Source organism: Saccopteryx bilineata, chromosome 1, assembly GCF_036850765.1.
Source record: "Saccopteryx bilineata isolate mSacBil1 chromosome 1, mSacBil1_pri_phased_curated, whole genome shotgun sequence".
Classification (NCBI taxonomy): domain Eukaryota; kingdom Metazoa; phylum Chordata; class Mammalia; order Chiroptera; family Emballonuridae; genus Saccopteryx; species Saccopteryx bilineata.
The window spans coordinates 406,835,992-406,972,808 of NC_089490.1; the positions used below are offsets into that span (position 1 = coordinate 406,835,992).

Genomic DNA, 136,817 nt, shown 5'->3' on the forward strand with positions numbered 1-136,817 from the left:
GAAACATGGGCTGGTGCTCCGGCAAAGCTATTTTTAGCTCAAGAACATCTATTTATAAACTCTGGCAGCCCCTTGGAGTCAATAAAAGGAGGACTGGGAAAAGCCGATGGCCGTCTGAAGCGTGGTGTGCTCCTCCACTCTCAGTGCTCCCGAGCCCCTGCAGCTGTGGGCCCTGGGCTGAGCCCCCCGGGGTGGGGGGCAGATGGCCTCACACCCTGGGGCAGTGTAAGACACTGAGTGGGGATGAGGGACCACTGACCGAGTGGACCAGGTGCCTAAGAGGGCCACTTGGCCAGGGGCCGAACCAAGCAGGGAGAGAGGCAAGGTTACAACACCGTGGGCTGGCCTCTACCCACTCTGACCCCCGTGATGCCCAGTCTCCGAGACACTGGGCACACCGGCTTCTACCTCTGTGTCTCCCCAGCTCCGGGCCAAGAGCAGTAGGCGCCTTAGGGATCTGGGCGGTGGGTAGAGGGGGCCGTGTTGTGTGGGTCTCTGCGTGCCGATGGTGATGATGCTGTTGGTTAGGATGCCTGGGTCGCTTACCTGGGCTCTCCTCGCAGACATTCCCCAGACCAGAGCCGGCTGTGGTTGGCCCGGCCCCGCGGTTCTTATGATTACTGCAAGATGCACTTCAGCACCAACCATCAGGGAAGTTTGAAAAAAGCCAGGTGTGTTAGGTCCTGGAGGGCACATCTCACATCCAGAGCCGCACAGCGAGGCGCAAGGGGGCGCGAGGGGGCGGCACGGACAGGGGCTCTGCCTTTATTGGGGTCAGAGGGGGGGCGCCTAAGCTCTTGCAGATTCACTCATTGGCAAATTTAAAACACACGAGCGGGAATTAAGGTGCAGGGAGGGAAAAACAGGGTCACTCCGTGGTCAGTTACCCAGGGCTTTCTGGAAGGGGAACTTCACAGATGGGATGGTCAGTGCCGCTGACAATGTGTTTGTGTGTAACACGGATGCCTCAGCGACCAAAAGCTTCATGTCAGGCACTTAGCTTACAGCCAACAAAGCCAAGCCTAAGGCACTTATACCAAAGTGGCTGAGTGGATGTGGGGGTGGGTGGGTTGATAGGTGAGTGGGTAAGTGGTTGGGTGGATGACTGATTAAAGAGTAGAAAGCCTTCTTGTTGTCACCCACCAGTGGAGACTTGAATCACTTAGAACTGAGGAAAATAAAAGCGCAGTGTTTCCCTTCAACTCCTCCCTCCCACCCCCCAGCAGTGACCAGCCACTGGGAATGATTCTCTGCTTCCCTGCAGACCTTGTCTGTGCCTGTAGCTTTTCCTTCCTATCAGAAATGGATGGGTGAAGCGGGGATATGGGTGAGTAGATGGATGGATGGATAGGTAGGCAATTGAATGTGTAGATGGGTAGATGGATGGAGGATGGATGATGAGTGGATGGATGGAGGATTAATGATGAGTGGATGGATGGATGATGGGTGGATGGATGGCTAGATGGCTGGATGGATGGATGGATGGATAGATGGATGGATGATGGCTAGATGGCTGGATGGATGATGGGTGGGTGGATGGATGGATGGATAATGGGTGGATGGGTAGATGGATGGATAGATGGATGGATGATGAGTGGATAGGTGGATGGGTAGATAGGAAGTGGGTGGGTGGAGGATAGGGGTGGATGGATTGATGGGTGATAGGGTGGGTAGGCGGGTGAATGGGTAGGAAGTGGTGGGTGGTAAATGGGAGGAAGGCAGAGAGGAGGGAGAAAAGCTGGATGAACAGTAACATTGTATTACATTCTATGATCACGCTCTTTCCTGTGCTCACCTGCACTCTCCCACTGGACCAGAAAAGGGAAATGGTCCTTGCTGATAGGAGGCGCCCGGTGAATATTTAATGAATAAACCGCAAACGATTGGTCTCAGAGTCAAACACTACTGTAGAAACCCAGTTCAACCCTCTCCCAGGCCCCAGGAGGAGGACCGATGGTTCCAATGTCCCCCCCAGAGAGTTGGGGCAGAGTTGGGGGTGGCCTCGGTCCCCTGATCTGCAGGCTCTGCTCTGCCTTGGCTGAGCCATCCCTGGACATGTCCTAGAAGGGGCCGGCCTCAGGGGCCACTTAGGCCCCTTCCAACCCAGACCCACCGTGCCTCTGTGGAGGAAACTGTCAAGGTGCTTGTGACCCCTAGACCTGAGGGGACTCAGGAGGGGAGGGTGGAGTGCGGGGTCTCAGGAAGGCTGGGGTGGGAGGGCAGCCCCTGAAGGCTAGGTTGTATTTGGAGAGGCTGGAGCACACGCAGCCACTGGGAGCCAACAGGCAGAGGGGGGATAGCCCACCACTGGGGCCCTGCTGATGGCCTCTGCCCAAGGGGAGGTCTGATAGGAAGTGGGGGGGGGGGCTTCTCTGCACGGCTCTGAATGGCAGCTGAGATGGGGAAGCTTCCTGTGTTTTGCAGAAAAGTGTCCATCCTGAGCAGGGTGGGGCCCTGGGCCACATCCAGGAGAAGCCATGAACCTCCAAGGATCTGGAGAGTGGAACAGGGCAGTTGGCAACCCGTTCTTTCAGGGAAGGGTGCGGAGGGCTGGGCGCTGGACAGACAGGTATGTGGTGGTCTGATGCCTGGCCTGGCTTCTCCAGGGCCTCCTCCAGTTGGCAGAGCAGCTGGGGGGGGGGGGAGTGCAGGTACCCCTCCCGGCTGGCAGGCTCGGGGCGCCCAGCCCAAGAGGAATCGCACCCATCTTGTCAAAGGGTTTTTGCGGGGATCTTGACCAGTGAGGGAGTCCCTGGGCCTGCTCCCAGCCCTGTGCTGCCCTCTGCTCCCCACTGGCCAAAGGGCAGGGCAAGGGGCAGCCAGGGGCAGGTGCCTGGGGAGCTCCCTTCCAGGGTCCCCACCTGGGGCGCTTCCGGGAAGGGGCTGAGGGGAGGGAGGGAAGGAAGGGGTCATATGAGAGGGGCTCCATGAAGTGGGAAGGGGCTCATGGAGGGAACCCCATTCTGGAACATGGAAGGGGGGAATGCACAGAAAGGGGGCAAGCCGCTCTGCAGCCCCACAGGGCGCTGTCTCGACAGATCCAACCTTGAGACTAGGGCAGCGGAAACAGTTCCTCGGGGTAGCCCAGCAGGGGTTTCAGGGAACAGGAGAAAAGGCTGCTCCTTACCCATCCCCTGCCATGAATCAGGTGGGGCTCTGGGTCTCCCACACAGCCCCCAGCTCCTGCCAGGTACGCCAGCCCAGCTGCAGCTCGTGCCCACCCGGGCTCAGCAGGGCAGGGGATGCGGGGGGGGGGGGGGCAGGGGTAGGAGGGTGGGGGGTGGGGTGGCACCACCCGGGGCAAGCCAAAGCCAGACTGGGCCTGACGCAATGGGCGGACGTAGCTATAAATAGCCAAAGAGAACTTGAAATAGAAGTGTGGGGGGGGGGGGGAGGAGGGAGGGGGCCACAATCCTGGAGCCCAGTCTGGAGGAGAAGAAAGGGCCCGAGCGCCTGACGCCCAGGAGGAAACAAAGCCTCGTTCCCGCGCGCCCCACCCGCGCCCCGCACCCCACCGCTTCCCGCAGAGTGTTCACGCCGGAAACGCTTGGAGAAGCGGGGTGAAGTCCAGAACTCTGCCAGGCGGGGTGCCTGGGGGCGGGCGGGGGCGGCGGAGATGAGGAACAGGTAGGGATGGGAACCTGGGGGGCCTGAACTTCCCCCTTCCCCCGCCTCTCCTTCCTCGGCCCCCACCCCAGGCCAGCCCCTGCTGCCTCCAGCACCCTCACTCGGACTGCGGGAACGTGGGGTCAGTGGATGCTACTGGCCAGGCCCGGCGGGAAGGAGGCTGGCTCTGTGCACCTTGAACTGCACCGTCTGGTGGGCACCTCCCTGACTGGGAGGCGACTCAGAGGCATTGCCGACCTGCCAGAGGACACAGGCCTGGAACTGAAGACAAGGCCCCGAGGACCGGGAGCCTGTGGCCCTTCTGCTAGGTTCCTTTTCTCCCCTTGCCCACTTATCTGGGGGGCTGGGGAGCCAGGCAGAGATCGGGCACCACAGGCCTGCAGGACTGAGCCCACAGTGGGGCAGGGGAGGGAGAACCCCAGGGCCTCCTCCTCCTTGTGTCCCCTCCCTCCCAACTCCAGCCCTGGTTCCCACCCGTCACCTTTTCAGAGGCTCCCCCACCCAGGTGCCCGCCCCTCTCTGCTCCCCATTTCCGCCGGTGGGCAGCCTGGGGGGGGGGGGGCCGGCAGGCCTCCGGGCTGATAAAGAACAAGGATGGCCCGGGCGCCGCTGATAAGGCCCTTCCCCTTGAGTCATCCCTAGCAGGAAACGGCCGGAGGAGCAGGATTGGGGGCAGTAGGGCGGCGTGGAGGAGGGGCCGTTCGGGGCCCTCACCTCTCCCCGCTGGTGGCAGACTGTCCCTCCCCTTCCCCGGGGCCAAAGACGCAGCAGGGGAACTTGCGGCTGCTCCTTTAGCGAGGGAGGGGGGGAATGGACGCGGTCCCCTTGGGACCGGCGAGGCACCCTAGGTGGACGGTGATGACGCTCCAGGTGTAGGGGCGCCGTGGCTGGAGCCGGAGCAGCCGGCTCTGGACCCTCCTGGAAGAGCCCCCCCCATCACAGTTCAGTCCCGTCACCCCGCTCGCGGGAAACCAGACTACCCCCTGTCGTCCTCCCCCCCCCCCCCCCCCCCCCCCCCGCAACCGGTGTGCACAGTGGGGCCAGCCCCGGGCTTCTAGAGCCGGGAGGATGGGCGCGGTGGGTGCGCCGTGCGGCTCGGGATGAGCTCACGCTGGGACGGCCGCGCCCACTCCCAGCCGCCGCCTGCCGGAGCCCGGCGCCCTTCATCCTCAAAGCGCCGCGCCGCTGCCCCCGGGCTCCCGCCCCTGCGCGCGCCCTTGCAGGCCCCGCTGTGCACACCGGTTGCGGGTTGCGGGGGTGAGCTCACGGACGGACGCGGTGAGCACCTGCTCGGCGTCGGAGCCCGAGCGAATCCGGGCTCTCCCCCCCCCTCTGCACCCCCCCCCCCCAACGCGTGGCAAAAGCCCCTGCAGCATCGGCCTGCGGGCCTGGGCCCTAGTGTGGGCTCTTCTCTGGCTCGGGTTCCGACGACGTGAGCTCGCCCGCCACCCCACCGCGCGCTCCCGGAATCCGGAGAGCCCAGAGCAGCCCCGCAGCGCCATCTGCTGCCGGTGCCAGGGGAGGGGCCGACCGTCGTGGGCCAAAGATCACCCCCTCCCAGGCTAGGTACCTCCCATCTGTGGCTGGCCCCTGGTAGGTTCAAGTCATCTCAGTCTTCAGCCGCACACCACCCACCCGCACTTCTGAGACCCTCCCCTGCGCCTGTCTGCAGCCTCAACTACCTCCAGTCTCCCCGGGGGGTCTGCGCCTCCCTGCCCCACGGGGTCAGCCACACCCATGGCTTCGGGGACACCCTAATGCACTCAGCTGCCCCAGCTATATCTTTAGCCAGACTTCATCCTTGACCTTCAGACCCGGAATGGCAGAGCTGCTGGGTGCTGCCAGCCTTGTAGCTCGTATCTCATCTCAACATGCCCAGCTCCTTCTGCGATAAGGTGCCACGGAACTGTAAAACTCAGCATCAGCGACACCATTTTGAAGAGGAAGAGTCGGGCCTCTTACCCCCTCCTTTCTGTGGGGAAAGGAAAGAGAAGAATGCGGGAGCTTCCTGGTACAAGGGCAGCTGGGTCATCTAGTCATAGTTAGCTGTGAATTCTCTGAAAGGGTGCCTGGGGCCACTTGCCACACAGAGCAAAGAAGATAGAACTTACCTGAAAACCTTAGAAAACAATGTTTATGTACCTTCATCAAGAATTCCTGTACTCAGACTCACCCTTAAAGTCATGAGAGTAACTATACCTCCTTACCCACCCCAACCAGTACTTGATTTTGTATAGAAGCAGGCTCAGGCCTGTATGAAGCCCTACATGATTTGGGATTGTGCCCCGTGTAGCTAGCCGGCTAATTAATAAACTCCTCAAAAATTCATCTGGACTTGGTGTCTTTGGGGAAATCGCTGGTTACATTACAACACTTTCCTGTCCCCTCCTGCACACCCTCCAACCTTCACCACGTCACTCACAACCCCCCAGCCCTGCACCTCTCACAGGGATGGTTACACCATCACCAGCCTTCAGCATCCCCTCCGCCTCCCACGCCAGCCCCCTCCTCCCAGGCTCCTCTCTCTTCCTTGTGAGTGCCCCCCCTGGTCTGCCAGTGTGCTCCGTGCTCTCTGTGATGGGCTCCCCACATGGCTGAGGAGGCATACATATTTGCCCCTCTCTGCCTGAGGCATGCCTCCCACCTACCCCCACCCCCACACTGCCCAGCAGGGCCCTGAGAAGTCCCCAGTCTCTGGCCTCTGCTTCATGTTCACGAGGTGTTTTTCCCTGTCTGCAAGTCTGTGTCCAAATTCCCCTTTTGATAAGGACACCGGTCCTATTGGATTAGGGCCCACCCTAATGATCTCATCTTAACTAATTTCATCAGCAAAACCCTATTTCCAAATAAGGTCCCATTCAGACAGAGGTGTAGGTTGGTGGGGAGAGGACTTTTGACCTCTCTTTCTTGGGTGGGACATGACCCAGCCCATAATAGGTATCAGGGGAGGGAGGGGAGGAGGGAGGCACACACTTCCCAAAGCCAGGACTTGGTTGCTCAGCAACCCGCCCTGGGAGCAGGCTTACTGCAGAGCCAGACCCCCGCAGGCAGATTGTCTGGGGTCTTTGCAGAATAGGACAGGCACCAGGTGGCCATCTGGCCCAGGGCTTCTCCTGGCTGTCCATCAGCGCCCTCTGAGAGCATCTTCTAACACAGCTCCCTGGGGTCCACTCAGACCTACGGAGTCAGACTCTCAGGGGAGCAGCGACCCAGAACCTGTCTTTCCAAAGTTGCTCCATGCAGTTTGCTGCACTTATTGGTAAGAAGATCAAGCTTTGGGGACCCTTCGATCCAGTGACCACCCCCTCCCTCCCATCTTGATTACAGCTGCAGAGACCCCATTTCCAAATAAGGTCACAATCGTAGGGACCCAGGGTTAAGACTCCACCTAGCTTCAGGGGGTGGGAGACACACAATTCAACCCATAACCAGGGTAGCTCCTTAGTCACATGACCCCAAGCACAGGTGACATGCTTTCCCTGAGACTTAGATGGGACACAACACCCTGGGAAATGGAAACAATCTCTCACCAAAATCTCAATTCAGTTTTTTTGTGTGTGTTTTTTAAAGAGACTGAGAGAGAGTCAGAGAGAGAGACAGATAGGGACAGACAAACAGAAACGGAGAGAGATGAGAAGCATCAATCATCAGTTTTTCATTGCAACACCTTAGTTGTTCATTGATTGCTTTCTCAGATGTGCTTTGACCATGGGCCTTCAGCAGGCCGAGTAACCCCTTGCTCAAGCCAGCGACCTTGAGTCCAAGCTGGTGAGCTTTGCTCAAACCAGATGAGCCCGCGCTCAAACTGGCAACCTCGAGGTCTCGAACCTGGGTCCTCGGCATCCCAGTCCGACACTCTATCCACTGCACCACCACCTGGTCAGGCATCAATTCAGTTTTTCGCCTTTTTTTTTTTTTTTTTTTTTTTTTTTTTTTTTTACAGGGACAGCAACACAGAGAGAGACAGATAGAGACAGACAGACAGGAAGGGAGAGAAATGAGAAGCATCAAGTCTTCGTTGCGGCTCCTTAGTTGTTCATTGATTGCTTCTCATATGTGCCTTGAGGGGGGCTGCAGCAAAGCGAGTGACCCCTTGCTCAAGCCAGCAACCTTGGGTTCAAGTCAGCGACCATGGGGTCATGTCCATGACCCCACGCTCAAGCCGGCGACCTCAGGATTTCAAACCTGGGTCCTCTGCTGCGTCCCAGTCTGACACTCTATCCATTACATTACCCCCTGGTCAGGCTCAATTCAGTTTTTCTAAAGGTGAAATCTCCACATGCGTGTAAGTCCTACAGTGACAAGCTAGGTCACAGGATGGGGGGGGGGGGTGCTGGCTCAGCCTCTGAACCTGAGCAGAAGAATAAGCCTTCAGACTGAAAAAAAAAAAAAAATCCCACAAGAAGCCGTGAACCTAAAAGGTCCCGGCAGCCCTCTGTTAGATAAACTAGGCAGATTTCTGGAAGCAGGGGCGTCCGCTGTCCTGGCTCTCAGAGGACCTTGGCAGGCCAGGGTTTTACAGGAGATACTGCAGTCACCTGCAGGCCCCAGGGAGGGGGGCTCAGAGGAGAGGGAGGAAGAGGAAGGACCTGGAAAGCTGAGTGGGAGGTGGGCAGGGTAGCCATGCGTGGGGGTGATGAACCCAGGATCCAGGAGCAGAAGCTCCCCTCCCAGGCTGCACCCTGGGCCATTGGAGCTCAGCTACCAGGAACACGGAGGCTCCTCCATGAAGGGCGCGGCGAGGAGGCCCTGGGTCATGTGCGTGAAGCATTAGCGTCCCAGATGTGGTGCCAGTGACGTTATTCGTGTCCCTGCCGAAGCTTTGGCCCTGAGCCCTGGCTGCCCCGTGGGCACCAGTCCTCCACATCAGAGCCTAAGACACGTGCCCACAGAAGAGGAGGCTCTTCGGTGCTCTCTACAGGGGCAGGGCATAAGCCTGCCGTCTCTCCAGCCACTGGCTGCCGGCCGGACAGGAGGCCGGCTCTGCAGGGGGCCTCCCGGGATGACCACCTCCACTGTCCTGTCCAGACCCGGGGAGGAGAGCCCCTCTGAAAGGCAGGACAGAGTGGGGAGGTAGCAGGTTAAAGCGCCAGTGGCCCTCGCATGCCAGCCCCTGCCTGCTTGCAGAGGGACCGTGGACAAGTCTCTGCACCGTAGGAGCCTCTGTCTCCCGACTGATGATCGATCACCATTCGGAAGAGCCTGAGGTCACGTCAGGAGCGTCAGTAGGGCGGCCTGCCTTGTGCGGCTGCAGAACGGCATCTGTGGAGTTTTTTGTTTGTTTGTTTTTTACAGAGACAGAGAGTGAGTCAGAGAGAGGGATAGACAGGGACAGACAGACAGGAACGGAGAGAGATGAGAAGCATCAATCATTAGGTTTTACATTGCACGTTGCGACACCTTAGTTGTTCATTGATTGCTTTCTCATATGTGCCTTGACCGCGGGCCTTCAGCAGACCGAGTAACCCCTTGCTCGAGCCAGCGACCTTGGGCTCAAGCTGGTGGGATTTTGCTCAAACCAGATGAGCCCGTGCTCAAGCTGGCGACCTCGGGGTCTCGAACCTGGGTTCTCTGCTCCCAGTCTGATGCTCTATCCACTGCGCCACTGCCTGGTCAGGCTTTTTTTTTTTTTTTTTTAATTTTTCTTTTTTATTCATTTTTAGAGAGGAGAGAGAGAGGGAGAGAGAGAAACAGAGAGAGAGAGAGAGAGAAGGGGGGAGGAGCTGGAAGCATCAACTTCCATATGTGCCTTGACCAGGCAAGCCCAGGGTTTTGAACCGGCGACCTCAGCATTTCCAGGTCGACGCTTTATCCACTGCGCCACCACAGGTCAGTGTGGAGTTTTTGCTGAAGACTCGGACGGGCCCATTCCTGGGGTGGGGGTGGGGGAGACAGAGACACGAGGGGGCCACCTTGGGGGACTGGCTTTCTGCAGGGTCTTCCCCAGAGCAGACCCCAGGCTTCCCAGGGACGAAGTGGACGCTGACTCCTCCCAGGGGCAGTGGGGACGGAAGGGGCTGCCTCCCCTGGGCTGGCCCTCTCTGCTGCCCGGCACTGCTGTCACTGACCCTCGGCCTCACTTGGGACTGCCCCAAGTGCAGGAACCAGCTCAGGAGGCAAGAGGGAGCCATTGTTCTCCAGCCCCCAGAGTATAGGAGAATGTGTGTCACGAGGCCTGCTGCCTGCCAAGGCCTCCTGGCCGGGCAGCTGGCACGGGCAGGGGATGCTCTGTGCTGACCCGCTGACCATGTCTCCCATTGGCTGTGGAAGGAAGGGAAGGCAGCCAGACGTGGGCCTTCTGCCCTCCCTGCCCCCCAGTACTGTGTGATCAGAGGTCTGCAGGGTGGCAGGGGTGGGGGACTGTGGGACAGACAGGGTCACGTTAGAGGCGGGAAAAGAGAAGGGAGGACCTGTCAGGACGCAGCCTGTGTCCTGGGTCAGCCATTGATCTGAGTATCGGCTTTGCCCCCAAAGACTCAGCCAGGTGGCCGCCCTTTTCCTGGAAGCCTCCTGGTCCACCCCATAATGTAGAACAACTTCTGTGGGGAGACTCCTGGAGGTCCTGCCTTCATGGGGTCCCCAGTCTGAACCCAGTCTAAAGTGGAGCATCCCCGTGAACACCAAGCCTCCCCCTCCCCACTCCCCCAGCTGCGCCCACAGGAAAAGGCGAGACAGAAGATGGGAGCCCAGAGGGTTTCCTGGGGCTGCGGCAACCAAGTCCTACAAACAGGGCGTCAGAGCACAACAGAAATGCATTGTCTCTGTTCTGGACGGAGCTCAGAGACCCATAATGTCAGCAGGGCTGGTGCCCTGGGAGCTGGGAGGGAGGCCCTCCGTGCTCACCTCTCTCTGGGCCTCAGTTTCCCCCTTTTTCCTAAGGACACCAGTCATAGTGGATTAGCCACCCCCCCCCTTTCTGCTGTATGAACTCATCTTGACTAATTTATTCTGCAATAATCCCATTTCCAAATAAGGTCACATTCTGAGTCACGAGGGGTTAGGACTTCAATATATCTTTTGGTGGGAGGAAGGGGACCCTTGGACCCCCGAACCCCAGCCTCCCTTGTCCGTACGCCGCAGGTGTGATTGCCCCCCCCCCCCCCCCCGCAAGGAAGGGAGGGGAGGAGGAAATGGATGTGGACTTAGGACAGGTAACTTAACATCTCTGGCCAGCATGCTCTGTTCTTATGTAATTAGCAAGGGCCCTCCCTGAGCGTACCCGCCCTGAGGAGGAGGTGCTGCTGAGGCTGCAGACCTGGTAGTGCCACCACCTGGCACTCAGGAGTCACCAGGTGCGTGGAGATCATGGCGGCAAGTGATCATGGCAGAAGAATGAAGCAAGCCGCCCCCCCCTTACCCCCAGCCCCGGGCATTTGGAGCAAAGCCATATCCGCTTAGAAGATAAATCATGCTTCTCTGAGATACAAGCTCTGGCTTGCCCCTGGGCTCCGCCTCGGACCGGACCTGGACCACGGGATACCACATGCCTGTCTGATCTGAACAGCCCATTACAGACTGGGTGACATGATGCCACCATGTGAGGATGTACCCAGCAGCAGCCTCATCAAAGGAACAGGGATTGCCCTGGCCAGTTGGCTCAGTGGTAGAGCATCAGCCCGGGGTGTGGATGTTGCGGGTTTGATTCCCGATCAGGGCACAGAGGAGAAGCGCCCATCTGCTTCCCTACCCTTCCCCATCTCCTTCCTCTCTCTCTCTCTTCTCCTCCCACAGCCGAGGCTCCATTGGAGGAGAGTTGGCCCCGGCACTGAGGATGGCTCGATGGCCTCCACCTCAGGCGCTAGAATGGCTCCAGCAGCAATGGAGCAACGGCCCCAGATGGGCGGAGCACCGCCCCCTGGTGGACATGCCGGGTGGGTCCCGGTTGGGCACATGCGGGAGTCTGTCTGACTGCCTCCCTGCTTCTAACTTTAGAAAAATACAAAAAGGGGGGGGCAGGGATTGACTTGGAGCACTGGGAAGCTGCATGAACAGGTGGGTCACACTCCCTGACATGCCCAGTCACACCTTTCCACAACCCTACTGTCTGCCTACACCTGTGACCTCATGAGGTGATCTTATGACACATCCGGCCACATTATCCTCATTAGACTAATGAAGGAACTGAGTCACAGAGATGTTCAACAAGTTGTCTGAGCTGCCAGCCCGTACGAGGAAGCGCTGGGATCCGAGTCCCAGACTGCAGAGGGATTGCTGGTACACCGTGAGGACAGGAAGGAAGACGGATGGGTCTGGGGGGGGGGTGCACGAGTCTGCATGCTCTTCCTTTCTGAGACATCACATGTGAAGTGAGTTATTTCTCTCTCTCTCTTTTTTCTTTAATTTAGTGAGAGGAGGGGATTCAGAGACAGAGTCCCACATGTGCCCGGATCAGTATCCACCTGGAAAGCCCACTAGGGGATGATGCTCTGCCCAACCTGGGGCCCTTGCTCTGTTGCTCAGCAACTGAGCTCTTCTTAGGGCCTGAGGCAGAGGCCATGGAGCTATCCTCAGTGCTCACCCAGGGCCAACTCCCTCCAATCAAGCCATGGCTGTAGGAGGGGGGGGGGGAGAGAGAGAGAGTGAGAGAGAGAGAGAGAGAGGAGAGAGCAGGAAGGGTGGAGAAGCAGATGGACACTTCTCCTGTGTGCCCTTCTGGGGAATGAAACCCAGGACTTCCACACGCTTGGCTAACACTCTACCACTGAGCCAACCGGCCAGGGTGAAATCAGTTCTCCTTCTCTCTCCGCACTGTTTTCTTTTTTTTCTTTTTCTTTTTTTTTTTTTCTGTATTTTTCTGAAGCTGGAAACAGGGAGAGTCAGTCAGACAGACCCCCGCATGCGCCCGACCGGGATCCACCCGGCAGGCCCACCAGGGGCGACGCTCTGCCCACCAGGGGGCGATGCTCTGCCCCTCTGGGGTGTCGCTCTGTTGCGACCAGAGCCACTCCAGCACCTGGGGCAGAGGCCAAGGAGCCATCCCCAGCGCCCGGGCCATCTTTGCTCCAATGGAGCCTCAGCTACGGGAGGGGAAGAGAGAGATAGAGAGGAAGGAGAGGGGGAGGGGTGGAGAAGCAGATGGGTGCTTCTCCTGTGTGCCCTGGCCGGGAATCGAACCCGGGACTTCTGCACGCCAGGCCGACGCTCTACCACTGAGCCAACCGGCCAGGGTTTCTCCGCACTGTTTTATCTCACACTGTTGTTGATGGTAACCTTTGCAGTGTCCACTGTGAGCTTCCCGGGTCACGGAGGAATGAAAGGAGAAGGGAGGTCTCCGGCATCCCGTGGGGAGGGGCCCGTTAGGGAAGAGTGCGCAGAGTTTCAAATCTGTAAAGGGCAGTTGCAGCACGGTGGGCAGGCAGGTGGCTCAGGTTTGTTTTTTCTCTCTCTCTCTTTGAACGTGGAGGTGGAGGAAGAATGGCGTTTCTCGGGGTGGACTAACTTCCTGCCTAGGAATCCCCTCCTTATCAGGCGGGTCTGCCTTGCACTCTAGAACAGGGGTCCCCAAACTACGGCCCGCGGGCCACATGCGGCCCCCTGAGGCCATTTATCTGGCCCCTGCTGCACTTCCAGAAGGGGCACCTCTTTCATTGGTGGTCCATGAAAGGAGCACATTGACCATCTCATTAGCCAAAAGCAGGCCCATAGTTCCCATTGAAATACTGGTCAGTTTCTTGATTTAAATTTACTTGTTTTTTTATTTTAAATATTGTATTTGTTCCCCCCCCCCTTTTTTTTTTACTTTAAAATAAGATATGTGCAGTGTGCATAGGGATTTGTTCATAGTTTTTTTTTATAGTCCGGCCCTCCAACGCTCTGAGGGACAGTGAACTGGCCCCTGTGTAAAAAGTTTGGGGACCCCTGATCTAGAAGGTGGCAGCCTCCTGTTTCCCCAGTACGCCCTCCGCCCCGAGTCCACTCCCGCCAGTGTGCCGTGGCCGCTGCAGCCCTGCTCTCTCTAGGAAGTATGGCGTCCTGGGCGCTGCATCCAGGGCACTGGTTTCTGGCTCCAGCGATGGCAGCCGTGAAGTCTTCACCATCTGTAGCTCACATCCTGGTAGGAAGCGGTCGGCTGGGCCGGGCCGAAGGTTTACGTCTGTCGTACCTCTGAATCTCTGGAGGAAGGGAACTTGGGGCTGGCCAGGCAGCTCTTTGAAGGCCCCCCATCGATGATGCCCCCGGCTCTGTCTTTGTTCCCAGGGGCTTCCACTATCCCGGTCCCAAGCTGGCTCTGGGCCTCCGGGCATCGAGACCCTGCAGAAGCGGCAGAAGCCCAAGCCTCTTCCTTCCTTTCGTTGGTTCGTTCAGGAGGGAGGCCTCCCCAGTGGCCCTCGGCTCGCCTCATTGGCCACACAACGATGTCCCTGGCCTCCCGCGCCTGCAAGGGAGGCCAGGATGGAGAGGTTTCACTGGCTGGTGGCCGGCAAGGGGGATGGCAGGACGCAGGGGCTCGGGATCGCAGAGGAGGCCACCGCGGTCCGCGCCCGGGCTCGGCTCTCCGTCTCTCCAAGTGCCGCCCCCGCCGCCCCAGGCCGATGGGGAGCCACCGCCATCCTCCACCTCGTCCTCCCACCTGAGACCTTTCTGTCGTTGGCAACGGAGAGCCCTGAGTGATATCTGAGACTTCGAGCCTGGGGGGCAGGCGAGGTGACCGAGGGGACCTGGAGGAGAGGGGAGGGCTGGAGGGGCTCCTCGGAGAGGAGGGGAGGGGGCTGCAGGGGCGGACAGTGCGGGGTGCGGTGCACAGCCCGGCGTGTGAGCGGGTCGTCCGGGGTGTCCGGGCGGCAGAGGGACAGTCTAGCTAGAGGCTCAGAGGTCACTCCGACTGCGCGGCGCAGCGCGGCGAGGAGGCAGCCGGACGCCGGCTCTGAGCAGGATGCGCGCGCACCGCACAGGCCTGGGGAAGCGCGAGGCAGGAGGGGGCCGTACGGGCGGGCGGGGGGGAGGACTCCATTTCCCAGCAGGCTGCGCGTCACGTCACTTCCGGCGGCGCCCGGCGGCGCGCGCGTGTGTGGGAGTGAGCGAGCGAGTGTTTACTTCCGGCCGCCGCCGCCGCCGCCGCCGCGGGCTGAGGGCCGAGCGTGTCGGGCGGCGGGCGCGGCGGGTCCCGCGCAGCCATGGACTGGCTCATGGGGTGAGTCGGGCGGCCGGGGAGGGAAGGCCGGGCCGGCGAGGGGCGTCTCCGGGGGGACCGGGAGCGGGAGCGGGGCGAGGCCGGGGGCAGTGGCCGGGGAGCCGGCCGGACCCGCACCCGCCGCCGGGCGCCGCGATCGCCTTGGGGGGGGACTCGCTGCGGGAAGGAGACAGCTCGGCGGCCCCGGGGCGGGCGGCGGGGACGGCGGCGCGGGGCGGCCGGGCCGGAGGGCGCGGTGCCCCCGGCGGGTCCGGCCGCGGCGGCGGAGGAAGGAAGCCCCGGGCGGGCCGGGGAGCCGTCACCCCGCTCGGCTTTTGTCTTTGGTGGCGAACGCGGCGAAACGTCACGTCGTCTGCAAAACAGCAGAAAACAGAAAGTTCTGCGGTCCGGTGGGCTGTGCGTGCAGCCGTCTTGTTTTCTGAGGTCCCGCTCCCTGAAGCCCCAGCCCTTCTCTTCAATAAGAGCCCCCCGTCGGAGTCGGGGTCCTGATTCGGGGTCCTGGGGCCCGGGCCCGGGGGGAGGGCTCGTCGTCTGTCTGGGCCGGACACTCGTGTCCACTCGTGTCCTGGAAGGGAGGGGCCAGGTCCGGAGTGCCCGCTTTGTTTCCCCTGGCACGGGTGGGGGGCAGGGCCAGAGGGGAGGGTGCTGTTGGGGGACCGAGGCGTCGGGTGAGGGGCAGACCCACCTGTGTCCGCGGGGGTGTGTGCAGCGTCGGGAAGGGGGGACCCCGGGACGGTGGCGGGGACGAGCCGCTTGAGGGATGAATGGAGAGGCCGGAGAGAAGTGCCGAGTGTGGCAGGGGGAGGAGGCGTGCAGCCAGAGTGCAGGGCAGCGTCCGGGTGACCCTGGGACTGAGTGGCCGGCCGGCCGGCTGCTTGGACAGGCAGCACGGACTCCCCCAGCCCTGCTGCTGTTCGCTGTCCAGCTGTAGGTGGTCCCCTGCCTCTGCGACCCCCCACCCCACCCCCGGTGCCATGGGGTGGGGTCCTTGTAGTGTGGCGTGGCCGGAGCACTCGCAGGGTTCCGCCTGTGGGCCGAGGTCCCTCCGAGAGGTGTTTGGTAGGCGCCTCCTGGGAGGGAGGGCCGCTGGCTGTGTTTGCTTTGTCTTGGATTGTGGACACTGGCTTCCTGCACTGATCCCGATGGACTGTGTCAGAGGCGACCTGGCCTCCCGGGGAGCCTGTCCTGGCCAAGTGCACTGTGGCTTGGTGGGTTGCGTTCACAGGGCTGTGTGGGGGGACGGACCGGCCTGATGTGCTGGGTTCCTGAGGAAGCAGCTGCTGGTCTTCTGGTTGTGTGGTTAGTACCTGCCTGAATCCAGAAGAAGCAGGTACTCCAGTGCCTGGAAGCTGACCGAGGTCTGTGCTTGTGGACATCCAGACGTTAAGCACCGTTGGGCTTACAAGGGACTGGTTCTTGGGGCAGTGGTCTGGGTGTGGTCAGCGGAGCACTCATCCCTTGGGCCCACGCCCGGGGTAGCGGGTCCCAGTGCCAGGCTGGAGGAAGGCAGTCTGAGAGGGACCAGGCCGGGAGCCGCTGCCTCGTTGGGAAGGGAAGGAGCGTGTGCTCCGCCTGGCTGTCCACTAGGCAGTTCCAAGAGGGACGCGAGAGATGTCACAGAAGGCTTAGGATGGAGTCTGGTTATCTTTGCATATGTGTTTTTCAGTTTAGTTGTTTATGGGATGTGAGAAATCATCAAGTCTTTGATAACTCCTTAACTAGGAGCCCCCTCCTTAAAAAAAAAAAAGAAAAGAAAGAAAGGAATAATTTCCGTTGTCAAGTTCTGATCTTCTTCAAAAGCTTGTTTGCAGTGTGGTGTCACAGGATGCTGGAGCGGGAGGGCCCAGCGGCCCCTCTGTCCCTCCCACGTGTCTGTGGAGCGCTTACTGGAAATGTGAAGATATCGAGACCCAGACTCGGCTCGGAGGGTGTGAGTGGTGGAGCCCCTGCCCCCTGGGGTCTCCCACTCCGGTCCACTTCGCACTGGATCCGGTCCCCCCCCTCCGGCAAGCGGTGTGCAAAGGAGCTCGTGCCCGTTGGGCACCTTTGGGGCACTCAGTGCCAGGACTGCAGCTGCCATTGGCCCTTTTACTGGGTTTCAGCCGGGGAGAGTACAGGGAAAAAAAATTTTTTTTTAATCTTTCTTGCTGTTTCTATGAATCCAAACCATTCAGCATCAAGCAGGCACTTCAGAACATAGTTCTCTTTTTGTGTTTTAAACTTTTTTTTATTGTTGCTCTTTTTAAAATTTTTTTATTTTTAAAGAGTCTCTTTGCATCGGTTCATCTCGGGTGACCAAGTATGGACTTGACTGCAGTGGCCACAGTGCTTGCTCCTTCCTTCTGTGGCCACTGTCGTCCCCAGGACGGTGTTCGTCGCGGAGAGCGTTCTGCTGAGTAATGGGGCGGCTCTGTCTTCCGCTCCCCGCCTGCGTCTGAGGAAAGGGAGGTCCTGCAGGAAGGAAGCCAGGGTAACGCCAGCACGTTGCAACCTGCTTCCCCGGGCCTGGGGCGCTCCTCTGGAGAGAGGCCGCGCTGTGTGTGGGGCGCACGGCTGTCCTGCCTGCCACGCGGTCCCCGCGCTGTGCGCGGCGCTGAGCTGCCCGCAGAAGCCGGGGCCCCGGCCTTCCCTTTTCTAACTCACAAAGGGTCGCTGCTTCTCACGCAGTCCACCTCTCGGGTCCTCTGGGCCTCACCTGGGCAAGCTGGTGACGCCGGCAAGGACACCAGCCCAGAGAGGGGTCACGGGGCCTGGGCGGCGAGGAGCCCTGCCGCGCTGCGTGTAGTTCGGGGGACACGCGTGTCCTATCCTTCACTGGCGGTCACGGGCAGTGTGAGCCGACGAGGAATTTGTGGTTTAGATTTTACCCACAGAAAGCACAAGCTGGGAGCTTCTGAGCACCTGGTAACACAGAAGAGGAGGTGTGCTTCCTCCCTCCTCTGACCCGTGGGCGCACACCTGGGCCGTCCATCTGTCCCTCTGGCCCCTGCTGGGCCCTTGGGGTGGTGTTGGCAGGGTCATGCCTGCCCTCCGGACTGGACCTACAGCCTAGGAGCCCTCTCCCCCTTCCTCAGGCTGCAGACGCCTTGACACAGCCCATCCTGCTCTCCGCCACGCGCAGCGGAGGGGGGTGAGGTGGGGAGTTCCCTGGCTCTGGAGGAGGAGATGATGCACAGCGTGGGCACAGCGCCGGGGTGCCTGGCCTGGCAGCTCTTGGCTGGCCGGCGTGTCTCTGCTCAGCAGCCGCGGGCTGTCTGGCCTGTCTGGCTCTGCCTTCAGGGGTGCTGTGCCCGGGTGGCACCTGCAGGGGCTAGTGGTGTGCCAGTGACTGCTTCCTCACACCCTGACTCGCAGGAGGTGTGGCTGGCGCTGGCCGCTGGGCCTGCTTAGGGGGAGAATAAGACCAAGACGGAGACCTCGACTTCTTTTTAACAGCCTCATGGAGGTGTGATGTGCACACCAGGAAGTTCACTGACTTTAAGTGTACGGTTAAGTGATTTTTAGTGAAAGTAGAGTGGTGAACCCGTCACCCCAGTTGAATCTGAGAACGTGCCGCCACGCCAGGAGAAACCTGGTGTCTGTCCGCGCCCCTGCCGTCCCCGCCCTGGCAGCTGCTCCTTTCCTCTGTCTCTGTCAGATTTGCCTGTTTGGGGCATGGCGTGTAGATGGAGTCACAGTGTGTGGTCTGCCTGTGGCGTGTAGATGGAGTCACAGCGCGTGGTCTGCCTGTGGCGTGTAGATGGAGTCACAGCGCGTGGTCTGCCTGTGGCGTGTAGATGGAGTCACAGTGCGTGGTCTGCCTGTGGCGTGTAGATGGAGTCAGAGCGCGTGGTCTGCCTGTGGCGTGTAGATGGAGTCACAGCGCGTGGTCTGCCTGTGGCGTGTAGATGGAGTCACAGCGCGTGGTCTGCCTGTGGCGTGTAGATGGAGTCACAGCGCGTGGTCTGCCTGTGGCGTGTAGATGGAGTCACAGTGCGTGGTCTGCCTGTGGCGTGTAGATGGAGTCACAGCGCGTGGTCTGCCTGTGGCGTGTAGATGGAGTCACAGTGCGTGGTCTGCCTGTGGCGTGTAGATGGAGTCACAGTGCGTGGTCTGCCTGTGGCGTGTAGATGGAGTCACAGTGCGTGGTCTGCCTGTGGCGTGTAGATGGAGTCACAGTGCGTGGTCTGCCTGTGGCGTGTAGATGGAGTCAGAGCGCGTGGTCTGCCTGTGGCGTGTAGATGGAGTCACAGTGCGTGGTCTGCCTGTGGCGTGTAGATGGAGTCACAGCGCGTGGTCTGCCTGTGGCGTGTAGATGGAGTCACAGCGCGTGGTCTGCCTGTGGCGTGTAGATGGAGTCACAGCGCGTGGTCTGCCTGTGGCGTGTAGATGGAGTCACAGCGCGTGGTCTCCCTGTGGCGTGTAGATGGAGTCACAGCGCGTGGTCTGCCTGTGGCGTGTAGATGGAGTCACAGCGCGTGGTCTGCCTGTGGCGTGTAGATGGAGTCACAGCGCGTGGTCTGCCTGTGGCGTGTAGATGGAGTCACAGCGCGTGGTCTGCCTGTGGCGTGTAGATGGAGTCAGAGCGCGTGGTCTGCCTGTGGCGTGTAGATGGAGTCACAGCGCGTGGTCTGCCTGTGGCGTGTAGATGGAGTCACAGCGCGTGGTCTGCCTGTGGCGTGTAGATGGAGTCAGAGCGCGTGGTCTGCCTGTGGCGTGTAGATGGAGTCACAGCGCGTGGTCTGCCTGTGGCGTGTAGATGGAGTCACAGTGCGTGGTCTGCCTGTGGCGTGTAGATGGAGTCACAGTGCGTGGTCTGCCTGTGGCGTGTAGATGGAGTCACAGTGCGTGGTCTGCCTGTGCCCGGATCACTTTAGCGCAACACTGTGACAGCTCGTCAGCGTTGCTGCACGTGGCCGCCGCCCAGCTTTTGGGGGTACAGGGCCACGTTGCTTCTCCACTGACGTCTGGATCGTCCCCGCTGTCTGCCGACCATGAAGGGTGCTGCTGTGATCCGGCCCTGTTCTGACAGGAGAGGGACCACATCCCCAGCTGTGGAGACCCCCGGTCCTGACAGGAGAGGAACCACGTCCCCAGCTGTGGAGACCCCCGGTCCTGACAGGAGAGGGACCACGTCCCCAGCTGTGGAGACCCCCGGTCCTGACAGGAGAGGGACCACGTCCCCAGCTGTGGAGACCCCCGGTCCTGACAGGAGAGGGACCACGTCCTCAGCTGTGGAGACCCCCGGTCCTGACTCCGTCACCGTCTGCTGGGGTCCCCCCCCCAGCCCTGTGCCCGGGCTCAGAGCTTCCACGGTGGCCACGTTCTCAGGCCGGGGAAAGGGACCTGAACACGTACAGAGAGCGTGGACAGAGGATGAGGTGGAGCTGGGGTGCAGGGGCCAAGCGGAGGGTGGCCCAGAGCTGGTCGCTGCGTCGGGAGTTTCCGGGGTGGAGGGGAGGCAGGCCTGTGTCTGGGCACGGAGGCCTGATCACTGACACTGTCCCCCACCCAGTGGCCCCTCCCAGAAGCAGTGACCAGAGGGACACTTCCAGGACCAGCTGCATTCCACGAGGGCTCCCCCCAGGCGGTCATCTGGGCCTAACCTGGGCACTCTTAGCAACACCTCATGCGTCACTCGCCCTCCCGCGAGGAGCGTCTGCCAGAAACTCACGTGTGGTGTCCTCAAAGCTGTGCCACAGGCCGGGGCCGAGCAGGACACGAGCACCAGAGGGGCCTCGGAAGGGCGCTGGGCGGGGCTGTCCCTGGCAGGTGCTTTTGGGATGAGCCGCGGCTGGGGAGGGATGGCTTTGCCCACGTCAGCCGCCCGCGTCCAGCCTTGGTCCCGGTGTTCTCACCCCGGGTGTCACCGCCCACTGTGTGCCCACCCAGGCACCCTCCCCAGGATCCTGGAAAGGCCCACCTCCCGGGAGGGTGCAGGAACTCCCAGCGCTTGGGAGGGTCCCCGAGGTGCCTGGGGCTGTTGTTGAGTCATGGCCTGGGCAGTGGCTGTCTGGTCTGGGCGGTGAGCACAGGAGGCCCGTGCCAGCGTTCCTGTCGTCCCAGCGTTTCCTGTGCCACCCTTGCAGTGTTCTCGGAAACTTGTGCACACCCACACCCCACGTCCTTGGTTTGTCGTGGATGTGCTCGCCTGGCATGTGCGGGAGGCCGAGTCCAGGCTCTTTCCCTGTGCTGGGTGTGCCGACACTGGGCGCCTGTCTGGGGGATGGCGTTGGTCCCCGATGGGCCGGCCCTGCTGGAAACGGAGGGCTGTCCTTTGTGGCTGGCAGGCGTCTCCTGGCTCTTTGTCTTCATGATGTTTGTTTTTCTTTCCCATAGGACGTCTGGCTGGGGCACACCCGCTGGTGTCCAGTGCCCCATAGGACAGGGCTCGGGAACACTGTCAGGAATGATTGAAGCCAGAGGACAGAGTGTGGATGCTTCCGGGGGGGGGGTGCCACATGTGATATTGGCCACATGTGACCTGCGGTGCTGCTTGGGGCGGGGATGCGTGGCCCTGGGCTCCGGGCTCCGGACACGTGTGACCTGCGGTGCTGCTTGGGGCGGGAACGTGTGGCTCTGGGCTCCGGACACGTGTGACCTGCGGTGCTGCTTGGGGCGGGAACGTGTGGCTCTGGGCTCCGGACACGTGTGACCTGCGGTGCTGCTTGGGGTGGGAACGCGTGGCCCTGGGCTCCGGGCTCCGGACACGTGTGACCTGCGGTGCTGCTTGGGGCGGGAACGTGTGGCTCTGGGCTCCGGACACGTGTGACCTGCGGTGCTGCTTGGGGCGGGGACGCGTGGCTCTGGGCTCCGGGCTCCGGACACATATGACCTGCGGTGCTGCTTGGGGCGGGAACGTGTGGCTCTGGCCTCCGGGCTCCGGACACGTGTGACCTGCGGTGCTGCTTGGGGCGGGAACGTGTGGCCCTGGGCTCCGGGCTCCGGACACGTGTGACCTGCGGTGCTGCTTGGGGCGGGAACGTGTGGCCCTGGGCTCCGGGCTCCGGACACGTGTGACCTGCGGTGCTGCTTGGGGCGGGAACGCGTGGCCCTGGGCTCCGGGCTCCGGACACGTGTGACCTGCGGTGCTGCTTGGGGCGGGAACGCGTGGCCCTGGGCTCCGGGCTCCGGACACGTGTGACCTGCGGTGCTGCTTGGGGCGGGAACGTGTGGCTCTGGGCTCCGGACACGTGTGACCTGCGGTGCTGCTTGGGGCGGGGACGCGTGGCTCTGGCCTCCGGGCTCCGGACACATATGACCTGCGGTGCTGCTTGGGGCGGGAACGCGTGGCACTGGGCTCCGGGCTCCGGACACGTGTGACCTGCGGTGCTGCTTGGGGCGGGAACGTGTGGCTCTGGGCTCCGGACACGTGTGACCTGCGGTGCTGCTTGGGGCGGGGACGCGTGGCTCTGGGCTCCGGGCTCCGGACACATATGACCTGCGGTGCTGCTTGGGGCGGGAACGTGTGGCTCTGGCCTCCGGGCTCCGGACACATATGACCTGCGGTGCTGCTTGGGGCGGGATCGCGTGGCCCTGGGCTCCGGACACATATGACCTGCGGTGCTGCTTGGGGAGGGAACGTGTGGCTCTGGCCTCCGGGCTCCGGACACATATGACCTGCGGTGCTGCTTGGGGCGGGGACGCGTGGCTCTGGCCTCCGGGCTCCGGACACATATGACCTGCGGTGCTGCTTGGGGCGGGAACGCGTGGCCCTGGGCTCCGGGCTCCGGACACGTGTGACCTGCGGTGCTGCTTGGGGCGGGAACGTGTGGCTCTGGGCTCCGGACACGTGTGACCTGCGGTGCTGCTTGGGGCGGGGACGCGTGGCTCTGGGCTCTGGGCTCCGGGCTCCGGACACATATGACCTGCGGTGCTGCTTGGGGCGGGATCGCGTGGCCCTGGGCTCCGGACACATATGACCTGCGGTGCTGCTTGGGGAGGGAACGTGTGGCTCTGGCCTCCGGGCTCCGGACACATATGACCTGTGGTGCTGCTTGGGGCGGGGACGCGTGGCTCTGGGCTCCGGCCACGTGTGACCTGCGGTGCTGCTTGGGGCGGGGACGCGTGGCTCTGGGCTCCGGCCACGTGTGACCTGCGGTGCTGCTTGGGGCGGGGACGCGTGGCTCTGGGCTCCGGCCACGTGTGACCTGCGGTGCTGCTTGGGGCGGGAACGCGTGGCTCTGGGCTCCGGCCACGTGTGACCTGCGGTGCTGCTTGGGGCGGGGACGCGTGGCTCTGGGCTCCGGCCACGTGTGACCTGCGGTGCTGCTTGGGGCGGGGACGCGTGGCTCTGGGCTCCGGCCACGTGTTGGCTGTCTCCTGCCGCTTTCTTCCCTCTTTGCACAGTTGCTGGGCAGTGCCCGTCCGTCCCCACCTGCAGCTGTTCCTGAGCGCAGGCCAGTGCCACGCGGGCAGTTACTTCTTATCTCTTTGTTTGGCATACTGCTGCCGTGTTCAGCGAGCAGAAGCGCGCTTTGGTGGGTGTTCACTGAGCATCTCTGTGTGGCACGCACTCAGAGAGCTCCCCTCGGGGTGCCGGAGCGAACATCTCCTCCACCCTTTGCGTCGGTCAGCCCTGGACTGGCACACGGCTCCTCAGGGACCATGTGCCCTGGAACCCAGTCTTGGGGTTTGGCATGCGTGGCCTGTGCCCACTGAAGTGGCTGCCCTGCTTCGCCCAGACTGTGGGAGGGCCTGCCGGGGCCACGTGGCATGCAGGAGTCAGCTGTCTGAGCCCCTGGGCGGGTGTGGCAGTGAGCTCAGGGTGTGAGATTGGCTCAGACACAGCTTGTCTGTGTTAGGTCTCGTCATGTGCGGCCCTGGCCTGGCAGCGTGTTCTCTGGGGACACGTGTGATGAGGCAGTTCATCCTAAGCCGTGCTGTGGACTGTGAGGTGCGAGCCAGAGACCCCGTGACTTCTGTGCCCAGTGCGTGCGGGTGCTGTGCCGCTGACGGTGGCACGGGGCAGGGGGCATGCGCACTGCAGCCATGGGAGAGGCCGCTGGAGGGGCCTTCGTGCCAGGAGACCCACGGGGCAGGCCGCTGGAGGGGCCTTCGTGCCAGGAGACCCACGGGGCAGGCCGCTGGAGGGGCCTTCGTGCCAGGAGACCCACGGGGCAGGCCGCTGGAGGGGCCTTCGTGCCAGGAGACCCACGGGGCAGGGGCATGCGCACTGCAGCCACGGGAGAGGCCGCTGGAGGGGCCTTCGTGCCAGGAGACCCACGGGGCAGGCCGCTGGGAGCGGAGAGCAGTCACTTCTGCAGACAGTCGCCGTGGGCAGGGGCTGAGGAACGCTTTGTAATCAAAACCCTTGTTTTCCAGTCCAGTCTGTTGTCCCCGCGGGGACGGCCTCCTGCCTCTCTGGCTGAAGAAACCCTGCCCGCCGGGCTCTGCCGAGGGCTCCTGGCGTCTGTGATGCGTGTGACGAGACGTGTGTCGTCTGGTTGTGACCTGCTGTCTTTGGCGTGCCTCCTCCCGGCTGGCATGGGGGTCCACACCGGCGTGCCCCACGTGACTGCAGGGACGAGGGGCAGGGCGGGGGCCGTGATGGGGGAGCCTGCTTCCTGTGGGGTGCTCTGCCCTTCGTCCTGTTTCCTCTCGCGTGGCGCCTCCTCCTCATGGGCCTCCTGGTTTCAGAGAGGGGCGTTAGTGGTCTGCTGGCCCCCGAGGACACTGTCACCAGGAGGGAGGCTGGGCCCTGGGCTCACCAGCAGCGTCGCTCTGTCCTGAGAAGACAGCTCTGTGCAGGGCACTGCCCTCCGCCCAGTGGTGGGGCTCACGTCCCACTGCACAAGGGCCAGGGCCAGCCCAGCTCCGTAGTGGGTGTCCCCACAGCACAGTGGGGATGGGGTGGAGGCCGCATGCACAGTGTGGGCTCAGAAGGCGGTCTGCTCCAGTGCTGGGGCCCTGGCCGTCTCGCCCCAGGCCCCCGCTCTGCTCCCTGCTGGGCGTGGGTGATTCTAGTGTGAGGCCCGGGCAGAGGCCTTGGGTGCCCCTGCTCCGTGGTGGTGCTGGGCTGGGTTCTGTCTGGAGGGGCCGCTCAGCTGTGTGCTGTGGGCTTTGTCCCCAGTGGCCAGGGCAGCCGCACCCCGTGGGCATGGTGTTGGGCGGCACACGGCCTGGGGGCCTGGGGGCCTGCTATCTGCGTCCCCCACCTCACATCTGCTTCCCAGGTCGGCTGTGTCCCTGCTGCTGTCGGCACAGCAGGGACACGGGGCGGGCTGACCGAGGGCTGGCGTTGGTGGTGGTGCACGTCAGGGTCAGCAGCGTGGCCTTTGCTGTCCACTGACGAGGCCCAGGCCCCTGTCCACTACCATCTGACCAGGAGCTCTTGTGTCAGGTTCCTAGGCCTCAGTCACGCTGGCGAGTGGCGAGGTCCTGGTGTCCCGTCTCCTGGGGCAGCTGTTCCTGGCATGCCTGCATCACAGGAGTGGCGCTGCTGTGTGGGACGTGGGGTCCGGTCTGCACGGTGTCGTGGCCTTGCCCTGACCTTGCGGGGGCGGGGCATCCGGCTGTCACAGCGTGTCAGCCCCCAGCACCTGCACTGTGGCCCTGGGGACAGGGGAGGTGGCAGCTGGTCTGGACTAGCTGCCCTGGGGGCTGAAGCCTGGGCCTGCTGTGCTGCCTTGTGTTCAGACGGGGTGGGGGCCTGTCCTGGGTGTGCATGTATGATGTGTGCATGCTCTGTGCACATGCATGTGTGTGCCATGTGTACACATGCATGCATGTCCCACGTGTGCAGTATCTGTGTGGCATGTACGTGGTGTGTGCATGCCATGTGCACATGTGTGGTGTGTACAGGCCGTGCATACATGCATGTGTCGCTGTGTATGCATGTTTGTGGTATGTGTGTGGGAGGGTCACACACCTGCTGTGTGTGGTGGGCATCTTCCCCTGGCAGGCGCCCCATTTCAGTCATCTGTGCCGTGAGCTGGTTGGGGTGTTATCAGTCGGGGCCTGAGTTGTCATAGCCTCCCCTTGGGGGTGGAGTCCCCGGTGCTCCAAGTACCCGTACCTGGGCTCTCACCTCCCCCCTGGCTCTGCTGCCTGGAGGGGAGAGGGCGGGACTGGGCTTCTGCACCAGGCGGCCCCGTGCCCAGGAGGCCCCCTGTCCCCCCGCGCTCTCTTCCTTTGTCTCTCTGTCCCGCCCTGGAGATGCGGGGCGCTGTGTCCCCTGCTTCCTGGCCCCCATCCTGGCCTGGCCGCAGCAGCCCAGTGCTGCTTCCTCGCTCGCTCGCTCGCTCCGTCCAGGGGGTGCCCGCAGCGCTGAGCTTGTGGTGATGAGTCAGGACCCAGACGCCTCTGAGGAAATGAGGCCCCACGCTGTTTACGCAGGTGCGAGTCTCTGTCTGGAACGGCAAGTTTAAATGAGCGAGCAGAGGCTTCTGCAGACCCGGAAAGTCCTGTCTCACGTCCCTTCTCCTGTCGGAGCCTGTCCCCTGAGCACTGGTGGCACCTGCCTGGGAGGGGCTGGCCCGCAGGTCGGAGCAGTCCCGGTGTGCGGCATGCGGTGGCAGCGGGGCCAGGGCCGCACCCTTTGTAGCAGTGGCTGCAGCCGGTACTGCCCGGAAGGGTAGAGGGGGTCTGGGCAGCTCGGGGAGGGAGAGCAGGCTGCGATGGGGGGCACAGTGGCAGGAAGGGCTGCTCTTTCCCTCCCTCTGCAGCGGCCGGTCTGACGAGTGAGACAAGACACAGACGGACCTTGGCAGCCATTGCCCCCAGCACTGTCAGGGAACCCAGAGCCAGACCCCTTCCCGTGTCCCCTCAGCGTTCAGAAGTGAGTTGCTGGAGGTCGTGTCTACAAGTGTTCTTTTGCATTCTGGAGAGCACTCAGTCCTTTTTCTACCGTGAGCCTCTGTGTGGCCTCATCTGTGCCTGGCTGGGACCTGCCCCCTCGTATACAGCTGCCCATGGGTGTCGAGCTCCTGTCCCGTGCTGCTTCCTCAGGGTGGCCTTGTGGAGTTGAGTGTGCCAGGAAGACTTCAGGGAGCTCCGTGGAGCAGGGTGTGTTTTCTCGAGACCCAGCGGCGCTCAGGTGGGACAGCTTCCGCAGCCCACAGGTGGCAGGGCCAGCTTGAGGTGACCAGGGCAGAGACGGGTGATTGGCAGCCCAGAGCTCCCTGTCCACACACCTGCTCCACCTTCCGCCCTGCACTGCGGGGTGCTCGTTGTGACCGTGTTTCAGGGGTGACAACCAGGCACAGAGGGTGTAGGAAGCTGCCCGAGTTCAGCCTGGCCCAGCCACACTGGATACCGACCCAGGGTCCTCTGCTGAGAGCTGAGAGCCCTTTGAGGGGGCAGGGTAGTGGAGCTGAAGCCGGGGGACGTGCGGGAGCCAGGGGCGGTATCATGGCCCAGGTGCAGGCCGGGGGTCCTGATGCAGTGGGCACAGGGAGTTCGGTCCCGTGGGAGCCCCGGTGGGAATGAGATCCGAGGTGTGCCGCACCAGTGCCGGCCCAGAGCTCAGAGGAGAGGAGCCTGTCCCTCCCTGAGATGGGGATGCCTGGTGGGAGGGGAAGGGGCCCAGGAGAAGGTGTGGTTTCTGGGCAGCCTGCGTGGGCCACTGGGCAGTGCCTCTGCGCTCACTTGACTGGACTTAGGAACTTGGCGGCCGTGGGGCCGGCTGCCCTGGCCCCTGTGGAGGGTGAGGCGGAGCAGTGCTGTCCAGCAGCTTGACGCTCAGGGCCGGAGTGTGTGGCTGGTGGGTTAGCACCCTGTCAGGCTCCCTCAGGCACCCAGCGCTTCACCCGGTGTCCTTTGCATGGTCTCGCATGGACGGGGGGACCACAGCGGAGAGGAAGCCGCAGAGGCAGGGGCACCAGGCTGTGTGCAGAAGGAGGTCTGAGGTCCGGGTCCACATGGGTATGCATGCTTTTCTTGGTTGTATAAAGAAACACAAAATAAAGTGGCATGGTGTCACCTTCCAGCAGTGGAAGGAGAGAAGAGTGTCTCCTCCCCTTTTCTTGGTGGCACACGGAACCCTAGACCCGTTTTTGTGTCTTTGTTCTCTGTTCTGGGTCTTGCTGAGACCTGTGGCCTCCTCCTGGGCTGGGCTGGCGGCGGGCTCTTTCCCCCGTGGGGACAACCTGTGCGCTGGTGGTTTCCCTGTGTGTGAGTTGGAAACAATGTAGCAGGGGCCGTGGCAGCAGTCTTCCCTGATATCTTACGGGGGAGTGGCGGTCCTCTCCTTGTGGATACATTCTGCCACATACTTTCTGTTAGCTCCTGCCCGCTCTGTGCGCTGCAGCCCCCGTTTGGGCAGGTGCTGCTGTGTCTGGTCCGGTCCAGTGGGCTGAGCGGGTTTTCCATCTCCTTGCCTTTGGGAAGTTCTCTGTGGACCGCTTCCAGGCGTGCTCAGGATGCTGTGTTTGGATTCACTGGTCCCGGCTGGGGAAGGGCCCTTCTTGCTCCCCGCACGCCCCACACAGAGGCGCTTCCCCGGGGGCGGGGCTGGGGGCCCAGGGGCCGACACAGTCAGGGGTGGTGAGACCCCGGAGCAGCTGGTGCTTGGCGCTGTCTGTTTACAGTGCTTGCTCTCCAGGGGCTGCGCACAGGCTCGCTTTCCCGGGCGGCACCCTGTTCTTACACCCAGAGCACGTGCTTGTGTCGGCTGCCCCAGCAGCCAAAGCGCCCTCCTCTCGGGCAGCGGATCCCACCTGCCCGGGGCGTCCAGGAGCTTATCTGGGTCCCCACACATGTGCTGTGGTCCTCTGCTGCTCAGGGCACCCTGGACTGTAGGTCAGCATCCCCCCCTTTTTTTTTTTTGTATTTTTCCAAAGCTGGAAACAGGGAGAGACAGTCAGACAGACTCCCGCATGAGCCCGACCGGGATCCACCCGGCACGCCCACCAGGGGGCGACGCTCTGCCCCTCTGGGGCGTCGCTCTGCCGCGACCAGAGCCACTCTAGTGCCTGGGGCAGAGGCCAAGGAGCCATCCCCAGTGCCCGGGCCACCTTTGCTCCAATGGAGCCTTGGCTGCGGGAGGGGAAGAGAGAGACAGAGAGGAAGGAGGTGGGGGGAGTGGAGAAGCAAATGGGCGCCTCTCCTGTGTGTCCGGATTCGAACCCAGGTCCCCCGCACGCCAGGCCGATGCTCTACCGCTGAGCCAACCAGCCAGGGCCCAGCGTCTCCTTTTTATAGGTGGGAAGGCCAGTCTGAGAGGTCAGATAGCTGGCCAGGGCCCACTTTAGCCCTCTTGCCGAGGCCTCTGGGGTGTGTCTGAGTGCCCCCACCTCCTGCTACGGTTCTGCAGGGCGAGGGGAAGTGCAGGTGTGCAGAGCGTGGGTCCAGAACAGGCTGGCCACCAGGTGGCCACGGCCACCAAGCCGGACACTGGGGAGCTTTCCAGGGCTCGTGAGAGGAGAGGGAAGATCTGTCTCCAGAGCGTGAGTCTCCTTTTCCTGTCCTGTGACCAGGGAGGACAGGATGGACGGGTCTGTCCGTGTAAGTAGAGTGGACCCTGTGTCCACCAGGGGGCGCTGCCAACCACACAAGAAGGCTGAGGGACTGAGTTCTGGGACAGGTGACCTCAGTGGTGGGAGCACCAGTTCTGGACCAGACGACATGGGTGTGGAGTGGGTTCCATGCCACCCGCAGGTGCTGCTGGGGGTGTGAGGGGTGTGAGGGGTCAGGCCAAGGTGAGTGCTAGCAAGGTGGGTCTCATGGGGACAGACCAGCGGCCTGCTGGAGGCTGGCTGGCCAGGACCCCTTCTCTGAGCCGGCGTGGGCATGCCTGTCTCCACGTGCCGCCCTCCATGCAGAGGTGAGGTGACTCAGCAGCGTGGCTGGGCACCGGGCTGGGGGTGCAGCAGGTGGCAGGTCCTGCTCTGTTCCCGTCCCTGAGTGCATTCCCAGGGGGGCCGTGGGGTCTGCTTAGAAGCCTAAGCAGGGACTTGGATACAGCCCGTGGCCTTGGACAGGGACCTCAGGCCATGGCTTTCTGACTGGCTGGCATTCTGTGGTGTGGGGCTAGGAGATACAGGGAAGGATTACTCTGAGGTCTGGCCAAGAAGAGGATCGGGGCTGAGCCACGTGCAGAGGCCGCCAGGGCGCCAGCCAGCCCCACCAGCAGCACAGTCTGTCCATGCTGCGTCCTGCTCTGTGAGTCCTGCGCCAGGTGCAGGCCCTGTCATCAGAGGAGCAGCACTCCTGACGGCGCCAACAGCTTCTTCGTGTGCTGGTGACACGGAGCTGCGTGGGGCTCGGGTGGGCGTGGGGCCCGGCAGCTGCTGCGTGCTGCAGCCCAGGGCTCCCCTCACCTCTCCCTCGGGCAGGAAGAGGGCATCACCGGGCAGCTCTGGGTGAGAGCCTCCAGGAAGGGGAAGCACAGGTGCCCTCGATGGGAGGGAGCTGGGCCACCTGCCCACATCCCGTGTCACATGCGGCCTGGACTTCTGATTGGCTCTGCTTGCTGCCAGCCCAGAGGGAGCCCATGGCAGTGGCAGCAGAGGGAACTGTGGAGAGGCAGGAATCCACTGGCCTGAAGGGTGGAAGTCGACCAGGCCCAGACGGTGCTGGGGGTCAGAAGCTGGCGGTGGGTGGGTGTGGACTCGGGCAGGGAAGCCACCTCTCCTGAGGGCCCAGGAGCCGGGCAGGAGCAGGCTCATCACCGTGGCACCCACCCTGCCCACCCCGGGAGCGGGAGGCTGTGCACTAGATACACCGCCATGCACAGGGTCAGGGTGTCCCCCAGCCAGCACGTGGCTGTCCCCGGGGCCCCAGCGCTGCAGTCTGCTCTCCAGGCAGAAGAATGGGAGCCCGACCAGCCCAAGAGAAAGACCCCAGACGCTGACAGTGGGGGGCTGTCGTCCGTGTGCCGCCAGGGAGCCCCATGCGGGTGGTGCACATGGAACTGTCAGGGAGCTCTTAGCGCCCCCTTTGAAACACACGTGGGCAGCCAGGGCTCCCTGGATGCTGGAAGAATACCTGAATAAGGGGGAGAACAGGACCGGCAGGAAAAGGGGCTCAGGCGGAGCAGCCAGGGGCCGGAAGGCTGGGCAGCACCCAGGAAGGACCGCAGCTTCTGCAGAGAAGAGCCGGGCGTTACAGAGGGGACAGAGAGACCAGCTTCCGCAGAGAAGAGCCGGGTGTTACGGAGGGGACGGAGAGACCAGCTTCCGCAGAGAAGAGCCGGGCGTTACGGAGGGGACAGAGAGACCACCTTCCGCAGAGAAGAGCCGGGCGTTACAGAGGGGACAGAGAGACCACAGCACGTCCAGTCCTGGTCAGAGGCAGGAGATGAAGCTGGTGCGTTTCTCAGCCAGCAGAAGAGCACGTCAGGTGTGGACGCCCGGAGGGCAGGCGGGTGCAGCAGAGCAGGGCCCTGCGGCAGGCGGGGCTCCAGACAGAGCCGGGTGCACAAGGGACACCGTTGTCACGGAAACTGCATTTCTCCAGGTTCAGCGGGTAAGGTAGGTTGGGCAGGCTCCCGCGGTGCATGTCCTCGGGGACTCAGTGGTCATGTGGTGCGTGTCCCCAGGGGGCCAGTGGGGACATTTCAGAACACCAGGTCCAAGACGTGCTCCAGGGACAGGAGCAAAACAAAGAAGGGACCCAGCCCAAGAGCATGGTCTCGAGACACCGTCAGAAAGGCTTGTCCGTGGACGTGGCATCAGCCCCACTCACGTGTGAGGGCCGGGTGAAACCACGGTGACGTCCAGAGAGATCGCTTCCTGTGGCCCCCGCCTCTCCGTGACCCCCTTTTTCTCGTGAACCATCTCCTCCCCTGAACCTCTTCCAGGAAGCGCCTGACGGGCCAGTGCTGACAGGACAGCGTAGAGACTGCAGTGGGGGGGGCTGGGGAGACCTGCCCGCAGCCGGCCGGGCCAGTATGGACACCCCACGCTGGGAAGCACCAGGGGTCACTTGGGAAGTACCAAGGGCTTGTCCGCACTGTTGCAAAGGACTCAGATGCAACCAGACAGCACTTTCCTGCGTAGTAGCTCCTGGCGTCCTTCCCCGGAGCTGTGTCAAGCCTCCTGAACGCAGCCACTATAGACATGCCCCTCCGTGGTGGCCACCTGCCAGCGTCCATGCTGGGCCCCCAGCGCCCTCCCCTCCTTCCCCGTGGTGCGCACAACACTGATCTTTGAAGACTTCTGGGAGGGGGCGTGCATAAGGGAGGGGCCCACCTGCAGTTGTGTGTTCCATGGGGAGTAAGTGCCAATAACAGAAGCCGTCCTGGCGGGGGGCACAGCTGCCGCCTGCAAGGTCTCCTGGCGGGCACAGGTGCAGGCCCGCGTTCTGCAGGCCTTTGTCCTCAGCCGCCGGGGACACGGGTCTTCTGAGCTGAGCGTTTGTGAACTTTCTGGTCAGAGGGGCTCCACACTGTGCGTTGGGAGGGGGGAGTACGGTGGACCCCCCCCCAGCACCCGCTGTCCTCGTTGTCTTGTCCTGAGTTGGGGACGTCTGCCCCTGCCTGTGTCTGGTGACCAGTGGGAGGCCGAGTCCTGTGGCTGGTTGTTCACTTGCCTTTGCTGCTGGTTTGGGACGGGGTGGCCCTCTCCTCACTGGTTTGCAGCCGTTGTGGTTTGGGTGTTGGCAGTTAGTTCATGTAGAAGTGAGTACACTGCTGGCCCCTCCTCTCCACTGGAGGCTGACGGGCACACGGCCTGCTCCTGCTGAACTCCTGTGGACACAGTATGACAAGGGGCAGGGGGTCCTTGGGGCGTAGCACACTGGGGTCCTGAGGTAGCTGTGGGCTACTTCCCGAGACCAGGCTGGTCACATGGGGCCTCGGAGACCCTTGGGAGTCAGAGCCTTCATGGGGGACAGCCATGGGGGACTTGGTGCCAGCAAGTGACAGAGAACAGGCCCGGATTTATTTTTTTATTTTTATATTTTAAAAGATTTTATTTATTGATTTTAATAGAGAGAACAGAGAGAGAAAGGCGGGGCTCGGAATGGGATGTATCAACTCATAGTTGCTTCTTGCATGTGCCTTGACCAGGCAAGCCCAGGGGTCTTGAACCGGCAACCTCAGGGTTCCAGGTTGACGCTCTATCCACTGCGCCATCACAGGTCAAGCATAGACCCGGATATAGAAAGAACCCTTGAGGACCAGGGCCTGGGACCAGACCAGCAGGGCCCTCAGAGAACTTGTGTGCGGGGGAGCCGATGGCGGGAGGCCAGGCTGTGGAGGGTGGGCTGGAGAACGGGGCCCCTGGCCGGCCCTCTGTCCTCAGCCACCACTCTGCTGAGCATCTCCTTGGGCTTCTCTGGGTCTGTCTCCCTCGGGGAGTCTGCCTGGGCCTGGCGTCTGGGCCTCCCTCTCCCGGGCGGGCACTCCCACATCCGATGCCTCCCCTCTAGTTCCAAAGAGGAACAACAGCGTTTTCAATTAGTGGGGAATGTGCCCTTTCACCTTGGCCAGCAGGGTGTCCAGGAAGAGGACCAGGTCCCTTCTCCCAGCTCAGTCACCTCTGTCCTCCTGCGTGTGCCCTCTGTAACACAGCAGGGACAGGGCCCCAGGCCTGTGGCCACAGCAGGAAGAGGTGCAGAGGAGGCCAGGCTGCCCGCAGAGCTCGCAGGAGCAAAGCTCCTTGTGGTTTCTGACCCTCGTGCGCTTGCTGGTGCTGGTACCAGCCAGGTGCCTGTGCACGCACAGCAGGAGCTGCTTGGACTTCACGGGGCTCCCGGGAGTGGAGACTGGGACCTCCAGCCCAGACTTCCCCTGAGTTCTCCCAGACCCTAGACAGTGGCCTTCTGAGGGGGGGTGTCCGCTGCGAGGGGACAGCCTGTGGCCCTGGCTGCAGCTGACTCCTGGGGGATGTGGCCCAGGGAACGGCCCTTCCCGGTGGGCCTGGGGAGGGGACGTCCTTCTCTGCCCTGGTGGGCCTGGGGAGGGTGGGCCTGGGGAGGGGACGTCCTTCTCTGCCCCGCCGGGCTCCTCCGCCTGCGCCTCTCAGGGCTCCCTCCCCGTCCCCGCGAGCTCTCGGCCCTCTCCCCGCACTCTCCCGGCAGGTTTCTAGTGCAGGGCTGCCCTCTCGCTTGGGCTCCCATGGTTTGGATTCTCAGTGTCTGCCTGGGTACTACGTGTGGGCTGCCAGGCCAGGGGCAGAGTGGGGGCAGTGAGGGGGGCCCTGGGCCTTGGGGGCCAAGCGGTCCTGTCCTCCCCAGGCCAGGGGCAGTGAGGGGGGCCCTGGGCCTTGAGGGCCAAGCGGTCCTGCCCTCCCCAGGCTCCCGGCCCAGAGCTGGGTCCTGGCAGCGGCCGCTCCCTCCCTGTGCTCTGAGCTGCCTTCCTGTGTACTGAGCCTGAGCTAAATCTCGCAGCCGATGTTTTTATACCCGCGGGGAGGGCGGGGTGACTTGGCGGGACCCACAGTGCCCTTTTCTCAGGCAGCCCGGACCCTGGATGCCTGGGCTCTGTGCCTGCTTGGCTGGGGGCGTGGCGAGAGACTGTGTCACCTGTCCCCTGCTGTGAGCCCACTGGCTTCTCTGGGTCCATGTGACGCCGGGGGGGGGGGGCGGTCAGCGAGCACCAGCACCTGCCCTTACCTGTGCTGTGGGGCCCTGCTGCATTCACCAGGAGAGCTGGCTGCTCAGGGGTCTTGGCCAGCCTCATCACGAGGCCGCCTTGTCCGTGCCCGAGGCTCGTGGGCAGGCAGATGCCAGTGCAGGGGTCAGGGGGAGGCTGTGCCGGAGCTGGCCGCCCCTGCCCTCTGCGGCCAGCAGTGGCTGGGGGCCAGGCGGGATGACTGGGCAGGCTCCAACAGCCACTTGAATCGTCTGGCGTTTGGCTTGACTTGAACGTGAAACAATGATTCTGGTGATGTGTGGTGTGTGAGGAAGCCATCTCTCTGCCTTCGAAATCTGAACGGAGGCCTGGCCCTGGGGTGCTGCCTCTCCCCTCCAGTCCAGGGGGCTCTCCCGCGTCCCGGCATTCCCACGGTCACTCTGGGCACTGGGCTTCGAGTGGGCACTTGACCTCCAGCCTGAGGCACTCTGGGTGGGCCACCCAGAGGGTCTTCCCTAACTTCCTGGGCCTGGTTGTACAGATAAGTGTGCGAGGTGTGCAGGGCAAACCCATCCCTGGGGGCAGTTCTGTGGGGCATCGCGGCGGGGGGAGTTCTGGGGCTCACACAGACGTCATCCCACACGTGGTCTGTGTGTCTGCCGCACAGCAGGCCGGGCCCCTGAGACGCAGCCCCAGGGTGAGCGTCACGGCCCGTGTCCGCCCGTCCACAGGGGCCGCAGTGTCTCCACTGGTGGGAGCAGCGGTGCCCAGCTTTCTGCCTGTCTGATCCCCTCTGCTGTGTGGGGTGGAGAGGGAGGCGGGGCGTGCTCGCCCTTGGCAGCTGGACTGACTGGTCCATGAGCCAGCTGCAGGCCTGTTTGTGACAAGGCCACCAAGTGTCCAAACACCCACTCTTCTCTGCTTGGGACACATGAACTCAGACAAAGTGTAGACATAAGCTTGCTTCCTTTCTAACTGCGCCTGTCCCTGGTGGGGGTGGGGGTGGGGTGGGGGTGGGTAGGCAGAGGCTCTGGGCAGGCTGCTGTGCTGTACCTGAGCTTTCTCTCCTCTGTGAAGTGGGGAGCTGAGCTCCTGGGAAGTACTCGGAGTGTGGGCTCACACGGACGTCACCCGGGGCGGCAGAGGCAGCTGGGAACGGGGTGGGGTGCTGAGACCCAGGGCTGAGGTTGGGGGTGCCCTTGTACATGGTCCCCCAGCAGGAGGGGTGTCTGGGGAGCGGGGGAAGCTCCTCCCACCCAGCTCGAGACCTGCCAGGTTTGGGGCCGCGGCCAGGCCCACGCTGAGCCTTGTTTCCGTTGTCACCCTTGTGGCTGGGCTTCAGTGGACCTGGCCCGCACGGTGGTGCAGAGGTGGCCTCACGGCCATGGGAGGGCAGCGCCCACCTTCTCTGTCCCACTGGACCGCGGGAGTGGGCCTCCAGCCTCCGGGGGTGCTGCAGCCCCTGCGCCAGAGGCCCCGACACAGCCCTCACTCAGCCAGAGCCCCCGTCATCTCCGACGCCCACCCTGTGCCGCCTGGCGCCTTCTTCCCATGGGGCCGCTCAGACCAGGTGCCCTCAGCCCGGTGGCGGCAGGCAGACGCGGCCCCTCCTGAGTGAAGGCTGCCCTGGCAGACAGTTGTGCAGAGAAACATCGTCTGACGTCTTGATGTCCGCCTGGAAGCTCCCGGGAGAGGCGCCGCCCTGAGCCAAGGTCGCAGCAGTCAGACGGGACTGGGTCCCCACACATTCCCAGGATTGTTGTGGGTGCTGGGGTGTAGCCATCAGCAAAGCGGGCGCCGCCCTGCATTCCGGCCGTTTCTCCCCCGCCGGGGGTGATGGCAAGGCTCCTCCCAGGCTGTGCAAACCAAGAGTGGAGCGAGCACAACAGCTGGGCGTTGACCGTGAGCAGAGCCCGGAGTGCCCGGGAGGACGGGGTCTGGAGCAGCAGCAGGGCCTGGGCGGGGCTTGGGCAGGTGGGCGGGACCTGGGCAGCTGGGCGGGGCTGCGTGGGGGTGGGGCCGGTGCGGGAGAGGTAGGAAGGAAAGAACAGCTGCCCAGCACTGCATGCCTCACGTGTGCACAGGCTCGCGTGTTCTTGGGGAGTTCTGCCTCTGTGCACGTGGAGGGTGGCACTCTAGTCTTTCTTGCCCGGTGGTGGTCTCGCCTCATTTCGGTCTCATCGCGATACTGGGGTGACGTCCCCCGTCCCTCGGCCCCCCCCCCCCCCCCCCCCCCCCCCCGTTCCCTGAAAGCGGGTGTGAGAAGAGTGTTCTCTTTTCTTGATAGATTTGGTGTGGAATTCACCCGTATAGCCGCCTGCACATAGCATTTCCTTGTGGAAAGGTTTTAATGATCAATTCAAGTTTTTAATTCCTTTCTCTCAGTTTTGGCAACTTGTGTTTGTGCAAGAAGGTGTCTGTCTCCATCCTCATTTTCTGTGGGCATCAAGTCGTCCTGCGCGTCCCTGTCACCGTCAGCATCTGTGGGATCTGTGCTGATGTCTCTCGTTCCTGAGACTGGTGGCAGCTCCCCTCTTTTGGTCAGTCTAGCTGGAAAATTGATGTTTTCTTATATTCTTAAAGTAAACGTTGTATTTAATTCTCCATTTGTCCATTTTCTGTGTCATAGACTTCTGTTATTACCTTTATTTCCTTCTACTTACTTTGGGTTTAGTATGCACTTCTTTTTTCCAGCTTCTCAAGGTAAATGTGTATGTAGATTATTCTTAAAGCCTTCCCTTCTAACATAAACATCTGTGGTTGTAAATTTCCCCCAAAGCTCAGCTTTAGCGGCATTCTACAAATTTTATGTTACATTTCTATGTTATCTTTATTTTGCATTGTTTAATCTGCTAAGTTTATCCCATAAAACGTCATTCCAGAGATTGTGATCTTCAGTTCTAGAAATTTGTATTTTTTGGAGTTCTATATCTTTTTGAGAGCCCTAATTATTGCTCGTTGTGTTCCTTTAAACCCTTTGATCACTGAGTGTAGCCGTTTCTGTTCGATCTTGATTGTAGCATCTCTGTGGTGTCTGGTCTGATTGTCTTTGCTCACTGCGGGTCACATCTTCTGCTTCTCCACCTATGTTGTACGTACACGTTGACATAGTGGCTGTGGTGGCAGAGCTGTTGAAGGTGTGGGTGGTGGTGCCCTCCGATGAGGGGCACTGTGGTGGTGCCAGCAGGCCATCGTTTGCGGCTTGGTGCGGCTTCCGTGGGACCAGCCTGGAGAACCCCTTCCTGTGGGCTGCGGCGTGCTCGCCACCTTGGGCATGGGCATGCCTGTCTCCCTGCCCTCCTCACCCCTGGGACGCCCCTGTGCTCACGGCTCCCTGGAGCTGTGGTTTGCCAGGCTCCGTGTGCCCTCAGCTGAGGTGCTCTGTCCCTGTCCCCAGAGTCCCTTCCCCAGCGGCCCCATCCCACCGGGTCCTCTGCGCACGGACAGCTGTGCTGCCCGCTCCCCCCTGCCTGGGCCTGGGCCTGGCCCGGGGCCTGCTTGGCCTGTTGTCTGCAGTCAGTGGCTCTGTGTGTCTTGTCCAGTTTGCAGCTGTTGATGGTGACGGTCAGGCCGTGGGGTTTGTTCCGTCGTCACCAGAGTGGGAGTGAGGGTTGCTCTTGCCTTGTGCGCCCCGTACGTCCGCCCTGAGCGCCTCCGGCTCAGCGTCAGGCGGGAGCTCCCGCTCCTGCACTCGGGGTCTTCCTGCCTCTCCGTCTGTATCTTCCTTTCTGTGGTGGTCCAGTGTCTGGGCAGGTGACAGGTGAGGCTGGGCGGAGGCCGCAGTGACCGCGGTGAGGGTCCAGAGTGGCAGCATCACGGTGGACGTGCGCACGGCTTGACCTGCGCAGAGATGTCCGTGCTGCTTGGACGGACGTGCACGGGGGTGGGGGTGCACAGAGTCTCCTTGCTGTCAGCTGCGGGGGCCGGGGCAGCGCGTGTGCCCAGCGCTGGCCTCGGGGTTCGTTTCCTCTGACAGATGGCACTGGGGCACAGTGGCTGGTTCCAGCACCAGGAGGGGAGCCTAGAAGCACTTTCTAGTGCCCAGTTCTCCCAGCTGCCTGGGGCCCCGTGGCCACCCCTGTGCCTCAGAGGCTGGGTGGCCGTAAGGACTCTGTCCTGGGGGACGTGGGGCCTGCTGTGCTGGTCCTCGTGGGCGGCCAGCCCTCGGTTGGTGGTGTCCCCAGGCAGAGGCAGCCTGTTCCCATTGCCTAGTGATCTGTCCTCTCTGTGGCTTTGGAATGACCATAGTACAGGCAGGTTGAATCTGGACAGAAGAGAAGGTTGAGGACCCTTTGTGAGGGGGGAGGGCAGGGCTGTGGCGGGCAGGGCTGCAGCTCAGGGACGTGGCAGACCTGTGGCCGTGCTCCTTGCAGAGGGGCCTCTCAGTGGTCATGGGGACACCCCGCCACATGTTGATTGGGGGCAGTCGCTGCCCCTGCGGTCAGACGTTTGGTTTTTAGACTTTGTGTCTCCTGTCTGGAGGCCAGCGTGAAGGGGGCCACAGCCGCACAGGTTCTCCCACCTCTGCCGGCAGGGGCTGTGGACGTGTTCGTCCGGTCGGCTTGCTGTCCTTAGTGGCTACAGGGGCAGCTTCTGCCCAGCACTAGCTTGTGCCTGGATGCCCTGAGGCCTGCCAGCCTTGCCTTTGCAAGGCCGTCTGCATGGGGGCCTGCCACGAGCGGCTCCACTCTGCCAGTGACAGCAGCCTGCCTGCAGCCCCCGGGCGCCCACCCAGCGTCTTGTCTCGTGGCTGCGATTGGGCAAAGGGCAGCGTAGCTGCTGTCCCCAGGAGCTCATGGCTAGGGCCCCGGCCATCTGTTCTCGGGTGAGCCTTCCCAGCTGTGTCAGGGCCTCCGGACGCTGACATCCTTCCTGGGGGGCCCTGCCCTCCCCACAGCCGCTGCCCACAAGGCGCCACTTTGAAAAGTTGGTGAGACACGCCCTCATCTCGCCAGACTGGTTGGCCTTGGCCCTCAAAGGCGCAGCTGTGTGAGCCCAGCCGAGCCCTCCTCCCCCTTGTCCCCATTGGCTGGGGCACAGCTCCCAGGCAGGCTGCCCGGGGAGGGAGCGGAGTCGGTGCTGGGGCTCCACTTCCCTGCTCCACGGAGGGAGCGGAGTCGGAGCGGTGTCGGTGCTGGGGTTCCACTTCCCTGCTCCACGGAGGGAGCGGAGTCGGTGCTGGGGCTCCACTTCCCTGCTCCACGGAGGGAGCGGAGTCGGTGCTGGGGCTCCACTTCCCTGCTCCACAGAGGGAGCGGAGTCGGTGCTGGGGCTCCACTTCCCTGCTCCACGGAGGGAGCGGAGTCGGTGCTGGGGCTCCACTTCCCTGCTCCACGGAGGGAGCGGAGTCGGTGCTGGGGCTCCACTTCCCTGCTCCACGGAGGGAGCGGTGTCGGTGCTGGGGCTCCACTTCCCTGCTCCACGGAGGGAGCGGAGTCGGTGCTGGGGCTCCACTTCCCTGCTCCACGGAGGGAGCGGAGTCGGTGCTGGGGCTCCACTTCCCTGCTCCACGGAGGGAGCGGAGTCGGTGCTGGGGCTCCACTTCCCTGCTCCACAGAGGGAGCGGAGTCGGTGCTGGGGCTCCACTTCCCTGCTCCACGGAGGGAGCGGAGTCGGTGCTGGGGCTCCACTTCCCTGCTCCACGGAGGGAGCGGAGTCGGTGCTGGGGCTCCACTTCCCTGCTCCACGGAGGGAGTGGTGTTGGTGCTGGGGGACCACTTCCCTGCTCCACGGAGGGAGCGGAGTCGGTGCTGGGGCTCCACTTCCCTGCTCCACGGAGGGAGCGGAGTCGGTGCTGGGGCTCCACTTCCCTGCTCCACGGAGGGAGCGGTGTCGGTGCTGGGGCTCCACTTTCCTGCTCCACGGAGGGAGCGGAGTCGGTGCTGGGGCTCCACTTCCCTGCTCCACGGAGGGAGCGGTGTCGGTGCTGGGGGACCACTTCCCTGCTCCACCTCCGCTGCCCGGCATGCTGGGGGACCACGACCTGGCTCTGCTCAGCCAGCCCCCCAGGACGGGGCTCAGCTGCAAAATGGTGCTCCAGGCGGTCGGCAAAGTGCTCAGGTGAGCCCGGGGGCGCCTCGGCCCTGCCCCGGGGTCAGGCTGGGAGACAGACAGGCGGGGACAGAGGCAGAGGCTGCCGGCAGACCCTGCAGGGAGGTGTCCCCTCAATGCCAGCACTTCCTGCGGCTGTGGGAGGGCGCTTGCCCTGCCTCTGGGTAAGGAGAGCTGTGCAGCGTCCTGCCTGTCCCCTCTGAGCCTGTGGGACAGGCTCTCCCCCCGCGGGGCGCCAGGCCTGTTGTGGGGACGGGTGTGTGTCCATGCGGCTGGACGTGTGACCGGAGCCCGTCTGTGAGCCGCCTTGGTGGGGGAACTTCCCCCGGAGGGCCAGCCCTGGTCTGTGCACCTTCACTTGTGAGCCGCACAGGAGAGCCTGCAGTTCCCTCTCGGGTCAGGAGAGCCCTCAGCAGCTCCTCCGTCTGAGTGGACACACGGGGGAGCGTGACCGTGTGTGTGAAGCCGTCTGAGTGGACACACGGGGGAGCGTGACCGTGTGTGTGAAGCCGTCTGAGTGGACACGTGGGGGAGCGTGACCGTGTGTGTGAAGCCGTCTGAGTGGACACGTGGGGGAGCGTGACCGTGTGTGTGAAGCCGTCTGAGTGGACACATGGGGGAGCGTGACCGTGTGTGTGAAGCCGTCTGAGTGGACACGTGGGGGAGCGTGACCGTGTGTGTGAAGCCGTCTGAGTGGACACGTGGGGGAGCGTGACCGTGTGTGTGAAGCCGTCTGAGTGGACACGTGGGGGAGCGTGACCGTGTGTGTGAAGCCGTCTGAGTGGACACGTGGGGGAGCGTGACCGTGTGTGTGAAGCCGTCTGAGTGGACACGTGGGGGAGCGTGACCGTGTGTGTGAAGCCATCTGAGTGGACACACGGGGGAGCGTGACCGTGTGTGTGAAGCCGTCTGAGTGGACACGTGGGGGAGCGTGACCGTGTGTGTGAAGCCGTCTGAGTGGACACGTGGGGGAGCGTGACCGTGTGTGTGAAGCCGTCTGAGTGGACACGTGGGGGAGCGTGACCGTGTGTGTGAAGCCGTCTGAGTGGACACGTGGGGGAGCGTGACCGTGTGTGTGAAGCCGTCTGAGTGGACACACGGGGGAGCGTGACCGTGTGTGTGAAGCCGTCTGAGTGGACACGTGGGGGAGCGTGACCGTGTGTGTGAAGCCGTCTGAGTGGACACACAGGGGAGCGTGACCGTGTGTGTGAAGCCGTCTGAGTGGACACGTGGGGGAGCGTGACCGTGTGTGTGAAGCCGTCTGAGTGGACACACGGGGGAGCGTGACCGTGTGTGTGAAGCCGTCTGAGTGGACACGTGGGGGAGCGTGACCGTGTGTGTGAAGCCGTCTGAGTGGACACGTGGGGGAGCGTGACCGTGTGTGTGAAGCCGTCTGAGTGGACACGTGGGGGAGCGTGACCGTGTGTGTGAAGCCGTCTGAGTGGACACGTGGGGGAATGTGATCGTGTGTGAAGCCGGGTGCTGCGGCTCCGCCCCCACGGGGGCGGGGTGTCAGGAGCGGTACCTCGTCGCTCAGACCCTCACGGCAGCGCGGGTCAGGGCCCCTTCAGTGTGACAGTCACGTCCGCCTGTGATTTCATTGGCTCCTGATTTTTATGAAGGTGTCTCTTGCTTTTCCAATTCCTCCTCTGATTTTAAATAAGCTGAGCAAGCTTCACGGGCGGGTCTGGGGCAGGCCACACCTGAACCGTGGTGGTCCTCGTGGAGAGACTGGAGCGGCCTGGGACCTGTGTCTGTGCCTCCGACCGCCTCTGGCCTCTGGCCTCTGGTTCCCGCCTGTCCCGTCCACGGGGTCTCGGTCAGCATTGTATGCCACATGGGAGGGCTCTCCACAGGTTACAGTGGGGACCAGAGACCCGCCCGCCGGCTCACGGAGGCCACACCCTTGTCACACACGTCACAGGTGAGATGAAACGCTGGCAAGTTGGTGGCACTCCCCAGGTCACTGGTTTAGATCGGGGACAGGGGCCATCACAGGTAGCGCAGGGGACCGTGTGTGTAGCCTGTGTGTACCACAGGGGAGGGCTGAGTGCGGAAACAGCCCCAGGGGACAGGGGGCAGGACCCGCCCTCTGAGCTGTGACGGGTGACGACAAAGGTCCCGGCCAGCTCTGGGGGACCCTCATCTGCCTGCCCAGCAGGCTCCCTCCTGGCGGGACGCGGGGCTGTGGACGCCTGCTCTGTGTGGGGCGCTGGCTGCCAGGCAGTCAGACCACGAGAAACAGCCTGCGTGGGCCCAGGGGTCTGCGGCCACAGCCAGTGGAGGTCTGCTGGGCCTGACGGGGTCCCCTGGCCTCTTCCCAGCAGGCTCTGTGCCCGTCGGTGGTGCCCTGGCACCAGGCCAGTCGGGGCCAAGAGGGTCCAGGCTGAGCCCTCCGAGGGTCAGAGGGTGGTTCGTAGGCCTGGCCTCGGGCCCTGCATCAGGAACTCGGGGGTCAGACCCCGTGTTCACCAGTCCCCCCGGGGGGGCAGGATGTTCACAGACGGTGAAGAGAAGAGCCCAGTCCCAGGGTCCCTGCACATCTGGGCCTGGCTGTCAGTGACGGGGCTCACCCCATCGCTCCTGCCAGCCCTGGGCCCGTGGCGTCCCGGGAGGAGGCTGGTGGGGGCCCCGGCCTGGGCTGTGCTTCTGCCCAGATGCAGGTAGGGCCCGTGCAGAGGCCTGGACACCACTGACTCCGCCCCCCGCCCCCGCGCACAGCCCACCCAGACAGGTCTTTCTTTTTTATTTTATTTTATTTTATTATTATTTTTTTTTATGGACCGCTTCACGAATTTGCGTGTCATCCTTGCGCAGGAGCCATGCTAGCCTTCTCTGTATCGTTCCAATTTTAGTATATGTGCTGCCGAAGCGAGCACCAGACAGGTCTTTCTTACACCTGGTCCGGCACCCCTGCCCTGAGGTGGCTTGGAGAGTGAGGTGGTGGCCAAGGCTCTGGGTGGCACCGGCTGGCCCTGCCATCTCCGTTCCCAGGCGCCCTCTCCATAGGCCCCCTTCTCAGACAGCCTGCAGCCCCCTTTTTGTGGAGTGGCTTCTGCTGGGCCACCCAGCCCCTGTGGGGACTGCGCCCACCATGCCTGTCCCTGTCCCTGTCCCTGTAGGTTCCTGTGACCCTGCGCCCCACACAAGCCTGCGCCCACTCTGTCCACGCAGCTGTCTCCAGACACAGCTGCCTCCGGTCCTGCTGTCTCGGGGTCCCCACCCCACCCTGCCTCCCACAGCGCCCCCAGGTTGCCTGCCCCTTCTCCTGGCGTTCGCTCTGCCACCTCTGCGTGGACACACCACAGGCTGAGGGGGACCCTAGGAGAAGAGGGGAGGGCGCCCCGCCGGCCTGTTTTCTGACCCAGCGGCACTTGTTCTGGGGGAACCATCGGCCCCTTGCGCAGCTTGACAGGTGCCTCAAAACCTGCAGGTGACCTGTTCTCCTCAGAGAGTGGGGCCACACCAGCCGGGGTGCTGGGGCTGTGCTCCATTGGGGCACTGAGCGTATTCCCTCACCCCCCCCCCAGTGCTCTGCCCGGGTGGGGACCCCCTGTGGTGTCGCCGTGTTCCTGGCCAGACCCCCTTGGTGGCCGGGGAGAGCAGGCCTCCTGCTTGTGCTCCTGTTATCTCGCTCGGCTCAGGGGGTCCCCGCAGAGCCCCCGGCCTTCCTGGTGGGACGAGGCGGGGTGGGGCTGGTGGGCAGGAGCCACGCAGGCCTGTGTGCACTGCCCCCGTCTGCCGCCCGCCCGCAGGCCAGGGCCCGGTGCTCTGGGAGTCCCAGGCGACAGGGCTCCTGAATAGCACAGCCGGGGCCCAGCCCATCCTCGTCCCCGTCCTCGTCCTTGTGAGCGAGGGCCCTCCGGATGTGGAGGCCAGGGCTGCATGTGGTCGGCCCGCGCGTGGTCGCAGGCCCCCGTGTGCTGGCTGAGGACAGAGCGGGAGCCGGGGCAGCCGGGCTGGACAGTTGGGAACCTGCAGGCGGTGGGCACTGGGTGCCTGGCCAGAGCAGACCGTGTGCCATGTCCCTCCTGCCCGAGGCCGAAGGCATGGGGACCTTCTGAGCCAGGGTGGCCTCCTGACAGGGTGGCGTGTCAGTCAGGAGCAGAGACCCAGGGCTGTAGGCAGGGAGTGAGCACCCCAGGGTGTCAGCAGAGCCCCCGGTGCCCTCAGCCCTTCCTGGAGTCTGGCCTTCTCTGTGGGCTCTGCCCTGAGGGAGCCGGGGGCCGCAGTGCTCGGAGAAGCTCATGTCTACCCTTGTCTCCAGGGGACAGCCCGCCCCACCATGAGGACCCCTTGAAGTGCCCGCTGTGTGTGCGTGGCATCCACACCCAAGCTCCAGCTCGGCCGCCCAGGCAGGTCAGGACCCCAGGGCCGGGGTCTGGTCCACTGTCCCAGAGCACTGCAGCTGGCTGGCCCCGGCCACTCCCAGCACTGCCCCCAGAGGCCCAGCACACGTCGCCTTTTAAGGCGAAGATCTGCTGTGAGAAGCGGAGGGAAAACATTTCTCTGGCGTCCGAGGAGCATTTTTTCTTCCTGTTTCTCTTAAATAAACCACAAGCTACTTTTTATAACGGAGGACAAGTGCAGGGTCAGGGTGCTGCCCAGACCTCCCACCCCCCGGCACCCCCACTCCGTGTGGGCTGCACCCCGGCTGTGGGGTCAGGGTGCTGCCCAGACCTTCCACCCCTGGCACCCCCACTCCGTGTGGGCTGCACCCCGGCTGTGGGGTCAGGGTGCTGCCCAGACCTCCCACCCCCCGGCACCCCCACTCCGTGTGGGCTGCACCCCGGCTGTGGGGTCAGGGTGCTGCCCAGACCTCCCACCCCCCGGCACCCCCACTCCGTGTGGGCTGCACCCCAGCTGTGGGGAGAGGGCTCGGAGTCCTCAGGACGGCAGTGTCCGGCCTGGCCGGCAGGGTGTTTGCATTTGGGCAGTGGGGACAGTGACAGAGGCCAGGAGTGAGCAAGTTTGCTTCCCCTTCTGCGGGTCTGAGGACCCCGAGAGTGTGAGCTACTGTGCTGGGCCAGCACCCTGACCCTGCCCTCCTGGGCTGCGGGAGGCGGCCCCCCATTCTGCCCAGCGGGCAGGTGTGTGACAATAGGACCTGTGTCAGACCAGCATGGGTGGCACTTACAGCCGCTGCTCTGGGTTGTCCTTTGGGCAGTGTTTCTTCCTGGGGACATGCCAGCTTGTTGGCCAGCCAAAGCCACTGCTCTGCCTGGGGCGGTGGGGGGAGGCTGACTCTGGGGACACGGCCTCCCCACTGAGGAGGGGACGAGTCCTCTCAGCACTGGAGAGCGTGGGTCCATGTGTTTAGCTACCCGCCCACCCTTCAGGTGAGCCTGTGAGGGTCAGGGTGGGCGGTGCCGGTCCCCGTGTGCTGCGTGGGAATCCTGCGTGGGGGGCCCAGCCCAGGCTTGGGCCAGGCTGTCTGCAGGGCTGTGGTGTCACGTGGGGAGAGAGCCCTGAGTTCCAGGTTTGGCCCCGTGACGTCAGTCCGCCCGCCAGCTCGTGTCTCTGTGTCTCGTCTTCCCTTGAGTAGCAGGGTGGCTTTGTTGGTCAGACAATGGCTGGGGTTGGCATGTGGTGCCCCACGGGACTGCGGGGCAGCCGGTTGTCCCCTGGGCTGGGCGTGGAGCCCACGCCTGTGCGTGCTGTGTGGTCACTGCTCCCTTCTCTCGGCAGGAAGTCCAAAGCAAAGCCCAACGGGAAGAAGCCGGCGGCCGAGGAGAAGAAGGTCTACCTGGAGCCGGAGCACGCCAGGTCCCGGATCAGCGACTGCGAGCTCAAGGAGCTGGTGGCGCTGCCGCGGGAGATCGACCTCAACGAGTGGCTGGCCAGCAACAGTGCGTGGGGCGGGGCGGGGTGGGGCGGGCGGGGTGGGCGGCTGAGCATGGTGCTGGGGTGGGCGGGGGGCCTCCGGGCTCGGGGTCCCCAGAGCTGTCTGCGAGGGTGTGCCGCCCGCGGGCCCCCGGCTGCTCGCCGTGTGGGTCGGCGGAAGCTGGGGCCTGGACGACTGCCCTGCAGTGCGCTGAGGGGACCTGTGCTGGTCCCGGGCAGGCCTGGGGCTCAGGGCACACAGAACACCACCCGCAGGTGTGGTGGGGTCCACAGGGGCCTGGCTCTTCTCTGAAGGGCGGTGGGCCTGGTGGGCAGTGGGCTGGAGCTGCCTGCACTTGGGTCAGTACCTGAGCAGCGCCCCAGCTGCGGGTGTTGGTGGGTGTGCTCAGCCACCCGGCCCTCCTGGGACAGGCGCTGCCTCCTCCTCCTCCTGTGAGGGGGTTCGTTCTGCACGGCCACCCCCCCCTGCCCTGCCCCCCGCCCGCTGTCCAGGCCTGTGCCCGCCTGTGGGGCAGTGCTCGCAGCCCCTCCTGAGGCTGTGCTCCACGCCAGGGCCTCTGTCTCTGGTGTTGGGAAGTGCCGGCCGCCCGTCAAGCACCAAGCCCTGCTGGGCAGCGGCCGCCCCGGGAGGAGGTGGTCAGCTCGCTCTTCTCTGCCCTGCAGCCACCACGTTCTTCCACCACGTCAACCTGCAGTACAGCACCATCTCGGAGTTCTGCACGGGGGAGGCCTGCCAGACCATGGCCGTGTGCAACACGTGAGTGCCCCCGCCCCTGGCTCTCGGACCCCACTCTCACAGTGTCCTGGCTCTCGGACCCCACTCTCTCAGTGTCCTGGCTCTCGGACCCCACTCTCACAGTGTCCTGGCTCTCGGACCCCACTCTCACAGTGTCCTGGCTCTCGGACCCCACTCTCTCAGTGTCCTCGCTCTCGGACCCCACTCTCAGTGTCCTGGCTCTCGGACCCCACTCTCTCAGTGTCCTCGCTCTCGGACCCCACTCTCACAGTGTCCTGGCTCTCGGACCCCACTCTCACAGTGTCCTCGCTCTCGGACCCCACTCTCTCAGTGTCCTCGCTCTCGGACCCCACTCTCACAGTGTCCTGGCTCTCGGACCCCACTCTCTCAGTGTCCTGGCTCTCGGACCCCACTCTCTCAGTGTCCTGGCTCTCGGACCCCACTCTCTCAGTGTCCTCGCTCTCGGACCCCACTCTCACAGTGTCCTGGCTCTCGGACCCCACTCACAGTGTCCTGGCTCTCGGACCCCACTCTCTCAGTGTCCTGGCTCTCGGACCCCACTCTCACAGTGTCCTGGCTCTCGGACCCCACTCTCACAGTGTCCTGGCTCTCGGACCCCACTCTCACAGTGTCCTGGCTCTCGGACCCCACTCTCTCAGTGTCCTCGCTCTCGGACCCCACTCTCAGTGTCCTCGCTCTCGGACCCCACTCTCAGTGTCCTCGCTCTCGGACCCCACTCTCTCAGTGTCCTGGCTCTCGGACCCCACTCTCAGTGTCCTCGCTCTCGGACCCCACTCTCTCAGTGTCCTCGCTCTCGGACCCCACTCTCACAGTGTCCTGGCTCTCGGACCCCACTCTCAGTGTCCTCGCTCTCGGACCCCACTCTCTCAGTGTCCTCGCTCTCGGACCCCACTCTCACAGTGTCCTGGCTCTCGGACCCCACTCTCTCAGTGTCCTCGCGAGGTCTCCAGGCGGCACAGCCTTCCTCAGCTGTGCCCTGCTGTCCCCGTGGGACCTGGGCCTGGCAGAGAACCAGGAAGCAGAGCCCAGCCAGGGAATGGGCACTGCCATGGAGGGTCCGCTGGGGCGTGGGTGCCACGAGCAGCCAGAGGCTCACAGGCCGTGTTCCTAGTGACAGGAACCTTCTCAGAGGACACACTGGTTCCTGAGACCGCAGGCACCACAAGGCTGAGGTGCTGCTGCAGCGGCTGCCCTGGGAGTAGAGCTCTTCCTCAGCAGCTGCTTCCGTGGGGCGCGGGGAGGGGGCCCCGGCAGGCTGGGCTTGGGGCGCGGGGAGGGGGCCCCGGCAGGCTGGGCTTGTCACCCTCACCTCTGCCTGCGCACGGGCGGTGCTGGCCCAGCCCCGGCTCCGACCCCGCGGGCCAGCTCTGCTCTCTGGCCAGGCCATGTGGGGGCCGTTAGCTGAGGGCCACTGTGAGGCGTCCCTGGGGAGGAAGGGGTATGGTGGAGGGGGGTCGGGGAGCGGTCCCGGGGGGAGCCTGGGAGGGAGGACAGCAGGCGGGACGGAAGGGCCTCCGCAGAGCAGGCCCGGTGGCAGACACTGTGTGCCGGGAAGATGCCTGCCAGCCTCCGAGGGGCCTGTGGCGGGTGGTGGGGAGCCGTGGACGTGCACGAGTCTGGTGCGTGTGTGGCCAGGAGACCTGGGCACTTACACCCCCTGCTGTTGTTCTTGCCCACACCCCACGTCCCGGGGCTGATGTGTGTGTGTGATTCTCCCTGGGAATCGTCCAAGCCCAGGGGATGAAAACTCACCTGTTACTTAAGAGGAAAAGGGCTGTTTGGGAGAGGTCCGCAGAACCACCTGCTGTCCTAGGCCAGAGGCCCGACTCCACCCTGCCGGTGTCTGCAGGACAGAACCAAGCAGTAGCGTCCTGCATGGAGGAGGGAAACGGCCGAGCCAGGAAGATCCTGAAGGCCTCGTGGCTGGAAACTTCTTTGGTTTGGCGAAGAGAAAAGTCTCCAGGTTCAGAGAACCCATGCTCAGAGCATCCGCTCCAGGCACTGTGCAGGGAGGCCCTGGAGGCCGCGGTCTGTGGACGCTGACGGTCCTGCGCTCACAGCGCTACCCCACCGAGGGAGGAGGGAGCCGTTCCCGCAGGGCCCTGCATCCAGCGAGGCGGAGACTTCTCGGAGGAGTGCCCCTGGGCAGCAGGCCCACTGCGAGGGCGAGGGCGCAGTGGTGGGTTCCCCAGAGGACAGTGGAGGGCCACGCAGGGCGGGAGAGCAAGACCGCCCGCCTCCCGAGCCCTTGCACGTGTGGCCCTGAGTGACGGCGTGGTGTGTGCAGGGTGTGTCCTCGGGGCAGGCTCTGTGAAGGGCGGTCAGAGCTTACCAGCTACATCCATGGTGAAAGCAAAGGGAACGGACCGTGTGCGCGTTGTGGTGAATATGGACGTGAGCAGCTCACAAGCACAGTGCATGTTGCTGGTGGCACCAGGCTGGCCCTGGGGCAGAGGTGACAGACGGGCCTTCCACTGAGAGTGAGCCAGCTGTGCTGAGCAGCAGGAACGTCACCTCAGGGGCCGTCACCCAGGCAGGCGGAAAGTAAAGGGTGGGAAAGGCTTCGCCAGCCAGACAGCGGCCAGGGCAGGGCTGACGCGGCAGAGCACGCGGGCAATGCCGGAGTCTGTGCCCGTACAGCAGGGTTGGCTCCTCAGCAAGTGTCCGTCTTGCATATGGCTTACCCTGCGTGGCTTTGAATGCACAGACGGACAGAACCAGAGGCAGAGACGGAGGTCACACACAGTCCTAGAGATTCACCACGCTGGTTGGTAGAGGACAAGACTGGTCAGCAAGTGTGGACCAGAGTCTCCCCGTCAGCCATAGGATGGAGTGGGTACCAGGCGCTGGGCCCAGCAGCCCTCTGCACGCTCCGTCACCGGACAAGGCAGCCGCCAGGACCGGCCAGGCACTCAGTAAGCTGCCCGGCCTTCCTGTTCACCAGGGCGTGCAGGGAACCCCCAGTGTCTGGGAGCTGACACCCTTCCCAGTGACCTGGGGCCAGCAAGGAGGAGTCTCAGGGGTTAGACAGCGTCTCAGACAGCCCAGGTGGGGAGGGCAGCAGGTCTGAGCGTGGAATCAGCTAAAGCAGCGCTTGGAGGACGCCTCTGCGATCACGTGCTGAAGAGATCGCAGGCCAGTAATCTGAGCTTCCGTGGGAAGCAACTAGAAATGGGGCAGAAGAAAGAAATAACAAAAAGGAAAAAAAAAGCAGAAATCACTGGAATTGGTTTCTAAAAACAGAAAAGTGACGAAACTAATAGCTGATCCCCAGAGAAGGTCAGTGGAATCGATGGACCTCAAGCAGGACGGACGAGGTCAGAAGAGAAGAGGTTCTGATGATCAGTAGGAGCAGCGAGAGGGGCCACTGCACGCCGGCCGGCGCAGAGAAGGCCAGGGGTCGTATCAGACACGCTGTTTGTGCAAACCCAGCTCCCAGGCAGGTGCAAATATCAAAGTTCACCTGAGGCCGTGAAATGGAGTAAAAGGAATCCACACTGTGGGGGTAGAACTGTCCCCGGTCACGTCCACCACGATGGTCACGTCGAGAACCCCACGACTCGTGTGAGAAATTGAGGAACAACTCAGAAGACCAGGCAGCACACACAGATCAGTCACTGCCAGCCTAGTGTCACGCACAGTTGGACCCCAGGTAAAAATCATACCGTTTCCAGTGGTTCCCAAACAGCAGGACCCTCGGGTGTGAGCCCGCAGAAGCCCTTGCCCAGGGCGGGCACGCTGGAGGCCCGGTGCCCTCCCTGCACTCACCTCGCTCAGTGCCACTGCGGGCAGGGCCCTGCCAGGCTCCACGGGTGGGGACGGGGTAGCCCCGACCGTCACGCTCTGGAGGAGACCCACCGTCCAGTGTCCCGACTTTTGTGAGGCCGCAGTCGTCGAGGCAGGGCGGTGGCGAAGCAGCAACGGCCGAGACGGACAGAGACAGACAGACGCTGACCCACACCAGCCGAGACGGACGGAGACGGACAGACGCTGACCCGCACCAGCCGAGACGGACGGAGACGGACAGACGCTGACCCGCACCAGCCGAGACGGACGGAGACGGACAGACGCTGACCCGCACCAGCCGAGACGGACGGAGACGGACAGACGCTGACCCGCACCAGCCGAGACGGACAGACGCTGACCCGCACCAGCCGAGACGGACGGAGATGGACAGACGCTGACCCGCACCAGCCGAGACGGACAGACGCTGACCCGCACCAGCCGAGACGGACGGAGATGGACAGACGCTGACCCGCACCAGCCGAGACGGACAGACGCTGACCCGCACCAGCCGAGACGGAGACGGACAGACGCTGACCCGCACCAGCCGAGACGGACAGACGCTGACCCGCACCAGCCGAGACGGACAGACGCTGACCCGCACCAGCCGAGACGGACGGAGATGGACAGACGCTGACCCGCACCAGCCGAGACGGACAGACGCTGACCCGCACCAGCCGAGACGGACGGAGATGGACAGACGCTGACCCGCACCAGCCGAGACGGACGGAGATGGACAGACGCTGACCCGCACCAGCCGAGACGGACAGACGCTGACCCGCACCAGCCGAGACGGACAGACGCTGACCCGCACCAGCCGAGACGGACGGAGACGGACAGACGCTGACCCGCACCAGCCGAGACGGACAGACGCTGACCCGCACCAGCGGGCCTTTGAAACCGGACAGGCGCAGGTGACGTGCACAGGAGGAAAGGTCGTCTTTCCAACCAACACTGCTGCAAAGACAGGTCATCCGTGTGCAAAAAACAGTGCTGACCTGAGCCTCCCTCCGGGGTCCCTGCGGCTCAGTGTAGGAGCACAGGCTGTGGGAGGACACGGGGATTCTCCAGGACGACCCCGCGTCCTCGGTGCTGGCACAGGCACAGCCAGCCGGCAGGAGTCGGGGCCTTGGACCGCACGACGTTAGACCTCCGCCCTGGGAAGGTGCTGTTGGGAAGAAGGACGGACTGCAGACCTATCCCATGTCCGCAGAGGGCCGGTTCCCAGCGTGTGGAGCCCCTCAGGTCCAGTGGGAAAGACAGTCTGGTTGCAAAGGAGCAAAGGGCTGGCACAGGCCGGTTGCCCAAGGGCGTGCGGAAGGTCAGAGGAGTGCAGGAGGCTGTGCCCACGAGCAAAGACGTGGAGGGGAGGCCATGCTGCCAGGCCCTGCGTGGGCGCTGGGCACGGCGGGGAGTGGAGCTGCACGGGTGCTGGGGACGGCCACTCAGGGACGGGGACTGAGCCCACAGAAGCCTGCCCGGGAGTGGTCACAGCTGCTTGCCCCCTGGACACAGCCCACTGTCCTTCAGCAGGTACAGGGCTGGACACAGGGTGTGTCCAGGCAGCAGAGCCTCAGTGCTGAGAAGGAAGGCCTGGACCTGGCCCTACCACCTGGCTGGCTGGACAGCACGAGTGTGCGGGCCCCCAGCGACGGGGCCAGGCGTGGGGGCCGGCCGGGGCTGGCAGGGAGGGGACACGAGCCGTGCTGGGTGTGGCAGGTGGCCCGTGCCTGGGCGAGCTGGCAGCCCTGCGCTGCAGCCGGTGGCGTCGCTGTGGGGGAGGTCAGGTAAACTGGGACGGGGAGCAGGGGGAGCAGGCCGCCCTCGCGCAGGCACCGCGTCCCTGGGGAGCTGTCCTCGGGCTGCACGTGGGAGCCTGTGTCCCAGTTTGCAGCCACTTGTTTCTGTGAGACTGGCACCTGTGCCCTGGGGCACCGCCTCAGCACCACCGGGAGCAGAGATGTTCCGACCCTGTCCTGCCGAAGACCCCCCCCCGGGCCGGGAGAGGATTCAGTTACCCTCTCGCAGTGGCCAGTGGCTGTGGAGAGGCCGCAGCTGCCGAGGGCGGGGCTGGCCAGGCAGAGCCGGCCCAGGGGAAGAGGTGGGACCTGCTTCTCTGGGGAGCAGAGCGTGACCCGGGCGGCAGAGACAGACGTGGTGCTGACGGCCCTTCCTGCACGCGCTCAGCCGGCCACTCTTTCCCGGACACTGGTCAGAGTGTGCACTCGGACCCCTTGTCAGGTGCAGCTGCAGGTCCCCACAGGTCTGTCCCCGAGGGCCACACCTCCACCAGGGTGGCCACCACCTGGTGCCACCTTTTGACCGCAGCAGGCTGCTCCCGCCCCAGACCGGGAGGCTGTGGGACTCGGGCGGCAGGGTGAGCGGCTCTCTGTCCCCACAGACAGTACTACTGGTATGACGAGCGGGGGAAGAAGGTCAAGTGCACCGCCCCCCAGTACGTCGACTTCGTCATGAGCTCTGTGCAGAAGCTGGTGACCGACGAGGACGTGTTCCCCACCAAATACGGTAGGGCTGGCGGCAGCCCCTCTCGGAATCGGGTGGGCGTGGCTGCAGGGGAGGCCGGGCAGCTGCGTGACCAGCTGGCTGTAGAGCAGGGCCGGGGCCAGTGCAGCTGGGGTCAGGACCCCGTCCACGGGAGGCTCTGGTGTGGATGAGCAGCCCCCGCGGCCATGTCCCCGGGTGGTCCCGGGATCCCAGAGGACCCGCCTTGGCCAGCAGGAGGTCCTGTGCACAGTCTCAGCCAGCGCTACCCTCCTGACATGGACAGGGCGGGGACTCGTGGGCGGGAGGCAGTTTGCGGGCTGGGCTGGCGGCTGGCTGACCCCCCCCCCCCCCCCCCCCCCGCAGGCCGGGAGTTCCCCAGCTCCTTCGAGGCCCTGGTGAAGAAGATCTGCAGATACCTGTTCCACGTGCTGGCCCACATCTACTCCGCCCACTTCAAGGAGACCCTGGCCCTCGAGCTACACGGACACTTGAACACGCTCTATGTCCACTTCATCCTCTTCGCCAGGGAGTTCAACCTGCTGGATCCCAAAGAGACCGCCGTCATGGACGACCTCACGGAGGCGCTGTGCAGCGGCGGGGGCCGCGGGGGCGGCGGGGACGGGGCCGGCGGGGGTGCAGGGGCACAGAACCACGTGAAGGAGAGGTGAGCCCACGGCTGGACCGGCGTGCACGTGTGCAGACGGCGGCGCGTGTGCCTGCGTGTGTCTGTGCGCACATGTGCAGGGCACACTCGGCGGGAGGTCCGAGCGGTGCCGCTGACCCTGGCCGGCCGCCGTGCGGAGCGTGGCCCCCGCGCCGGGCCGGCCGCCCCCGCACCGCCTGCGCCCTGCTCCTGGCGGAGGATGAGCACCGCTTGTCAAGAAGCACCTTGGACCCTCCGTTGCTCAGCACACCCACGGGACCGCGCCGCCCTCCTGTGGGGCTCTCCTGCCTTTGGCCAGTGGCCAGCGAGACGGCCCTCCCACGCCAGGGCTCGCAGACCTCGGCCCCCCTGGCCTTGTTTCAGGGGGGGGCGTTTTAGTCTCCTGTCTCTCCCCTTCGCTTTCCTGTGCCTGGATCTCAGCTGTGGGCCGCTTGGCATGGGGGGAGGGCGGTTGCCTGCAGAGGCCCTGAGCCCATGTCCCCGCTTCCTCCTGCCCCCGCCGCCAGGAGGGGCCCGGGGCCGCAGGGCGCAGGACCGAGGCGCCCAGGCCGCAGCCCGCGTGGGAACACGGCTGTCGCCGAAGGCAGAGCCTTGCGTGCTCTGCTCACCTGTTCGGTCGAATAAAAAGAATTCTCTCAGGTCAGCGCCTGTGTGTGTCCTCAGCGTCTCAGCGACCCGTGTTGAGGGTGACCTGGGGGTCACTGCTGCTTCCTTCTCTCTGTCCCCTGGCGCACGTGCACATGCGTGTCCACACACACACACACACACACACATAGCTGGTTCCTGCACACTCTTGGGGTTGTGGGGTCCACACTGAGTCCAGGGCCCAAGCTGGCTGCGGGCGAGGCGGGCACTGTCCTTTCCCTCAGGGCAGCCACAGGCCCCCCACTGACCCCCATACACAGCAGGGCTGTGGGGTGCCAGGCTTCCCCGAGGGCCTGGTCACTCTCCCTGTGCTGCAGCCTCCTGCAGGGGGATGGACCCGAGAGCATGGGCGGGAAGTGGCTGGGGGTTTCCGGAGCTACACTGCAGGGGCCACGACTGTGGGCACAGAGAACTCAGGAGGGCAGGGCACGGGTCAGCGGGGGAGGCATGGCGTGCTGCCAGCCGAACCCTAGAGCTTATCCCGGCTCTCGACCTGTCTGACATCACGCTCACCCAGCCGCCCGGTGGGGCGGGGCTCCAGGCCCTGGTCTCCGTCTCCCAGCCCACCGGGCTCCTGCGTCCCCCCTTCCTGACCTTCGCCTTGTGGAGCCCCAGGTTTCCGACCCCTGGAGGTCAGCGGCCAGAAAAGGTGCCTGTGGGCAGAGGAGCGTCTGCACTCCGGCACCCCCAGAGGCCGGCCAGCAGAGCAGAGCCCTCCCCCACCTGGTAGCCCCGGGCGCCCCAAAGACCCACGAGCACCCCTGGGTGTGTCTTTCCAGCCCAGCTCCTGCTTCCCCACGATGGCCCCGCCCGCGCCAGAACACCATCCCTTTGGGCTGCCCAGTGGTCAGCTGGGGCAGCTGGACCACCTCAGGTGCAGAAGCAGCCCTCATCCACACCGTCTGTGGAGGACATTAGAATCATTTTAACATGACTTCACATGCACTGTTCTAGAAGGTTCTACCCATGTGTCCTGCTGAACTGATTCATGCTGGACCCCCTGGGCAAATGCCACCATTTGTTGCATGAAGTTGCTCCTTGGAGTCCACTGCCACCCGCCTGGGGTGTGTGCCTCTGTGCCCACCTGGGGACCTCGGGGGAGGCAGGCAGCCTCCTGCTCCCTGCACGACGGGCTGCACCTCTGAGCAGTGTCTTCAGCCTGCCTCATGCAGGTGCCGCTGGGAGCGTGGGCTCCTGGCTGGCCACACCGCCTACCGCCCATGGCCTCCCAAACCCTGCAGCCAAGTGCTCTGCAGCCAGCCCAGAGAGGTCTTGAAATTGCTTGGGACCCGTGATGCCCACCTCCTCCCGGCTCCCTTTGTGGAGTGCCCGCAGCCGGCGTCCTGGGCCTGGTCTGCCGATGCACTCGGAAGCAAATGGCGTGCCCTCTCAGGCCACACATGGTCAGTGCCTTGCACTAGGTTGGACCCTGCTCAGAGCCTCAGCCTTGCCGAACTCCGGTGTTTGCGTCGAGTTCGGGGTTGACGAATTCAGGAGCAAAGGTGTAAAGGGGACACTGGACTTGGGTGTGGGCAGTGAGCACTGACCCATGGGGACAGGGACAGCCGGGCTACCTGCAGTGGTAGCTCCCTGGCACAGGAGGTATGGGCATCGCTGCTGGAGCGCCCTCCCGGGGGCTGGCCTGTGGAGCTGGGAGGCTCCCTCTCCTCCTGCAGGTCCTGAGGCCGCACGGTGCCAGGACTGCTCACCTCAGCCCAGGGGCCTCCACTGCCCACCGAGGGCCTGGGCAGAGTCCGGGCAGGCCCTGCGTGTGCCTCTACCTTTCCTGCACTCGGCGCCTGTGGGGGGTCACGGCATTCTGTACCCCTCCTCCACACCCTCTACCTTTCCTGCACTCGGCACCTGTGGGGGGGTCACGGCATTCTGTACCCCCCCCTCCACACCCTCTACCTTTCCTGCACTCGGCGCCTGTGGGGGGGTCATGGCATTCTGTACCCCCCCTCCACACCCTCTACCTTTCCTGCACTTGGCGCCTGTGGGGGGGTCACGGCATTCTGTACCTCCCCCTCTACACCTCACCATGATTGCTTTCGTAGCTGTATCACCGTTGGCTCGGTTGCCAGCGCCTGGCAGTCAGGCCCCCAGAGCAGGCTGGGCGCATCACCACCTGAGAACTGGGCCTGAGAGGTCGCCCTCTCACCCGAGCCGCTCCATTCACGCGCCTGCTCCTTCACTTCGCCGAAATTGGGCCAGGCCGTCTGGCTTAGTGCTCCGTCTGACGCACTCGGAATAGTGTCTGGCACCTAGTGAGTCCTCGCGGGTTGGTTTTACTTCCTGTGTTTGTAACTTTGTATCAGCGAGTATTAACACTCACAATGCCCGGCTGACAACCGAGGGCGAGAGCTGGTGTCAGGAGGGGACTTCGGGACTGGGCCCCTTCTGCTGAAGGGTGTGGTGTGGGCAGGCTGGCCTGTCTGGGTGTCCAGGGATATTTTCTTAGGGGATGCCAATGCCACGCCCATCAGGGCTGGCAAACATGCCTGCAGATGTTCAGAGGGTCAGGTAGGGGACGATGAGGAGGTCTGTATGCGTCTGCTGCCACTTTGGTGGGGAAGCTCCCTGGTGGTCCTGGCAGCCGGGGACCCATGAGCCAGACCACCCTGCACCTGTGCGGCCGCAGCAGCTGGACGCCAGTAGCCCCCTTGTCCGAGCACCCTTGGTGTCTCCAAGGCACCTCTGGGCACCCACCTGCTCAGAAGCAGGGGAGCAAGACCAAGCCCGGTGCCAGCGAGCTCCCTGCTTAGCCAGAGAGGCGTGGTGCAGCTGAGGCCGGACTCGAGGGCCAGTGCTGCCCTGGGATCTGGCCACGTCTGGGAACAGGTTTGATCACCACAGGAGTGGATGACCAGGGACAGCGCTGACAGGGTTCAAGGCAGGACCGTGCCTTGGGGGCATGGCTGGTGCCACGTTGGGCCCTGCAGCGAGCCGCGCATGCTGTGGCCGGCCCTCCTGCGTGAGGCAGTGTGACCGTGGTGGGCACCTGTGACGGTGGCATGGTCTCTGCTCGGACGCCTTGTCCAGGATCCTCTCTCTCCGGGCCTCCCGGCCACGTGGCAGGTCCCCAGGCGCTGCCCTCCACGGCAAAGCAGCAGAGGGGGTAGGGAGTTGGTGCGTGGTTGAGGTGCCCGCACCCCTGGCTGGCGGGTGCTATGGGCGCGGCTGAGACTAACCCTCTGCGAGAGGCCAGCCTTGGCCTGTCACCTCCAAGATTGGGCTACAACACCCCTTCCACCTCTTCCCAAAAAAAGGGTTGAAAAGGTTTGTCCTGCAGAAAGAAGCCTGGGTGCCAGGGTGACACCCCATGTTCTCAGGTGGCCGCAGAGTGACCGTGGGCAAGCAGAGGTGGTATCCCTTGACCACCTCGGGTGGCACTTCCTCGTGCCCCCTGGGGCCTCTCTGCCCCGCCCCCTGCACCAGTCTGTCCTCTTCCGCGGAGGCAGGAGGCAGCCCCGTCCACCCCGGGCAGAGCCCAGATGCGCGCACATCTGGCGCAAGAGCTGTGCGACCCCAGGCTGTCCGTGCCGTGTGCCCTCCCCGCCGCTCGCCCGCCCACCTGGATGAGACGGACGTGGTGTCTTTACCGAAGGAATTTATTGTTCCGGAACTAAAGTTGCTCACAGTTATCTGACAGGGGTACACGGGTGGGGCTTGTCCGTTTCCGTGACATCTGTGTGTGTCCCAGTACAAAAGAGGAAGGCTGACAGGAGATATTGCTTTCGGTGTCCTCCGCCTCGGAAGAGCCCTCCCCCCCCCGCTTGTACCGTGTGGCTTTTGTTGTTACAGGTGTTGATTTTTCTTAGGTGTGGAAACCCCAGCCTGCAGTGGGGCTCAGTGTAACAAGCGTTCACTCCGTCCAGACCGGAGGGCGGGGCGGTGGGCGGGGCCAGCAGCAGAGGGACCCGGTACAGCGAAGGCATGCAGTCCAGCCTGCCCGCCGGCGCCGACACCGACACCGGGGGCCGTGGTGGCCCGGGAGCCGGCCGCACCCACAGGACAAGCACAAGCAGAAGCTGGGACGATGGGACAGAGCGAGGTGGCCGCTTCCGCGGCCTCGCCGTGCAGAGAACACGCCGCAGAGGACGCTGCTGACCTTCTGTCCTTGGTTATGGTTTGTTTTGCTTTTTTTTTTTTCACTTTTTGTCATTTTAGTAAAAAAAAAAAAAAACCCGCGGTGGCCCTGCCGTCCTCTGAGTGGGTGGGGCCAGCTCAGGGCCGTCCTCCTGCTCTCCTCTGGACACGGAGCCAAGAGGGCCCCTTTCCGGGCCGGACGGAAGGGCCCTGGGCGGTGGCGCCCACAGGACTGGACTTGCTTCTACCCAGGACGGACAGAGCGGACCGCGCCGTTCTCTTTAAATATATATGTGTGTGTGTGTGTAGAAAGAACAAGAGCCAGAACTGAACACAGAACCCGGGCTGCCCAGCGGCTCCCTCCCCCGCACCCTTTTCCAAAAACAACCGAGAAAAAAAAGTTTATAAAAATATCTTGCAGGAATTCTTTAAAGTTTACAGTAGCTGGCCGGCACTGCACCCACCGGCCTGCCCCCGGGCACCTCGGGGCACCTCGGCCCCAGCCCCACCCTGCCCAAGACACAGACAGACAGACGGCAGGCGGACGCTGCTGCTGCCCCTTCCCTGAACAGAGAAGTAAAGGAACTCAATAAGTTAAAACAGCAAATAAATAATACTGATCTCCTCGGCCAGCCCGCTGCCCCCACGGCCGGGACTGGACGCCAGGCCGGGGAGCACCCTGCAGCCGGCGGGCCGGGAGGACGGGCGCCCACTGGCGGCGGGGGCGCCCAGGTGTGGGTGGCTGGAGGGAGGCGGGGCCGAGGGGAGGCGCCAGCCCTGCCCGCCCACCTGCGGCTGCGTCGCCCACCACGGCCCCACCCTGTGGGCGGCCTGGGCAGGCCGGACCTGCCCAGGGCTCTAGTCACTGCAGGTCGGGGCGGCAGGGCCGCGGGCGGCTTCCCCGTGGAGCCAGGTCCTCCTCCCCGTGACCATGCGGAGCGGGAACCAGGCAGAGCGCCACACCGGCAGGCGGACGGAGGCCGCGGTGGGTGGGCGGCCGCAGCAGCAGCAGCAGCAGCAGGAGAGGAGAGGGCAGGTCCACGGCAGCTGCCTTCAGTCGGCCGGTGTCCGGCGCGGAGCCCAGAGGGTGGCCTCTTGGAGGTGACATGTTAACTTTTCGGGATAATTCCTGGTATCAGAGTGGAAACAGTGACGTTGTCAGAGACCGGCAGAGAGAGAGACAGCGAGAGAAAGAGAGAGCGGGCAGGCGGGCCCAGCCGCTGGCCACGCCCCGGGGCCCCCTTTCCTTTCCTCCCGGCTTCGCAGCAGTCTAGCTGGCCGGGTGGGCGTGGCCCCGGGTCCACGCTGGGCGGGCGGGCAGGCGGGCGGCGGCGCGTGGCCGTGGCGGCACTCCCAGGGCCGGGCTGGGGGAGGGGCTATGTCTAAGGCTGCTGGCGGCGGGCGGCGGGCGGCCCCGTCGTGGCCGCGTCCTTGCCCGTTGGGTACTCGGTGTCCCCTCCAGGGCCAGGGCCAGCGGCCGCCGAGTCACCGAGTGGACTGTGGGCACTCCGCTTGGGGGGCGTGCTGGGGGCCTGGGCCGCCTGCCCGTTCTTCTCGTCTGAAAAAAGTTGTTTAATTACGTCAAAGAAGTTACTCAATGGGCTGCCTGGGTACACAGAACAGAGACAAGAGAAAAAAAAAAAGAAAAGGAAAAGAAATAAAAGGGGGGGGGGCAAGAGAAAGGAAGGGAGGGAAGGAGAGAAAGAGAACAAACAAACAGATGAACGGAAGGGCCTTGGTGAGGAGAAAACCCAGCGCGGTGAGGTCTGAGATGGGCGCGGGCGGGACTGCGACAGCAAGCCCTGGGCAGGCATGTGCTCCCGGGGCCTGAGCTGTAGGGCGGGGGCGGGGTAGGTGGAGAGACCCCCTCCTCCCTCAGCGGCCTGGCCTGCAGGGTGCAGCCCTCCCTCCACCTCTGCCACGCACTGAGCTCAGACACCGGTCAGTCTCCCCTCGTCAGCCCCATGGCTGTGCGGGCCGGCCAGCCCGCTCTGAAGACAGAGCCACCAAGACGGGGCTGCCATGTGCCCCAAAGTGGAGCAGGACCCAGGACTGGAGGCCGGCTCTCTGCACAAGGCCACAGGGCTGCTCTGGGTGCAGAGGCTGGAGCCAGCGTGCCGGCCACTCCCCTGGCCAACCCAGGCCACACAGTGTGACAGCAGACAGACAGATGGACAGATGGTGGACAGGCATGTAGAGCTTGGGGTGGGAGGGCTGGGGGCAGGCAGCCAGTGGGGAGTGTCCTGAGGTCAGAAGGAAGGGGGCACGGATGCAGTGGCCACCCGACCTGGGGGCCCTGTGCTCGCTGCTCAGGGCACTGATGGGCACCCTGGCTCCAGTCCCTAAACCTGGGCTCAGAGCTGGGGGGCTTCCTCTCCCTGATGGGAGCAGTGTGGTGCTCACTGACCCCCTTCTGAGTGGACAGAAGGCCTGAGGCTGGCCTATCCCATACAGGAGTCCACGTCCACTGTGACCCCAGGCCAGAGCCTGCCCAGGTCCCTCCCTGGCTGGCCCTGATCCTAGGGCTGGGCATGTGGGGGGGGGCTCTGCTTGGTCCCGTGTGTGTGTGTGTGTCTGGACCCCAACGACAGACCCCAGGACAACCCCAGAGGTGGCAAAGGCAGCACCCAGCTGGGAGCAGGTTGCAGGTGAAGGTGCCAGGCTGGGGGGGCCCAGGTAATGTGAGGGTTCTTACCACATTTGGAAAGCCTCCCCGTCATCATCTCCACACAGTTAGTGGTGTCTGGAGCATAGAACGGAGAGAGGGAGGGACACACGTGAAAAAGACTTCCCACTAGGACCTTGGCTGGGCACTGAGCAAGGCCAGCCTGCCAGAGCGGGCGTGGCCTGGAGCGGGCGGGGCTGTGGAAGAGAGTAGAGCCCAAAGGGTGGAGCTCAGAGAAGAGGGTGGAGCCTAAAGGGCAGAGCCTTGTGGGAGAGGCTTATAATACAAGAATTTAGTGGAGGGCAGTGGAGGGCCCCCACAACAAGCAGAGCCTGAGGACAGGGCCTGGCCCTGCCCCCTGGGTGCCCTGGGCCTGCCTGGCCCTTCTTCTCCTATGTCCTGTCCTGGGTGTAGGATGCATGTTGTGGAACTGAGAAGCCCAGGACTGGCGCTGTGGTCAACACTGGCCACCCATGTGCCGTGACTGTCACCAGTCTGTACTCTCCCTTCTCTGACCATCTCCCGCCTTCTGCTGGGCCTGGGTCAACACTGGCCACCCATGTGCCATGACTCTCGCCAGTCTGTACTCTCCCTTCTCTGACCGTCTCCCGCCTGCTGCTGGGCCTGGGAGTGTTGGTGCTGATGTGGGGCCGGGTGGGCGGCAGCAGGACCAGGGCGGGGTGCTCCCTCAGGCCTTTACTGGGGCTCACGCAGGGTGGGACGTCTCCTTGGCCTCCCCCACGTGGACTGGGCCGAGGGCCCTGTTGGGTTGACCACCAGATCTCTTGGGCTGGTGGGTGAAGGTCTCTCCTTCCACCCACCTCCGACGGGGGCCCTGGAACTAAGCTAGCCGGACGAAGCGTCCAGTGTGGGAGGGAAGCTGGGGGATGGGGCCGGGGTCCCAGGTTGGGGTCTCCAGGCACAGGAGTCACTGAAGGAGAACAAGGGAGACAGGCAGGACCCAGAGCAGGTGCCCCAGAAGCTCCAGGGATGTAGGTTTAGGCACAGAGCTAATCGGGTCAGGGCCAGCACGGCCCTGCTCTGCGGTGGCTGCAGCACGGTGTCCCCTGGCCAGCATGCCATCCCTGGTCTTTGCTCCCCTCCCCAGACAAGCTCTGTCTTTCCCTGGCCTCAGTCTCCCCTCAGCACTGCCCTGCTCCAGATGGAGACCTTCAGGGCTCTGGAGCCCAAGGCACCTGCCCGGCCTGCTCCCTGCCCGATGGCAGCCGGGAGTGTGGGCCCCCACCCTGGGGTCAGGGCCAGGTGTTGGGGGGACAGCGGCCCCGACCACCAGTGGGGTGACGAGGCACGTGTTAGGAAGAAAAGGGTGGTGAGACACAGACAATGGAATGAGGATGGGAGGGAAGGTGGACGCGTGGGCCGGCCTGGGCATTAGGACCCCACACACAGGCTCAGGAGGGCCTGCAGAGGCCCCAGCCAGTAGCAGGGGCTCAGAGAGGCAGGACTTGGGCCGGACACTGTGCTCCCTAGACCCCCACACCTCAGCACAGCCGCCACCCAGACACACACTGCACACTGTCACTAGCAGACAGTGACTCCTGCAGGTGCCCTCATGGGCTCACCCACATCCACACTGATACAGCCCACTCCCTACCAGACACCGAGCGGCATGACCCTCAGGCCCCTTTTTCCTGTGTGGCTTCTCTAGGCCCAGCTGGGGCGCCTCTGCTTTGACTGTGGCCTCGGGCCCCTCCTGCTCACGGCCAGTCACAGGCCTGTCTCAGGGAGGGCAGGTGGTGAGCAGCCCCACTGCGTGGCAGCCCGTATGGGCAGCAGGACCACAGCCCGCACAGGGTACGGCTGCGGGGAGGCCGAGGGGCCAGGGTTCCAGGCAGGACCTTGGTCACTGCTCTCCCAGATCCTGCCCTCGCTGGGGGCCCAGGGCCAGCCTGCCCTGTGTCCGGTGACGCAGCCTGGGTTCTAGGCCAGCATGGCCTGTCCAGGGCCGGGAGCTAGCCACTGGCTCTCGCCAGAGGACGTGACCGCAGCCCCTCCCTGCCCTGGCGGTGGGGCCGGACACCTTACCTGCCAGCGTCAGAGGCTACTCTCGTAGCTGGTGGCCACCTTCTGGCCTTTAAGCCCAGCACCCCAGCTTAGTCCTGGCGCTGGCGGGGAGGGTTCTACAGGACAAGAGGCGCCTTTCAGTGCGGTGTGCTGGGCCTACCTCCCTGGGTGTGCAGACACAGACACGGCCGGCCCATGGCCTGGGAAATCCCTGCTCCCCGGGGCGGCACGCAGCTGGGGCGGGGAGGGCTCGGCGGAGGGATCAAACCCGCGCTCCGCCCCGCGCGCAGGGTGCCGCACTGCTCACAACCTCACCTGACAGGTGCTGGGCGCAGGGCTGGTCGTGCGTGCTCAGCAGTTGTGTCTGAATGGTCTCCACGACCCTCTTGAAGCGGCGGCTTGGGCCTGGGGGGGAGAGGACAGGGGTTAGGCCAGGCGGGGGCGGGGCGCGGGCGGGGGCAGCACGGCCCAGCGCAGCCCGCCCCGCCGCCCAGCCCGGCCCCTCCGCCCAGCGGCTCACCCGACAGCAGCGTGAATGTGACGGAGTAGATGCCGTTCTCTTTCTGCGCCGCCCCGCCCTCCGTGTAGGTGATGTCCACTTGGAACTTGACCGGCTTCTGGAACACCGCCGGGCCCCCCGTCGCCTTGTACTCGGCCCGGAAGCTGGTCTGGCTGATGACACTGTGGCTGAGGCTGGGGATCTGTGGGGCGGTAGCCGGGCGTCAGGGGGCCCGCGGCCCTCCCAGCCCCCTCCGTGACCCCCGAGGCAGGTGGGAGAGGAGCCGAGGAAGTCGGACCGGGTGCAGCCTCTGCTGCTACTGAGAAGGGGCCCCTGAGGCCCAGGCTGCGGCCCTCGCTGACGACAGTGCCCGTGGCTCTGCGGGTTCAGGGAGCCCGCAGCGGGGCCCCCGCTGGCCCTCTGCATGGGCAGCACAGGAAACTGGTCACAACACATCTGGTTTGGTGCCCCAGGGCACCCCAGGTTAGAAGGGCCGGCTGCAGTGTGAAGCAGAGGACAGTGGCTGAACCCATGTCACACAGAAGGAGGGATTATTGGTGTCCCAGGATCAGGAGGGGCTGGGGGGCAGTGGGTGTTGGGGGACAGGCCCAGACCCAAGGCCTTGGATGGGAGAGCAGAGTACAGGGCACTCAGAGGGGCCCGAGTGTCTGTGTCCTGCAGGATGCCAACACCCCGGCTGGTGCTGGGCTCTTGTGACCCCAAAGACCTCTGGTAGGAGTGCCCAGCGGTCCTCACTGTCCTGAGGGAATCTGGGCTGCAGGGACGTCTGAGGCTGCCCTCAGAGAACCTGCCTGGGAGCCCCACCCACACCGACGGGGGTGGGCAGGGCCTGAGCCAGGCTCTGGGTTGCTGTGACAGGTGGCCCCACACAGGGGGGCCCCACACAGGGCAGGTACAGGTGGGGGGCCCTGGCATGACTCTGGAAGAAAATCTTGGGGCCTTTCTGCTCCACACGCCTGACGACCCAGTAACAACACGTGGAAGCACAGGAGGCCTCCGTGGGGTAGGTGGGGGGCCCCCGGGAGACAGAGGGCCCGTGGGGCTGTTCGCGGGCTCCTCTGCCGGCCCGCGGAGCTCCTCTCTGTTGAGACCGGCCGCAGGGAGGTGTCACCCCCGAGGTCCATGCTGTCCCCAGTGCCCCTTCCAGCACAGCCCAGCACAGCTCACTTCATCAGCGCCTGTCCCCTGCCCCAGGCCATCAGTCCCCTGCCTCCTGCCCCCGCTTGGCCATAGCTGCAGCCACTTGGAGAGAAAACCGGCTCCTCCCCGGGCCAGGGCCCCCCCCAGGGCAGGCGGGAGGCCGTGTCTGTCACCCATGGAGCAGGCGGACCGTGTCCGGGGTGGGCGCGGGCTTACCGACAGGAAGGCATGGACGATGTCGGCTTTGATGGAGCTCAGGGGCTTGTCCTTGATGACCACGAAGATCTGCTCCTCCTTCTCCAGACTGATGAAGTTCCCAAACCAGGACTTCTTGGCCAGCCTGGAGAGGGGGGTATGAAAGGGCAGAGGGTGGCTCATGCCTCTGAGGGCAGGGTACACTGCCCTGCAGGGCCCGCTCACTGCCCTAACCACCCTGCAGGGCCCAATCACTGCCCTAACCACCCTGCAGGGCCCAATCACTGCCCTAACCGCACGCAGGGCCTGCTCACTACCCTAACCGCCCTGCAGGGCCCCCGCTCACTGCCCTAACCGCCCTGCAGGGCCCAATCACTGCCCTAACCGCCCTGCAGGGCCCAATCACTGCCCTAACCGCCCTGCAGGGCCCAATCACTGCCCTAACCGCACGCAGGGCCTGCTCACTGCCCTAACCGCCCTGCAGGGCCCCCGCTCACTGCCCTAACCGCCCTGCAGGGCCCAATCACTGCCCTAACCGCCCTGCAGGGCCCAATCACTGCCCTAACCACACGCAGGGCCCCCGCTCACTGCCCTAACCGCACGCAGGGCCCCCGCTCACTGCCCTAACCGCCCTGCAGGGCCCGCTCACTGCCCTAACCGCCCTGCAGGGCCCAATCACTGCCCTAACCGCACGCAGGGCCCCCGCTCACTGCCCTAACCGCCCTGCAGGGCCCCCGCTCACTGCCCTAACCGCCCTGCAGGGCCCGCTCACTGCCCTAACCGCCCTGCAGGGCCCGCTCACTGCCCTAACCGCCCTGCAGGGCCCCCGCTCACTGCCCTAACCGCACGCAGGGCCCCCGCTCACTGCCCTAACCGCACCCAGGGCCCCCGCTCACTGCCCTAACCGCACACAGGGCCCCCGCTCACTGCCCTAACCGCCCTGCAGGGCCCGCTCACTGCCCTAACCGCACACAGGGCCCCCGCTCACTGCCCTAACCGCACACAGGGCCCCCGCTCACTGCCCTAACCGCACCCAGGGCCCCCGCTCACTGCCCTAACCGCACACAGGGCCCCCGCTCACTGCCCTAACCGCACACAGGGCCCCCGCTCACTGCCCTAACCGCACCCAGGGCCCGCTCACTGCCCTAACCGCATGCAGGGCCCCCGCTCACTGCCCTAACCGCACCCAGGGCCCGCTCACTGCCCTAACCGCATGCAGGGCCCCCGCTCACTGCCCTAACCGTCCTGCAGGGCCCCCGCTCACTGCCCTAACCGCCCTGCAGGGCCCGCTCACTGCCCTAACCGCCCTGCAGGGCCCGCTCACTGCCCTAACCGCACCCAGGGCCCCCGCTCACTGCCCTAACCGCACCCAGGGCCCCCGCTCACTGCCCTAACCGCACACAGGGCCCCCGCTCACTGCCCTAACCGCACGCAGGGCCCCCGCTCACTGCCCTAACCGCACGCAGGGCCCCCGCTCACTGCCCTAACCGCACACAGGGCCCCCGCTCACTGCCCTAACCGCACCCAGGGCCCGCTCACTGCCCTAACCGCATGCAGGGCCCCCGCTCACTGCCCTAACCGCACCCAGGGCCCGCTCACTGACCTAACCGCACGCAGAGCCCCTGCTCACTGCCCTAACTGCCCTGCAGGGCCCGCTCACTGCCCTAACTGCACTCCCCGACTTTACCCTGACCCCTCCCTCTGCCTCCCACCTGCCTCATCCCTGACTTCCCCTTCCCCCACCCTGATCCTGCAGCCGGGGCCTGACACCCCGCCCTCTCCTCCCCTACCTCACCCCACCCCCGACCTGGGCCCAGGCAGCACCCACTGGATCCCGCTAGAATGGAAAGGAGAGCCCACCCTGACCCCAGGTGCCCTGCAGGAGGTGGATGGCCACGACACGGCACAGAGAAGGGGCAGCCTCAGCCCCTGCTGCCGCCCTCTGTGTATCCATTCTCAGGGACTAGCCCCTGCTGCCCCAGCCCAGGTCACTTGAGGGATTGGGCAGTGGCTTCAAACCTCACTGGCCCGGCTGCCGGGCAGGATGAAGCTGCCCCCCTCACCCACGCACACACACACAGCCCCAGGCCGGCGGCACCTTCCCGCACAGCCCGACCCCACCACGCCCAAGGCTTCCCTCTACTTGGTCATCACGACCTGCATTTGGGCCGCCCCTCTGAGGAGCCCTGCCCCACGGCAGTGCACAGGGTGTGGGACAGACCCCACCATCCTGCCTCCTGGACTCAGGCCTGTGCAGCCCTCCCCTGGGCATGGGCAGGGTGCTGGCTCGCTCCTGACAGAGAATGTGGGGACAATGGACGCTCACTCCACCCCTAGGTCACAACAGGACCACCAGGTCCCCTCTTGCTAGCCAGTCTCTCCCGCAGCAGACCCGCTGGCGAGGGCGAGAGGCCCCCACGGACCCGAACCCCACCCACAGCGGGCTTGGCTCCCGTGCGCAGCTGGAGGGAATGATGGCCCGGTCATTCCTTAAACCAGCAGTTCTCAACCTGTGGGTCGCGACCCCGGTGGGGGTCGAACCACCAAAACACAGGGGTCGCCTAAAGCCATCGGAAAAAGCTGGGCACAGTGGGTCCTGACCACAGAGACTGTGAAGGGATAAGTGTATGACAAATTTACAGTGCATGTTGGAGCTGTCTGTCATGCAGCCACTGCAGGCAGACACGCCCCGGCCGCCTTCTTGCTGCTTCTGTTGCAGCTACAGCATGGACACGTGACTGTCGACAGGAAGCCAGCGATGAGGAGCCGTAGCCAGGCCCAGGGTCTTGCCCCGCGGTGAGGGCAGGGTGCTCTGCGGAGCTCCGGGGGCCTGAGGCCCAGCTGGCAGTCTTCCTGGCTGTGCCCATTTCCGGAGTCCCTCTTCAGAGACCATGACAATGACCAGCCCACCTGCCAGGAAGCCCGTCCACTCCCGTCAGCCTGGCCCGGGAATCCTGACAGGATGTGGAGACACGCGTCCTTGCAGCGTGGCCGTCACTTGGCCAGCTCAGCTTCCTTCCCCTGCGTCCTGCCAGCCCCCCTGGCCGTCTCCTGTGTCGTGTCGAGCGTGGGCTCCTGGCCTGAGCCGCTCACCGCAGCCCCCAGGACGGCACCAGGGCCTGCTGCCCACCGTGGGGCTCTGCCTCTCGCCCCGTGAGGATGGAGAGCACAGTGAGACCAGCTTTCTGTACTTAGACGCCGGGGGTGTGGCCGCTGGCGGAGACAGTCCCGCGTTGGAGTCTGGCTGAGCCAGGACAGCCGGTGTGGTGGAGGGCGTGGGGTCAGGCCTGTGGCGCGAATGTGGTGTCCACTCGGCCTGTCTGGGCCAGAGGTGAGTGTTGCTGCTTAAACGATCTTTTGTTGACGCAGTGGTCTGAGGACAGCAGACCCCTCCCTGACGTGGAGGGTCTCGTCCAGCCAGGTGGCAACCTTCAGAGCCACGGTGGAGCTTTCCCGGGGAAGGCGGTCTTTTGTCCTCAAGATGGCAACACAGGAAGCCTGAGGTCCCCGCCAGCTGGCCCGCAACACCCATCACCCGGCCTCCGCTTCTGCCGGCCAAGCCGGTCTCGGCCTGCCAGCGCTCAGGCACGTGGGCACCTTCACTGCCCGCACATCCCGTGCGTCCCGTCCTGTGTCCCGACTGCCCTCACTGCCCGCGCGCCCCGTCCTGTGTCCCGACTGCCCTCACTGCCCGCACAGCCCGCGCGCCCCGTCCTGCGTCCCGACTGCCCTCACTGCCCTCACTGCCCGCGCGCCCCGTCCTGTGTCCCGACTGCCCTCACTGCCCTCACTGCCCGCGCGCCCCGTCCTGCGTCCCGACTGCCCTCACTGCCCTCACAGCCCGCGCGCCCCGTCCTGCGTCCCGACTGCCCTCACTGCCCTCACTGCCCGCGCGCCCCGTCCTGTGTCCCGACTGCCCTCACTGCCCTCACAGCCCGCGCGCCCCGTCCTGCGTCCCGACTGCCCTCACTGCCCTCACAGCCCGCGCGCCCCGTCCTGTGTCCCGACTGCCCTCACTGCCCGCGCGCCCCGTCCTGTGTCCCGACTGCCCTCGCTGCCCGCACAGCCCGCGCGCCCCGTCCTGTGTCCCGACTGCCCTCACTGCCCGCGCGCCCCGTCCTGTGTCCCGACTGCCCTCGCTGCCCTCACAGCCCGCGTGCCCCGTCCTGTGTCCCGACTGCCCTCGCTGCCCTCACAGCCCGCGCGCCCCGTCCTGTGTCCCGACTGCCCTCGCTGCCCTCACAGCCCGCGCGCCCCGTCCTGTGTCCCGACTGCCCTCACTGCCCGCACGCCCCGTCCTGTGTCCCGACTGCCCTCACTGCCCTCACTGCCCGCGTGCCCCGTCCTGTGTCCCGACTGCCCTCACTGCCCTCACTGCCCGCGTGCCCCGTCCTGTGTCCCGACTGCCCTCACTGCCCTCACAGCCCGCGCGCCCCGTCCTGTGTCCCGACTGCCCTCACTGCCCGCGTGCCCCGTCCTGCGTCCCGACTGCCCTCACTGCCCTCACTGCCCGCGCGCCCCGTCCTGTGTCCCGACTGCCCTCACTGCCCGCGCGCCCTGTCCTGTGTCCCGACTGCCCTCACTGCCCTCACTGCCCGCGCGCCCTGTCCTGTGTCCCGACTGCCCTCACTGCCCTCACTGCCCTCACTGCCCTCACTGCCCTCACTGCCCGCGCGCCCTGTCCTGTGTCCCGACTGCCCTCACTGCCCTCACTGCCCTCACTGCCCGCGTGCCCCGTCCTGCGTCCCGACTGCCCTCACTGCCCTCACTGCCCGCGCGCCCCGTCCTGTGTCCCGACTGCCCTCACTGCCCGCGCGCCCTGTCCTGTGTCCCGACTGCCCTCACTGCCCTCACTGCCCGCGTGCCCCGTCCTGTGTCCCGACTGCCCTCACTGCCCGCACAGCCCGCGCACCCCGTCCTGTGTCCCGACTGCCCTCACTGCCCTCACTGCCCGCGTGCCCCGTCCTGTGTCCCGACTGCCCTCACTGCCCGCACAGCCCGCGTGCCCCGTCCTGTGTCCCGACTGCCCTCACTGCCCGCGTGCCCCGTCCTGTGTCCCGACTGCCCTCACTGCCCTCACAGCCCGCACGCCCCGTCCTGTGTCCCGACTGCCCTCACTGCCCGCACAGCCCGCGTGCCCCGTCCTGTGTCCCGACTGCCCTCACTGCCCGCGTGCCCCGTCCTGTGTCCCGACTGCCCTCACTGCCCTCACAGCCCGCACGCCCCGTCCTGTGTCCCGACTGCCCTCACTGCCCGCACAGCCCGCGTGCCCCGTCCTGTGTCCCGACTGCCCTCACTGCCCGCGTGCCCCGTCCTGTGTCCCGACTGCCCTCACTGTCCTCACTGCCCGCGCGCCCTGTCCTGTGTCCCGACTGCCCTCACTGCCCGCACAGCCCGCGCGCCCCGTCCTGTGTCCCGACTGCCCTCACTGCCCGCACAGCCCGCGCGCCCCGTCCTGTGTCCCGACTGCCCTCACTGCCCGCACAGCCGGCGCACCCCGTCCTGTGTCCCGACTGCCCTCACTGCCCTCACTGCCCGCGTGCCCCGTCCTGTGTCCCGACTGCCCTCACTGCCCGCACAGCCCGCGCGCCCCGTCCTGTGTCCCGACTGCCCTCACTGCCCGCACAGCCCGCGCGCCCTGTCCTGTGTCCCGACTGCCCTCACTGCCCTCACAGCCCGCGCGCCCCGTCCTGCGTCCCGACTGCCCTCACTGCCCTCACTGCCCGCACAGCCCACGCGCCCCGTCCTGCGTCCCGACTGCCCTCACTGCCCTCACTGCCCGCGCGCCCCGTCCTGTGTCCCGACTGCCCTCACTGCCCACACAGCCCACGCGCCCCGTCCTGCGTCCCGACTGCCCTCACTGCCCTCACTGCCCGCGCGCCCCGTCCTGTGTCCCGACTGCCCTCACTGCCCTCACTGCCCGCACAGCCCACGCGCCCCGTCCTGCGTCCCGCCTGCCCTCACAGCCCGCACGCCCCGTCCTGTGTCCCGACTGCCCTCACTGCCCTCACTGCCCACGCGCCCCGTCCTGTGTCCCGACTGCCCTCACTGCCCTCACTGCCCACGTGCCCTGTCCTGTGTCCTGACTGCCCTCACTGCCCGCGTGCCCCGTTCCGTGTCCCGACTGCCCTCACTGCCCGCGTGCCCCGTCCCGTGTCCCGACTGCCCTCACTGCCCGCACAGCCCGCGTGCCCCGTCCTGTGTCCCGACTGCCCTCACTGCCCGCACAGCCCGCGTGCCCCATCCTGTGTCCCGACTGCCCTCACTGCCCGCACAGCCCACGCGCCCCATCCTGTGTCCCGACTGCCCTCACTGCCCGCACAGCCCTCGTGCCCTGTCCTGTGTCCACTGCGTTTCCCGCTGACACCACCACCCAAGGACTGGGGTCCAAGGCCACAGGGGGCGGAGCTCCGAGGGGCAGTCTCTCCAGGGCCTTCGGTGCAGATGGTGTGGGGGCATCTTCACATCCAGACCTCCTGCGGGGGGTGCGGCTCTGCTTCCCATCGCCCCGTGGGCTCCACATCTTCCTCTCGTGTCCGTGGTCCGAGGGCTTCCTCTGCACCTGGCCGTGGCCAAGGCCACCCCCCTCCACGTGTTCCTGCGGGCCGTTCCTGGCTAGCCTTCCCTCTTCCTGGCCGGCCCCACGCTTTCACCTGGAGACCATCCTCAGTCCCTATGGCCCCACACGTCCGGCCACCCTCCGGGCTCCGCTCTGCCCAGTGAAGATTCCTCCTGCCAGAACTGGTCCTGGGCACCTCCCCACGCCCCGCAGATCCAGGGCAGCCAGGTCCCCGTGGGCTCCCGTGCGTGGAGGCCAGGGCCCCTCCTGCGGCCAGCACAAGCTCTTCCCCTAGGCCTGGCCTCTGAGCAGGACTGGGTCACCGCCCCCATGGCTGCCCCGCCACCCTAAGCCCTGTTCCCTGCCCGGCATTCAGCCCGCACGAGACTTGGGAGACGCTCGCGCTGGGGCAGCAGCCGAGGAAGGAGGTGGCGTGACCGGCAGCAGCCGGGGCCCCAGGGAGAAGGGGAGACACACCGGAGGACCGGGCCCTCCTCCAAAGCCCCCCACTGACCCCCTAGCCTGCCCCTTCAGAGGGTCCCCTACAGCGTCCACTGTGGGCTCCGCGTCCCACACCAGGAGGGAGGCAGACAGCCCCTGCCGCCCTTGGGCGGGACCACTTACTCTGGGGATGACTCCGGGGTCAGGTTGGACATCTCCTCTGGTGTCGGAACTGTGCGCAGGAGAGACAGGGAGACACAGCTGGTGACCACAGTGTGAGGAAGGGTCTGCACTGTGGGAGGGGTCCTATGGAGTCATCCCACACCCCCTCCCTGGCAGGAGACTCCGGAGCCCCAGGCCCTGGGAGCTGTCCTGACAGCCGGGGCCCCACAGCCCTCAGCTCTGCAGTGCGGCTGGTGGGCCCGGGAGCTGTCCTGACCCCCGGTGCTGAAACCAGGCCGCGCCTGCAGCCGGCCCTGCTGCCCCTCAGCCAGGGGCCCCACAGCCCTCAGCTCTGCAGTGCGGCTGGTGGGCCCGGGAGCTGTCCTGACCCCTGGTGCTGAACCCAGGCCGCGCCTGCTCCGGTCTTCAGCCGGCCCTGCTGCCCCTCAGCCAGGGGCCCCACAGCCCTCTGCTCTGCAGTGCGGCTGGTGGGCCCAGATAGCCAAACAGTGCCAACTGACCCTGGGCACCCAGCGCATGGGCAGGCTGCCCTCCATCGCCCTGGGGGTTTCCTGACCGTCGTGCCCACCCCTGCCCTGCAGCCACCTCTCCTCACAAGGCTGCAGAGGAGCGAGGGCCCCGGTGGGCTGAGCCGCACAATGGGGGGACGCGGGCGTCTGGGGGCTGTGGGCCTGTGCCACCAAGCAGACAAGGACACGGACACAGCGCAGTGCTTCTGGTAGGGTGAGCCATGCCCGCCTGTCCGCCCGCTCTGCAACCAGGATGCACAGGGCTCCCAGGGCCCCGCTTCTGGTCCCCTGCCCTGTCACCGAGCTCACCCTGCAGTTTCCGGCGGTGGAAGCGAGGCGACCCCAGGAAGCTGTTCTTGATGGAGTTGAGCCTCGTTCTCCAGGGCACGCCTCCGACGCTGGGGCTGGACGGCGGTGTGGGGTTGGGCGTGCCGGCTGGGCTCTCCTTGGGCGTGTGCACGGGCGTCCCCTTGGGGGTGGGGAGGGGACTGCCCCTTGGAGAGGGGTGAGGGGTCACCTGTATGGTGGGGATAGATTTCGTGTTCGGTTCAGTCCCGGTGGGTGGGAGCCGGGTGGGGACAGGCAAGGCGGCCAGCCCCGGGGGCAGGGCCAGCTGGGGGCTGAGGCCGCCGGGGACCGGGTGCCGGGCCTGGGTGCCGGCTGGGAGTGGGTTGGACTTGGTGCCCTGCAGAGGCCTGTCGGTCAGCTTGGCCTTGCTCGGCAAGGTCTGGGTCTTGGGGTTGGGCCGCGGGGCAGCCTGCGGAGGGAGGACGTGTCCGGGCCGAGAGGCGTTCCGACAAGCTTCGGGCTCCACGGCGGTGGCCGGGGTGCAGGCCACGAAGGGCAGCTCGGGGGGCGGAGGGGGGAGGACAAACTTCCTAACAGGCTACGGGACGGGCACAGAGGGCAGGGGTGGGGCACGGGTCCCCCATGCAGCCGGCCCACCCGCCCCGCATGCACACACACAGCACCAGGACCAGCGGGCGCAGGCAGGTGGGGGGAGCATTTTCCGCAAAAGAAAACAAGTGACACACAAGAAAACACACAAACAGAACAGAAAACGTGCAGTTAGCGAGAGCAGCCAGAGCCGCGGAGAATAGCACACGCGAGGGCCCGCAGCCAGCGGCGAGCTGGGCGGGGCAGGGGCGGGGCCCCTCCCGGGCGTCTGTCTGGGCGAGCACTCACCCGCGGGCTGCTGAGCGGGCTGGTGGAGAGGCCTGAGGAGGCACCGCTGATGGATCTGGACCTGAGGACAGAGGTGTGGGTGTGGCTCAGCCTGGGGCGGGCGCAGGCTCGCGGCTGCTCTTCCCGCAGGTGGGCTGTCCAGGAGGCCTGGAGACCTGGCACGTGTGGCCATGCCTGGGGCTGTGCTGCTGTCCGCACCCCACCTCTCCCCAGGCCCAGGAGAGCCCCCGAGGCCCGGGGGTGCCGCCTCAGGGCTGCTCCCCACCACGTGGGAGTGCCTGCCGCCCAAGGGAGACAGCAGCTCCCTGTGAACGGAGTCCAGCCACTCTCCACATTCCAGCTGCCCTGAGCCCGGCCTGACCCCCGAGGCTGAGCTGGCTCAGGGCCACCAGCTGGACACTAGCCAGCCCCTGTGCCCACAGCCCACTCACCCAGCCCAGAGCTGCCCACAGAGGGCCAGCCCTCCGCCCTGTCCTTGCTCACACCACAAGGGCTTGGGCTAGACGAGGCTGGGACGAGCACTGGCAGGGACCGCGGGCCTTTTCCACTACTGGCCACGCTGGGTCCACAGACCTGGCCCGGGCATGGCCAGACGGAGGGTGCTGTCCCCATGCGCCAGGCTGAGAAGTCACACGGCTGCACTCCCTCAGGACGGGACCTGGGCCTCTCGGGGCAGACGGGGGGCCTCTCAGGCAGACGGGGCCTCTCGGGCCAGACGGGGGGCTGCTGGGGCAGATGGTGGGGCCTCTCGGGCAGACGGGGGGGCTGCCGGGGCAGACGGGGGGCTTCTCAGGGCAGACGGGGGGGGCCGCTGGGGCAGACAGGGGCCTCTCGGGGCAGACGGGGGGGGCCGCTGGGGCAGACAGGGGGCCTCTCAGGGCAGACGGGGGGCTCTCGGGGCAGACGGGGGGGGGCCTGCTGGGGCAGACGGGGGCCTCTCGGGGCAGACGGGGGGGCCTGCTGGGGCAGACGGGAGGCCTCTCGGGGCAGACGGGGGGGCCTGCTGGGGCAGACGGGGGGCCTCTCGGGGCAGACGGGGGGGCCTGCTGGGGCAGACGGGGGGGCCTCTCGGGGCAGACGGGGGGGCCTGCTGGGGCAGACGGGGGCCTCTCGGGGCAGACGGGGGGCCTCTCGGGGCAGACGGGGGGCCGCTGGGGCAGACGGGGGGGCCTGCTGGGGCAGATGGGGGCCTCTCGGGGCAGACGGGGGGCCTCTCAGGGCAGACGGGGGGCCTCTCAGGGCAGACGGGGGGCCGCTGGGGCAGACGGGGGGGGCCTGCTGGGGCAGACGGGGGCCTCTCGGGGCAGACGGGGGGCCTCTCAGGGAAGACGGGGGGCCTCTCGGGGCAGACGGGGGGGCTCTCGGGGCAGACGGGGGCCTCTCGGGGCAGACGGGGGGCCTGCTGGGGCAGACGGGGGGGCCTGCTGGGGCAGACAGGGGCCTCTCGGGGCAGACGGGGGCCTCTCGGGGCAGACGGGGGCCTGCCAGGCCTCACACACCTGCCCTCTTCAAGAAGGAAACAGGCCTGGGGCCGACACAGACCCTGGAGAGGACGAGGGTGAGCCCGGCCCTGCCCCCTTCCCCCTCCAGCCTGCCTGCCTGGAGAGAGGTCTCACCCCCCACACCTCAGCCTGGCCTCTGGGCCTCAGGGTGCAGCAGAGCCCACACTGGCCAGGCCCTGGATCCTGGTCGCTCCACCGGCACCTGTGGGCTGGGACCCCATGGCCACAACCACCCAATTCCCCCACCTGACAGAGGCACAGAGCCTGGGGGCACCGACCCTGCCCCAGCCCAGCCTGCCCAGGGAGACCCGATGCTGAGACTGAATCTGGAGGGCTGGCTGCTCCCAGGTGGTACCTCCCACCCACCGCCAGCAGCCACAGGCTGACTGACAGCAGCCACAAGGGAGGCCAGGGCCTGGGGCCTCCCAATGACCAGCATGAGCTTGCCGCTTGGCACAGAAAAAGCAAAGAGCAGGAAGGGGGCGGAAGCCATCTGCACACACCCCTGCCTAGCCAGGTGGACCCTGGAGACTGCGCTGTGGCCGCCAGGGAAGAGGACACACCTGCACCCCAAAAGTTGGAGCAGCGGGGCGGGCGCCCAGAGACCACGGGGGCACAGCAGGGGCAGGCCCGGCCGCTTCGCCCTCAGGCAGCGGGCCCTGCAGGTCCAGGGCGGGGCACTCAGGACAGCCAGGCTGTACAGAGACCCCTGGGACTGTCACACCTCCTGCCACCAACTTGGGAGCCCGCCGTGGGCTCAGACAGCTGAACAGCCTCTGGCTGCCGCTTCCACCAGCTCTGGGGCTGGCGCTGGACGAGGTCGGAGGTTAACCAGGGCCACCACCGGCCATGGCGAAGGTGGCCCAGAAGGGGGCCAGGGCTGGGAGAGCGCAGTGGGCCTCCCAGCCCCCCCCCCCCGGGGCTGGCCGCCAGCCTCGCCCAGCAGCCCCGTCCTCCTGGGCCTCAGCCTGCCCTGACTCAGCTCTTCCCCTGGCTGGTGGAAGGTCCCCTTGCCGGAGAGGAGAAGGCCGGGTGCAGCCCAGGCCCAGCCCTGCCACCAGGCCCGTGTGTTGCCTGTGGGGCTGGGGGGCGGGGGTGGGCGGGCAGGGTGTATACCTGTCTTCTTTGCTGTATTGGGGGTGGGCTTCAGCGATATCCAGGCTTTTACTGAACATTGCTTTACTACAGCAAGAACAAAGCGAGAAAACAGAGTTACTGCCACAGCCCCACCAGGCCGGCTGGGAGCCAGCCTCCATGAGCTCCAAGCTGGGTGCCACCCACCTGGCCCCAGACCAGGGTGCACAGACACCAGGGGATGCCGGGCAGGGCGGCCTGGCCAGGCCCAGCGGGAAGCCCGTGGTCACTCAACACCGATTGACCAGAAAAGGGAGCAGAGCGCCGGAGGAGCTGCGGGGTGGGAGGTGCTGGGAGGAGGGGCTGTCTGGTGAGCACCAGGCTGGTTCACCCCGACCGCCCTGTCCCCAGCACCCCAGCCGGGCCTGGGAAGCAGAGTGGAAGCCGTGGCAGGGTGGCCCCCCTCAGGCCCCCACCTCAGGCCTGGGCAGGTGGGGCGGGAGGTTTGCTGGGTGGCCGGTGCAGGGAGGGCCAGGTCAGCTCTGCCAGCCCCGCAGGGTCCAGCAGGAGACCAGGGGCCAGGCTGGGAGGCTGGGCTGGGAGAGGTGCGCCCTCTACAGGCAGGACGGCACGGTCAGGGAAGGGGCCTCCCTGCTGCTCCTCCCCTCGCCCCACCCCACGGCCAGAGCTGGTGGGCCTCCCTGGCTGTCTGGGGACCTGGACAGAGGCTCCAGAGGGCCGAGTCCCTGGGGCCAGAGGCAGCCAGCCTGCCTCCCTGGGGAGGGCCTGGGGCCACGGGCACAGTTTGATCCCGATAGTGGCCCAGTTGCCCTATCTTCTAGTTGCTGGCAAATTCCTCAGAAGGCCTGGCCCCCTTGAACACCCAGCTGATCAGAGACAGCAGGGCCTGCTGAGATCACTCAGGGTGCTCCCCAGGGGCACCCTAGAGGGCTGAAGCCCCCACCTCGGCAATAACTTTTGGCCTCATCCCCAACAGGTCACACTCAGTGCCAGGGTACTGGCCACAGGCCTCACCGGGCAGCCCCGAACAGCTGGGGCTGTGGGGCCAGGGTGCCTGCCTTCCTCCAGAGGCCTGTGGGATAGCCCAGACTGCTCCTCATCCCCCAGAATTTCACTTTGCTGCTTCTTGCACAGCCATAGGTGACCCAGACGTGAGGCCAGCACTAAGTGGGGACATAGTGCGGGGCTGCCAGCTCTGAACATAGCATGACCATGAGCCAAGCTACTCTAGTCCAGCCCAGCCCAGCCCCACCCAGCCCAGTCCAGTCCCGTCCACTCCAGCTCAGCCCAGTGCAGCCCAGTCCTGTCCACTCCAGCTCAGCCCAGTGCAGCCCAGTCCAGTGCAGTCCAGTCCAGTCCACTCCAGCTCAGCCCAGTGCAGCCCAATCCAGTGCAGTCCAGTCCAGTGCAGCCCAATCCAGTGCAGTCCAGTCCAGTGCAGCCCAATTCAGTGCAGTCCAGTCCAGTGCAGCCCAATCCAGTGCAGTCCAGTCAAGTGCAGTCCAGTCCACTCCAGCTCAGCCCAGTGCAGTCCAGTCCAGTGCAGCCCAGTCCAGTCCAGTGCAGCCCAGTCCACTCCAGTGCAGCCCAGTCCATTCCAGTGCAGCCCAGTCCATTCCAGTGCAGCCCAATCCAGTGCAGTCCAGTCCAGTGCAGCCCAATCCAGTGCAGCCCAATCCAGTGCAGTCCAGTCCAGTGCAGCCCAATCCAGTGCAGTCCAGTCCAGTGCAGTCCAGTCCAGTGCAGCCCAATCCAGTGCAGTCCAGTCCAGTGCAGCCCAGTCCAGTGCAGCCCAGTGCAGCCCAGTCCAGTGCAGCCCAGTCCAGTGCAGCCCAGTCCAGTCCAGTGCAGCCCAATCCAGTGCAGCCCAGCCCAGTCCAGTGCAGCCCAGTCCAGTCCAGTGCAGCCCAATCCAGTGCAGTCCAGTGCAGCCCAATCCAGTGCAGTCGTCAAGTGCAGTCCAGTCCACTCCAGCTCAGCCCAGTGCAGCCCAATCCAGTGCAGTCCAGTCAAGTGCAGCCCAGCCCAGTGCAGCCCAGTCCAGTGCAGCCCAGTCCACTCCAGTGCAGCCCAGCCCAGTCCAGCCCAGTCTAGTCCAGTCCACTCCAGTGCAGCCTAGTCCAGCCTCATCTAGCTGAGATAGTCCAACCCAGTCCAGCCCAGCCCAGTCCACTCCAGCTCAGCCCAGTCCAGCCCAGCTCAGCCCAGTACAGTCCAGCGCAGCCCAGTCCAGTGCAACCCAGTGCAGTTCAGTGCAGCCCAGTCCAGTGCAACCCAATCCAGTCCAGCCCAGCACAGTGCAGTTCTGCACAGCCCAGCCCATTCCAGTGCAGCCCAGTCCACTCCAGCTCAGCCCAGTCCAGTTCTGCGCAGCCCAGCCCATTCCAGTGCAGCCCAGTCCACTCCAGCTCAGCCCAGTCCAGTTCTGCACAGCCCAGCACAGTGCAGCCCAGTCCAGCTCAGCCCTGCCCAGTGCAGCCCAGTCCACTCCAGCCCAGCCCTGTCCATGATGGCCTAATACAGCCCAGCTAACAAAGCAAAGCCCAGCACAGTGCAGTTCAGGGCAGCCCAGTCCAGCCCAGTGCAGCCTGCCCAGCCCCCGGGTCAGAAGGGCAGAGATGAGTTAGCACAGCCCAGGACATGTGCCAACTGCTCGGCCGGAGTATCAGCAGGTAGGGCACCGGGTCCTCCCGCAAGGCACGTACCTCTGGCCATGCTGGGCCATCTCGATGGCCCGTCGCGCAGGCACCGGGGAGCCGCCGTCTGTCACGCTCAGCACCTCCATGGACTTGCGTTCCGGCCGCCGCTTGCCATGCCGGTTCAGCATCGGGGAGTCCACCCGCTTCCGGGGAGGGTCTGCGTGCAGACCGGGGTCAGGCCAGGCCGCCCAGTGGGTATGGCGGGGTGGCGTGTGGCCAGGCCTCCCAGGGACCGTGTACCTATTTCATTCCTGGGGGGCAGGTCCTCGTCCTCGTGGCTGGGGTACCTCTCTTTCCGGTCCAGGAGGAGGAAATAAATCATCTTCTCCTGGTTCTCCCTGCGGTGGGGAGGGGGGGGAGAAGGGCCGGCGAGTGTGGAGGAGCCCATTGGTGGATGGCAGTCCCGCCCACAGCCCGCCCCGCCCACAGCCCGCCCCGCCCAGACCGCAGCGGGACCCCACGCAGGACGTACTCCTCCGACAGCAGGTCCTGCAGCAGCTTGTTGCGGTCCCGGAAGCAGCCCAGTGAGTGCATACTGTCGAGCACATCCGGGTCGATGTCCTCCAGGCTGGGCAGCGAGCGGATCTGCACCTTGCGGGGAACGGGCTGCTCGGGCTCTGGCTCGTTCTTGCCCCCTCTGTGGACAACGGGGCACCACCCGCGGTCACGGGACTTGGCCTCCCTGTGTCTCCTCCCCCTCAGCCCTTCCTGGGGACCCTGAGTCCTGCTGCTCTCTCCCTGTCCCAGCCCCTGTACACCTCCTGCGCCCTGCTGCGCCCACTGCAGGCCGGCCAGCCGGCCGGAGTCTCTAAGTGCTGGACCCAAGGCTGGGGGCAGGCCTGCACTGGGCTGGGTGCTCCCCCCCGCCTTCCCTAGCAGGCCCTCTGGGCCGCAGCGCAGGCAAAGCAGGCGATGAGTGGGAGGAGAGCTACTTACATATACCATGTGTGTTTCTGAATGTGCTCTAGCTACAAGAGAGAGAAACAGGGAGTTAGTGTGGAGGGAGCAGGGAGCCCGCGTTAGGAGGCAGAGGGAGCAGGAGCCGGGAGCACCGGAAGGGGGAGCACCGAAAGGGGGAGCATCGAGTGGGAGAGTACGGGGAGGAGGAGTACTGGGAGGGAGGAGCACCGGGAGGGGGAGCACTGGGAGGGGGAGCACGGTGGAGGGAGGAGCACCATGGAGGGAGGAGCACCATGGAGGGAGGAGCACCGTGGAGGGAGGAGCTCCGGGAGCGAGGAGCACTAAGAGGGAGGAGGACCAGAGGGCACAGGAGTGCCAGAGAGCAGGGGCAGGGGGAGGGTGAAGGGACGGTGAGGATGCAGAGGCAGGGAAGGTGGGGGGAGGAGCAGGGGAGGGTGGGGGACAGGAAAGTGGGGAGGGGCTGTGTTCCCAGAGGCTCTGTGCTAGCCCCGTGACCCTGCGATCCCAGGAAAGGAAATGCTGGCCAGAGAAAGGGGTGTGGCGGTGGTGGGGGCTGCAGGAAGGGGCAAGAGGGAGACAGAGCCTCTGGTGGCTCAGGGAGGGAAGCCGGAAGGAGAGCAGAAGGCAGCCAGGGGCAGCCCACCTGCTGGGAAGGGCTGGGGTGCAGGTGAGAGCAGGGGGCTCAGAGGCCCGCTCGCCAAGTCCCTCTCCACCAGCCTGGGGCCAGCTGGGCTGGGGAGCATGGGAGAAGGTGACCTCTCGGTCACCGGACCACCCCCATCCTGCAGAGGCCAGCCCAGGGGAGTCCTGCTGCCCTTGCCCTGGAGAACTAACATCCTTGTACCAGCAAAGCCCTGATGAGGCTGGCTGGGGGCTTCCTCCAGAAGTGGGACTTCCCTCAGACCCCCCCCCCCAGCTCCCCAGCTCTCTGAGTGGGTGGTGACAAACTATGCCCACTGACAGGGCTAGCCCAGAAGGTATGGGGGGAAGGGGACTAGAGTTGGTGGGCACTGGCTTCCCCGCTCTCTGGAGCCACTGCAGGACACAGGCAGCAGGAGGCCCCTGTGCACATACCCACCTAACTGTGCACACGTTCACACCTGGGGACATGCTCACACATGCGCACACCTGTACATATTCTCATGCACGTGTACACACAGAACTGCATCCGTGCCCATCACACACGCACCTGCGAGTGGTTCTCACACGCATGCGTGCACATATCTGTGCACAGCTGTTCATGCACTCACACACACATGCACAAGTGCAAACAACCGCATGCACTCTAGTTCACATGCATGCTCATACACCTATGCATCATTGAGTGCACACACAGAGCTGTGTGTACACTCAATCCTGAGCACACACACTGGTGCACACACGCGCACAAGTATACTCACACCTCTGCACACACATGTATATACTCATACACAAACCTATGCATGCACAAGTGCACATGCACGCACCCACGCACCGTGAAAACACCCACTGCAGTTTTGTGCATGCGCGCGCGCACACGTGCATGCACTCGCACGTGTACAATCCACACACCTGTGAACACCCAGGGCTCCCCATACCACACTGGCAGGCACAAGCCTCTCTTCCCACGGAGGTGGCATGGAGATGGGACGTCTCCGGCAGCGCGGGCCCGCCCCCTCCGGCCCTCCCTACACCTGTACGCACCGTGAGGCGCCGCGCCGCGTCCACTTCGATCATGCCGCGCAGCAGGCTCTGGCAGTCGGGCGGGATGAAGTGCGGCATGTGGAACACGCCCCGCTTCACCTTCTCCAGCAGCTGCCGCAGGTTGTCGTCGTCGAAGGGCAGCGCCCCCTGCCGGCCGGGGACGGGGTCACCGCGGGGCGGGGGGCTGGGGGAGGGGCGGGACAGAGGGGCAGGACAGAGACGGAGGGGTGAGGGGCGGGCGGGTGGGGCGGAGGAGGCAGGGCGGGGTGTGGGCCGGGCGGGGCTCACCACCAGCAGCGCGAACAGGATCACCCCGCAACTCCACACGTCCGCCTTGCGCCCGTCGTACTTCTCCCCCTGCGGAGGGCGGTGCGGTTGGCTTCGCAGGGAAGGAGGGGCCCGGGCCCTCGAGGGCGGGGGTGGGAGGCCCCTTTGGACAGGCAGGGACTTGGGGCGCGTGCTGACGACTTACCCGGATCACCTCGGGGCAGGCATAGTGGGGGGACCTGAAGGCAAAAGCAGCAGTCAGGGCTCAGGCTCGGGACTCGCTGTCCGCCCGGCCGCGACCTCAGGGCTGCCCCAGGACCGCAGCAGCTGGACGCGGACAGAGGGGTGCCTTCCCGCTCCCCTAGCAGATGCTGCCTGGGGAGAAGGCTCCACCGTGGAGCCTAAAGGGGCTCTGCTGTCTGTCACCCCACCCCTAACGGGGGGGGCTGGGAGTCTGGGGGCTCTGCCACACTCTAGGCTGCCCAGTTGTCCTGGTCCAAGGAGAGACATCAGATGAAGGACCGGGTGGATGGACTGAGGTCACAACCCAGCAGCAGCGCTGAGTGCACAGGGCTCGAACACCGGGGCTGGACCCGCCTGCTTTCAAGGCCTGGCCAGAGAGCCCAGGGAGGGTCTGGGCCGGACGGGGCAGCTGCAGCCCCCTCACTGCCCCGCACATCGGAGCCACCGCCAGAAGCAGAACCAAGGTGCTGGACAGCTGGGCCTGCAGGCCACCTGGCCACGGAGATCACTCCGGACCTCCGCGAGGCCGCAGCACTGAGCCAGCACCTGCGGACTGTGCAGAACCTGCCGCGGCCGAGAGGGGGCGCAGGCGCAGCGCACGGCGGCCCGGCGGCCGGCTCGGGTACCCACTCACCCGCAGCTGGTCTCCAGCAGGCTGTCCCCCACCTGCAGGGACGCCATGCCGAAGTCTGCGATTCGGATGTTGTTCTTCTCGTCCAGCAGAAGGTTTTCTGGTTTCAGATCCCTGTGGCTGGAAGGGAGGCGGGGGAGGCTGACCGGGGTCCCTCCCCCAGACCCCACCCACACAGCCCCCGGCCAATGGCAGGCCAGCCTGGTGATGTCACAGGCAGCCAATCGGAAGTCGCCTGCCTGGCGGCTGGCTGCGTGGTCTGGAATGGGAGAACAGGGACCCTCGGGTCCCACCACGTGCTCCCCCAGATCCCTGGGCAGGCTCCGCTGTACTCCCTGGGGGGAAGGGGGCGTCCCTCACCCTCACTGCTTCCCGCACACCTGCCCTGGCCGATGCCAACCTGGGCCCCTCAGTCTGAAGGGCCCTGTTCCCAGGACCCCTGAAAAAGCGGAGGAGGTGTCTTCCTGGTGCCAGAGGGGGTGTCCGCAGGGGTGGGCCTGTCTGCTGGCGGGGCACCTGGGGGCGGGGTCACGCGGGGGTCAGCTCGCACCAGATGGAGTGGCTGTGGCAGAAGTCCAGCGCTGAGATGATTTGCCGGAAGAACTTGCGGGCCTCTTTGGGGGTCAGCCTCCCCTTCTTGACTAAGTAGTCAAAGAGCTCCCCGCCAGACACGTGTTCTAGCACCAGGTATCTGCAGGGCCACGCGGGTGTCAGCTGGGGGTGCACACACGTGTGCGGCCCACCTCGGGGCCACCTTCAACACGAGGGGCCCCCTGCCCACCCCTCCTGGCCCACCTCCAGGACAGAGTCTGGAGGAGCCCTCTGATGCAGGGGACGGGGAGCACACGTGGCCCCCAGGCTGTTGAGGGACCACCAGGCCCCAAGGTGAGAGGGGTGCTGTGGTTGGGGACCCTCGTGGAGCTGGGGCCCTGGCCACCTCAGGCTGGACCCCCAGAGAAGAGGGAGGAACCAGACATTGAGGTACCTCAGGGAGTTCTGGCCAGCAAGGGGGCCCTCAGAACTGTGGGTCAGGGGCTGGAGCAGAGCACAGCAGGTCCTGGGGGAGTGGGTGGGTATGCTGGGTGGGGATGCCCAGCTGCAGTTGGATGGGGTACAGAGGGTGGGGGAAGAGAGGTCGGGAAGTAGAGGGCAGGAAGACGTGCCAGGGGGTGGTGGCTGGGGGACCCCACACCCCTCTGAAGGTGGTGAGAAGCTGTCTGTGACTGAGCTGAGCCTCCCTTCCCCTGATGGAGCCCGAGGGGGCTGGTTTCTGGGGTGTGGACCAGGGTTGGTCCCAGGCTTGTGGACACTGAAGCTTGTGGGCCTCAGGGGAGCGTGGTGGGGGACTAGAGCAGGAGGAGACGGGAAGGGTGGGCTGACCAGGAGGAAGGGGGGCCACAGGTAGCAGATGGCGCCAGAGCTGGTCTTCAGGACTCAAGGGTTTGGGGGAGGCACCCCCCTCAGGGCTTAAAAAGCCTGTCTTCAGGGAGAAGAGGTGGAGGAAGGGGCTGGAAACAGGGCAGGGTGCACTGGGTGGCGTCCAGGCAGGACACGGGAGTGCCCAAGCCCAGCACAGGCAGAAGGGTGCCCTGCTGGTGCCCTGACCTGGGTGGCCCCCGCTCGCCCCTCGGCCTCCTGGGCTGCCTGGGGACTCTGCCCCCGGAGGTGACTGGCCACTTGTCCACCTTCGTCCTAGGCACTTGGTTCCCTCACCAGACCTCGGCCCAGGCCACACCCCTTCCTTAGGCCGTCCTCTGCTTCCCGCCCCCTCCAAGGTGGCCTTCTCAGAGCTGAGCGCTCTGCCCCTCGTCCCCATGTGTCCAGCCTCAAAAGTGTCTCAACAGCCTGATCAGTGGTGGCGAAATGGATGGAGCATCAACCTGAGGCGCTGAGGTCCTAAGTTCGAAACCCTGAGGTCATTGGCTTGAGTGTGGACTCATCAACACGATCCCATATCACTGGCTTGAGCCCAAGGTCGCTGGCCTGAGCAAGGGGTCACTGGCTCAGTGCCCCCCCCCCAGTCAAGGCACATATGAGAAGCAGTCAATGAACAACTAAAGTGATGCAACCATGAGTTGATGCTTCTCATTTCTCCCCCTTCCTATCTGTCTCTGTCTGTCTGTCTCTCTCACTCTATAGAAAAAAGTTCTTGGCAGAAGTGAGGTGACCAGTGTCCTGCATGTTGTATGTGGAGGTGCGCCAGGCCTGCCCAGCACCTGCTTCACTGCAACCCTGGGGTATCAACAGGGCACTGAACGGCGAGTCCCACCGTCACGCCAGTGGGCGTGTGTCCCTGTCCGTGCCCTTGTCATGGTTCTGATGGTGGCCGAGTGCCTCCAGCTCACCAGTGTTGGGGCCCCAACCCCATTACCAGCCTCCCAACCCCTCAGGCCTGTGGTGACGGTGTCCCTGCTCCTTCTTGCCCCCACATGGGGCAGCTCTGTCACCCATCCTTAGTTAAACACTGGAACTGGGCCATTTGTGCCATGCTGGAACCCTGGCTGGCCATGGACCCTTGACTCCCACTGCAGCCCACTTCTCCAGGGTGCCCTGTCCCCCATGGCGGGCCCAGCTGGTGGCTCTGAGTCCCTCTCATCCCCGTGTGTCTGGTCAGGGAGCAGTGATGCCACCGCCTGGGGCTCATCCTGAGACGGCCCAAGGGGCTGCTGTCCCAGGCCCCAGACCCAAACTCTGGCCACCCCAACTCTCCAGACCCAGCAATACCTACAAATATTTTTTGTTTTCATAAACATCGTGCAGCTTTAGGACGTGAGGGTGTTCGATGAGCTTCAGGATTGCGATCTCCCGCTCCACCTGTGGGGCAAGGGGGAGGGGACGTCACACAGGACTTGTCCCCTGTAGATCTCTATGTCCACTCACCACCCGAAACTTGTGCCTGTGTGGCCCCACATGCTGGCAGGAACCTTGGCTGCTGGAGACACAGGGGGCCCCTTGGGACACCTCATGAGGGCCACGTGGTGCTTTGGAGCAGGGCCAGGCTAGCTACAGAGGCCCCACCTAGTGGGGCAGGCCGTCAGCCCAAAGGGCATCGCACACGCTGCCCGGGTGCCAGGACCACCTCCAGGCCCCTCGTCCAGCTGCAGCCAGTCCCTGCCGGGCCTTTAGGGGGACAGGCTCCGGTTACACCCGGCTCCTCCCTCCCCCCTCGAACATCTCAGCAACCCAGCCAGGCGCTGTCCAACACAGGGTCAGGATCTACCTGGCCCCTGCCTACACTGCCCCACCTCACCCAAGCAAGTGCCCCCTTTCCTTAAAACCACCCAACCTCAGGTCCCTCTGAAGTCCCCAGGTGAACCCACCCAAGTCCCACCCACCCCCGCCCAGCGGCCAGAGCAGTCCTCACGGAGGTCATTGGCCCTCACCCACCTACACAGAAGTGCCCCCATGTACCCTCCCTTCTGCCCTGCTCGGAGCGGATGAGGGAGGGTGGCAGAGCCGCCCCACCCCCAAGGGAGCAGGCAGACACCGGGACCCAGGCTGGCCCCTCCCCACGGAGCATCACCACGGGGTCTGCTCCAGTCTCAGGAGGAGAGGAGGCTGTCAGGTCTCAGGGAAACTGAGGCACGACCAGCTATCGCAGCCAGGTGGCACAGCACCTGGACGGTGCCAAGTGGCGGGCCTTCCCCCCAGGGCCCCGGTTGAGGCAGGGATGGGCAGCATGGCCGGAGCAGGACCAGCGTGGGGTGGTAGGGACAGATGCCAGGGGAGGGAGCCGGCTGCCCCTGCTCTGCAGCAAGCAGGGCCCCCTGGCAGGCGGCACTGCGGCTGGTGGCACTGAGCTCAGGGCCCACCTGCCCCCACCCCACCCCACTCACCTTCATCAGCACCGACTCGCTCAGCTTCTCTCGGTTGACGATTTTGATGGCCACCTTCTGACACGTGACACAGTGAATCCCCAATTTCACCAGGCCTGCAGGGGAGGGGGCCCATCAGACCAGCCCCAGGCCACACCCAGGGCCTCCAGAGCATACCTGGGGGTGGCCTCGGTGTCCGCCCCCGGGCCCTGACCTGGCCCCTCTTCAGCATGCCTCGAGCTGGACTCCTGTGACCACTGCCTGCCCTCCCACATTCCCTGGTCACAGCCTTACACAGCTCTGCCCCACCCCACGTCCCCCCTTCCCACAGACCTCCTTCACCCCCGGTTCCCGGTGGGTCCGTGACCCCAGTCCTGAGTCCCTTCCCTAGGCCTTCAGCTGGCTGGACGCCCCCAGCAGGGAGCCCGGACAGCCTCAGGTCCAGGACCCCCCACGCAGCCCTCTCCCCCAGCGAGCTCAGCCTCTGGCCTTCTGCAACGCTGTCCGCCTGCAGACCCCTGGACACCAGGGCAGGCCCGAGGCCATGCTGGTCAGCAGCCCCCGCCCCCACCTGCCCTGGAGCGCCCGCTGTGGGGAGCGCTCCCTAACCGTGCTCTCCTGGCCATGGTCCTAGCCACTGCCCCTGGCCAGTGCCCCTGGCACGTGAGCACAGCTGGGTGCCTGGTGGTAGCGAGACCCAGCCTCTCCACCACCACCCAGCCCCCTGCCCGCTGCCCTCGGCTGGACCGCTCCCCGGCCTTGGGGCCCAGACACCCTGTACTCCCTTCCCCGATTTGGGGGACCTGGGCACTGCCACGCAAGGGACAACCTGTTAACCACGGCACGGCGGCCCGACCGTGACTTCTGCTGTCTTAGGGGCCATGCACCACGTCAGGACTCCCCTTCTGTGAAGACTGAGGGCGCCCATGCTGTTGTTCCCGATTTCAGAAGGTGGCCCGGACAGCGCCCCTCTGACCTTCACACTTTCTTGTGTTTCCCAACTGCCTGGGTTTGTCTGGGCCCCTTTGTACCGGGGCGTGGGGGTGGGGTGGGAGTTTCTTACCAATTAGCCAGACCCTTTGTCACATGTCCCCCGACCAACCTCACGTCTCAACCGTATCTCCTCCCTGTACCCACGTCTCCCCCCAGCATGCATCACGGAGGTCCCCTCCAGCTGCCGCAGCCTCTGCCTTGTCGTGGCCAAGAAACAAGCCCGTGCTCCTGGAGGGGGTGCCGGGCCCTCCCGGGAGCCCCAGGCCTGAGACCTGGAAGCCCCATCAGGAAGGACAGATGCCCAGCAGGGTGTGCCCGCAGAGCCTGGCTCCCGCCCAGGAAGGGCTGTGGCCTCCTGGGGCCTCTCCCTGGCTGCCTCTGATCCGCTCAGAGGCCTCGTGGCTTCCGACCGGGTGGGAGGAGGCAGCTCGCCCGTCCATCCGTCAGAGCCAGCGGCCTGGGGACTCTGCTGCCTCCAGGACCAGCAGGGCTGGCACCCACTCCTCCCCTCCTTGGCCCAGACATGGAGACAGACGGGAGCGAGCAGAGCTGGAGGCAGAGCTGCCTAGCACGTCCCCACCATGGGGGCCGACAGGCCGAGAGGAGCCAGGGATTGGTGGCAGCAGGGGGCAAAGGCCACACTACTCCGGCAGGGATGAGCTCCCACAAGTCCCTGAGTGCCCAGGACAGATGCCAGGTGAGGTGGGTTTCTGGGAAGAGATTCCAGAAACACCCGAATGACCGTGAGCCTGAGAGACCCCACGGGGCGGGGCCGGGAGCCTGAGAGACCCCACGGGGCAGGGCCGGGGGCCGGGAGGCAGGTGCGTGGCCCCGTGCCAGCTCTGCACAGCTGTTCATTTGGCAAAACACAGGGAACAATGCAATGTCCCTGAGTCGTGCGGCAAAGTAGCTATGGGCTGGCGAGGAGCTATCGGGCAGGCGTGAAGATGGCCACACCACCGAAACATGTAAGCCAGGGAGGGAGGACGCTGGTTATAGGCCCCCGGCCTGCACAGGAACGCGCACACACACACCCCGTGCGTGTCCCTGGAGGCAGACGTCACAGACATGGGGGGGGCTGCCTGCTCCCAGAAGAGTAAGCACCCAGTCTCACAGTGACAGGCAGCCGACGACCCTCTGGAAGCAGGAGGTCAAGTAGCACAGCCACCGCCAACAACAGCAGCCGCCATCTGAACCGGGCACCAGGCACTGTGAGTCGGGTGACTGTGGCCACCCTGGTTTAGATAAGAAAACACACCAGCAGGTGCACCGGCTGCTCAGAAAGGCGGGAGGACAAAGGGCACAGGGACAAGGGGCCCCGGGTGAGCCCCAAGTGGTCGGGCATGGCCAGCTGCACTCTTGGGCCCGTGGGCTGAGGCCCCGGCGGCCAGGACACAGGCTGGAATGTGTGCAGGAACTTTGTCAGCTCCCCTCCTGCCCTGCAGACTCCTATACACCCCTCAAAGCCCAGCATGAAGTACCCCTCCCTGGTGAAGCTTCCCTGCCACCTAGGCAGCGGTTTAGCCCTGGGTGTGCTGGGTCTCCAGGGCAGGGGCTGTGGGTTCTGGGCAGCCCTGCCTATCCCTGGGGGCCGGCAGCAGAGAGCAGGTGAAGACAGCCCTGAGCCACCTCAGCCTCGGGAGGGCGGCGGCAGCTCCTGCTGGGGAAGCCGGCAGCCGCCCTCAATCACCCCGCCCTCCTAGTGCTCCGGCTCATTATCCAATTGTGGTTTTATCTCTAATTACTGTCTTTACGGCGAACACACACGGGTGACAGGGAGAGAGGAAAAGTACGGCGTGTCACTCCACGGGAGACGCCGAGGCGTGCGCCAGAGGGTGTGTGTGTAGGGAGCCCCAGGCCCCCGGGAGGACTCCGGGCAGGGAGCCCCCCCAGGACCAGACACTCGGGCTGCCCCCAGCGCCCTCACCGGCCCCCCCGGGAGGACTCCGGGCAGGGAGCCCCCCCAGGACCAGACACTTGGGCTGCCCCCAGCGCCCTCACCGGCCCCCCAGGGAGGACTCCGGGCAGGGAGCCCCCCCAGGACCAGACACTCGGGCTGCCCCCAGCGCCCTCACCGAGCACCCAGGGGGGACTCCCCAGGACCAGACACTCGGGCTGCCCCCAGCGCCCTCACCGGCCCCCCAGGGAGGACTCCGGGCAGGGAGCCCCCCCAGGACCAGACACTCGGGCTGCCCCCAGCGCCCTCACCGGGCACCCAGGGGGGACTCCCCAGGACCAGACACTCGGGCTGCCCCCAGCGCCCTCACCGGGCACCCCAGCCGCACTCCAACAGGCCTGGGAGGAGGGTTCAGGGCCTGGAGGTCAAGGTCAAGCTCAGCCTGGCCCTGCCCCAGCCCTCCCCACCTGGGCAGGCAGCCTCTGGTATCTGCCCCCCAGGCTGACCCGTGGCCTGTCCTGTGGAAGGGCCCGAAGGGGATGCAGACAACACGGCTTCCTCTGTGTGCCATCTCGGACCGCCTCCCTGTGTGTCCGTGACGTGCTGGATGTCCAGCCACGCCCGGAAGGCCCTCGCTGCTGGGAGCCCGGGGCAAGGCACTGCCAGCTGGCCCTGTAGCCTCGGGACACAAGCCCTGCCTGGTGGAGTCCTGTGAAGTGACCACGCAGGCAGGTGCCCAAGGCTCCTGCACGCCCGGCGAAGCCAAGGGAGGAAGGACCTTGCGGCCATTTCTCCATCAGACCACCGGGTCTCAGACCGAGTCCCTCTGAGTCCCCGCACCGGGGACGTGCACCCAGCTGAGGGGGCAGAGCTGGCCCTGGGGGGGGCCTGGGGGGCCTCCAGGGACCCCGTTTCTGACTCGCTCGTTCTCAAGGCCGCTCACCTGCCTCTCTCGCCCCGCACAGCCCACCCGTGACTACCCGGACAGAGGTCCTATCCTCGCTGGCGGGCCCCATCACAGCCCTCCCCCACCCCTCCCCTCCCCCCCCCCCACAGCCCTGGGCCCCCCTCGGTGGGGTCAGCTCTCCAAAGCCCTGGAGTTTCTGTCTCCAAAGTCCTTCTGGCCTGTGCCCTCCCCAAGTCTCCTCCCGCCAGACAAGCCCCGTCCCTCCCGCTCAGGGTAAGGGGTCGTGCGTGTCAGCGGCCACAGACCACCTTACCGTACAGGGCACTGGGCACATGGCTACGTGTCAGCTGCTCTTTGGGGACAGGTGACCAGCGAGCAGCCTCCTAAGACTCATGGGGGACAGGATGCATCAGAGTCCCAGCTCAGAGTCCACTGCCACCCCAAGTCCCACCCCTTGGGCTCCCGCTGAGCCAGGGGGAGCAGGGAAGGCTCTCAGCTCCTCGATCCCACCACCAACGCTCACAGCCTGGGCATCGCTAACTCCTGGGACAGCAGACTGACCGTCCTCGCCCGTTGCCAGTCACTGTGCCTCTGGGACCACAGGGCCAGCTCCCCGGGGCCACAAGCACAGCAAACAGTGACCCACTTTCTACACCTCACAGACCTCGCTGTTGGGGCTTGGGGGGCAACTTCTGTGGCCCTGCACAGCAGACGCACCCACCTCCCTGAGGCTGACGGATGGCCCCCTCCTGCCTGGGCTCTCCTGGGGGGGGGGAGCAGGAGCCCCACTGGCTCTTGGGAAATGAGTCAGCAGAGTTGACTGCCCTGAGCCAGCACGGCCTCCTCTGGCCTGGCAGCGTGGCGGGCAGCGGGAGTGACGTCCGAGGACAGGCAGGAGTGGACACAGCACCGCGGCTGTGACGGAGAGAGCCACGGGACTGCGGGAGGACACGACCCCGTCCTCCAGCCCAGCACAAACACTGCTGTGGGGATCGGCTGCAGCGTCCGCCTGCTGAGCGGCCTGGACCTGAGCTCACGGCTGGCAGGCTGCCCGTGACCGTCCGGGGACCCGAGGGGACACGGTCCCACCAGACCACAACCCTGCGTCCAGGCCACAACCCCACGTCCAGGCCACAGCCCCACGTCCAGGCCAGCACCCACATGTCAGCCCACTGTGCCCTCATCACAGCCCTCCTGAAGGGGTGTCTGGCCTTCCCCACTGGCCGACGGCCCCGACAGGAGCTGAGGCAGCAGATGTACCAGGTACCAGCTGGCCACGGGCTTCCCCAAGAAGCCGAGCCCTCTGCCAGCTCTCCGGGCGCCTCCCGGTCCGGGGAGGAGGAAGGGGGTGAGGCCCGGCTGCTCGAGGCATCTGCAGTGTCCCCACTGCCCCGGCTCTGCGGCCTCCGCCCCCTCCTCCTGCGGTAAAACACTCCGGGAGGACCCCCACGGCTGCTGCTGCTCTATGTGGCCGACGGAATGTGGCAGAAAAGATGGCCCTGTCCTCCCACGGTCAGAGGCTGAGAGCTGCTCCCTCAGTCCCACGCTCTGGACCTCTGCCCTAAGCAGCCCGCCGCTGGTCTTGTGGCCACGCCTGCAGAGACACCCAGTGGCAGCCACCGGCTGTGAGAGAGCCCTGGCTCCCCTGAGCTCCTGAGACCCCTGAGCCCAGCCACCTCGCTCAGCTGCCCCGGGACCACTGGGTTTTGGGTAACCTGTCACGCAGCACTGGACGGGGAACACAGTCCCCCTACTCCCGGGCTGCAGAGGGACACTCAGCACTGGCACCTGGTGTGAGCTGACCACAGGGAGGGACCAGCCAGTCTCACGGGGTTGAGGGGGAACGCATGGCCTCAGCAGCAGCCTGGCTGGAGTGGGCCAGGTGGCAGTCTCAGACGAGCCTCCTACCCACCCCGAGTTTCCTCACTGGCAGAAGTGGGGAGACTGACCCCTGCTCCCCGGCCCAGCTCTGTCTGGACAGCACGGAGCTGCCTGTGACCCCTGGGACAGGAAGAAGGCACACAGGGTAGGTCTGTCCTGCTTCTCTCCACATGCCAACAGCAGCTGGCGGTCCCAGGCAACCTCCCTGGTGGCTGTGGCAGGGCCACAGTCTCTCCCCAGCTGTTGTCCCCTCCCCTCACCTGCCGGCCAGCTCTGCACCGGCGAGAGCGCAAGGGCCTGCCTGGCTCCCAGGACTGGCTCTTCCTGTGCCCAGACAGACTGGGGGACGGGAGGGGCAGTGGTCGCTGGAGCCCAGCTGGTCCTGCGAGGGAGCTCCAGGGACCAAGCGCCACCCAGTGGATGGCCAAGGGCTGCTGGCAGCTAGCTGAGCCTCCCGGACTCCCAGAGACACCGTGGGATCCACCCGGGGCTCCCAACTACAAAGGAAGTGTGTGGCCCTAAAAAGACACATCCAAGTCCCAACACCTGGCCCCATGAACAGGACCTTGTTTGGAAAGAGGGCTTGGGCAGAGTTGAGGTACGAGCTCTCCCTGCACACGGGAGATAACTTATCTGCAGTGACATGCGATCTTCTAACGGGCGGGGGCGGGGCTGGGCGGCTTCTCCCACAGCCCTGAGGAGGAGCCAGCCGCGGACTCCAGCCTCGGCCCGCGTGGGAGCGACCAGCACGTGGCCGTCTGTGGGCCCGGGGAACCAGTGCGGGCATCTTCAACTCACAGGAGTGTTTTGCCTTCAATTTCCTTTTATCAGTAAACTCCCAGGATGCTTTGTTCATCCCACGAGGGCTTTGTTGAAGCCGGCGTGTTCCAGGGGGCTCACTAAGCTGGACGTGAGCTGCTCCCTGCGCCCACACACACAGGCAGCAAGCGTGTCCGCGGCTCCTAACAGCACGGAAGCGCCCGCCGGGCTCCCCACGCAGCATCGGTCTGGAGACACTGAGCGTGGGACCTGGGGTGGGGGTGGAGTTCAACCACCTCTATAAGGGCCTCCACAGAGGCCCAGCTGGTTCTCACCCACACCCGGCCCTGGCAGCCATGGCTCTGAACCTGCAGGCTGCTGACCACTCAGCCTGCAGCCACTGCTGACCACTCAGCCTGCAGCCACTGCAGACCACTCAGCCTGCAGCCACTGCTGACCCTGGGGCACAATGGGCTCCCGCAGAGCTCAGGCCTGGATGGGGTCACCTGCTCCAGAAATGTCTAGTGAGGAGGAAGGCTCCCCGGTCTCCTCCACTTGAACTCCTCACAACAGCCCGGCTTTCTTTCTCAGAGGGGGAGGCAGGCCGGGTGAAGCCTGGGTAACATCAAGGCCTGTGCTCTTGCGGGAAGGTACTGGCACCAACTCCACACCTTCACCCTCCCGGTACAGGCCGAGGGAGTCAACGACGCGCTGGTCAAGAAGGTAGAGCGAAACCCGGACAGGCTGGACCTGGACCGACTCTGTTCATTTGCCCAGGGCCGCCGAGGGGCGGGACCCGGCGAGTCTGCGGGAGCCCGGACACCTGGAGCAGCTTTCAGCACCGTGGACAGGGCCTCCCAGCACTGGGCTGAGCCGCTGGGATGGTCCCGCCCACAGGGCTCGGGGACAGCTCCGGGCAAAAGTTTGTGGGACGCCAGAGCCAGGGTGCCCTTGAAAGCCGGTTGTCAGCGATCCTGGGGCGCTTCCTCTAGCCACAACCCAGCTCTTCCCTGGGATTGAGGCCTGGACGCAGGTCCTGCTAGTCCTGGGGTTCATGAAGGCGGCGACCTGTACACCCAAGACACCCCTACCTCCGACTGGAGGAAAGCAGTTGGAAGCTAGGCCAGTAACCCGGGCCCAGGCGCTGGGGGGCCGCCCCCACTCAGCCCAGCCTCAGCTGCCATCCCTCTCTCCTCCTGTTCCCAGATCCAGGATCCGCGCGCGCGTTCTTGTCTGGCGTGGAGTCGGCTCCTTGTAGGCAGAGGGAGGATCCGGCGCCTGGGGCGGGAGGAGCGCAGGGAGGCGGGCTGGGCTCTGGAGCTTGCGAGCAACCTGACCCCGAGTTTCCCGGGTCCCAGATCAGAGGACGCCCAGGCCCAGCAGGACCACTGCAAACACTCCGCGGCGTGCGCGCCTGGGGCCTCCGCAGACAAACGCGCGGCTGCGAGGCCTCCCCTCACTAGCCCCGCGGACGCCACGGGGGACTCCGCAGACTCAGACTGCGGGTAGCGGGAGGGGGTGGCGCAGACATCAAAGCGCCGCTCGTCCCCCCCCCCACCACCACCTCATTAGCTGGTACCGGCTGCCTTGCTCCCGCGCCTGCGCCCACGCCCCGCCGACCTCCTTTCCCACCGCACGCCCCCTGCCCCAGCTCTAGCGGGCTGAGCAGGCGCCCCAGTTCTCCCGGCCTCTCCGTCCCAAACCCCTCCTGCTCCTCCATTTTGGGGGTCACTCCCGGACCTGCGCCCCGCCCCTAGCTTTGCGCCTCAGCCGTCTCCACTGCATCCTCGGGTTGCACCCACATTTCCCCGTCTCAGGGAGGCCCTGCCCACTGCAGCTGCAGTGACACCCCCGCACCCCGTCATGCGCCCGGCTCCCAGCTCACACCCACGCACGCTCCCCCGGGTGTCCGGAAGCAGACCCCGATGGAGAGGCCCTGGAGCAGGGGGTAGAGAGGTAGGGAGGCCGGGCACCCCCGGCGGCAGCGCACAGCTCTCTCTCAATATAGATTCCGCAGTTTCCTTCGCCCACCAGCGCCATGCAGGCGGAGGGGAAGGCGGCCGTGCGCGTCTCTTGGGAGACAACTGTTCACGCTCCGAAAAGGAACCTCTCAAATTAAATTAATTAAGCCCTGAAATATTTCACACGCGCTACAGCAGCTGGGCCGCCTCTGCTGAGCTACTGGCCCTCCCCACGCATGGCCCCCAAATAGGCTGAAGGGGCACTGCTGTCCCCTCTTCAAACAGACTGGAGCCCTCCCCCCCACCCCACTCAGGCGTCCCCTGATCCGAGAGAAGGGACGCGCGGGGGGGGGGGGGCACTCAGGCGCTCCTTACATAATGCTGGGCTGTTCTAGGGCCAGGCACTTTCCTGGCTGGAGCCGGCCGTCTCTGCAGCCCCAGGGTGGGCAGGAGGAGGACAGCTGAGGTCAGGGCCCAGGCTCTGAAGCCTGGTTCCCTGTCCCCTCCTGGGGTGGGGGCTCAGGCGGCCCCCCTAGCCCCAGGGGTGTCCTAACACTCTCTCTTGCCAGTGGTAAAGATCGGATGAGAGCCCTCAGACACATCTGCAGTCCTAAGCATCCTACACTACTTCCCCAGAGTCAGCCTGGAATGGCACCAGAAGAGGCTCATCTGGGGAGCCCAGAGGCCGTTTGCAGGGGCTTGGAACCAGAGCCCCTAAAAATCAGAAGACATCACCTACACCCCACCCTCCCCAAAATCTGCCTCTCTGTTCTGCACCCTATTGGAAGAGGCTGAAAGGAACCACCAATGGAAGCCCCAGGGTTAAGAACCCACTTTCCGGGACCCAGTGGGGGGAGGGGTGCGACCCTCGGGTACACAGACCCTCCTCCCATCCGGACTCAGGCCAGGCTCCCAAGGTCAAAGCTGGGGAGGAGTGAGATGCTGGACACCAAAGGACACCAAGTGCCTAGGCCTCCCGGCACAGTAAAGTGGCAGGGGCCACCTGCGTGCTCCCCCAGTGGGGGACGCTGGTGTGGGCTCAGACACAACTGGGGACAGGAACATCCCATCTCCGGAGGCGGTTCCCAAACAGGCCTCCGTGTGGTGTGTGTCCAGAGGGGAGCTGCAGAGGACTGGTCCCACGGGACTTGGCTGCCCAGGTGATGGGGGAACCCAGAGCATGGAGCGCCAGGGAAGGAGGGGCCTGGACAGAGGCGGGGGTGCCCTGGGCGGAGCCAAGCCGGGGCTCCTGCTGGCCACCAGACGGACCTAGGTCCCTTGTTTTGGCCTCCTGTCAACTCCACATTCGGGATTTAAAAAGAGGGACCCTGGAGAGGAAAAGTGAGATCTCACAACATCCCGGAAATCTCGGGAGGAAGGAGGCAGAGGCAGGTGCCGGGGAGCAGGACAAGGGCCAGGACTGCCGGTCTCCGGGGTACCCTGGAGAGGCTGGGTGTCCATGCCCAGGCCAGAGGGTGGGGCTGCAAACACAGCTGGGCACTTACTGAGGGTGCAGAGTGCAGACAGCCGGGGTTGGCATCTCCTCTGTCCATGCCAAGGTCAAGAGACAGCCGGAGAGCAAGTCCAGCACAGCAGGGCCAGGAGGTCGTGAGCAAACCATCCTCGTCTGCTGCATGGAGGGCTGTTTGGAGGAGGCCACTCTGGCGTACAGGATGTGAGGCAGGCCTCAAGCCCCCAGGAGGGGGTTCATTCTCCAAGGAAGTCCTCCAGTGTGGGTGTGGGCATGCTCATCATGTGTCCCCTTGCCCAGGTGGCCAGGGGCATCTGTCATGAGCGGCCCCACTCACACCCACGCCCCAGTGATGAGCCACCAGCCACCAAGGGTGGCCCTAGTCCTCTGCCCTGTAGCACATGGGGCTGCCCTTGACCAGTGTCCCAAAGATGGCATGAGGGGCCAGTGGAGCAGGGGTTCAGCAGGTCCCACAGACCTAGGGCTCAGATCAGGTGGGGCCCTCCTCCTGGCCCCCACCAACTCTGCTCAGAAAAGCACTGGCTTGGGGACAGCCGATGGTGGGACACAAGAGCCCAAGACAAGACTGAGCCCCAGCCCACAGGCCTCAGATGCCCCTGTCCCTCCTGCCCTGTGAGGTCTCTGTCAGTGAGCTAGGGGCTGAACCCACACACTGGCTTGGGAGCGGATATCAGCACACCGGGGCTGAAGGACAGTAAGGGGTGGTGCAGCTGGTGGGAGGGGCACAGGACCTCTCCCAGGGCCCCAGGCCTCCCCAGGGTAGGGCGAGTCTGCACACACCGGGCCATGCCAACCCAAGGCCCGTGACGGAAAATGCCTGTCTTGGACGGTAAGTCTGGAGGGCTGCCTGCACCATCCACAGAGCCTATCGGGGTGGTAGGAGGGCATGGGGCAGAGCAGGGTCCCCTGGGCTGAGGAGAGTGGGTGGTGGGTCAGGGCATATGCCCAGGGAAACAGGGCTGCCCTTGGGGAGAACTTAGAGAGACACCAAGCTGAAGCTTGCAGGAGAGGGGGCCTGGCCAGGGTGTGGCCATGGTCAGGGGCCCCCAGGGGTACTCCCGGGGGGCTGGGCCAGCACAGCAACTCCAGGGCGGGCCCTGCACGGCCCACTTGCTCTAGCCGGACACCCAGCTACGGCTGATCCCCGAAGGCCGTGGAATGCCCCAGAGAAACTGGCCCTAGCACCCCCATCCTCCCCAGGAGTCTGTGGGTAGCAGGCTCTTCCTGGGCACAGCTGCCCGGGGGCTCCAACCTCAGCCAAGCTCAGCAAGACCAGAGGAGCCCGTGGGCCGGGGTGGGAGGAGAGGCAGCAGCATCAACCCTGGGCACCCACCTTCTCTCCCCACCCTGCTCTGATGGCAGACTGGTGCGCCTGTCCTCGCAGTGGCCGGACAGGTGGCCAGCAGCCTTCTTGCCCAGGCGGTGGGCGGTGCCAAGCCCAAGGCCTCCGCTCAGGTGCCAGCACTCGCCCCTGGTAACCCGGCAGCTGGGCTGCACCTGGTGCAGGTGGGCACGCCCAGACAGGAAGCCCTCTCCCATGGGAAGGGGGATGTCTCACACTCACACTCGTGCACACACAGCACGCACACTCACACCGTATCACGTGCGCGCGCGCGCACACACACACACAGACGGGAATAACTGGGGCAGAGCGTGGGGGGCGCGGGGGGGACACTGCCACTGTAGGAGGGGCCAGGCTGGCCTGGAGGAGGGGTGGGGGGGCGCTGTGTGGTCAGGTGGCCATCCTGGAAAGAGTGTGCCCCTCCCCTCCCCACCGAGTGGGCCCTCCGTGGGCTGCAGAGGGTGTTGGAGGTCCGGCCCAGGGCTGGCTGGGCCATGGTCATCGGGGGCGCTCCGCGCTGGGGTGGGCATCCCTGCGGTCACTGGCTTTGCAGGGGTGAGGCTGCCTTCTCTCAGCGCCAGGGAGGGGGTGGGACCATGCCGGCTGCCCAGCTGCAGCCGCCCACTCTGCCTGCTGACCCAGGCTCCCAGGGTGTCTGCTGGGGCAATGGTCTCTTTCCAACCTGCCCTCCAGCCCAGGAGCAAGGACGAGAGGGGCAGTGTGGGCAGAGTGGGCCAGCTGGCCACTGTGGGAGCTCGGATGGGTTTGCGTCCAACCCACCCGGCAGGGGAATTGGGGTTGCTCTGGAGGCCCCAGGGGAGGAGGCTGGCATGAGTGCCCCACACACCCCAACCCTGAAGGATCCCCAGCTGGTCTCTAAAACCTAAGCTGCCTCATACAAAGCCCTCCCCCACCTCGCCCCTGCCAAACCGCCATCTGTTTCCATGACGACGGAGCAGAAAAGGCAGGCAGCACTCAGAGCTCTCCCCACCCCCTTCTTTCCTGCTCCCTCCATTGGGCCCTGGGCTCAGACGGGGCACTGCTGCAGCCCCTCTGGCCTTGGAGACCCCCGGCCCCACGTGGGGCCTGAGCTCTGCCTCACCAGCACCTGCCTCCCACACAAAAGGCCAGGAGCAGCCCTCCCGTGACCCCAGCCTCCAGGGTCCAGTCCTCGACCCCCCATGGAGCCAGCTCTGCCCCGGGCAGGACCCGTCATGGACAAGGAAGTGGCTGGTGGCCCATCTGGCCCGTGACCCGCCTCCCCTGCTGTGCACCCACCAAAGAGCAGCCCTGGGGTCCCGCCACCTGCCCTGTCCACCCTGAGGCTAGCTCCAGGGAAAAGGCACGGTCCTGGCTCCTCACAGGGTGGGGCCCAGCAGGTGGCCCCGGCAGCACCTGCGTCCCCAGGTGAGCTCCCTACGGGCTGAGGAGACCGGGAGAGCAGAGGGGACCACGGGCTCTGCGGTCAGGGGCGGCTACCAGCACAGAGGCCCCAGCAGCCGCGTCCTCGGTGTTCCTCTGAGCACACCACGTGGTCAGAGTGCCCCCAGCCCCCGCACGAGGCTGAGTGCGCCCCTGGCGGCCAGGCCCGGGCCCAGAGAGGCTCAGCCACACGCAGTGTGTGAGCAGTGACCGCACGGCCAGCGACGGCCTGAGCTCACAGTTTTCTCTTTCCTTTTGTGTCCTGAGCCCTGGTTTGCTCCTTAAGACCTGCTTCTCCAGCCGTGCCCCCCACCCCGGCCCCCATCGTGAGGTCTGAGCGTCAGGCGGGTCTCAGAGGCCAGCCGGTCTCCACCTGGGCGCGCGTCCGTGACCCCAGCACGGCCACTGGGACAGCAATCGCCCCCTCCAGCCCCAGGTGTCCGCCCCCTCCGTCCCCTGGTCCCTGTCACTATCTGCAGCTGCCTTCTCCAGGCTGTCACCTGTCACAGAAACGCGTCACCACCCCGTGTGCCGGCAGCCGCAGAGGTGACTCAGAGCCCCCAGGTGCCCCGAGAGCAGCAGGCGGCTACACCGGGAAGGAGACCCTTGGGAGGGAAGGAGTTCTGACTCAGAAACCCACCAACGCGCGGCTGTCCCCAAAGGGGCCGAGGAGGAGACGAGCTTCGACGAGAAACACAGACGTCCACCCCACACAGGAGCTGCGGGCCCCTCAGCGCAGGGCAGACCTCTGCGGGACCAGCCGCTGGCCGGGGACGGGCCTCAGAGTGTTTAAGGACAGTGCCCCCAGCAGGGCCGGCCCTCAAGGCCCAGGTACACGGCCTGGGAGTGGTGGGGAGCAGCTGGGGCTAGAGGCAGAGGGGTGTAAGCCACAGGGAGCAAGAGGCTTCGGCCTGCCTCTCTCCCCGCCTGCGGCCCCAGCGTCCAAGGGTCACCTCCCTGCTGTGGGTCCAGCGGGCAAAGGCAGGAGCTGGGGGCTGCAGTGCAAAGCCCCCACGAAGCCACTCCACCCAGTTCCTTCCTAGGGTGGCGTCCCGGGCCTGGCCCACGGGGTAGTGTGAACATGGGACTCCACCCACAAGGCAGTGACGCAGGGCTGCGGAAGGAGCAGGCTCGGGCCGAAGGGATCCACCCCTCCTCCCAGCGCCACACCAGGCTGGGTGGACAGCACAGTGTGGGCAGGAGGCCGCAGCAATCGGCCACCCTGGTCCTCCCCCCCCCAGGCAGCAAGGGAGGGCACCCCCTCTCCCCAGCAGAGTAGGACCACCCAGCCTCAGCAGCTCTGTGATTGTCATGGCGACAGCAGAGGCAGCAGGAGACCCACAGGGTGCACGATGCAACAGGGCACCCCTCTTCCTCCCTCCCCACCCCCACCAGGCCCCCTCCTGCCCCAGCACCCATTCCCCAGGACCAGGGGCCCCACAAGCAGGCCCACCCACAGCCGCTCGCCCTGGCACCAGGCAGGCGGACGGACAGTCCTCTCTCCACTGTGGTCCCCACCGTGTCCCTCTCTCCAGGCAGGGGCTCCCCCAGATGCAGCAGGACCCCCTGCACCTCCCTCAGCCACAGGAAGCCCAACCAGCATCCTGGAGAGAGGAGAGGTGCTCACCTACTGTGTGTTCAGCACTGCGTCTTAAAGGCACAGGCCCCAGATGCCAGACACCCAACCTGAGGCCTGGGGTGGGGGGTCTGCTGGGGGAAGAGAGAAGTGGGAGGCGGAGGACCAGCACCAGCACCTGGGCACCCACCTCCTCCACCCAGCCGGGCCCCCAGCCCTACCAGGCCCCCCGCCCCAGTCCCAAGGGGACCCGCCATCTCATCTGGGGCCCAGGTGCCCTGAGTGGCAGTTCTAGGAGGTGCCCTGGGTGAAGCCACAGCAAACAGGCACCAAGTTCCTTGGTGCCCCTTCTAGGCTGTCCCTGCCCAGAACGTCCCTGCTCCTCACTGGGACCCCTCCCCCCAGCCCTCCAGAGGCAGGGAGGGGCCACCCCTCGGGGAACACAACCGCGGTAGGTTTTTATCAATTGGCTTTTCAATTCAATACTGTAAAATAAGACCAATGGAATATTTTGATTGGATGCTTTAACTATTCAGTAATTCAATCTAGTAAAAAAAAAATTTTTTTTTTAAGCTGGTGCCCTAGATTTAGAAGCCTCAGAGCTGGGGGCAGACGCGGGTGGCCAGCCACGCTCTGCAGGTTTGGGGCAGGAAGGTAAGCGGGTGGCGGGCCCGAGGGTCCCAGGAGAAGCCGTCGGGAAGCCTGTGGGGAACAGGCAGCAGAGGGCCGGGCTCAGGCTGCTATGAAGAGAAGGCCGCGTGTCCCGTGTCAGGACGCCTGGACTCCAGGGGGCAGGGTCACAGGTGCGGTGTGAGGGCCATGGCATAACTGGCTGGCAGCAGGGCCCTGGCCAGCATCTGTCCAGCCCCCAGGGACGGGCAGGGGTATGGGTCGGGGCAAGCATTGGAGGGATGGGTCTGTGCTGGACGGAAGGAGCCACTCAGTGTCAGTGCCCCCTCTCCGGTGGGCAGCCGCAGTCCCAACCAGCTGCACATGACCTTGCTGGGCCCAGGGGACCCACAGGCACGGCCTCAGGCCAAGTCAGTCACCGTCTAAGCCAGGTGGAGAAATAGAAGCATCCAGGTCACCAGACCCCAGAGGCCGGACACCCTCCATGCCCGCCCGCCTCCAGCTCCCACCGGCATGCTGCCCAGGCCCCTGGCACCTGACACAGTGCACGGGCTCCCGAGTCGGTGGGCCAGCCTGCAGCCAAGCTGAAGAGGGCACAGCCCACCCGCCTGCTCCCTGGTGGCACGGGCCGGTGCACCTGGGAGGGCTGCCGGGCCGGCCACCAGGACGCCCGTGGCCCCGCGGGCAGCGAGGGCGAGCACTGAAGGGCAGAGGTGGCTCTGGGGCAGGCAGGCCTCTCTGGTCTGTGCCCACATCTCCTGCCCCCCGCTTGGGGTTTCCGGGAGGACAGCACAGAAAGCTGAGTCTACAGGACAAGGCTGAGGGGCCGCTCTGTGCTGTCAAATTTGGATTTAACCTTTTTTTTTTAAAACCTGACCCACATTTTAAAAACTCTCTGCTAACTTGGCGTCCCCAATCACTAGGATGTTCTCCGGTCCCAGTCTCTCTGGGGCCCCCGGCAAGTATGTACCCGTCCCCAACTCCTGGGGACACGAGTCACAGCCCCTTCCCAGCTCCTCCCCAGAGACCAGCCGTCTGGCTCCCTCCCGCAGGCAGCTCTGCCCAGAGGAAGGTGGTGCCCGCCTCAGGCCGGCCCTGGGCCTTGTTCCCTCTGCTGTGCCCTGCCTGGCACAGGCCCCTGACTGCAGCCGCCGTGCACGTGGTGAGCACCTGATCCAGGCAGCGGGGTCGAGGTGGGCGCCAGGCAGGGCACCTGAGCTCACAGGACCCAGCCAGTGTTGGCCTGAAATGGACCCAAGGCGCTGGGACCGGACGGGCAGTGTGTCTGTCGGTCATTCCCTGCCTGGTCCAGGCTGGCCCTGGAGCACAGGACAGGGCTCGGTCAAGGCACTGAGGCCCAGGGCTGCTCCCTGGGGGTGAACCCAGAGCCTGCTCCCCAGACACCAGGCAGACACCGGCCCTGCCTGCAACGCCTGCAGGAAGTGGGAAGGGAAGAAGAACAGGCCCTGAGCCCCGCCCTGCCCCGCCCTGCCCTGAGCCCCGCCCCGCAGGGTCGGGAGCCAGGGGAGCCTGCCATCCCCTGAAGAGCACGTGCGACGTAATCTCCAGCGTGGGGTAATAATAGAACCTGCTTAGCGGGCAGTGGGCAGCTGGCTTGGAGGGACAGAGAGAGAGGAGAGAGGCAGACACCCGCCTGCCCACACTGGCCAGTGCTTGTCCTCCCAAATGCCAGTGTCAGAGGCTGAGAGCCTCCGACTGGCCCCAGAGGGCCTGGCTGCCGGGAGCTGTCCGTGGTCACAGAACTCTAGTGGGACATCTGCCCCCATGGGGCTGGCACTCAAGTGGGCAGCTGGGGGGCTGGGGGGGCGCGACCCTGCCGTCCAGAACAGGAGGGCAGCCTCAGCAAGACGAGGAGCAACCCCTCCCTCTCCCCCATGTCCCGACTACACAACACGCACCCTCGGCTGTGGTGTCCTGGCCCCCAGGCCTCTGCTTGGCGCCCGGGGCCAATGCCCTGACCTCCTGACCCCTGAGCCCTGCGCCCCCTCCCCACCCCACGGCACCCGCTGCCCGGAGACCAAGCAGCAAGGCCATCAGCACACACACAGCTGCAGGCCAGCCCCCGTGCCCGCCCACAGGGCACGGGCCTGGCTGATGGAACCCTGGACCCAAATGCCACCGGGAGGTCATCTGTTCTGAGGACACGCATGCCAGACAGGGACCCCGGCTCTGGCTCAGCACAGGAGAGGACCAGGGCACCTGCTCCCAGCCCTCGGCCGACACCTGCCTCGTGCCTGCCCGAGCTGGCGGCCGCGCCGTGCACGCCCAACCTGTTTCCGAGGCTGCAGGCCACTCTAGGGTAGAGGCCACTGGGCATCCAAGAAAAGCAGCCCCCATGCGGGTAGGTGCTAGTCTGCAGCACCCCCAGGTACAGCCCCCATGGGGGTAGGTGCTAGTCTGCAGCACCCCCAGGTACAGCCCCACTGGGGTAGGTGCTAGTCTGCAGCACCCCCAGGTACAGCCCCACTGGGGTAGGTGCTAGTCTGCAGCACCCCCGGGTACAGCCCCACTGGGGTAGGTGCTAGTCTGCAGCACCCCCAGGTACAGCCCCCCATGCGGGTAGGTGCTAGTCTGCAGCACCCCCGGGTACAGCCCCACTGGGGTAGGTGCTAGTCTGCAGCACCCCCAGGTACAGCCCCACTGGGGTAGGTGCTAGTCTGCAGCACCCCCAGGTACAGCCCCATTGGGGTAGGTGCTAGTCTGCAGCACCCCCAGGTACAGCCCCACTGGGGTAGGTGCTAGTCTGCAGCACCCCCAGGTACAGCCCCATTGGGGTAGGTGCTAGTCTGCAGCACCCCCAGGTACAGCCCCCCATGCGGGTAGGTGCTAGTCTGCAGCACCCCCGGGTACAGCCCCACTGGGGTAGGTGCTAGTCTGCAGCACCCCCAGGTACAGCCCCACTGGGGTAGGTGCTAGTCTGCAGCACCCCCGGGTACAGCCCCACTGGGGTAGGTGCTAGTCTGCAGCACCCCCAGGTACAGCCCCATTGGGGTAGGTGCTAGTCTGCAGCACCCCCAGGTACAGCCCCCATGGGGGTAGGTGCTAGTCTGCAGCACCCCCAGGTACAGCCCCACTGGGGTAGGTGCTAGTCTGCAGCACCCCCAGGTACAGCCCCACTGGGGTAGGTGCTAGTCTGCAGCACCCCCAGGTACAGCCCCCACTGGGGTAGGTGCTAGTCTGCAGCACCCCCAGGTACAGCCCCCCATGGGGTAGGTGCTAGTCTGCAGCACCCCCAGGTACAGCCCCACTGGGGTAGGTGCTAGTCTGCAGCACCCCCAGGTACAGCCCCACTGGGGTAGGTGCTAGTCTGCAGCACCCCCAGGTACAGCCCCCATGGGGTAGGTGCTAGTCTGCAGCACCCCCAGGTACAGCCCCACTGGGGTAGGTGCTAGTCTGCAGCACCCCCGGGTACAGCCCCACTGGGGTAGGTGCTAGTCTGCAGCACCCCCAGGTACAGCCCCACTGGGGTAGGTGCTAGTCTGCAGCACCCCCAGGTACAGCCCCCCATGGGGTAGGTGCTAGTCTGCAGCACCCCCAGGTACAGCCCCCCATGGGGTAGGTGCTAGTCTGCAGCACCCCCAGGTACAGCCCCACTGGGGTAGGTGCTAGTCTGCAGCACCCCCGGGTACAGCCCCACTGGGGTAGGTGCTAGTCTGCAGCACCCCCAGGTACAGCCCCACTGGGGTAGGTGCTAGTCTGCAGCACCCCCAGGTACAGCCCCACTGGGGTAGGTGCTAGTCTGCAGCACCCCCAGGTACAGCCCCACTGGGGTAGGTGCTAGTCTGCAGCACCCCCAGGTACAGCCCCCCATGGGGGTAGGTGCTAGTCTGCAGCACCCCCAGGTACAGCCCCACTGGGGTAGGTGCTAGTCTGCAGCACCCCCAGGTACAGCCCCCCATGGGGGTAGGTGCTAGTCTGCAGCACCCCCAGGTACAGCCCCCCATGCGGGTAGGTGCTAGTCTGCAGCACCCCCAGGTACAGCCCCCATGGGGGTAGGTGCTAGTCTGCAGCACCCCCAGGTACAGCCCCACTGGGGTAGGTGCTAGTCTGCAGCACCCCCAGGTACAGCCCCCCATGGGGTAGGTGCTAGTCTGCAGCACCCCCAGGTACAGCCCCCACTGGGGTAGGTGCTAGTCTGCAGCACCCCCAGGTACAGCCCCCCATGGGGGTAGGTGCTAGTCTGCAGCACCCCCAGGTACAGCCCCACTGGGGTAGGTGCTAGTCTGCAGCACCCCCAGGTACAGCCCCACTGGGGTAGGTGCTAGTCTGCAGCACCCCCAGGTACAGCCCCACTGGGGTAGGTGCTAGTCTGCAGCACCCCCAGGTGCAGCCCCCATGCGGGTAGGTGCTAGTCTGCAGCACCCCCAGGTACAGCCCCATTGGGGTAGGTGCTAGTCTGCAGCACCCCCAGGTACAGCCCCACTGGGGTAGGTGCTAGTCTGCAGCACCCCCGGGTACAGCCCCACTGGGGTAGGTGCTAGTCTGCAGCACCCCCGGGTACAGCCCCACTGGGGTAGGTGCTAGTCTGCAGCACCCCCAGGTACAGCCCCCATGGGGGTAGGTGCTAGTCTGCAGCACCCCCAGGTACAGCCCCATTGGGGTAGGTGCTAGTCTGCAGCACCCCCGGGTACAGCCCCACTGGGGTAGGTGCTAGTCTGCAGCACCCCCAGGTACAGCCCCACTGGGGTAGGTGCTAGTCTGCAGCACCCCCGGGTACAGCCCCACTGGGGTAGGTGCTAGTCTGCAGCACCCCCAGGTACAGCCCCACTGGGGTAGGTGCTAGTCTGCAGCACCCCCGGGTACAGCCCCACTGGGGTAGGTGCTAGTCTGCAGCACCCCCAGGTACAGCCCCACTGGGGTAGGTGCTAGTCTGCAGCACCCCCGGGTACAGCCCCCACTGGGGTAGGTGCTAGTCTGCAGCACCCCCAGGTACAGCCCCCACTGGGGTAGGTGCTAGTCTGCAGCACCCCCAGGTACAGCCCCCCATGGGGGTAGGTGCTAGTCTGCAGCACCCCCAGGTACAGCCCCACTGGGGTAGGTGCTAGTCTGCAGCACCCCCGGGTACAGCCCCACTGGGGTAGGTGCTAGTCTGCAGCACCCCCGGGTACAGCCCCCCATGGGGTAGGTGCTAGTCTGCAGCACCCCCGGGTACAGCCCCCACTGGGGTAGGTGCTAGTCTGCAGCACCCCCGGGTACAGCCCCACTGGGGTAGGTGCTAGTCTGCAGCACCCCCAGGTACAGCCCCACTGGGGTAGGTGCTAGTCTGCAGCACCCCCGGGTACAGCCCCACTGGGGTAGGTGCTAGTCTGCAGCACCCCCAGGTACAGCCCCCCATGGGGGTAGGTGCTAGTCTGCAGCACCCCCGGGTACAGCCCCACTGGGGTAGGTGCTAGTCTGCAGCACCCCCAGGTACAGCCCCATTGGGGTAGGTGCTAGTCTGCAGCACCCCCGGGTACAGCCCCACTGGGGTAGGTGCTAGTCTGCAGCACCCCCAGGTACAGCCCCATTGGGGTAGGTGCTAGTCTGCAGCACCCCCGGGTACAGCCCCACTGGGGTAGGTGCTAGTCTGCAGCACCCCCAGGTACAGCCCCATTGGGGTAGGTGCTAGTCTGCAGCACCCCCAGGTACAGCCCCACTGGGGTAGGTGCTAGTCTGCAGCACCCCCGGGTACAGCCCCACTGGGGTAGGTGCTAGTCTGCAGCACCCCCAGGTACAGCCCCCACTGGGGTAGGTGCTAGTCTGCAGCACCCCCAGGTACAGCCCCCACTGGGGTAGGTGCTAGTCTGCAGCACCCCCAGGTACAGCCCCACTGGGGTAGGTGCTAGTCTGCAGCACCCCCGGGTACAGCCCCACTGGGGTAGGTGCTAGTCTGCAGCACCCCCAGGTACAGCCCCACTGGGGTAGGTGCTAGTCTGCAGCACCCCCAGGTACAGCCCCATTGGGGTAGGTGCTAGTCTGCAGCACCCCCGGGTACAGCCCCACTGGGGTAGGTGCTAGTCTGCAGCACCCCCAGGTACAGCCCCACTGGGGTAGGTGCTAGTCTGCAGCACCCCCAGGTACAGCCCCATTGGGGTAGGTGCTAGTCTGCAGCACCCCCAGGTACAGCCCCACTGGGGTAGGTGCTAGTCTGCAGCACCCCCGGGTACAGCCCCACTGGGGTAGGTGCTAGTCTGCAGCACCCCCGGGTACAGCCCCCCATGGGGGTAGGTGCTAGTCTGCAGCACCCCCAGGTACAGCCCCCCATGGGGGTAGGTGCTAGTCTGCAGCACCCCCAGGTACAGCCCCATTGGGGTAGGTGCTAGTCTGCAGCACCCCCAGGTACAGCCCCACTGGGGTAGGTGCTAGTCTGCAGCACCCCCAGGTACAGCCCCCATGCGGGTAGGTGCTAGTCTGCAGCACCCCCGGGTACAGCCCCCCATGGGGGTAGGTGCTAGTCTGCAGCACCCCCAGGTACAGCCCCCCATGGGGGTAGGTGCTAGTCTGCAGCACCCCCAGGTACAGCCCCCCATGGGGGTAGGTGCTAGTCTGCAGCACCCCCAGGTACAGCCCCACTGGGGTAGGTGCTAGTCTGCAGCACCCCCAGGTACAGCCCCACTGGGGTAGGTGCTAGTCTGCAGCACCCCCAGGTACAGCCCCATTGGGGTAGGTGCTAGTCTGCAGCACCCCCAGGTACAGCCCCATTGGGGTAGGTGCTAGTCTGCAGCACCCCCGGGTACAGCCCCACTGGGGTAGGTGCTAGTCTGCAGCACCCCCAGGTGCAGCCCCCATGCGGGTAGGTGCTAGTCTGCAGCACCCCCAGGTACAGCCCCCCATGGGGGTAGGTGCTAGTCTGCAGCACCCCCGGGTACAGCCCCACTGGGGTAGGTGCTAGTCTGCAGCACCCCCAGGTACAGCCCCACTGGGGTAGGTGCTAGTCTGCAGCACCCCCGGGTACAGCCCCACTGGGGTAGGTGCTAGTCTGCAGCACCCCCAGGTACAGCCCCCATGGGGGTAGGTGCTAGTCTGCAGCACCCCCAGGTACAGCCCCCATGGGGGTAGGTGCTAGTCTGCAGCACCCCCAGGTACAGCCCCACTGGGGTAGGTGCTAGTCTGCAGCACCCCCAGGTACAGCCCCCACTGGTGAGCCCTGAGGCCCCAAGACAGTGGGGGAGGCATGCCCACGGCTTCTGGCTGCTCTCGGGGTCCTGGCTGCTCACTGGACTTCCACAGAGCTTGCTAAAGGGTCAGTCACGGACACTGAGGACGTCCCACAGCAGAGACCCACCACCACCCTGCAGCCCTCCGCCGGGTCCCATGGGCTCCCACGGCCTCCCTCCTCCCCGAGGCTTGCTGGGGGGACTCCTGCAGTGGGCATGGAGTGGCAGCCAGAGCCCAGGCCCAGTCCGAACAGACTGCCCATGGTATCTCCGCCCAGGTAAGGACTGTCCCCAGCAGAGCCAGCCAGCTTCCCAGCGGTGCTCCCCAGCAGCACCGGAGGAGAACTGCTGACCAGGCCTGAGTCAGCACAGAGCCTGACAGGAGCTTCCTGGGCCCGGCAGGACTGTCACCAGAACTGTCACCTAGCTGCCACCTGACTGGGTGACTCGAGATGCCACGTCCCGTGGACGGAGGGGCAGGGAGCGAGACTGTGAGGTCTGGGGGCGGGGCTCCTCAGCCCCCGCCAGGTCTGGCTGTCAGGCTGGGTCCCCAGCCCTTGCCTGGATGTGGCTTCTGGCCATCAACCCCCAGCCCGACTCACCATGGGGGCAGCACTAGCGTCACCCAATGGAAAGGTGGTTCCCCGCAGCGACCTGTGGACCAGGGGTGACATGGGCTAGGGTGGGAGCCAGCCACTACCTACCCCCGAGTGACCCACCTGGGTTCCATGTCCCCTTCCCACAGCCACCAGACAGGGACGCCCAGAGGAGCATGTGCACTGCAGAGGGGGTGGCGCCACGCGGGGCTCTAAGGTCAGAGGCCCCAGGGCCCGCTGACCCCAAAGAGGAGTGATGGAAAATTCACATGCGGAGGGACCAGGAGGGAGCAGTGCAGAAATGGGCCTGTCCCCAAGTCCCGGGAACGTCACTCTGGGCACACTCCTGCCCCCCAGTCCCGGGAACGTCACCCTGGGCACACTCCTGCTCCCCAGTCTCAGAAACGTCACCCGGGGCACACTCCTGCCCCCCCCAGTCCCGGGAACATCACCTGGGGCACACTCCTGCTCCCCAGTCTCAGAAATGTCACCCGGGGCACACTCCTGCCCCCCCAGTCCCGGGAACATCACCCTGGGCACACTCCTGCCCCCCCAGTCCCGGGAACATCACCCTGGCACGCTCCTGCCCCCCTGCCACGCCCGAGGTGCCCACCCCTGCACAGATGACCCTGTGGCCCCGTGGCACCTGCTGGAGAGAGCGCTATCTGTGCTGCTTCGTGGTCATTTATTTATAAATCCTCTGGGATTTGGAGTTTAGATCAGCAAGCCTCCAATCTGAGGCAAGCCCTCTGCCTCAGAGATAAGCCGCACCTAAACCCTCACCGGCTGCTCGCACCCTCCCCCACCCCGGAGCCCCGGGCACTCGTCCAGGACGGGCTGTGGGGTGGGGGCTGAGGGCCCGGCTCCCTGAGCCCAGGCCCCATCCCTCTAGTTCCCCCAGAGTCCAGTCCACAGATGGCCACCCCTTGCCACCCCAAGGTCATCCACAGACATCCCAGCGTTCTGTAGGAGATCCTGCCATTTCTTCCACCTCAGGCACAAGACCCCATAACAAGGGGTCTCAGGAGCGAGCCAGGGGGCCTGACCCCACAGTGTGCCTCTCCCCCCGCTGCCTCCACCGTGCAGAGCACAGGCCGGTGGCCAAGGCTTCCGGGTTGTTCTGGGCCCACGACACTCACACTGGCGACACCCCGGGGCCCTGGCCTTCCCCTCGCTCCCTGAAAGTCAGCAGCAGCCCCAGGAGAACGGGGCACCAGTTTCTCTGGTGAGGACTGAGGGGGACAGGGCCGCCCGTGGGAGCACACCAGGGGGGCTGGGGGGACAGGGCCACCACTCAGCACATTGTCACCTGGCTGCTTCCACCTCCTGCCCTCTGTCAGCACAGAACCACATCCCGAGCTGGAAGACAGGTGTGGGCACTTGCCACAGGTCTGCCCAGCTGCTGCTGGGCTGAGGATCTACCCTCAGCCTCCCTCACGGGAGCGGGAGCCACAGACTTCAGCACAGTGGTGCTGGACAGCTCCCCACCCGGGGCCTTCCTAGGGAGAGGTCCCGCCCAGCCAAGCCAGCCCAGACACCTCCCCACTCCCCACCTGTCCCAGGAGGGTGTGGCAGAGATGGAGTCACCACCTGAGGGCCTGCACTATTCTCCCTGGAGACTGGGAGGGAGGGCAGGGGGCTTCAGGCTGCCAGTGTGGACCCAAGAGGGGCACTCCTGTGCAGAGAAAGCAGGGGTCCCCGGCCGCCTGGGCCTCCACTCCCACTTGGACAGGCCCCTGGTGTCAAGCCATGCTTCAGGGGCACTGCTCCAGGTAGCTGGCCCTGGACACAAGGCCCCTGGTGTCAAGCCATGCTTCAGGGGCACTGCTCCAGGTAGCTGGCCCTGGACACAAGGCCCCTGGCAGCCCCCACCTGCATGGAGGTGGTAGACTTGCAGGTCAGCCCACTCGCGGCCAGACGGCTCCCTGGGGCCTGCACGCACCCGGGGCAGAGGGGAGGCTCTGTGCACCCGGCCCGAGCCCTGACCAGAAAGCAGTGGGTGGTGAGCAGGAAACCCAAACCCAGACACCACAGGCGGCCACGCAGCAGCAGTGCCCGTGCGAGGTCACACGTTAAAGCCGTGAGCCAGGCAGCAGCAGTGCCCGTGCGAGGTCACACGTTAAAGCCGTGAGCCAGGCGTGTGGGCAGAGGGGCTCCGTGCAGACAGAGCTGGCGGCATGAGCTGGAGGGTGGTCAGGGCTGTGCCGCCCACCTGAGCTCTGGTCAGCGCATCTCTGCCCACCGCCCTCTGCAGGGCCCCTGGTGGCAGTGAGCATGAGAACCGGCACTTGGTGAGGGGCCCGCCGTGTCCAGGGTGCTACTGTGCATGTGGGCATTTTGGGCACATTAGGGCCTTGGCTCCACAGCCAAGCTCAGGACGTAAGGGAGACCAGGCGCTCCGAGCACCCAGGGGTCAGGGGTCCAGGGTCAGGGGTCAGGAGAGGGGCAGGTCGGTCTTCCCCACGTGGGGCTCCTCCGAGGGGCCCGAGGACACAAGCAGGTCCCTGCGACACGGCGCCCAGGTGAGGACCCGGGGCCCAGCCCTGCCCTCCTCCCGCTGTGGCCAGCAGAGACTCGGGCTCTCGGAAGCCGCCCGTCACAGTGAAAACCTGCCATCTGACAGGACTCGCAGGTTTTGGAAACTGTTCGTGTCTCAGGGCAACGGGGACGATACTGTGATTTTTGAGGTCTTCTTTCAGATGCATGCACTGAAATGTGTACAGCTAAAAATGCCTGGGGTTGCCAGGGGCGGCGGGGTGGGGGCGCGTGAGTGAAACTGGCCCCATGTCCCGAGGCTGGGGTGGGCTCACGGGTCCAGGGCCCTCCGCTCTCTGTGCCCAAAACCACCCACATGCAAAGGGACACTAGATGCTGTGCCCAGGACAACCCCGACTGCGGTCCCAGAACCCAAACCAGGTCCCCCACCCGGCGTGTCCCCCAGGGCAAAGGAAGCTGTGGGCCACCAGCAGCAGCAGGAGAGGTCAGCCCAGCAGGGCCATGGGCAGAGCAGGGCCACATTCCCGTGCACTAGGGCGCCCTGTGGCAGAAGGAAGAGACGGGAGCCCCTCACGCCCAGTGCCTTCGAATGGAGTGGCCATCTGTCCGAGCCCTCAACTGTGCTCGCCCCGCCCCCGCCCCAGGACCTGGCCCAGGACCTGGCCCAGCTTTGCCACCATCCCCACCCCGGCCCCTGCTTGCTGCCCTGAAAGCAGGAGCTCCACGAACCCTGTCCTAGGCATGAGCACACAGACAGTCATGGGACCTGACCTCTCCCACCGCACCTGCCCGGCTGGAGGGCCCCCAGGCCCCGTGTTCCCTCCCTGTGCACTGCACGCTGCTCAGCCCAAGGGAAGCACGCGCCCGCCCGCCATCACGCCTGAGCTGGGACGGGGAGACTGAGGCACGGGGACAGGTGACAGCAGAGTCTGGGCTCTCCACCAGACACCCGCAGGGGCTCTGCACACAGGCTGACCTGGAATCCTCGGGCTCACAGTGCTCTGTGCCTGTGGGCTGACCCCTGGGGTGGGACAGCCCGCCCAGCTCTCTCATGACTCGAGGGGACTGGCCAAGGGGCTGTGCATAGCTGAGTGGTCCCGAGGACCAAGCCCCTCACGCTTGCCCTGGAGAGCCAAGAGGCGTGCCCCTCACACGGGCATCAGGCCACACTCGCTCCCTGAACCCACACGGGCACCTGCCGAGGGCCCCCCAGGCTGCCCTTGGCCAGACAAGTGGAGAAGAGGGGGCCAGCAGAGCTGTGGCTCCTGACCCAGGGAGGGGCTTCAACGAGCCCCTGCCCACTTGGGCTCCAGCTTGGGGCACTCACCACCCCAGGAAGCTGGACACCTGAGCCTGGCCTGCCTATGGGCCTCAGACAGAATAAGGTGCCCAGCCTCACCTCGCCCCACCCGGTGGCCACCTCTGGCCAGTGCCTTTCCTGTCTCAGCTCAGCTCACAGGAGAGGTCTCCTGCCCAGGGTCCAGCCGGCATCACCGCTCTGGCCTCATGGCCCGTGCTCCACGCCAAGCGGTCAGGAGAGGAGGCCTCAGGCTCCCAGGCAGCCCCCGCCCCCCTGCACTGGGCCCACTGGGCACTGCCCCCTCAGCCCCTCCCGGCCCAGCCCCGGCCCAGCCAGTGGCTGTGCAGCAGTTCTGGAGTCAGCCAGGGACACCGGCCAACCACACCACCCCTCGCATTCCTGCCCCCACAAACTGCCCACAGCCCTGCGGCCTGACGCGTCCCCAGACCCCAGCGACGTCACCCAGGCCACACAGACCATTCAGGCTGCCTCCCACCTCTGCCCTGGACCAGAGAGGTCAGCCGTGCCCTCCCAGACTCTCGGGCCGGCCTGAGCCTGAGTGGGCGGCAATGGTACTGCTGCCCCAGGGACCTCCCTCGCCCCAGCTCCCAACCCAGAACCACAGGTCCCGGAATCTTCCATCCACCCTCGGCCAGGCCCACAGGCAGGGCCCACACGAGGTCCAGCTGGGGGCAGCCAGCCCTGGGCCCCTGGGCTGACAAGGACTCGCAGTCCCCCGAGGAAGCAGCGCTGACCTCGCAGGCTGACGCCCCAGCCAGGCGCACACCCCCAGACCCGTGCCGGCACCCTACGTGCATCAACCTGCGTGGCCCTGGACACCCGCCCAAAGGTGCTGTCACCCCCGTGCACAGGGAGGGGACTGGGGCCCAGCCATGGCCTCTCAAGCTCTCAGGGATGAAACAAACACTTGGGGAAAAACCCACTCCAGTGTGTGGTGGGGGGGCGGTCCCAGCTGCCTGCTCGAAACACTGGCCCCTCAGAGGCCACAGAACAAGGCCTGGGCCGCCTCTCAGGACCCAGCCCACACAATCCCTGCTTTGTCCCTGTGGCCCCTGCCCAGCCCAGCCTCCATCTTGTCCAGAGTTGGAGGCAGCTGGCCAGCCGGCAGCCCAGGGGCAGGGCCTTGGGCAGCCCAGCCAACCCTGGCCAGGACCTGGGACTTCAGGCCAGGCTCACGGAAGCCTGCCCTGAGCCTGCTACCCAGTGCTGGGACCCATCAGTCACCCACAGGCCACAGGCGGCTGACCGGGCCTGGCACCCAGGAGGGTCATCAGAGCTGCCATCAGGGGACAGCAGATCGCGCCTATGCAAGAGGACTTCCCACAGGGACCTGCCAAGCACAGGGACTCCCCACCCCGAGGAGCTGGGGGACCCTCCCCTCCCCCGAGGCCCAGATGGGCCCTGACAGATGCTGCTGCTGTCCTCCCACCGGATCCCGGGCACAGCAAATGTGCTCAATGCCGTTCCCAGCCATCGCAGCCCCACGGGGCCTGCTGGGCACCTCGCTCCACGGATGGGGGCCCTGAGGCTCAGAGCCCCTCGGCTACTGAGCACCAGAGCCCAGGCAGGCGGTCCCTGGGCTGTGCCTCCAGGCCCAGGACCCAGACCCGCCCGTTAGCTCCCAGGCGGCCACGAGGGGCCCCGGCCCCGAAGGAGCAGACCCACGTGAGGAGTGTGGGCCCCGGGCAGGCAGCAGGCCCTCTGAGGCCACGGCACCTCTGCTCCACTCACTCACTCGCTGTGTGGCCACAGGCCCGGAAAGTGCGGCGTCTCCCTTCACGGAGCCCAGACTGCAGGGACACGCAGTCCACCACAGATGGGACGGCAGAAGGACCCTGGTTCCCGGGAGCTGCCGCCACAGCCCCACACCAGTGCACACGGCGGTCGGCCACCTTCTCTCTCAGGGCCCGCACCCGGCTGAGGGGCTGGCTTCAGAGCAGCCTGGCCCTCCCAAGTCCCCAAGAAGCCACTTCTGTGTCCAGTGGCCTCGAAGGCCCAGGTGCTCTCCAGACCGGAGCACCAGGTCCCTGCCACGGCGCCCCAGGTGTTCCCCGTGAGCGCCCGCCCTGGAGCCTGTGTCCCCGCAGACACGGGCACAGCTTGAGCTGCCCTCAGCATCCAGCGCTGACCTGATCAGGCCTGTCTGTCTGCTTCAGGTGCCAGGTGCCCAGTGGGCACTGCCCAGGCAGGGAGGACGCGGGCGGTCATGACCTAGACCACACCCACCTCTGCCTACCCTCTCGTGGCCAGGCCCCGAGGCCGCCCTACGGACAGAACTGAGGGTGACGACTAGGAGAAACAGCCAGGGAGCGGAAGGGGAGCACAGAGAAGGGCAGGCACTCGGGCCCCTGACCAGGAGCGGGCACAGGCCGGTGCTGGTGGATGTGGTGTAGGCCGCAGGGCCCCTGGTGCTCTGTGGGCCCTCACACGCTCCACTAGTCCTAAGGGTGGCTAGTCAGGGCAGGTCTGGGCAGTGGGCACAGGGAGCCAGCCCGGGAGGACCCTGCCCAGATAGGCCCCCGACACCAGGCCAAGCCAGTGAGCCACCGATGAGGACTTGAAGCCACTCAGAGCTGGCGGCCCCTCTGTGCCCTCTGTCCCAGCACAGTGCAGGGTGCTGCCTGTCTGGTGGCATTCGCCCCTGGAGCCCGGAATCTGCTGGAAACGGAAACAGACTGCCCTTGGAACTTCGAGGCCGTGACCAGGAAGGCCAAGCTTCGCGCGGAAACGGGTCCAGTCGGGCCCTGCCTGTGCACATGCAGCCAGGGGCACCCGCTCCAGACAGTTCCAGAGACCACTCTGCAGTCTGGGCACACGGCGGGGCAGAGGCCGGGCCATGGGGGACCCCGGAGGGCCTCCGGCTCTTCCTGCACCACACTGGGAGCCCTGGGGCCGGACCTCCGTGATTCCTGCAGGGAGCCCATGGCCAGAGCCACTATGGGCAGCGCCCTGTTCTGCAAAGAGCAGTTCTCACTGCCTCACGTTTGCTTGAGCTGTCCCCCCTGCCTGGCAGGACCTTCCTGGTGCACAGGGTCTGTCTCCACCGCCAGTGGTGAGGCAGGCGGGACCTGTCACCACTCACAGATGCTCGGAGACACGCGGGCCACAGCAGGCCGGGGCCACTCTGGGACCGGGGTTCTGAAACTCTGCCTATACCCAGATCCCGCCGTCTGTACCTGCAGGAGACTGGCTGTCTTTCAAGGCAGAGCCCATCACCCTGGCATCTACGGGGACAGCCCACCCTGAGCTGGCTCTCCCCGGGCAGGGGGCTCCTGGGGGGCTGCACCATGGGAGGAGGCCGGAGCGGTGTCTGTCTGCTCAGAGTCACAGGCGGGGGGCCGGGGGCCTGCACAGGCCTCTCCGCCAGGGTCGGGGAGACAGGCGGGAGTCCTCACCGCCCCTCCTCCCTTGAGCCCTGCCCACGACGACCATCTAAGAATGGGTCCTGCTTCCTCAGACTTTCCAGCAGAGCCCTGCAGTGAGCAGACTGTGCTTCCCTCCCGTCCCCAAGGAGCAGCTGTCCTTGACCAAACTGCTGCATCTGAGTCTGACTCCCTCCTTGTAAAGCGGGTGACACAGATCAAGGCCCAGCCCGATACGCAGGCGGCAGGCACTGGACTCGTGTGGCCAGGGCAGATGTGGCCTGCCCGTGGCAGTGACCATCAGACAGGACAGGCAGTCCACATGCGCCCAGCGTTCGCAGACCCACCCACCCTGCTCTGTCCACCAGCGCCCTGCACCCCAAGTCCAGCTCACGCAGGAGGACGGCTCCTTCTCCCAGCCTCAAGCCCCCAGGGCACCCCCAGCATGCTTCTTGGCAGCCCCTGCCTCAACCCCACCCAGGAACCTCCTCTCCCTCTGCTGCCTCTGCCTCCCGGTCCTGCTCTGAGCTGGGCTCCATCCATCCTCTCCCCCAGGCCACCTGCCTCTCCCCAGTGCACCTGTCCATCTCTCTCTCAACGGTCTCTTCCTGACTCACCTATCCCACCTTCACGGGCTCTTCCCACCCCCAGGACTCCTCTCCAGCCTGCCTGCCACTAGCAGCCCACATCAATTCTCCCAGGAAGCTGGAGGGGGACAGCCCAGTGCTCTCAGCCTGGCAGCCCAGGCTCTTCTCCGGCCTCCCCACCAGCCTGAGAGCCCAGCCAGGTGTGCAACAGAGAGACGTCCTCACTCCAATCTCCTCTTTAGCTCTGCTGACCCCTGAACCCTGCTCAGCCACCCCCCCCATCTCGGCCCACCGGAAAGGTGTCCGAAGGCAAGATGTACCACTTACTGTGGACTCCAGCTCCCAGAACAACTCCCAGAACCTGCCGTCCTTCCCCTTCTCCCAGGGGCCCTCCTCCTCCTCCAGAGGGGTCCTCCCAGTGGGAGCTGAGCCCACCAGGCTTGCTGTGCTCTGGCTGGGCCAGGCCTGGCTGCACCCTCTTCCACTTCCTGGGACTGGAGAGATGAAGGCCTCACAGCCTCTGCAGCACGCCCTCCGAGACCTGGCTGTCCCCCGCCTGGGCCTCTGGAGCTGCCTCCCACCATTCCCAGGTGCAGGAGAGGCCAGAGAGCCCTGGCCGGGGACTCCCTTGTGTAGTGTCCCAGCACAGTGACACCTACCCTCGTCAGGCCCTACAGCCCCACCCCTCCACCAGAAACCACGACGTGGCCAGCGGAGGCCCCCATGGGGCTGCCTGCAGAGGCCACACCAGGCCGTAGAGGACAGCTGTGCAGAGGAGAAGGGGGCAGAAGAGAGATGACCCCACGACCACAGCCCCTCACCGAGCCAACAACGGCACAAGCCAGACGGCACCATCCGCCCCCACAAACACAGCAGTGCAGCCTGAACCCTGCCGGCCACCACAGTGGCACCCAGGGGACAGAGGATGGCAGCTCTGCCCACACCTGCACTCCACACTGGGCAGCATTCCCCACCCCTCGTTGGACGCCCCAAAGGCAGCATTTGGGGGCAGAGCAGTGGGCCCACTTCCCTGGCGTGGGTCACACGGGTTAAAAGGTCCAGCTGCCCCATGCTCCTCATGCCACCCAACACCTCCCTCGAGGCCACGGCTTCCGCTCTACAGGACTCGGACAGGCGAAGGACAGGGAGAGGACTGAGGGGACTGTCACCGTGAGACAGGAGAGCCGGGCTGGCGGAGGTGCCAGGCATGCCACCGCACCCCCTCAGCCCATTCTGAGGAGAAGCGTTCTCACCAGGAGGGCAGTCGCCTCAGCTGCACACGAGGGCCCTGGCTGCACACCGAGGGCCCTGGCTGACCACCCCCTCAGCCCATTCTGAGGAGAAGTGTTCTCACCAGGAGGGCACTCGCCTCGGCTGCACACAAGGGCCCTGGCTGACCACCTGGCCCTGGCTAACCACCCCCTCGGCCCATTCTAAGAAGTGTTCTCCCCAGGAGGGCAGTCGCCTCAGCTGCACACGAGGGCCCTGGCTGCACACCGAGGGCCCTGGCTGACCACCCCCTCGGCCCATTCTGAGAAGCGTTCTCCCCAGGAGGGCAGTCGCCTCGGCTGCACACGAGGGCCCTGGCTGACCACCCCTCTGGCCCATTCTGAGAAGTGTTCTCACCAGGAGGGCAGTCGCCTCGGCTGCACACGAGGGCCCTGGCTGACCACCTGGCCCCGGACAGAGTCAGACGTTTACCTCCAAGAGAAAGGACCGCCTGGGAAATCGCGACTCTCTAGCATCTGGTGCTGAAGACCAGCCAACGAGCCGAGGGGCCAGGCCAGGCGCTCGGACACACGGAGGCCCCACGGGCACCAAACTCCAGAGGCCCCTTTAGCAGAAGGGACGGAGAGAGAGCGGCCTTCCTGGGAAGCAGGCGCTCCAACCATCAATGAGGCCAAAACGGACAGAGGACTAACAGACATCCCGGCCTGTGCCCCGGGGGCTGGCCACTCAACGACACCAGTCTGCTGTCACCCAAGGGGAAGGTTGCTGGCTTTTGTGCCCCCGGAGCTGTTTCCCAAACGACACACAGTGGCGGGTTGTTGGTACACACACACAGCACACCCTTTTGTGTTCGTTATTGTTAATTACAGTGGAGACCTCCTGTAATTAACTGTGCGGCAGCGTAACTCGGGGAAGAGTGCGGGGACCAGGCCTACCCACCGCGGCCTCGCATGCACTGCGCGTAATTCATCCCTGTCATCGCTTCCACGCGGAAGCTTCCTTATAACATTTTATTGGTACAATAATTAGGTTATTTCACTGCCTCTGCATTCTGCTACCCCGGGACCCCTCCCCCAAGGGTTTCACCAACTACAGTGATTCCTCCCCCACAGAGTACAGTTGAACTCTGTGGGGCCCCAGCTGTCTGCCACCACCTCCTCCTCCTCGAACCCGGGCCGCGCCATCCCCACTCTCAATGGCACTGCCCTAACTGCCACGGGCCCCTGGGTGCTTCAGCTGCTGACACCAGGGATGGTCCATCCAGGGAGGGGACAGGGGGCGGCTTCCCCCCCACCCCAGTCTAGACACCTCACACTCTGCTTACATCACAGCCACTGCCCTCTCTGGAGAGGGCTGGACCTGGCCCACTTTCCTCCCAAACACAACCTTCCGGCTCCACCTCCGTGCTACCCTGGGGGCTCTGAGAAGGCCCGCAGCACTGGCTAGAGCATCTGCCTCCCAGGCCCCCACCCTGGCCCTGTTACACTCTCCTCCCTCCTTCCACTCCCCTGCCTGTCCGAGGTCTCAGGGACTGCCCAGAGAGGCAGGGAAATCACTGTCAATCGGACCTCTGGGCACCAGCTCAGAGGCCCATCCTGGGAAAAGAAAGAAAATGGCTGAGCCCAGCCTCCCACAAAGCAACTCTGTGAACACTGGCCAGATGAAGGGACTGGCCGCTCGGCTGGAACCTGACCTGATCACTGAAAGAGACAGAACAAACTAGGAAGCCCCCTCCGCTCTCCCACAGGCCTGGGGTCCTCTCCACCTTGGTCTGGGAGGATCCCTGGCCAGATCCGCGGTCGGGCCCACGACCAGCCTCCCTCCTCCTCCCCTGGGGAGTGCAGTGTCGCAGACATCCGAGCGGAGGCTGGGAGGGGAGAAAGGCGCTGTCCAGCCCTTTCAGTGTCCCGGGCGGTCAGTCTCTCACTCCCACCGTGGAGAGAGGTCCCGGTCTGGCCGGGGTGGTCCCGTTGGCTCGCAGACCGCACCGGGCAGCCTCCCGGCCTGCCGGCCACCCGGAGTTGGGAGTCACGGCCGAGGGGTGCGTGGCCCGGGGCGCAGCTGCTCGGGCGGCACGCCTATTAGCGCGGCCGCGGCAGACGGCAGATGGGCTCCCGCTCGGCCCCCTCCTCCCACGGCACAATGGGCCTGATCGCTCCGGCGCACAATGCGGCTGGGGCCGCGCACCTGCAGCCGGGGCTCAGGGGCGCTGGCCGGGCCCGTGCGCCCCCCGTCCGTGCCGCGTGTCCTTGGGCCGCGCCCGGCCCGACCGCCACCGCGCGGAACTGCGGGACTCCGCAGCGGGACCCGGCTCCCGGCCGCCCCATTGTTCACGGCCGCGGGCCGGAGCCGGGCCGGAGCCGGGCCGAGCCTGCAGCACCGCGCTCGGGGGAGGCCTCCTTCCTGGGCCCCGCTCGGGCGCGCCGTCAGCACGGCCTCCGTGAGCGCCATGGGCCTATGCGCCCCTGCGCCCCGGTCCTCCCCTGCGCCCCGATCCTCCCCAGTCCCCCGGCGCTGCCCCGGGGGTCCCCGGACCCTGGCCCCCACGGCCCCCACCGACTCATCCTGCCCTCCGACCCCGGCCCGGCCCAGCCCGGCGCGCACGCACCTGTCTGCCCCTTGCCCAGCGTCTTCTCCAGCCGGTAGGGCCCCACATACTGCGCGTGCTGCGCCCCGCCGCCGTCCTTCCCCGTCGATGTCATCGCTCCCGGGCCCGGCGCCGGCGAGGTGGGCGCCCCGGGCGGGCGGGCGGCGGCGGCAGGGAGGGGCCGCGTGCGTCCGCGTCTGTCTGCCCGCGCCTGTCCGTCCGTCCGTCCGTCTGCTGCGCCGGGTCGGCGGCGCCCTCTGGGCCGCGCTCGCTCCGCGCCGCCACCCCCGGCGCCCCACTCGGCTGCGGCCCGCGGCGCCGCCTCCGCCTCTCCGAGGGAACCTGGCGGCCGGGGGCCCTAGGCTTCCGCCGCCGCCGCCGCCGCCGAGGCCCGCGCCCCGCGCCCCGCGCCCCGCGCCTCGCGCCCCCGGGAGCACGCCCGTCAGTCGGTCCGAGGCCGCACAGGCGAGCCGAGCCGAGCCGAGCACTCGAGCCCCCCAAACCGAGCACCGCCGAGCAGACCCGAGCCCTAACCAGCGAAGCCCGCTGCAGCGGCAGCGGCCGCGAGTGGCTCCCGCGCCGGCCAATCAGAAGATCTGACCAATCAGCAGCGCCCGCGTCTGAGGCTTTCCCCGCCCCCCCCCGCTCCGCCCTCCTGCCCGCTGCTGGCCGAGCCGCTGCAAGTGCTCCGGGGAGCTGGACTCTCTAGGAGGCGAGTCCCCCGGGCGAGATCCCCGCAGGTCGGGGGCGAGTCTGAAGCTAGGCAGGGTCCGGCTGTCTCCAGCCCGCCGCCCGGCGGGCCGCCCTGCTCTCGAAGCGTCCCCCAGGACGGTGCAGGCAGTGGGGCGAGGGACGGGGAGCGCGTGGAGCGGGAGTGCGCGGTGGCCGCCTTGGCTGGATGGGGGTGGACAATCTGAAGCCCCCAGCTCCCCGCGACGAGCCTGCTGGCCGCAACCACCGGCGTCGGGAGGACTTTCTCGTCCCCACTCCCCCCCACCCCCCAGGGTGTGGGGTGGGGGCAGCGGCGCCGAGGGGGCGGGCGCACGGACGAATCGTGACCTTGCGCCTCCGGAGGCTGCTCCCGGGACGCTGCCCTCCTCTGCTCCAGTTTTCTGAGCGTACAACGTGACCAGCAGCACAGCGGGGTCAAGGAACTCACCCGAGGTCACCCAGCAGTGGCCTCCTGGAGGAGGCGGCTCCCACTCGGGCCTTGTTGCAGATCCTTCTTCCGTTGGGTTGGGCGTTTGGGCCCAGGTGCACCGGGCACCAACAGCTCCGGAAAGGAGTCCGCCGCGGCAGCCAGAGCTCTTTCTTGAAGAAAAACGCTCAGCGCGTCCCTTAAGCTAATGTGGCCGGCCGAGGGTGGTGTGAGAGGAGAGGCGAGGGCCCAGAGCAGGGGAGCCCAGAACCCTGCCGGTGTGTGTGTGTGTGGGGGTACCCCGCAGCGTTTCAGCCACTGGGTTCCTGGACGTGGCTGGCACGAGGTCCGCGAACAAGGCAAGTCTCACCTGTATGTTTTCTGCTGCGCGCCGCAGCTCTCCGTGGGCAGCTGCCCTCACTCCCTTCCGGAGAATCCCCTGCTCCAGCCTGCCCTGGGCGGGCGGAGGACCGTCTGTGTCAACTCAAGAATCTTTGCAGCGTCCCACCTTGGTGGGCCTGTTTCCATCTTTCTCCCCTTTCTCAGCTCAGGAAGTGCAGACAACCCTCAGAACAACCGTCTGCTCCCCTCTGCCCTTGTGCGTGTTCCCTGGGGCTGTGCGAAGTGCCCCAGCCTCCAGAGGTGTGCCATCACCAGTCAGGGCCCTGCCTGGGTGGAGCTCACTGCACTGAGGAGACCACTGCAGACAGAGGCTCAGCTCCAGGCTGGGGTTAGGGGATTGTTGGGTGGAAGGAGCGTTTGGGACCTTGGACTAGAGAAATTATCATGGGGGGGGAGGGGGCACCTGGCTGGAGACAGACCTGGAGTCATTGGGGCAGGGCCAGGTGCCCGGAGGAGGACCACCTGCCAGGGGACGTATTTCTGTGGCCTCCATGTCTCCCTCTGCTGGACTGGTGCCTGCCATCGTCACCTGGGCCTCCCCAGCATGTAGGACTTGTCACCTCTTTTGTGCCCTCAGGAGCATTTGGCCTTGTTGACCATTCTCATCTGGACAGCCGTGGACTCAACCTCTTGGCCCATCGCTGGGCTCCTGAGGTCTTTTCTTCCCTCTCTGGCCACCTCTTGGTCTTCTCTGTGTCGTGCAGCCCGTGCCCATTGGCAGTTGTCAGCGCTTCGTGGCAGACCCCTCTGCTTGCCTCCCCGTGTCCTCCAGGTGGCTGTGCCCACTCTCAGCCCAGCCCTACATCCCCGTTTCCAGCCTGCCCTCCCTGCAGGGCCCCACCCAACTCCGCCCAACCCCTTTCCTCCTGTCTGTTATATAAATTCCCAAACTCGACACATTCACCGCGGAATGTCTCATCTCCCCGTCTTCGTGGGCTCAAGAGCATGACCCCTTCAATGGCCGGACTTCTGTCAGCCCTGTCCTGTGCTGGCCTTGATGCAAAGATAGTCCAGGATGGAATATTAGCAAATTATAATACGTATGACCACACAGGGCTCATTCTGGGTGTGTGTGTGTGTGTGTGTGTGTGTGTGTGTGAAGTTTAAACGTTTCAGAATTGGTCAGTGTAATAATTCACCCTGTTAGCAATCCAAAACAGAGAAACCACACGATCATTTCACTGGGTTTGAAGGAAAAAAAGCATCTGACAAAATTCAGGGCCCGTGCATGATTAAAAACAAAACCAAACCTCAGTGGACTGGGACAAGAAGTTTGCCCCTTCAACCTGATGAGGGGCTCTCTGGAGACCCACGGTGATATACTTGGAGGTGAAAGGCTGTGTGGAAATGAGGTAGAAACACCCACTCTCAGCACTTTTTATTCAGCATTGTGCTAGAGCGCCTAGCCAATGTGATAAGGCAAGGAAACAAAGCTTATACCTTACACTTTCTCATGATCAGAAAGGAAAGATTAAAACAACCCTTGATTCGCAAGTGACATCAACTGTAGAAGATCCTATGTTATTAAAAAAACTTCCACTAGAACTCGTAAGCGCGTTTAGCAAAGTTGCAGGCTACAAAGCCAAAACATAAGAATGCTATTTCTGTGTCCTAACAACAGACAATTAGAAGTTGAAATTATAAAAACAAATACCTGGCCCTGGCTGGTTTCCTGAGTGGATAGAGCCTCATCCTAGCATGCAGACGTTCCAGGTTCAATACCTGGTCAGGGCACATAGGAGAAGCAACCATCTGCTTCTCTTCCCCTCCCTCTCCCCCTTCTCTCTCTCTTCCCCTCCTGCAGCCAGTGGCTTGATTGATTCAAGTGTCCACCTCGGGCACTGAGAACAGCTGGGTTGATTTGCGCGTGAACCCCAGACTGGGGTTACCGGGTGGATCTCGGTCAGAGTGCATGTGGAAGTCTGTCTCACTATCTCCTCTTCTCCTGCTTAAAAAGAAAAAAAAAATAAGTCCTGGCTGGTTGGCTCAGTGGTCAAGTGTCGACTGGGCATGTGGAAGTCCTGGGTTTGATTCTCAGCCAGGGCACACAGCCTGTCAGCCCTGTCCAGTGCAGGAGAAGCGCCCATCTGCTTCTCCACCCTTCCCCCTCTCCTTCCTCTCTGTCTTTCTCTTCCCCTTCCACAGCCGAGGCTCCATTGGAGCAAAGTTGGTCCGGGTGCTGAGGATGGCTCTGTGGCCTCCGCCCCAGGTGCTAGAATGGCTCCAGTTTAAATGAAGCAACACCCCAGATGGGCAGAGCATCGCCCCCTGGTGGGCATGCCGGGTGGATCCTGGTCGGGCGCACGGGGGTGTCAGTCTCTCTGCCTCCCCACTCTCACTTCAGAAAAATACAAAAAAATAAAAATAAAGGAAAGAAATAGCGGTCACAAATAGATTCAAAAACCATGAAATACTCAGAGGTGAATTTTACAAAGTATGTATGAAACCTGTACACAGAAAACCACAAAGTACCGCAAAGACTTAGGAAAGACCCAAACAATTGAGAGTCATACCATGTTCATGGGTTCCAAGACTCAATATTGTTGCACTGTTGGTTCTTCCCAAATGTATCTACAAATTCAGTGCAATTTCAAGCAAAACTATTACCAGCTTTTATTATTATTTTATTTTATTTTTGAGGTTGACAAGCTGATTCTAAAATTTAAAAAGAAACACAAAGGACCCAGGAGATCCCAGACAATGGTAAAGGGGGCGAAACTGGAAGACTCATGTGACCTGATTCTGTCTTATTGTGAAGCCACAGCAGCCAGCACAGAATGCGGCTGGTTTAAAGAGAGACATACAGACCAAAGAGTGACTCTCGAGTCCAGAAATCAGCCCTGATGTGTAGGACAACAGGTGTTTTTCTTTTTTTGTTGTTTTTGTTTTTGTATTATTCAGCGAGAAGAGAGAAGCAGAGAGACAGACTCCCACATGCGCCCGAACCAGGATCCACCCAGCAAGCCCACTAGGGGGCGATGATCTGCCCATCTGGGGTGTTGCTCTATTGCTCAGCAACCGAGCTCTTCTTAGTGCCTGAGGCGGAGGCCATGGAACTATCTTCAACACCCTGGGCCAACTCGCTCCAATTGAGCCATGGTTGTGGGAGGGGTAGAGAGAGAAGTGAGAGAGAGAAGCAAGAGGGGGAGGGGTAGAGAAGCAGATGGGCACTTCTCCTGCGTGCCCTGACCGGGAATCGAACTTGGGACATCCCCATGCCAGGCCGATGCTCTACCACTGAGTCAACCGGCCAGGGTGGCAACCAGCTTTCAACAAAGGTGCAAAGTTTCTAAAGTAAACCACGGAGAAGAGTGATCATTTCAACAAAGGGTGCTGAAATAATTAGACATGTCAATAAGGAGAGCCTCTGGTCTGTCTGTCCTGGATGTCAGCCCATGAGGCAGAGTTCTTGTGCTGCTGAATGAAGCTCAGGGCCAGAAGCCCTGTCTGGCCCACAGCAGGTGCTCCACAGCGACCATCTGCCCTCGTCCTTCAGCCTCCTCGACAGCAGGGACTAGGCAGGTGTGGGCACCCATGACTTGTGTGCAACCAGGCTTCTTCGGAGAAACAGGATATAAAGAGAAAGCCATGTACTGTAAGAAACTGGATCATGTGATTATGGGGCTGACAATCCCAGGATATGCCATCAGCAAGCTGGGACCCAGGGGAGCGGGTAGGGTGGTTCCCGTCTGAAGGCAGGAGGGGACCGAGGTCCCAGCAAGCTAGCAGCCAGGCCAAGATGTTCCCTCGTACTCGGGGAGGGTGAGCCTTCGGGTCTATCCAGGCCTTCGACTGATTGGACGAGGCCCACCCACACTTGGGAGGACGGCCGGCTTCACCCGGTCCACCTTCCGCCTCAGACGTCAGTCTCATTCGGAAACCCTCACAGACTCGCCCTGGATAACATTTGACCAAGAGCTGACCCCCATGGCCAGTCAGGTCAACACATAAGTGGACCCTCATGCGGAAAGATATGGTAATGTCTCCCCTCATGAGCAGGATGCCTGGTTCTGTTCATTTTTTAAAATTGATTTTTGAGAGTGGGGGGGAGAGAAGCGAGAGATGAGAAGAAGCGTCAACTTGTAGCTGTTTCACTTTAGTTGTTCACTGATTGCTGTTCATATGTGCCTTGACGGGGGGGGGGGGCTTCACCTGAGCCAGTGACCCCTTGCTCAAGCCAGCAATCGAGTCATTGACCCCATACTCAAGCCGGCAACCTAAGGTTTTCAAACCGGGGACCTCAACACCCCAGATTGATGCTCTACCCACTGCACCACCACCAGTCAGGCTGGGTTTTTTGGTTTGTTTTTTTCTTTTTAATTTTTAATTTATTTTTAGGGAGAGAGAAAGAGACGGGGGGGGGGATGGAGAAACATCGATTTGCTGTTCCACTTATCTATGCATTCATTGACTGATTCTTGTCTGTGCCCTGACTGGGGATTGAACTCTCAACCTTGGTGCATCAGAACGATGCTCTAACTAACTGAGCTACCCGGCCAGGGCTGGCTCTGTCCACCTGAACCTGCCCATTTTCATACCTCTCTCATCATTTTCCTGCGATCAACTTCCCCAGGCAGAGCAGGGCCGTGAGAGCCAGGGGCACCGGTTCGGGGAGCCCTCTGACCCGCACCACCACGCGCCCTCAGACCGCTGTGCTGAACCGACTGCGGCTCCACGTCCTCCTCCCGCGTCGCAGCTGCGCACAGACCGCCCGATGCGCCTCCCTCTGCGCGTCTGCGGAAGGAGCGGCGGAACGTTTCTATCTTTTCCTGTATTCAGTGACCGCCCTGCGCGTTTTTCTTCCTCGAAGCCTTTTGCCTGTTTTTCCTCGTCAGGTTTTCCTGGAATTCACGGGAGTCTTTCCGTATTGAAGATGTCAGCGACCTCTGCAGCTCGCTGCAGATACTCCCTCCCCCGCTACCCGACCGCGGGCGTCGGCGGCCATGGGGCTCCGCGTGCCGCACGCGCTGTCAGCGTCGGTGCTGCCAGGCCTGGCTTGGGACCCTCGGTCTCACGGCTCCAGCCAGCAGCGGGGACCTAGGGCACTGCCTGTTCGTTTTGGGGCCCTTCTGCTGTCCTGATCTCTGAGTCACGTTGGTGATGCCCAACCTGGGCTCATCTGCCTTCCTGGGGCCACTGGGTTCTCCCTCCTGGTGATTTTGGACCGGGATCCACCAGGCAACGCTGCCCATCTGACCTGAGGACAGAGCTGGGAGCCGTGCATGTGGAAATGGGGTGACCGCCCCCGGGGGGACCCCGAGATACTGACAGTCAGATTACAGAGCAAGGGGGAAGAGGTTGCAGGGGGTCTGCAGAGGCCAGAGAGTGGGGGCTTAGGTGGGGGAGGCCCGGAGCCCACGGGGACGCAGAGAGCACCCCTGGGCCCCGAGGTCTCCTCGGGCCTTCTCTCACCCAGCTTGGGAGGCCCATGGTCCTGAGTCCTTGAGGTCAATTCCCGCCTATGCTGGGAGGAGGCAGGTCACTTGCCACAACAAAGCCTTGACCGAACTCCTTCAGGGGTGTGATTTCCGGGATGTGTCTGCTGTCTTACTACCTGTTGTCATCATAGACGTGAAAACGTTTGTGACCAGCCAAGCCTTGCCGCCCGTCACCCCTCCTCTCAGCTCCTGGGAGAACTCCACTCTTTTCCGGCTCGGCTGGGCACCCATCATCACTTTGTGGGGGTACGGAGCAGCCAGGAGGGAGCGGGGAAGCCGGGAGGTCTCGGGAGGCTGTGCCCACCTCTCACCAGCAAGGGTGGTCCTGGGAGAGACAACCCTTGCTCCTGGTGACTCCAAGACCAAAGAGAAGGGGACCTGGGGCCCAGGATCTGACCGCAGGGCCCGAGGTGGGGCCAGAGGTGGGGTGTGTTGTCCTGGAGCCCCAGGAAGTTCTGAGTCTCCCCCCCCCAGCCTGGTGGGAAGGTTTCACACATTGGTGGGAGGGGATACAGGGGCCTGGAGAGTGTGGGGACCTCTCACCTGGGGGGAGGTCAAGATCCAACGCTCCGTGGCCTTGATCCCTGGCCCATTCGGGGTTGTGTCGCTCCGTGGCCTCGATCCCTGGCCCATTCGGGGTTGTGTCGCTCCGTGGCCTCGATCCCTGGCCCATTCGGGGTTGTGTCGCTCCGTGGCCTCGATCCCTGGCCCATTCGGGGTTGTGTCGGGAGGCAAATGTACCTCCACACGCTCCCCACTGCCCCCCCTGCACTTCCGCTGATATTTGAATAAGAAATGGGGAGGGGGGCACGGAGCTGGGGGAGCCCGGCTGCCCTGTGTACTCGACACCGCTCAAGTGCACACTAAAGAATGCTGAATACGGCAGGTTCTCTGTATGGGTTTTTTTGTTTTGTTTTGTTTTTTTTACTACAATTAAAGAATTGAAACACAGCCTGGGAAAAGATCGGGGGTCATCGTTTTAAAAGTAGGGCTTTTGTTCCTTTTCCCCTTCCATGGGTTTTTCAGGCCCTGGATGGGGTAGGCAGCCCAGGACAGCAGAGGGAGCCACACCGGGGTGGGAGGTGGAGCCCATCCTGCCCTGCCCTGGGCTGGAGGTGGGGGTGGTAGGAGGGCATCGTTTTGGGGTGGCCCCTGCACTGGCTGGGTGTTTTTGAAACATAATCCCGTTCCTTGAGAGACAGCACAGTGTCCTCCACCCACGCACCCAAGCCCTCCGGAGCTGCCCCAGAGCCCAGCACCCATCCAGACAGGACCCCGGACCACGGACCACGGTGCTGGAGGTTACGTTCATTAGGCCAACGCAGCTGGTACAGGGGCTTCGACTGCCCAGCAGTGTGTGTGTTTCTTCCTCCCTCGGTCCTTCTTGATGTAGAATTCATTTGCACAGAAAAGGGGCCCAGACCCCCCCCACCCCCCACCCCCCGTTGGTTAGCTCAGTTGGTTAAGAAGTATCATCCCAAAACGACAAGTTACAGTTCGATCTCCAGTCAGGGCACACATGAGATGTAACCAATGAATGCAGGACTGAGTGGAACAACAGAAACGTGCTTCCCTTCCCCCTCCCCTCTCTCTCCCTTTCTCTTCCTGTCTCTCTGAAAACAAAAAAGAAATTGAGCCCTGGCCGGAGAGCTCAGTTGGTTGGAGCATCGACCCAGAGCGCAGAGATCTTTGACGGTTGAGTTCCCCGGTCAGGGCACATACAGGAGCAGCTCATGTTCCTGTCCCCCTTTCCCTGCCTCTCAGAAGAAAGAGAGAGAGAGAGAGAGAGAGAGAGAGAGAAAGAAAGGTGAGGAGAGGTGCCCAAAGCCTGAAGCAGAGGACCCTCTGCATGGAGTCGCCCTGTCTGATGACAGTGGGCACACGGATGTGATGACACCACTGCTCCGGTGAGTTGTGGCTTCCTTTGCCGTGCAGCTCCACGCAGCGGTCTTCGTACTGACTTGTCTAATGACATACGGCCCTTGAGACCCTGACGAGGCCCCCACCCTGGGAAATGCTGCAGGGATGACGAGGGCCAGCCCAGCCTCCCTCCCCAACCCCCTTCTGCTCATAATGAGACCATTTATTTATGGTTTCAATTTGATTTTTATTATTATTATTATTATCATTTGTTTGGGTTTTTTTTTTGGGGGGGAATTAGGAGACGTAAATCAAACAGGCTTTCGCCCCCCAGACCGGGCCGCATGTCTCCACAGTGCAGGCAGAGGGCTGTCCTCACGTGAGCGAGAGAAGAAGTGTCTAATAACGATGCTGAATGTTGATAATTAAAGTTAATGTGACCCCACGGCGTGAGCCTGTGCCTCCTGGGGTTTCCCTGTTCGTGTCTCCACACACGAGAAGCTGGTGGATCGGCATTTTTGCAATGTTAGTGTTTCCCCATGAAACTTGGGTTTAATAAGAGTGTTTTGGGTTTTTATTTTTGAGGACCCCTTCAACACTGTAACGGGTCAGTTGATCTGGACCTGGCCGATTTCTGGCGTCCCGTGTGAGGCGTGAAGCTGTGTGTGGTGGCCTGTTACCTGGTGTGCCCTGTGTTGGCTCCACCCGATCGTGCCCTCACATGCTCACATGCACTCAATGCTCACACGCATGCACACGTGCTCACACGCACTCACATGTTTACATGTATTCACACGCACTCACACACAATCACACGAGCACACCCTCGCATACATGGTCACACGCACTCACGTGCATTTACACATGCTCATACACTCACACATATTCACACGAGCTCACGTGCACTTGCACGTGCTTACCTGCGTGCAAACACGCTCGCACGCTCACACGCACGCTCGCTCACACACACATTCTCTAGAGCACATACTTGCATACATGCTCACATGCACACACACATGCAGTCACACACATTTGCATGAACTCTCACTCACACACATGCTCACACATGCTGCACCTCCAGCCTCCCCTGCCCCTTCTGTGCCCTGTCTCCCCCAACCCCACAGCCATAGTTCACGGGGGACCCGGTGCAGGTGCGAAGCTTCAACGTCTCCAAACGGAGACTATTTCCAGGCGTGCCAGTCTCCCCGCCTCCCTGGCACCCAACTTGGATTCAGGGGCCGGAGTCGAAGGCAGAGCCTTGTGGTGCAGGAGCAGCTGCTCCAGAAGCTGGGGTCCCACTGCCTAAACCCCACCTGGCCTCCACAGCCCCCCAACAGCGAGCCGCTCACCCTGAGGGGCCGCCACACACACCCTGATGGGTGGTAACGGAGAGAAAACAAGCCCCTGCTCAGAATGGCATACAACCGTGGGATCACTAGACCTGAGCCTTCAAGTCCTTCGAGTGGATTGGAAACGAAGGGAGACAGGATGAAACCCAGCTGGGGGGCCTGCCCCCAGCCAGGGGGGTCTCATTTTTGACTGAGGCTCTGAGCCACCCCCGGGTATCCTGACACCCAGGCAGACCCTGGCTCCCCGGCTTTACTGAGAACTCGAGGCTGAGGCTCCTGTGATGATCCCGGCCCGTCAGGAGTTAGCCCGCTAGCTAGGTTCAAATCCTGCTCCCCGCCAGCCCTTCCCTCCCCCGACTTCCCCCGCCTGTAAGTGAGGGTGGTGGCGGTTGTACCTGGGCGTAAGGTCACAGGGACAATCAGAGGGTGTATTTACTAAGGGCCCAGGCAGGGTTGCATGAGGGTCCTGCCAGTCAGGAACACCTGAGGGGCAGGGGCAGCCCAGTTGCTGAGGATGAAGCCAGCACGGCTCATCTGGGGTTCCTTGGGCTACACCCCGGCTCCCTCCCATGGCAGAGCTGCCCAGCCGGGCACTGGACAGACCTCGGCCCCCTTGCAGGCGGACACAGGGTGTGCTGGGAGGGAGAAGCTACCTATCGCACCTTCAGGAGAGACCCGTGGAGGCGAGGCTGCAAGGCTTACCTGGGGACACCTGAGTCTGGCCCGGAGGGAGCGGGGAGATCACTGGGTGGGCAGTGAGACGCGGAATGCAGGCCTGCTGTGCACGGGTGCGGGGTGGCAGTCTCGCAGGCTGGTGGGCGAGGACCCCACGCAGCCCAAAGGCGAGCTGGTGGTGGTGGTGGTGGAGGTGCTAACTCCACCCCAGGCCCCGGACTGAGTGCAGTTTTCGAGTTCCAAACACTCAGTGTGTCCAGGTTCCCTTCTTTCTGGACACACCGACCCTGTCAAACGTGTTGATGTTCGCTTCCTGGACCTGCCTGACCTCGGTGTTTTTCTGAAGGTGCTCAGGACACGTGGCAAGGGGCGGGGGGCGTGGCGCTCCGATGGCGTCGTTTGGGGGCGCTCGCCTGCTTAGCGTGGCGCTCCGATGGCGTCGTTTGGGGGCGCTCGCCTGCTTAGCATGGCGCTTGGATGGCGTCAATTTGGGGCGCTCGCCTGCTTAGCGTGGGATCCGAACCCCCGTACTTGTTCATTTTTCCTTCCTGTTTAATTGTTCCCGGGGGGAGTGGGCCACAACTCCCGGCGACGAGCACGGGTCCATCTTCTTCCCCAGTGAGACCACCTGCCTTTCTCCAGCGGGGACAAGCGATCACACACAATGCAATGCCAAGCTTTCTCGGTGAATGTGATCGTGTGAATGTTGGTGAATTCACGCACCTTCCCGCGGTGGCGGTGCGCCCCTTACCCAGAACACCCTGCGCCCGCCCAAGCCCCCCACTCCCACCCCAGAACCCCTGGAGACGCTGCTCTTGTTCCCAGCACCCTGGAGCCTGTTCTTGATCTTCACCTCAACCGAGGAAGCCAGACGGCACGGCATCGCATTGAATGACGCTCTCAACGGTTTTTATTTGTGGGGGTGGTTTTACAGTTTTACGGAGGTCTCGCTGATACAGCAGCGTTGGACACAGGACCGACCGATGGTCATGACGCGCACGCGAGCCCAGCGCCATTTATTTTGAACCTTGCGGTAGAACGCACATGGCGTGGACCTCGCCGTCCGACGCGTGTTTGGATGTGCGGCTCCGTGGCGTCAGGCATGTTCCCGCCTGTGGGGCTGTGGCCTCCCTCCTCTGGGGGCTGCTCCCTGGTTGGGTTTCAGACGTGATTCCCGGGCCTCCACGCACGTGCTGAGGACACGCCCTGCGGGGAGAGAGCTCTCTCCTTTGCGGCCAGCACTCAGCAGGGTGTCCACCCGGTGCGCTGATGGTGTAGGCATCCTTCCTTGGGTTTCTGCAGCTGAAGCTGGAGGGAGGGGTGTGCACCTGGGGAGAGGAGAGGGGGACCTAGGGGGTGGGGGCGGGTGAGTAAGGCTGGAGGTGGCAGGAACAATGAGACGCAGGGGCCCCTGAGGCAGTGACAGACGGACGTCTTCCCCAGCAGCCTGGGGTAGGACCTCGGTCAGGCTCAGACGGGAAGGCGGCAAATCTGATGGGTCGGGGCACCCCGGGATGGCACATGGGTGGGAGGGGGCCCGGTGTCAGGACAGGCAGGGGAGTCACCCAAGGTGGCCGAGATGGTGGGAGGGGGGCCACCAGAAGGCTCTAGAAGGCCAGTAGGAGACACAGGGAGACTTGCCTCCGGGGCAGCAGTCCCAAAGCTCCCCCCCTGCAAGGCAGGCCATGGGGCTCCGGACAGCTGATTCCCAGCGCAGAGAGTTCCCATGGTCACTGCCAGGCCCCAGCTGCCCCGCAGGCCTGCCGCTCCCAGCTCAGGTCTCAGAGAGACAGAGGTAACAGAGGAGCATCCAGGGCAGTAAGCCCATCCATCCCCAGAGTCAGGCCAGATGGAGCAGGTGGGGCCCTCCGGGACTGGGACCTTTGTGTTCCCCGCCCAGGGGCCAGCACAAATCATCCATCAAACTGAAGCCCGCATTTGAATTCTAATCGGAAAGGGGCCGCAGACAAGGGGCTGCCCCTCCCCTGCAGGACTGAAGAGGGACGGGAGCTGTCCCCACCAGGAGGGGTTCGCAGAAGTGAGGGGCTCTCCCTGGGACACTCAGGGCCCGTGCCTTTGCTGGCTTTCCCAGGGACCCAGTCACAGCACGCCACCCACCACAGGAAGCTCTGAAAACGGGGGGGGGGCACTACACTGAGCAGAGTGCCCTGCCACGAGTCCCCGCGGGCGTGGCCAGGATGCGGACTCTGTTAGGAAGCGTCACCCACCTCAGCGCCTTGCAGAAAGCGCAAACTCAGAGCGGGTGGTCTTCCTGCCGGACCCATTGCTGCGTGGAACCAGGGGTGAGGGGGACAGAAGAGTCACAGTCAAGTCCTAGGTTTCTTTCTGCCCACTCAGGGATGGGGGTCGGCTGAAGACACTCGGGAGTGGGTGACGCTCAGGACGAGCTGTGATAAGCCCGGCGACGTCTCACAGCCGAGCACGGCAGCCCACGGGTCCTCTCCTCAGCATTCTAACGTGTCTTCCGTGAATTGTGCGTGATAATGGCTCAGTGCTGAAGAACCGCTCCTGACCACTCGGTAGAGACAGAGAGACGAGACTCCGAGACTCCGTGACACCAAGGAGCCGCGCTCCAAACGTCCCGCAGAGGCAGGAGGACGCTCTCGCCCCTGCCCAGCCCAGCCACCTCTCAGTTTCTGCTTCTCAGTGGGCTCCTGGCTCCTCCTATGTGTTCACCTTTCTGTTAGAACTTTTTCCCAATCTGTTCGACTCCACGAAACAGTGTCTTACAGGCGTCCCCAAACTACGGCCAGCGGGCCGCATGTGGCCCCGAGGCCATTTATCTGACCCCCTACTGTACTCCCGGAAGGGGCACCTCTTTCATTGGTGGTCAGTGAGAGGAGCACTGTATGTGGCGGCCCTCCAACGGTCTGAGGGACAGTGAACTGGCCCCCTGTGTAAAAAGTTTGGGGACCTCTGGAGCCTCTTGAATTTAGGAATTAACTTTGGGGACCTCTGGAGCCTCTTGAATTTAGGAATTAACTTGGGAAGTCGTGACTTCTCTGCAGAGTGGTCACTGTGTCCAAGGCTGGGATGTCCTTCCCCTGGTGACCCTCCCAGTGCTGGTTCTGTGCAGTGTTGCTCCAGACCCACGTCACTGCCGGGGACAGCTTCCAGCTGCCCGTCCAGCTCTGCACGCTGGCGTTGGGGGGTGGGCAGTGGTGGGATTCAGCCAGTTGCCACTGGTTCGGCAGAACTGATTCCTCAATTTTTGTTGAGTTCGGTGAAACCGGTTGTTAAACTGGCACTGGTCATCAGGATGCTCTCTCAGGTGGGCGCCTGGGCAGCCGCCCAATGTGGAAATCACACACGGACATTCCTGACTCTTTTTTAACGCTCATCTGTGCAATAGCGCACTCTTAGCGCCCGTAGTCATGTTCATTCCGTTCACAGGCAAAAAGAACTGTAAGTGAGGACGCCCATCAAGAAGCAATATAGAAATATCTTCAATAATCGTCTTATTGTGGGTTTTTTTCTTTTTTGGATCAGGTATTATTCAATATTTTTCCATTCATATTTTAAAACCCTTTCTTATAACCTAATCTAGTTTTGTGTACCTCTTTTATTGTTCTTACTTAAGTATCCAATGCCTGAAATCATACACTACCTTTCAGGATATCGTTTTTGTTTTATACTTGAAACGGTCGTGAGAGCAGAGACCCCACTTGTTAAATTATTTGAATCCCACCACTGGGGGAAGGGGGAGTTGCAGACAGCGTGAGGGTCACGAGGCTAACATGAGCAAAGCAACACGCAGCCGCTGGGCTCCACGCGGGGGGGGGGGCTTTACCATCCCCGCCACTCTTTAGGAGAGCCATGTGTCACGAAGAGGGGGACTGAGGCTCAGGAGCCCAAATTCATACAAATAAATAGTGAGCGCTTGCAGAGAGAGGTGAGGAGTGAGCTTGTGAACGAGACGGAGTCTGGTGATGAGGCTCAACTGGAGCCCATGTGCCCAAGGAGACGTAAAGTTCAGACATCCACCCCATAAGGGGGGGGGGGCGGGGGAGGGGGGGTGGGGAGGGACGTCCAGCGAGGAAGCAGCGACCTTCGACGATGACCTTTGGGGCTTTCAGGAGAATCTGCTGGAACCCAGCACGTCCGGGGACGGTGGGACCTTTGAAAGTATGGGTGTTCATTTTTGAAGCATTAACCGAGACTCAGAGAGGTTTGGACGTTTCCAACCACACGACCTGGTGTGTGTGTGTGTGGGGGGGGACAGCACGCCCTTGTTCGCAGCAAAGCTGGGTCTTTGCGGTCCGCGCGTTCTAGCGACATGTGGTCACCCTGGCGGGGCCTGTGTTCTTCGGCCGGTCTCCCGTGGGTCCCCTTCTGGTGGGGAGTGGACAGGTTGGCCGGTGAGGCTGGTCCTGGGAGTCTGCTGTCCCTCCCGTTCCTCCCGCCTTCGCTCCCCCTCCTCACCCCTGTGCCCTGCGAGCTGGCCGGGCAGTGCCGTGCCCCCCAGGCCTCCACCCCCGGCTCCAGCCCCTCCTCTGCCCCCCAGGCCTCCACCCCCGGCCCCAGCCCCTCCTCTGCCCCCCAGGCCTCCACCCCCGGCTCCAGCCCCTCCTCTGCCCCCCAGGCCTCCACCCCCGGCTCCAGCCCCTCCTCTGCCCCCCAGGCCTCCACCCCCGGCCCCAGCCCCTCCTCTGCCCCCCAGGCCTCCACCCCCGGCTCCAGCCCCTCCTCTGCCCCCCAGGCCTCCACCCCCGGCTCCAGCCCCTCCTCTGCCCCCCAGGCCTCCACCCCCCGCCCCAGCCCCTCCTCGGCCCCCCAGGCCTCCACCCCCGGCTCCAGCCCCTCCTCTGCCCCCCAGGCCTCCACCCCCGGCTCCAGCCCCTCCTCTGCCCCCCAGGCCTCCACCCCCGGCTCCAGCCCCTCCTCTGCCCCCCAGGCCTCCACCCCCGGCTCCAGCCCCTCCTCTGCCCC

The 136,817-nt window shown here is 64.6% G+C and overlaps 2 protein-coding genes and 1 non-coding gene across 19 annotated transcripts; 1 reads left to right on the plus strand and 2 right to left on the minus strand.

The window, feature by feature from the left end:
- The first annotated feature begins 14,633 nt into the window (after positions 1 to 14,633).
- On the plus strand, positions 14,634 to 54,440 carry MOB2 (MOB kinase activator 2). 2 transcript variants are annotated; one of them, XM_066252382.1, is made up of 5 exons: positions 14,634 to 14,758; positions 45,933 to 46,093; positions 46,752 to 46,845; positions 53,030 to 53,154; positions 53,497 to 54,440. In XM_066252382.1, the coding sequence occupies exons 1-5, from the start codon at positions 14,742 to 14,744 to the stop codon at positions 53,799 to 53,801; spliced, it is 702 nt and encodes a 233-aa protein (XP_066108479.1). In that variant the 5' UTR covers positions 14,634 to 14,741; the 3' UTR covers positions 53,802 to 54,440. The 2 variants fall into 2 exon arrangements, with proteins under 2 accessions (XP_066108479.1, XP_066108478.1); XM_066252381.1 differs by lacking the exon at positions 14,634 to 14,758 and adding an exon at positions 40,115 to 40,253.
- Positions 43,017 to 43,123, minus strand: LOC136321632 (U6 spliceosomal RNA). Its single transcript, XR_010728778.1, has one exon. It is a non-coding gene; the product is annotated as a U6 spliceosomal RNA (small nuclear RNA).
- A 3,592-nt stretch (positions 54,441 to 58,032) lies between the features above and the next one.
- On the minus strand, positions 58,033 to 121,440 carry BRSK2 (BR serine/threonine kinase 2). Of its 16 annotated transcripts, none has more exons than XR_010728176.1 (22): positions 121,027 to 121,435; positions 86,831 to 86,925; positions 85,723 to 85,808; positions 83,545 to 83,685; positions 82,998 to 83,114; positions 82,326 to 82,359; positions 82,142 to 82,210; positions 81,854 to 82,000; positions 80,186 to 80,217; positions 79,722 to 79,886; positions 79,490 to 79,587; positions 79,256 to 79,406; positions 76,572 to 76,637; positions 73,954 to 74,014; positions 73,078 to 73,285; positions 72,260 to 72,308; positions 65,098 to 65,221; positions 63,742 to 63,922; positions 63,537 to 63,626; positions 63,243 to 63,337; positions 61,227 to 61,274; positions 59,636 to 59,660 (listed from the first exon to the last, which is right to left on the minus strand). XR_010728176.1 is itself a non-coding variant. In XM_066252395.1 (21 exons), the coding sequence occupies exons 1-21, from the start codon at positions 121,118 to 121,120 to the stop codon at positions 59,641 to 59,643; spliced, it is 2,076 nt and encodes a 691-aa protein (XP_066108492.1). In that variant the 5' UTR covers positions 121,121 to 121,436; the 3' UTR covers positions 58,033 to 59,640. The 16 variants fall into 16 exon arrangements, 13 of the variants coding, with proteins under 13 accessions (XP_066108492.1, XP_066108491.1, XP_066108494.1 ...); XR_010728175.1 differs by lacking the exon at positions 59,636 to 59,660 and adding an exon at positions 60,058 to 60,089; XM_066252395.1 differs by lacking the exon at positions 63,243 to 63,337 and having other exon boundaries at positions 58,033 to 59,660; positions 121,027 to 121,436.
- Between the last annotated feature and the right edge of the window lie 15,377 nt (positions 121,441 to 136,817).

Bases quoted from the DNA above. Each gene is read 5' to 3' on its own strand.
- MOB2 (XM_066252381.1), top strand. From the start codon at position 40,159: ATGCTGGGGGACCACGACCTGGCTCTGCTCAGCCAGCCCCCCAGGACG. The intron at 46,846-53,029 runs GTGAGTGCCCCC...CTGTCCCCACAG, and splicing joins ACCATGGCCGTGTGCAACAC to ACAGTACTACTGGTATGACG. The intron at 53,155-53,496 runs GTAGGGCTGGCG...CCCCCCCCGCAG, and splicing joins CGTGTTCCCCACCAAATACG to GCCGGGAGTTCCCCAGCTCC.
- BRSK2 (XM_066252386.1), bottom strand. From the start codon at position 121,120: ATGACATCGACGGGGAAGGACGGCGGCGGGGCGCAGCACGCGCAGTAT. The intron at 74,015-76,571 runs GTATACACCCTG...CTCTGTCCTCAG, and splicing joins CAATACAGCAAAGAAGACAG to GTCCAGATCCATCAGCGGTG. The intron at 61,275-63,536 runs GTGAGGTTGTGA...TCTATGCTCCAG, and splicing joins CTGCGCCCAGCACCTGTCAG to ACACCACTAACTGTGTGGAG.